Here is a 116,962-nt window from a genome sequence, read left to right as displayed (position 1 = left end):
CAAATTTGATGCAAAATTATGGAGCTTCCATTCAGAATCTTGAGGTACAAATGGGGCAAATAGTTAACACTTTGTCATATAGAGAAAGAGGTACATTGTCAAGCCAATCGGAGGTGAATCCAAAAGGGAAGGAGAAAGAGCAATGCATGGCAATCACTCTCCGGACTGGTAAGGTGGTTAAAAATGCTTCTGATCTAGATGCCGAGAAGGCGAAAATTTTGCAGGAGGAGGAGAAGTGCAGGAAAATAGGGGATAACGAAGCTGAAAAATGTCCAGAGACAATTTTCTATCGATCAGAGGGGGTTCCCGATCGATCGGGCCTCTTTGATGAAACTTCACCCGAGGCTAATTCCGATCGATCGGAGCTCCAACCGATCGATCGGCCTGTTCCAGCTCCTGTGAAAGTGAAAGATGTGCAACCATGATATCAATTGAGCCCGATTGGCCCGATAGTTCTCTCCCTGCACCTCCAGTCAAACCTTATGTGCCTCCAATTCCATTTCCTCAAAGATTGAAGAGCACTAAAAAGAATGATGATCAATTCTCTAAATTTTTAGAGGTATTCAAGAAGCTTCAAGTGAACATCCCTTTTGCCGAAGCTTTAGAGAAAATTCCTTGCTATGCCAAATTCATGAAGGGCATCTTATCCAAGAAGCGGAGATTGAAGGAGCATGAAAAAATACAATTAACCGAAGAGTGTAGTGCCATTGTGCAAAGGAAGCTCCCAATTAAACAAGAAGATTCGGGAAGTTTCACAATCCCGTGCACTATAGGTAACACCTTGATTGAGAGATCCTTGTGTGATCTTGGAGCTAGTATCAATTTGATGCCATTATCGGTTGCGAAGCAAATTGGAGTGAAAGAGATTAGTCCAACCACGGTGTCCTTGCAAATGGTGGATAGATCTATAAAGTACCCTCTTGGCATAGTGGAGGATGTGTTAGTAAAGGTGGGTGAGCTCATGTTCCCGGTTGATTTTCTTATTTTGGATATGGAGGCCAACCCTACTACTCCCATAATCTTGGGAAGGCCATTCCTGAGCACCGGGAGAACTTTGATAGATGTTGAAAAAGGGAGGCTTACTTTAAGAGGTGCGGGAGGTGATCAAATCACTTTTAAAGTATTTGGCAATAGAAGGCTAGAGGAGGTTTCTCAACAATGCCTCCAAGTGGAGCATAGTGACATGGTCATCCCCTAGACTCTTGAGAAAGAAGCTCCATATATTTCGATGGAAGTTCTTCTAGGCAAAAATTCCAAGGTTGAGCATGAAGTTCTCAAGGCAACCTCCCAAGCTGAAATTGAAGTTCAAAAGTCTCAAGTTGAAGATCCGAAGGAGAAGAAAAAGAAGAGGAAGAAAAAGAAGAAGAGGAAGGCCAAGAAAATGAAGAAAAATGCCTATCCTAAGGGAATGGTGGTGATGAAAGCTTATGCTCCTTGCATGGCACCTAAGCAATCAAATGTCAATCCTAAGAAGCCATCAAGGGGAGTCTACACCACAACCCTCAAGGATCCCGGTTGGGGAGTTGGGTTGAAGACTTTAAACCAAACGCTTTTTGGGAGGCAACCCAGGTTATATTATTCTATCCCTATCTTTTTATTTTATTTTCACCTATTCCATGCATTGAGGACATTTCATATTTTAAGTGTGGGGGTGGGAATTTAGGTTTCTAGTTTTTGTAAACAAATATGCCTTATGCCATGTCATTCTTGAGTGTATTTGGATGAATTTTGTGATCTTTGAAGCATTGATGGATCTTGCTATAGACATTCTTTCCAATTGAGTTTTTCTATCTTGAAAATTGTTTTGTCCATTGTGCTTTTGTGAATATGGAACACTTGATTGTGAGGTATGAAATATGACTTGACTTTGGCATTTATGGTTGTTTGAGATCAATTTGATTCTAAGTAGCACTACCTGAGCAATAAAAAATGAAAAAAAAAAAGAGAAAAAAAAATTGTGTTTATGAATAAATGGTTTCTTTCATAAGTTTTCTGCTGAGTAACCGAGCCTCTTGCCTAGCAAGCAATGAGTTTTGCGTAAAAAGGTAGGAAATGAATGTTAGAGTATCTTGGTGACTAGTTTAACCTCATAGCCTTTTTAACTCGGGTAATTAGATCCGTTGGGGTGTCCTAACACCTAGTGCCCTAACCCCATTGGATTGGGAGTCATTGGTCGAAAGCTCATTACAGGGGTCATTTAGAAAGCTTAAGGAGGTTGAGCATTGCACAAGTCACCTTTGAGAAGAAAAAAAGAAAGAAAAAAAATGTGAATAAGAATGATGTTTGAATAAATGCTCATTGTATTTGCTCTTTGATTCTTATTGTTCTTGGAAGACTACATGGCCATTGTTTATGTCACCTTGAAGCCAAATATCAAGTGAAATTCATTATGTGCATCAATTCTTGAATTTATAAGCAAAGTGGATGAGATAAGATTCTTGAAGGAATGCTTTTATTGTTTTGATTGCCCTAATGCTTGATTTGTTAGTGTGGATAAGGCTGCAGTTGAGAATCCATTTTATACTCTTGTTGATGGCATGAATTTTGGCATTGAAGTTCTTTAATGTTTGTGGGTATCATTCTGGTAAACCCTCAGGAGACACAACTCCTCCTACTAGGGGCACCTAGAGTTTAAAGGCTTGTGACACATGCTAAGTGTTATCGTGAGCCCTACGAAAGTGGCATAGATTGGTTTCTTATTTAGAGTTAGTCTTAGTTATTTTATTTTTCATTTGAGCTTAACGGAAAATACTCTTTCCTTCTTTTACTCATTCTCAATTTGCTCGAGGACGAACAAAGGTTAAGTGTGGGGGTGTTTGATGTGTCAAATATATACATACACTTATGCATCTTTTACACATAAGTTCATCTCATTTTGAGTTGATTAAGAGTTGATATTGCCTAAGAAAGTTATATTTGCATATTGTAGGTGTCAAGGCAAGAAAAGAAGGAAAAGAGTGTAAAATGAAGATTTTTACTCCAAAACCGATTTCCGATCGATCGGATCCATTCCCGATCGATTGGACCTGGCAAAACAGCCTTGAATTCATGGAGACAGAGGCAATTTCTGATCGATCGGACATTGTTCCTATCGATCGGAGGTACTATTCACAGCACGCGTAGTTTCACGAAAAAGTTCTGAATTCACTTGTTTTTGAGCCAAAACGAACCTAACTTGTTTTGAAAATGACATAATAGTTTGGGGAAGTATAAAAGGGCATAAAATAGGGTTTTGGGGGAGTTCTAGGAGGGGTTTTTCATTCTACCACCATCGGAGAGCTTGGAGCCAACATTGGAGCTTGGAGAAGAAGAGGGTCTACAATGGGGGTTTTCTCTCTCCTTTTCTATCCTAGTTTCTATGGTTGATTTCCTTTGTTTAATGATGTATTTTACTTCCATGAGTGGCTAGATTTCTTACTAGGGACTTAATGTAACCAAACCTTGAAGATTCAATAAACTTGGTTTCCTTATTTCTTGATTTTTCTCTCTCTCTTGATTGTCTATGGGTGTGATTAATGCTTTTGAATGTTTGGTCATCATTCAATTGATTTGTTGCCTAGATTGAGACCGGAAGGAGATATCTAGGGTTTGCCTCAAGCCATAGATGATATAAGGTGCATGAACCATAAGAATATAGGTTTGTGACTTATGAAATCGCTAAATGATTTCCATAGTTCTTAATGGATTTTTGATATATTAATCCGATTGTTAGGAATAACAGGGATTTATATTGAAAATACGTTTGATGTATCTAGGAATAGAACATTGAATAGTTTGGGAAATCGATTGTCATTATAGAGAGAGGAAACATGGATTAAGGGACCAAGGGAATTGAATTGGATAGGTGAGGTGAAGTTAAGTACCCTAGTGCTTTCCATCCTTGATTTCATACTTGTGTTTGATTTTTCTTTGTTCTTTTGCTTTAGTTTAGTTTAAAAACAAAATCAATCTCGAATCTGTTTCCCTAATTTGCATAGTTGTTACTAGTTTGACATTGATCTTGATTGCCAACACATCCCTAGTGGAAACGATAATTTACTCATCTCTTTATTACTTGTACGATTTGTGCGCTTGCAATTAAATCTATATCAATAACCCAACCCATAAATGCGGGGGAGTGTTTTCCCATATCGATAAGATGTGAGACTAATGCCTTATTTATAAGGAGGACAAGCCCACTCCCTAACCACTAACAAGGCCTTTTCCTAGGCTTGAGTGAGTTCGGCCTAACCCACTTGCTTGGGTCTAAGGAGAAACAAAGTCGTACGGGCCCGATGTATCCACGGGAATCGGACAACCCAAAGCGGATAATATTGTTGGTGTGTATGGGGGTGTGGATTTACAACAATGCTCGTTTGAATACTTAACTAATTAATTCGATGGAGCCAGAAGTCTATGCTATAGTGTCTTATTGTGACACGATGAAAGAAATCTGAGATTATTTGTCTGTTCTTTATTCTGGTTGAGATGATATGCACCGACTCTATGACGTATCACTAGCATTCTTCCGACATGACCAAAAGGATTGGACGGTGGATGTTTACTTTGCCACATTTAAGCGAGTGTATGAAGAGTGGAATATGCTCCTCTCTATTAGTTCTGAAGTGAATTAGATGCGCCTATAGCTGGAACATTTGGTTGTTCTTGCTTTTATCAGTGGTCTGCATTAGGAATTTGAGTCTGCTAGTTTTCAGATTATTGCGGGCAAAGAGTCCTCTCTTATTGAGGCCTATGCTAGAACTAATCATTCTGTTAGTCGGAGTTGTAAAACGGAATCTCCTGGGGATAGTTCTGCATTTGCAGTCCCAAGAGGTTGTGGTTATGGTGACTATGGATATGGCCATGGAGTTGGATGAGGGGGAGGCAGGGGCTGCACACTTGAAGGTCGGGTCATCTTTTTTTATTGTAATAGTGTTGGTCACACTAAGGATAGATGCTGGAAATTGCATGGAAAACCACTAGTGAGTGGGTCGACTCATATCATGACCAGTGAGGGTGCATATTCCACTATACCATCTAGCCATTATGCTAATGAAGGACGTGAAATTTCTCAGTTGAGGAGTATTCTTGTCTACTAGCTAATCAGGGGATGCCTCTCTGGACCTTCTCAACTGTGGTGTGACAATCAGTCGGCTATTCATATTGCATCGAATCCAGTGTTTTCATGAACGTACCAATCCTATCGAAGTTGACCTATCATTTTGTCAAGGAAAAAGCTCCAGTCGGGTGATATTATGTTGAAGCATGTGAAAACAAATGAACAACTTGGTGATATCTTTACCAAGCCTCTGGTTTGGAGTTGGGTTGGGTATAGTTTTAGCAAGTTGGGCATGATAAATATTTATACTCCAGTTTGAGGGGGAGTGTTAGAATATAGAGGTATTGGGTCAAGCCCACTTGTGTTAATGTGAGTCCATTAGGATTTCTTTATGATATAAATAAAGACTCTTACAATTGTGAGGGTAAGGCCTTCAATTCATTAGTCGAATAACTTTTATCCCTTAAGTCTTAGGTTCATGATAACTTATAATGGCAGCCAAGAAATGGTCATATGAGATGGATTTCAAATGAGATGCAACATGGTCCTTCACAACACAATATGAACTGTGATTAATTACATGATTGCAATCATAATCTTTACCTCTATAATCAAACTTAGAATCATGTTGCTTGATAAATATAGGATAAGCATCCAAAAACTTTGAGGTTATTCTAATTTGGTTCATGATTATTTAGGATATAATATGGACTTACTTTGTCAAGTATTTTGGAGGATAATTTGTATATTAGGTATACTATGGTGAGTACACAATGACTCTAGTATAGCTCTAGCATATTAGCTCGTAGCCTAAGTGCCTTACTAACATTGATAATGTGTTGGTATTTTCTTTCAACAATACCATTCTAATGAGGAGTATAATAAAAAGTTTTTTGATGAATTATACATTTCTTTTTGTAAAAATACAACATGTTGAATTCCATGCCATTATCAAACCTGACTATTTTAATTTTGATTGCAAAATGAGTTTTTACACGATTGTTCAAATATTCAAAGTAAGCATTCACTTCACATTTATTTTTCATAAAAAAGTCATAAATTAAAATACTTATATTCATCAATTGGACCTACACTATTTAGTCCCAATATCTCTATAAGAATATGTTCAAAAACAGCTACACTTCTAGTTTCAATAATAGAAAAGGGCTTTCTTTTCATTTTGACTAGCAAGAAATATCACACTTAATATAATTTTTGTGAGAAATATCACACTTAGTACAATTTTTGTGAAAAATATTGTAAAATGAAAATTGTTCCCATTCAAGGTCAGTGAAATCAAATTGGAGGTAAAATCAGAATGAGTGAGATATTATGGATTTCAAAAAGAATTTTGATTCATTGACTGATGGTTGAAGAATTGAAAGTTTCTCATATATCGTTGAGGAGCAGCTTGAGGATTTGAGGAAGGAGTAAAAACTTGGTTGAATTTGTGAGCCATGTAAACATGCTCCAATACCATGAAAGTACTTAAGAAAATAGAGAGTTTGAATACATAAATAATGAAGAAATCATTTGATTCAACTCCTTGATTGAAAACTTGAGTAAAGGGTAGGTCTTTTATCTGATCCCAATAAAAATAGAAAGAGAAATTGAATTGCGTGACATAATCCAAATAGTAAACTGAAACCCTCCACTTCAATTGATATTTTTTCATGAAAGGGGCAATTTCTATGGCTTATTTATCGATTCATGTTCAAAGAAACAAGATTTTTTTAGATCCCTTTTTAGATCGAAGGGATTGGTTCATTCCAAAAGGGGGCAATTATAGGTTTGGTCTGGATTAGGATTTGTGCATATATGAACATATCGATCAATAATATCTAGGGACGACAAAAATAATAGTGAAAACTTAATAGCTTTCAGATTTTTTTTGTATCTTCTGAGAAGATTGAATCCTATGATTAAGACGTTTCTTTACTACCTAATCAATGGAACATTGTTAACCGAGATAAAACGAAGTTGTGTTAGGAATCTCACATCGGTTAGATGAGGGAGTTCAATTCACTTAATAATGGGAACCCAACCTCAAAACACTTGGGCACCCTTTTAGGGACAACCCACATGGGTCTTTGGCCCAATGTGGGACAACCTTTCTTTTCTACCCATTTTTCAAATTATGACATGGTAATAGAACATTTACTCGATCCTCAGGACATCCATCCGATGATGTTTGTGTCACCTGTGGGCCTTTCGGATATGGACCACCCACAAGATAAGGGGTACCACATGATGAACCCTAACATATCTAGTCCACTTGTTGGGTCTCTATGAGTCCACAAGTGCGGGAGAGTGTTAGGAATCCCACATCAATTACATGTGGGAGTTTCATTCACTTAATAAGAGATGTCCAACCTCATAACAGTTGAGGGCCCTTTCAAAAATCTTAAGGAGAGAACTAGTGACACAAATGCCTTACTGGATAATAAGCACATAGTGGAAAGCATTGTAATATTTTTGGGTTGAGCCTTACCTTGCAAAGTATTATCATAATGTTGTTTTCCAATTGCAGTTTAATTGATCAAGGGTCTTTTTAATGATGGCCAAGTATGCTATTTCTTCAGCTCAACCTAATGTGTTGGATCCTTCTCTTTCTCTGCCAGAGATGATTTTAGCAGAGGTTTGGCAGCAACCTGATGAGGGCTTCAACAAAGTCAATTGCGATGCGGGGATTAATGAAGCAAAAAATAAGACAGGTATGGGGGTGGTTATTAGGGACTCAACTGGTGACTTGCTAGGGTCATAAGCCTTATTTAGGCCGATCGTCCTATCCCCAACTATGGTGGAGGCGAAAGCTGCTCTTTCAGCTATAGTGTTTGTCTTGATATGGGTTTTAGACACATTGTTTTGGAAGGGGACTCATAGGTAGTCATTCGAGACCTTCAAAATGAGGAGTCTCGGTTAACGGAATGGTGCTGGATGATTAAGGAGATTAAGAGGGTGTTAAAGGGATTCTTGTCCTAGCAATTCTCTCATGTGCGGCGAACGGGTAACGGGGCTACTCATTTTATGGCTAAAGAAGCTCTAAATTTGGAGGTGCTGAGAATATGGGTTGAGGAATGTCCAAATGGTTCTTTAATTTTAGTTCAGAGAGACAAGGAGGCAATGAAATCTCGCAGGTCTTGAGGCGTTCTAGATGGTTTTGTGGGTTTTTTCTTCTGGCTTCTTTTCAAGGCTTTTATTTTCCTTTTCTTTATCATGGTTAGGTCTTTTGGTATTTCATCAAAGAACTCATGTTCTTTCGTATTGTTTGGGTGGAGATGTCATCTTCCCCATGTGTAAGTTATCTCTTTTTAAAGCTTACAATTAAAGAGAAGGTTTATCTAGGGTGTTCTCCTGGTTTTCAAAAAAAAATGATGGGTTTGAGTGGGCCTAGCTCTTTGTGCAGTTGAGACATGCTGGGCCTTGTCTTCCACCATTTCTGAAGATTTGATAAATGGGTCACATACACCAGAACAATAAAAGAAAGCAAGCGACTCGAGATAATTGGGGACCAACAAACATAAAGATTAAGGAGGGAGGAAAAGAGGAATGTGTGGTAGAGTTGAGAAATTTATCTGCGTGAAATTTAACCGCATGAATTTATATGCATTATCTGTTGTGGTTTTGTTATATTTAGTATATATTAAAATTTATCTGCACTAAATTCATCTATTGTTGTGGTTTTGTTATACCTAGTATAAGAAGAAATTTATCTATAGTAAATGTATTCGCATTATTTGTTGTGATTTTTTGTTATGGCTAGTATTTATCTGCACTAAATTTATCTACATTAGTTTATTTAACTATATGTTATGATTTTATTATGATTAGTATATATTGAATTTATTTGCACTAAATTTATCAACATTAGTTTATTTAATTATTTGTTGTGGTTTTATTATTTCGATATATATTGAATATATTTGCACAAAATTTATCTGCACTAACTTTATTTGTGTTAGTTGATTTAATTATTTGTTTTGGTTTTATTATGGTTAGTATATATTGAATACCTTTGCACAAAAATTATATGCACTAACTTTATTTGTGTTAGTTTATGTGCATTATATATTGTGGTTTTGTAATGGTTAGTATATAATGATATTTCTCTGTACTAAATTTATCTGAATTAGTTTATTTGCATTATCTATTTTGGTTTTATTATGGTTAGTATATTGAATTTTTCTACACTAAATTCATCTGTGTTAAATTTATCAACAAGATTTTTCCACTCAGAATATGTAATGAGTCTTGTTTGAAAGAGTCTTACACTGATTTAGAATATATAATTTGTTTTTCAGGTCATGTATTTTGAGAGATAAATCATTTGAAGTTTTATTTAAGAAACTAAAAAAATAAAAAACATTATTTGCACCCCGTTTTTTACTAAGTACACCCCATTAACCCTTTAAAAATACACTAGAGTGTGGTGTATTTAGTAAAAAATAGGGTGTAAATAATTTTCATCAAAATAAAAGCAAAACTGATGATGTCATGAGTGACGTGATGTGAGAGAAGAAATTTAAAAAAAAAAAAAAAGGTGTTCATGCATTTGGACCCTATAATTTTGTCTTTAGTTGTAATTGACCCTAAAATACCGCGGAAGTACACATCGAATGAATTACCCATTCGAATCGCTACTCGTCCAAAGCCTTTGTTCACCCAATGTCATATCATATCATCTCAATGCCCTACTAGACTTGGATCGAATGACGAAGACAAAGGCGGCAAAATCATAAAGTAAATAAAAATAAAAAGAAGAATGGAATGAGATGTTATAAATATGAAAACTCGTTACGAATGTCTAAAAAAAGTAACAACATTTCAATCGTTTTATTCATCAAGCACAACATGATAAACACAAGCAAACAATCACACACCACACTAATCCAAAGCAATTCACACTATGTTGAAACCCAACTTATTGTCAAGTAAAACACACACAAACACACACATATATATGGACAAAAAAAAAAAAAAAACACACACACATATATAGTTTCATATATATATATATATATATATATATGAAACTATATACAAGCTTGCAAGGCTTGGAAGTCGGGTTTCAATCTTGCATATGCACGGAATTCAGGATGGCGTTCCAATTTCTCCATGTCACGATCCTCTAATATCGCCATTACTTCTATGCCATTGCCAGATTCGGTCTGAATTTGGTAAATCATGTTAATTTGCACTTCTTGAATGATCGGTGATACCGTCGCCCATAAAGGATTTCCCCATCCAAAATCTGCTTCATAGAATCCCATCTTGCTAATACTAGAAACCACATAAGTTCTTCTTGACCTAGCATAGATTTCTCTCCCTTCTTCTAGTACCTTAAACATTTTCTCCTTCCCTTCTTGGCCCTGCAACTTCGACAGATATTCGGCACTCACTTCCGCTATTGATTTTCTCAGAAGATCCACTAAGCGAGGTAGTTCTTTCTTTCTTTCCTTTCTTGGGTCATAAGTTGCAATTGCTCTCCACATAATAACCCCGACGGAATTCTCCGGTAGCGGAGGACTTAATTTTGGCCGTAAATTAATTAAGTGTACCAACGTAGTCGGTTCTGGAGAATCACTGCTTATGAGGCATTTCCATATGAGTCCAGAGATTGCTTCCGCGCGAGTTGGGTTATAAACATTTTCACTTCTAGACTTCATTTTGAGCGAAGTTATGGCAGCAGCATCAATCACAAACCATTTTGCGATCTTCTTCTGTTCCGGCCTCGGAGTGATTTCCGCGAAGAATGGCATTTGAGCTGAAAATTGTCCATGATTAGGTGGGAAAAGTGATGCTCCCACACTATGTCGACACCATTCTTGATTGAAATTTTCGCGAGTGATGGCAGCCCACCCTTTGACGAAAGCCATAAAGGTGGTACCATCTATGAACTTGTGTAAGAAAGAGATACCAATAGCAATACCACCACATGTAAAGATGTTAACCTGAATGCCAAGTTGCACCGACTTCTCCGGTGACTCTTTGCAAGTAGGGTGTAACACAATAAACTTGTTTAGTAGCTCAATGTTTAGAGGTTTAAGACAATCAATCATGGCGTAACCAACTCTGGCTACTGCAAACAAAACGCCCTCGTCGTTACAATGGATGGTGGTAGAGTCTTTGATCTTTCCGGCAAGTGGGTAAAACCGAGTTAGGGTTTTCGATAAAGACTCTTTCAATCGACCCAATTTCTCTTCAATAGAAAGATTGGGATTGGAGCGATAAAAGAACAAAAGTGGTTCATAATATACGGGGTAAAGCTGGTCGAAAATACTGATTTTGAAGTACTTAAGGTGAGGGGGTGTTGGTGAAGATGGTTTGATGATTTCTTGTGAAGTGACTTGAACTAATTCCATTTTCACACAATGGTTAAGGGAGTTGTGTTCTTTCTAGTCAAGTATGCATATAAGCATGATGCGTAGTCCTCCCTTTTATAATCTCAATCTCGAAAGGTATCTTTTACAAATATATATATTATTTTGCTCATGCAACTCGGGGAATATGTTTATTTATTTTAAAAAAATTCGGGTGCAACTTGGGACGTAGGTTTGATAAGGAAATGAGTTTCTATTAATAACTAAAATATTTATAAAAAAGTAATTTTTTTTTTCAGAACTGACTAATGCTGAGGTGCTCTTGTGCAACTTGAGGAACCAATTCCTATCTCCAATTCCAGTTCGCTCAAAGTTTTCCTCCAAAATTATGTTAAATCATTAATTAAAATGTGTGATTGAATATTTTGGTGCTTATAATGTTAGAATATAGAAGATTTTGAAAAAAAAAATCTAGATACTAAATTCTAAACCGTAAACCCTAAATCATAAACCATAAATCCTAAACACTAAAAATTAAGTCCTAGATCCTAAATCATAAACCTTAAGCTTTGAACCCCTAACTCCCAAACTCTTTTTTTTTGATAAATAAGAATTTATTAGAAAAAATAGAAATTACATAGGACATCAGCTCCTCTTACAACCACCAATAGCCTTAACAAAAAAAAAAATGCACTAGCACTGGAGAAAAGAAAGACACAACAGAAGGGAAAGATTCAAGGGCATCATAGAAGCCATGACACCATCAAATCTTGGCTATCAACCCCTTTCTTAGCTAAGAAATCTGCCACACCATTTGTCTCTCTCCAAATATGGACAAAATTCACTGCAGCAAAGACCTTAGTGAGATTAGTGATTGCATTACAATCCTTATGATTGCTAATTAATTAGATCCACATTATTGCTAATTAATTAGTGTTACTTATCTGAACTAAAAAATAGTAGTGGACCAATATAGGTTGTGCATTTTAAATACATGCGGTATAAAATAATAATGCTTCAATCCCCAAAATATGACTCTCATTTGACCCGGCCAATTAATGTGGAGTATTAGATATTACATAGATCATACATGTGTATTTATAATCAATGACTATTTACATGCCACATAGATTTAGAGGTAAAATGAGAATAATATTTTGGGCATATATAACATTACTCGGTACGAAAATAATCATCCCAACCTTATTTGATTTACCATTAAAACGTCATAACTATACTCTTTCCTTTTATATTTTTTAGATTTACTTTTAAAAGTATTATTTTTTTATTTTTTGAAATTGAGTATCTAAGTTTAAACCATAATTTTCTATTTATGTACTAGATAATTTTGTATTCATTGAGAATTAAAATTAAATAAAAGAATTTCCTTCTCCGATTAACACCATTGAAATCTAACTGTTATATTAGAGAATTTCACTATCTTTAAAAGTGAAAGTTAAAATTTCATTGTTCTAAAAATAGTGAAATTTCACTATTTTTGTTTAATTTCATTGAATATCACTGTTTTTGCATAATCCAATTGAATATCACTATTTTTTTAAAGAATTTCTCTATCAATATAAATTTACCTATTCTTGAAGAGACTATCACAGTTTTCAGCAAATGTATGTCAGGATCTTCAATTTTCGCCATAATATATCAAGGATAATGCTTGAGACCTTCAAAAAGTGACCCCCATTTAATGTGGAGTGTTGGATGTGAAGTGAACCCTACAGATGTGTTTTTAATCAATGATTGTTTTGATGCCACATAGATTTGGAAGACTTTTGGGGATTACATTTTGTGGGTCTCTAGCATGTCCACATATCAATTTTATAGAATTTTTTATTCTCTACAAAACTTTGATTTTTATGTGAGAGCCTCAAAATTTTTAACCTGAAAAATGACTTCGTCCCTTTCAAATAACACGAAAATCGTTATTTCAAATTTTTCTTTATCTTTTTTCGTCCACAATAGCTGCAACAAATTAATAACACATCCAAACTTTCTATAATATCTCCATATTTGAAAGAAAGCCGCGAAGATCAAATTGCATTAGTCGAAAAAATCAATACAGTACCACATCATGTGGTCATATTCCTTACTCAATGGGTAGACGAAATTCAACAAAACAAAACTTGACAAATTAAACCTTCCCGGTACAAATGAACACTGGAGGACAACACCTGACATTGGAAATAAAACAAAACAAACAAACATAGAGCTTTAGTCTTCACACAGAGATAAGATTGAAAAAGAAGCTCCTGCATCTTCAGATCCAGATCTATAAGATGGAGCCAAACATCCCAAATACATATGGCAATTTGAGTCAACATCGACACTGATATGGACGCAGAGGTATATATGGATGTAGATCGAAAGAACGATCTACCATCATCTTCATCATCATTAACTTTTGGTCCGATGTTGACAATTGACAAACCAATAGAAAGAACACTCATAGAACTTAATTTATTCAGCAAGCATACAAAGGTTGTCCTAAGAAAAAGGGAGAAAATAGATCGATATAGATAGGGGAGGATGAAGAAAGACGGGAGAAACTCAACATCATCCTCCTCCCCTTGAGTTAGGGATTTGGCTTAGGAAAAATTTGAGAGAACTGAGAGAGATGGAGAGACTTTTGGGGAACCACTCTTATGCAACTTAGGGATCCGCATTGTTGCTAATTATTCTTTTGAAACGGGAAAGGGAAATTTGAACCCTAGTCACCAAGGTGATACACACCATCTTTACCACTCTAACTAGTGACTCGGGTGTATTATTACTAATTAATTAGTGTTAGTTATACAAGATATAGTTATGGTTCTTTTAAAAAAAAAAGATATAGTTTTGGCGTTTCAACTTTCAAGTGATATTAAATTTTAATAATTGGGCATCCTCATGAAATTTGAGCATCTTATATTAAATATAAATAGTTATTGTAACTAATATTAAGGTGTTCCCCTCTTGTTGGTTGTGTCAACCTCAAATGTGATGTGGCCTTAACCACTGATTCATATGGTTATGGAGTGATTCTTCATGTTTTCTTTTTGTTTTCATGCTGAATGAGAAATGTTTCAGGGTTTCTTCATCACATCATGAAAGTGAAATATGAATCTTTTCATCCATTTATCGTGGATTCTTCAATACACTGGTTTTTTTTATATGTTTCAGTGACACATATATGATGCACAATGATGAGGTTCCTAGATATGGTGGAGATAAATTTTTTTGATGAAGGGGAAGTCAAGAACCTAGATTTAGTCCATGTTTGTTGTGTCTATTTTATGTTTATTATTTAGTCTATCCTAGTTCATCTCGGGACAATATTAGTCATCCTGGTGTTTTTGTTTTTGTTATTCTTGAGTCCCGATGCCTATCAAGAAATTAGAATAAGTATGAGAGCACCAATAACACCAAAAATTACAACAAAATGACATAACAGAGGCTTGCAATAGAAATATCCTAGAGACAAATTTACACCCTGCTCTCAAGATTGCTTAACAGTTTTAATGGTGATTGTCTGGTAGGATACAACATATACTTGATTAAGAGAAAACAATTTTCTCTTTCAATCCTTGTGAATCAACCTCATTTGTGTCTCTCTCCAAAATATATATCCATTCACTAAAAGTAAATGTATGCAAAACTACTTCATAAATCGATACATGCATTAATAACTGACTCAAGTTACCATTCATGACAAAATGAAAAAATGTAACAGTTAAGACTACGCACGAGTATATTAACACTACCAAGCAACCGTTCAAACATTTTAAAATGAAAAAACTACTATATGAGTGCAGTTATATAGGTTCACATATAATACATTTTACACCTTTCATTCACTAAATAATTAAATAAATTCTAACAGTGCCTACTTTCCTTATCTTCGATTTGTAATTTTTTAGGCTACTATCGCGGCGCTAATTGTAACTTTGCTATCATGGAATGATTTGTTGGTTTATTGGCTCATCCGAGAGCTGAATTTTGTTGGTTAGAAGACTACTATCTGGATAAGTTCATTGTGCTGTTGAGACAACATTTTTTTGATAGAATTCTGGACAGAAGAGCCTTTGTCCGGACAACAAACGCAAATAGGCACTTACAGGACTTATTTAAATAAAAATTTTAGGGTTATTATGAGAGGGTTGGATTAGTCACCTCCTAGAGAGAAAAACAGAGAGAGCAATTATGAAAAGGAAACAGTTGAGAGAGAGTGAAGGGATCCACGAGAGTGACTTTTGGGGTTCTGATTGCCTCGTGGGTAAGTGGGTTTCTTGTCTTTGTCGGTTTCTTTGTTTGTTTTCTTGTTGAGAGAGCTTGTAGGAACAAGACAGTATCTTGAGTGGGCTTGTGTTACTTGTATTGGGTAGTATCTCTTTGTTTGCAATCTTCTCCATATAGTGAAATTGATTCTCCGTTGCTTGGGGACGTAGGCAAGTTTTGTCAAACCTCGTATATTACTTGTCTTGTCTCTTTATTACTGTGATTTGCTTGGATATTATTTATTGGTTGATTCTATGCATACTCGAGTTGGATTAATTGGCTTAGTCAATCGATTTGGCGCTATTGATTTGTGGGTATTGATGATTTTAGCACAACAATTGGTATCGGAGCCTAGGTTTGTGATTCTTGGATTTTGGGGGTTTCCACTTGTGGTTTACCTAGTTTTTTTTGCATCTTAGGCATTTGATTCCACTTTGGGATGGACTGAATATTGTGCTATTGTTAGGTAGAAGAGGAGTAAGGAGAATCCAAAGAGTGATACACTGTAATCGTCATCTTCCACATCGAGTCCTTCTAATGGGATGGTTATTTCGACGCTAAGTTTGAAGTAGAGAAATTTGATGGTAAAGAGAATTTTGGTTTGAGGTAGTATGAGGTAATTGAATTTGGATGGTGCTTGGGAGAAGTTGAATAGGCATACTTGTTTTGGGCACACTTGTTTAGAGGTTTCACAGTGATTGGTGGAGCCATATTTGTTTATTAGTGTTGTTGTATGTAAAATTGGTTTGGTGATCATTGTGTATTAGGCGTGAAGAGTTTGGAAGCCTTCGAAGCTCTAGCTTTGGAGCACAATGATACTTGGGAACCTTTGGTGTTTCCAATTTGGGAGGTAAGTTAAATCTTAGAAGCCACTTTGTTTAACTTACCCGACCATGCTTTGTATTTAGGCTTTGTTAGTGTTGTGAACTTTGTTCGTTTAATACGTTTTTTGGTTTACTTCTGGAGGTGGAGTCAAAACTAGTTTGTTGGCCCACATGCTTCCTTTGAGTTTGACTTTGTGGTTCACAATTTTACAGTCCTTGTTGATTGGTTGGTCGGACATTTGGGCTACGTATTTGTCCACTTGGTTGCTTGGAATCAATGTTCAGTATGCTAGGAACATAATCTTCTTGTTTTTGTTTTTTGACTTGGGCATTGTGATGTCGATTAGAGGCAGCAGATTTGGTTTGGTTGGTTAGAGAAGTTTCTTTGGTTGGTGACACCGACTTTGGCTAGCTCACGTTTGGTGGAGCTTGTTTGCAGTACACGTAGGTGTTGGCTTGGTTTCTTTAACTAAGGTGGAGATTTGTGTTAGCTTAAGTTGAACATTGGTTGTTGGCGTAATGATTGCTTGGTTGTTGGTGTTTTGGATTGGTTGGTTTGTTCCATTCTCTCTTGGTGGACTTTGCTTGGAATAGGTGAAGACGTTTGTTGGCTCGGTATTCACCAAGGTGAAGATTTGTTGGTTTATTGGCTCAATCGAGAGCTACATTTTGCTGGTCAGAAGACTGTTGTCTGGACAGGTTCATTGTGTTGTCTGAACAACATTGTTTTTGGTGAAGTTATGGACAGAAGAACTGCTTTCCGGATAGTCCAATGAGTTGTCCCCTTAACCGCCTCCTAGAGAGAAAAACAAAGAGAGAGTGAAAGAGAGCACATACAAAGGGGAAACACTTGAGAGAGAGTGGAGGGATGCAAGAGAGTGTCTTTTGAGGCTCTGATTGCCTTGTGGGTAAATGGGTTTCTTGTCTTTGTTCGTTTCTTCGTTGGTTTTCTTATTGAGAGAGCTTGTAGGAACTAGATAGCATCTAGAGTGGGCTTGTTCTATTTGTATTGGATAGTCACTCTTGGTTTGTAATCTTCTCGATATAGTGAAATTGATTCTCTGCTGCCCAGGGAAGTAGGCAAGTTGTGCCGAACCTCGTATATTGGTTGTTTTGTCTCTTTATCGCTTTGATTTGCTTGAATATTATTTATTGGTTGATTCTCTGCATACCTAGGTTGGATTAATTGGTTTAGTCAATCGATTTGGTGTTATTGATTTGTGGGTATTGATGCTTTTAACACAAGACTAATGCCATTTTTCAAAAAAAATACAAGAAAGTATTACTAGACTTCTGGGTTGAGAGCCAAATCATTCCTCTTTCGATCAGATAATTACTAGAATTTTTTTTTCACTAAGCATATAACAAGACAATTTGTAGTATAATTCTAATAAAAATATACAAGTTGTGGTTGGAATAAATAAATAATATATAAGAAAGTATGATTGAAATAAATAATATAATTACATTTTACGCATTAGACTTTTAGGTTGAGTGATTCAAACATGGGAAATAATAAAAAGATCCTCTTTCATTAATAATTAAACATCGCAATACAATTTGTAGTATGATGCTAAAAAAATAGACAATTTGTGCATAAAAAAAATTCAAGTTGTGGTTGGAATAGATAAATAATATAAAAGAATATATTATTATTATTATAAATAAATAATAGAATTTCATTTTGCGCATTAGACTTTTGGGTTGATTGAAAAAAACATTTCACTTCCGATCGATTGAAATAAATAATATAATTACATTTTACGCATTAGACTTGTGGGTTGAGTGATGCCTCTTCCAGTCCAACGAACATGAGAAATAATAAAAAGATCCTCTTTCATTAATAATTAAACATCGCAATACAATTTGTAGTATGATGCTAAAAAAATAGACAATTTATGCATAAAAAAAATTCAAGTTGTGGTTAGAATAAATAAATAATAGAATTTCAATTTGCGCATTAGACTTTTGGGTTGATTGAAAAAAACATTTCACTTCCGGCCCAATCAACATGGGAGATAATTAATAGATTTTTTTTTTGCGAATGATTTAACATTGCAAGACAATTTTTAGTATGATTCTACGACGATATATATAAGTTATGCACACAAAAAAAATACAAGTTGTGGTTGAAATAAATAAATAAATAATATACAAGAAATTATTATTAAAATAAATAAATAATAGAATTGCGTTTTCCATGCAAGTTGGACTTTTGGGTTGAGTGAAAAATCATTCCACTTCCGATCCAACCAACATGGGAGATAAATCATCTCACTTCCGGTCCAACCGACATTGAAGATAATTAATAGATTTTTTCAGTAATGATTCAACATTTACAAGACAATTTGCAGTATGATTCTACAAAAAATACCACCCACCATGGGAGATAATTAATTGATTTTTTCAGTAATGATTCAACATTTTCAAGACTAATATTTTGCAGTATGATTCTAAAAAAAAAATATAAAAGTTATGCATACAAAAAATACAAGTTGGTTGGAATAAATATACAATATACAAGAAATTATTATTAAAATAAATAAATAATAAATTTGCATTTTGCGGTTTGGACTGCCTCCTGGTACAACCAGCATATCATACACCAAAAAAGAAAAACTTATTAAATGAGATAAACTATTTTTTTTTTATGAAACAGGGAATTCAAATCTTGATTATCAGGATAATACACACTATCCTTACCATTCAAATAAGTGGCTCCAGTGTAGATAAACAGATTATTGATATTTCTAGTGTCATCATACACATAATACCCCACGTCATACTATCACGTCAGACTTAGGTTGTCCATGGTCAACTCTCTGTGTTTTTATTTTTCCTTTCTAGATAAACCATGGTTTTTATTTTCTTTCTCCTGATTCAGGTATTCTTAATGCAGTATGTGACCAATAATTTAGAAATTCTCCTATGAAATCCTAAAATAAAGTCTTAAAATGAGGTCCTAATCTTTTTGATTAACTTTTGGGGTTCAAAACATTTTTAAAAAAATTTATACTTTTATCGGTCTTACTAACTCAATGATATATTTTTTATTCGAAACAAAAATAAAATGCAACCTGAAATTAATCAATTCTTTATTAGGAATGATTGAATACTGCAAGACAATTTGTATTATGATTCTAAAAAAAATACAAGTTATGCCTAAAAAAATACAAGTTGTGGTTGGAATAAATAAATAATATACAAAAAAATATAATCCAAATAAATAAATAATAGAATTGCATTTTGCGTGTTGGACTTTTGGGTTAAGTGACAAATCATTTGACTTTCGATCCAACCAACGTGGGAGAGAATTAATATATGGGTCCTGCTATATAGACCCCCTATTTTTACTATTTACACCCCTACTGATTAGACATTTTTTGGTTTTGGTGCCTTGTTGGAGGCTTGTCTCATCTATGTGTGAAGGAAGTAAAGGTGGTCAATCAAGAGACAAAGACAAAGTTAAAGAATGACAGAAAGTGATTAAGAGAGAGATCAACGGAGAGAACTCCCCATACACTCTTTGCTTTTTTTCATCCTTAATGCACGTGGCAGAGTTGTACTACTATGTTCAAGGACTTAATATACTAACTAAGAGCGGGACAGGTCATCACGAGGAAAGTAAATAAAAATATTAAATTTAATAAATGGAGTAAAAACAAACGCATAATTGGAAGCATAAAATTTAAAAAGAAGGATCTCTAACCTTTTTTCTTCTTCTTTTTTTGGGTAGTGTTTGAAGAATTTTGTTTTAGCTAGCCTAATAATACGATTTGTGAATAAATCCTAAAATAGACGGGGTTTATAGTATATTGATTGGTGTAGGTTAGGTGCACTCAAGGTTTCTTCTTGCGTTTCTATGATCTTTCGCATATTTCTTCCAAGGCCATTGTTACTGACTCACTCTCATCTGTTACAGCTAATTTGACACCAATTCTACTTTGACAGTTCTTTATAACATTTTGCACTTTACACAACCATTTAAGTTTTTCATGCATCTTATTTGATGAATTTAGTTTTTTATTCAACATAAAATACAAAATTAGATTCAAAATCATTGAAATGTATAATATTTTTGAGAATTTTTTAAAATATTGGCATAAAAGGTAAAGAAAATGAGGAGCTGCAACATTTAGCATAAGCCCAATCTGAACAAAATTTTTGTAAAAAAATCACGTTAATTGCTTTTGGATGACACATAGATAAAAACACAACAAATGATTTAGGCATGAATATAAAGCTTGTAAGTATGTAGTTGTTAAAACAAACACCAGGATTTAAAAAGGGTAATGCTATTGACACCCTCATTTTTACTATTTAAACCACTATTGAAACAAATACACTTTAAATATAAAATTAAATTTAATATTTGTAAACAATTAAAAATACGCCTTAAATATAATCTCATATGAAATAAAATGTAATGATAAAAAATTTAATATAATTTTTAAATTTGATATTATATTTATAAACCCCCTCTATTAATTTTCTAAATGTTCCTTTCAAAAGCTTATCTGTAATTGGGACAAGTTGGTCCACATTCTTTACAAGGAGGGAGTTTTATTTGAATAGGGAACTATTTTAATGTTATCTACAGTCATACATTGTGTGTGCTTATACATTGTGTGTGCTTATAAGTTATAACTACACACCAAATTGCATAGATTAGGATGAGGACGTATGTGGACTATATGTGTGTATGTATAAACTATGTATGTAGACTACATATATGTATAGGACAAACATTCATAATTGGGGGGACTCAGACAGTCAGGCCTTTTGCATTAAATGGAACAACACTTTCTCTTATGGTTTTTGGCCTTTTGGAACTTTTTGACACAAACATTTAATGATCAAAGAACAAACAATATTTTTATACTCTTTTTATCATATACGGATTCCAAATACAACCAAAGTAGAACATAAATACCGTGTGTGTACTGCATAAATAAATGCTTTTTTAAGGCTGTCATGGTGAAAGGAAAAACAGGGAAAAAAAGTTTAAAAAAAATGTTAAATGTGATATTTGCTATCTTTATCAACCAAAAGATGTTTTTATTGGGTTCTGTGCATGAATGCTTTCACAGCTGATATGAAAGTTTCTAAGTTTTTGTCAGCTTTTCTGTGACTTTTGGGCCAAATGGCCATTTCGCTGTAACCTCCTCTTTTCATATAAACGTGACAGGTGGGTTGCGATTAGACAACAATTTGACAGGGGGTGTAAGAAGCAATTTTGGGGTACAAATAGCTCCGCCGTTAATATATTCTTTTCCAGGAATGATTGAACACGACAATTTGTAGTACGATTCTAAAAAAAAAAAAAAAGAAGTTATTCACACAAAAAAAAAATACAAGTTGTGGTCTGAATAAATAAATCATAGAATTACATTTTGCTTGTTGGGAGTCTTTGGTTAAGTGAATGAGTGCAATGTCATTCCATTTTCCGATCCAATCAACAAGGGAGATGATTAATAGATTATTTTTCAGGAGCGATTCAATTTTGCAAGACAAATTGTTGTATGGTTATAAAAAGAAATACAAGTTCTTCTCACATGAGTACAAGTTGTTCATGTTCGTCGGACAATCAATCAAGTTGCGCATTCTCTAGCCCAATACGCTTTTAATGTATCAGATCTGAATGTATGGGTTGAGGAAGATCCCTTCTTCGGTTATTCAATTTGTTAATACAGATAAGTACTCTTGGGAGTTAGCTAGAGCAAGACATGCAGTAGTGAGCTTCAATTTGCATGTCTGGGCTTGTTTCGAATCATACGGAGTAGTTTTGCATAAATTTTTTAATTCCTCAAATTGTTAATCGATAATTCTACCTTTTTGATGGCCCGAGTGCCTCTTTTGGCCTCCAATTCTTTTACTCACTTTGTGATACATCATATAAGGGTCTAATATAAGTGTGTAAAATAAGGGTCTATGTTTACATTATTGATTTGAAACACATGAGACCCAAAGCAGTGGACCCCACTTGTTATCTCATTCATCCACACCATTAAAATGTAATCCTTATTTTACACCCTTACATTAGACTCTTATGTGAGAATTCATATATATATATATATATATATATATTGTGCAACAAAGGCTATAAGAGCATCCACAATGGGTTAAAAATGAAACTTGAAAAATTAATTCATGCTAGATCTTTGGAGTTTAGCTTAATTAATGGATAGTGAAGAGAGATATAATGAAAAAGTAAGAGAGATGTGATGAAAAGTAAGATAGAGGTGATGAAATTGAAGAGAGAGAAGAGTGGGACCCACTATGGGTGTATTTGGAGTGTATATATAGTTGATGAATATATAGTGCATATTGTGGTACTCACTCACTCAATTAAATTGTGCCACCCAGGAGAGAAGAGAAGAGAGATAATGGTTTTAGAGTGATAGACTACCTAAACACCAATGTGGATACTCTACTTATCCAATCTCTCATGATTTAGGAGAAAATATATTTTTCCAATAATAGCCTAGGGTTTTTTTGACCTTTATGGTGCGTTTGGTACGAGGGTAATGGGTTGTAATAGTTACAAGGGTAATTAAATTTTAAGTTTATTTGTGTTTGTTATGTCAGTATAACTTTTACTCCTGTAATAAATTTTAGTAATTGAGCTTATTTTTTACATATAAAGTTTACTAGTGGGGGACCTAGGTAATAAAAAGTAATGAGAAGTTTTACTCCAATCTATTACCCCTTTAAATAAAAAATTCTAAAAGCTCATAAGTTATATATACACATATATATTATATATTATATATATGTGTATATATATATACACACACATATATACACACACACTCACATATGCACTGTCTGTGTGTATATACACATATACACACACATGCACTGTCTGTGTATATATATACATATATATATACATATATATATACACACATATACATACACACACATATATATACATATGCACTATCTGTGTATATATATACATATATATATATATATATATATATATACACACATATACATATACACACACATATAAATATATACATATGCCCTGTCTGTGTATATATATACATACATATATATATAATACACATACATATATACATATACATAGACAATGCATGCACTGTCTGTTTATGTGTGTGTATTATATATATACATACATATTTTATATATATATATATATATAAATATAAATATATACATATTATATATATATATAAATAAATAATGTCGGGCTTGGGTCGGGCTCGGGCTGAGCCAAAATTGGCCTGAGGTGTCTGGCTTCGGGTTGGGCTGACCCAAAAAATGGAGCCCATGCCAGCCCAAGGGGTCGGGCAGGGCCGAGCTCGGACCTAGGCCCGCGGGCCAAATGATGACCCCTACTATTGTGTTACGTCTCTGTCATGGATTTGAATGTTACCAGATTATTTTGTTGAAATTGTTAACAATTGTTATTATATATAATATGTCTGGCTGTGTGTAGATATATGCATATGTATCTATATTTTTAAAATCTTGGTACATGATAGTCGTAACAATAAAAAACATAATCTCACTTTTTTCTAGTTTGGTTCATTACAATAATAACAAACAAGGGTAATGGTATTACACCAGTAATGTATAGTCGTAACAAACAAGAGTAATGAATACTTGGGTAAATTTTACCCTTCTTTACCAAACAAGGGTAACACTTATTCTCCATAATTATTATTACCCTTGTAACATTTACATGGGTAACAAATTATACTCTCAAATTCTTACCCTCTTTGCAAACGCGCCCTTAACCGCACTTCGAAATGTGTATATAGATAGTTATGCATGTGTTTTCATGTGTAGAATACGATGTAGAAACACGAAAACCAATATTATTGAAATCAATTCCAGACATATTCTTAATTTATTCAAACGCTCTGCTACAATCAAACCAACAATTAAAAAAGTAAAATGATTAAATCATTCACATTGAAACTTTTTTTTTTTTTTTTAATTTTTACTTATGCATAGCGCAAGCACAATTCTCACTTCCCACATTTGAAGCAAGACAGGGAGGTCCATCTTGATCATACCAACTTGGGCGTTTTTCAACAAACTCGTTCATAAACTCATCAAGCTTTTCAATGGTGACATGAGGCATCACCACAACATGAGCAAAGTTTTCTTGGCAAGCAAGCTGCCATTTCCGAACAAACTTCTCGTCGGCGGGACGTTCGATCACCACTGTGTTACTGAGCTCATTCAACATTGCACTGATCCCAGCATCGCGGAGACGATCCCTTAAGTATTGAGCATTTCTTAGACAATTTTGTACTTCTTCTTGAAACCCTTTGTAACCTTTCATGTTAAGGGTGTACCAAAGGAAGATGGGGGTATGGCCATTTCTGCTTCCCGTGATTGTTGCGTCCCTTGAAGCAATGTACTCAATGTTCTTTGAAAGGACATTGATGTGGTTTGTTCTTGTTATTTGAACACCACAAGGCATTGGACATCCAAGAAACTTGTGGCCTGAAACACTTACACTTCCAATTGGCTTCTTAAATGTAACTTTTGGTGCCTGTGTTTCACCAAAAATAAATAAATATATGAAGGTACAAATGGGAATTGTAAAACATGAAAAAATTCATCAAACAGAAACAATCAATGAGGTATTTATATTTCTCTATAGTTATTCTTTGGAAAATGCCTCCAAAAAGTGGGATTTTGGAGTTCCGCAATTCCCTAAAGTCTACAATTCACGTCTAATGATGGAAAAAAAAAACAGACAAGTTTTTAAAATTGAAAAATAAAAATATGGTGTAATGTGACACATCTCCCCAAACCATTGGATTCAAATTGTAGACTCTAAAACTTTGAACGAATTGGGGAGCTCCCAGATCCCAAAATATAACCCCGAAAGGACCCCCAATTGATATGAAGTGTTGGATGTTAAGTGGACCCAATATATGTGTTTACAAACAATGACTCTTTTAATACCACATAGATTTAGATTTGTGATCTTTTCGGGTCATATTTTGGGATGTAGCTAACATTGCTCTTATTCTTTTTAGGTTATTCTTGGGAGGACACTTAGCAGTAATTAATGAATAGAGGGTCAGGAAAGGTTCTAGTAAAAAATATATAAATTTCCATAAGAATCCTAAACAAATATACTTACATGTTTGATAAAAGGCATCATAAGTCCAAACAAAGCACCATCACAATGAATGTAGAACTTATCACTAGTGAATCCACACTCTTCAAGTGTTTTTATAACGAGATCAAGATCATCAACAGCTCCTTTCATTGTAGTTCCTACAAAACAAATAATTATGGCATTAATTTACAACAATTTCACTACAAATATTGATGAGAGAGACAGAGACAGAGAGAGAGAGAGACCTATATTAACATTGATGATAGCTGGTTTGTCCTTGTTAGAAAGTAATTTGGTCTTGAAATCAGAACAATCAATCTCTCCAGAGATTAGAGTGTCAACCTTCACACACTCAATTCTATACATTCTTGCTGCCTTAAAGATTGAATAGTGTGAATCTTGTGATGTGTACAAAACTCCATCAGGAAGAACTTCCCTTCCAAGTAAAATCCCATGAAGATTTCCTTCAGTACCACCATTTGTAATGTAACCCCAGTAGTCACTTCTCTCAATCTCCCATAGATTCGCAAACCAATCTAGAACTCCTACTTCAAATTGCCTTGAATGGACACCATAGTTGCTCTCAATAAATGGATCTCCAAGGTTGTTGATGGAGAAGTGTTGCAGATTTGCCAGAGCTCCATAGTCAAAGTCTAAGTTGAAACAATATCCTGCATTCATGGAACAAACATATATAAAACTAATCATTTTCAGACTCAACCAAGTTGCATCATCTTTCTTTCGTTTTACTGATATGAGATTACCAAAGGCGTCTCTGGGGTGGGGCGACATGGGATACTACCCAATATTATAGTAGCCTTAAACTCATTTAAGTAACATATGATATATGATATTTCATTTTTTTTTAAGAGAGACCATTTTTTAGAGTTCGCCATGGCCCCCAAAAACTCAGGTACGCCACTAAAGATTACACGTAAAACAATAACATTATCATGTGTAAATTATACCTATATGGTGCTTGGTTCGATCGATAAGATTCTCCCTGTACATAGCAAGGATACTATCCATGTAACACTTGTTATCTCCAGTGAATTTGTCATCGTCGGACTCCATGACCTCGAAACACCTTGTATGCACCTTCTTCTCGATCACAATCGCTCTTTCAACGCCTGCATATCCTAGCTTGCCATTCTGACCCAGCATGACTGCTCTTTTTTAACCTTCAAAAATTAACTTAAAGATTGTTGATGTTAGAACTAGCTAAGCCAATTTATGGATATTGAAACAAAAATATTAAATGAGAGAGAGAAGAGCATGGTACCTGATTTGAAGGAGAGGTATAGTGGGGTGATGCAGAGATCAGACAGTTGATATATATATATATATATATATATGTATGTATGTATGTATGTGTATATATATATATGTCTATATCAACCCATTGCTTACGTGAGCATCACAAACGTGCTGATCAGATGCTGCCTAGACATATGAATAATTAGAGTAATTGGGGGCCGCTATAGTTTTTTTACAGCAGCCCCTGCTGTAATTGCATTATAGTATCGAATAAATTTTTAAAAAATTTTAAAAAATTTATATTTATATTTTGATCATTTATACGTATCCAACGATAAATCATTTGTCCGAAATAAAAATAAAATTCAACATAAAAAAGATATAATAATTCTGAACCATTGGATATAAACTTAAAACTTTCTATGTCTTTTTCCCGATGAATTTGATTTTTGTTTCAAATAAAAAAAAATGGTTAGATTCGTTAAACAAAATACTACACAAATATATTTTTTTTTTATTTTTAAAAATATATAAATGTGTAAAATTACTACAACGGGGGCAGCTGTAATTTGATGTACAGCACCCCCAATAATTCGAATAATTAGGGGTCAACAAATTGACATCTATACATATTAGGATCCGAGGGAGATCCAGTGTTTAAAAATACTAAACTCCTCCAGTGAATACCTCCTAACTGTCAGATTAATATTAAATGAGAATAACCTAATTATTGATATTTCTAGTCGTCATCATACACAAAGTACACCATGCATGTCATAGTATCACGTCAGACCTAGGTTGTACATGCTCATAATCAACTCTCCATTCGAGTACGGTGAAATGAAATAGACACTAAATAATAGCCTTATTTAGTGTGTGGTGAGATTTTGTCAATGATTCAAGAGAATTCAACATCATCACTCGACCTCTATAGAAATATAATAATGAAATAATACCATACGACACCGATGAGTAGAATGTGGACAGTAAGAGTCTCTGTTGGGAAATAGCAAAAGACTTTCTTCTTTTTTAAAATATCGTTGAGAAATATACTTCTCATTGGAATTAAATCTTGGGCACACATATGCTTAACCCAACCGATTACTTACCAAGTCACCTCTCGTCAGTGACATAGTGCTAGAATTAGTAGAGTACCATGCAATAGTTACAAGTTTCGCCAAACATTAGTGTAATGCAGATTTGGCGGTTATAGAATATAAGGATTTTGAATTACTAGAGTACTATGCAATAGTTACAAGTTTCATTTTGGTGGGCATGAGTTTAGTGCAATTTTCGGCTTCAAATTCATTGAAATTGGATTGGACTGATTCCATTGTTGAAATTTGGAACATTCAGTGGCTTAGTTAAAAAAATTTAGTTACCAATTGCAAAGCCTCTATCTTTCAGTGACTTATTTGAACTTAATCCCTGAAAGATCGAGTATTAGATATACACGTGATGGGAGGCATTTTTACTCGCTATTTACGCAAGAAGTGATATGTATTTTTAGTAAAAACTTTACAAATGAAAGTCTCAAAATTTATGTTATGAGAACTGAAACAACCTACAAGTCGGATTGATTTAAATGTTAGTTCTTACAAAATAATATGTGAAGAGATTGTTTTTAAGAATGAATATATAACCTCCAAGTTGCTCCAATGGGACACATGTTCGTCTTTAAGTAATTAATGTTTGATGACATAAAAAATATTTTTTACCTTTTTAAATTAAAAATCGATTCAAGTGTAGTTGTTCAAAAGCTCATTGTCTCCTATCAACTTTTATTTTTATTCAAAATATAGCACAAGTGTTCCAATAATATATGCTACTCCACATTATATATTTTTAGGTCATCTTGTTAATGTTGAATATGTATATATATGAAAAATAAAACAGGAGTGGCCATTCATGAGGTATTATTTGGATTTTAAAATATCAAGTGTCTCATTCCAGGAGATTGGAACAAGCCGCATATTCCTAGTGCTCCCATATCTGTCTTGAAAGAGGGACATGACATGAGAATTTCACCATGATCACTATTACTCTAAAGATATTGCGATCATGATGAGCTTTGATCCAACAACTCAAGCAACAAAAAAGAAGATAGTTTCTCTTGATCTGTGCTACAATAAGATGTGCCAAGATCGTGTAAAAAACGAGAGGAAGATCACCACGAAGATGCCTACAAACTTTATTATCTTCTTAGCATGAAATTTCAGATGCATTCTAGTGATGTGATCTTTTTTATATCGTTAATAGAAGTTCTAATCTTTTCATTTATTTATTTATTTATTTATTTATTTATTTATTTTAACAATACTTTCTTGTATATGATTTATTTCTTTCAACTTGTATTCTTTTTTGTATATTTTTTTAAGAATCATACTGCAACTTGTCTAGTAATGTTGCTAAGAAAGAATGTATCAATTTGAAACGGAAGTGGAATGGCTTTTCACTCAACCCAAAAGTCCTAATCCTATTATTTTAGTTTTAATTTTAATTTTAACTCCCAACAAATAAAAAATCAGGTAGTACCCAAAAGGAAATATCTTCGGATATAGAAAGACTCGAATACTTGACCAATCTCAACATATATATATCAATTGATGTGATACTTAATATTGATTATAATAACTATTTATATTTAGTATTAGATGCTCAAGTTCCATGAGAACACCCAACTATTCAAATTTAATATCACATGAATGTTGAAAGCTCATCATCATTATTTTTATTTTAATTCCCGACAAATAAAAAATTAGGTAGTACCCAAAAGGAAATATCTTCGGATATAGAAAGACTCGGATACTTATCAATTTCAACAAATATCTATATAGATGTGATCCTTAATATTTATTATAATAACTATTTATATTTAATATTAGATGCTGAAGTTCCATGATGAGAACCAATAAAAAACAAGTCGTAGTTAGTTTAGTTTCTTATATTATTAGTATTTACTTCCAATTAATATTTGTTTAGTATTTATATTCTTGTTGGTATTTACTTTTAATTAGTCTAGTTTAGGTATAAAGTAGTTTTCTATATAGTTTTGGTCTTCTAGATTAAGTAGGTTTTGGGTTGTTTGCTTGGCTATATAAGCCGATAGAGTTTTACTTATTTTTATCAATCAAAGAAATTAAACAAAAATCGAGATTTGTTCTCAAAATCGAGAGATTTCTCTTAACCCAACCTTGTTCTTAATTCTGTTAAGATCAAGGTTTTCATCATTGGTGCTTTCATTGAGAGAACTCATCATGGGTTCTAACAAGAATCGTATCAAAGCCAGCCTTCAAGCGTTTCGCATGAAGATTCTACAGCAGTTTGCCCAAATCCAACAATGGCTAGATAAGATTGACGACTTACTCGCCAAGAGCAAACATGATCTAAATAAATTATCAAACGTCTATTTTCGATGAAGAAAAAGAGGAAGACTTGAACGTGAATTCTATTGATGTGGGAATAGACAAATTATCGGCCCCAATATTCGATGATTATCCGAACGAAGGAGATTTGATACTGCAAGAAGAGATCAAAGAAGAAATATTGGAGGAAAATTCAAACATTATTCAATTAGCAAATCCCGACAATATTATGATGCTTGTTGAATATGTCAATTTTGTCATTCCCAACTGATTTAGCAAGGTTAAAAATCCTTCGCTCTCGTTGATAATTGAAATTGAGGATTCAAGGAAGTATTGGTCGGAGACGTGCTTCTTCATATCAATGATGCTATTCTTGATAAGGTTTTTACTGCTACTACGACTTAAAATTCGAGGTCGAGTTTTCTCCAACAAAGGGAGACTGATGTAGTGGTTAGAAAGCTGTTCAAGATGCAATTTCATCCTTGTGGACAAGCATAGTCTTGAAGAGGGAGGGAATGATGAGAACCAATAAAAGACAAGTCGTAGTTAGTTTAGTTTCCCATATTATTAGTATTTGTTTAGTATTTATATTCTTGTTTGTATTTGCTTTTAATTAGTCTAGTTTACGTATAAAGTAGTTTTCTATATAGTTTTGGTCTTGTAGTTTGAGTAGGTTTTGGGTTGTTTGTTTGGCTATATAAGCCGATAGAGTTTTACTTATTTTTATCAATCAAAGAAATTAAACAAAAATCGAGATTTGTTCTCAAAATTGAGAGATTTCTCTCAACTCAACCTTGTTCTTAATTCTGTTAAGATCAAGGTTTTCATCATTCCATAAGAACACCCAACTATTAAAATTTAATGTCATATTAATGTTGAAAGTCCATCACTATTTTTTAGTTTACAAAACTAACACTAATGAGCAATAACGGGCAGACCTAGAAAATGAATTGTGGGGTTTGATTAGTGGTAGAGGTAGAATTTATAAGGGGGGAGTCAAAAGTTGAGTAGGGGTTCGGGGGCAATGTCTCTGAAAATTTTGTTATAGTTATTTATTGAAAAATGATCGAGAATAAGTAAATATCTATATATTTATTAAACAAATATATATATATAGTCGTTAAATTACACATCACAAATTAAAATATAAAATATTTAAGATAACAAAAAACTATCATTTGAGTTGTGCAACGATTTTTCATTGAGTAAAAATTATCTATCATTTATCATTATGTATGAGTGTGTAGCAATCAATATTTGTTCTCTTATGCATCAATGGTGCAAATATGAATGATGGACTTTGGAGATAGAGCTATGGTTTTCTTGAGATTTTTTCGAATTCTTCAATATTTTTTTTGTTAAGCTATTTTTTATTTAATTTTCATGTATACGAGATGTGATCTATCTTTTATGGTGGCACAAATGTCATCTATGGCCTTAAATTTTTCAAGCCTAAGTTTGGTGCATGAAAACATATAGGTTTTTCAAAAAAATATTTGTTTTGTTGTATGAGCTTGTATTAATCAATAATTATAATATGGAATAAAAGTACCAAGAAGCCCATATACTTTACAAAAAGGGTCGATTGAGCCCTTTTACTTTTTTTGGGTCATTCAAGCCCCTTTATTTTGAAGCCCTCTAAACATTCAGACGTTAAATTCTTCTATGTGGCAAATTTTTTAATACATATTTTTTTGGAAGAAATTAAATAATGACTTGTTAAATGACATGGCGAAGAAACATAAGTGAAAATCAAAACAATTTCCACCAAAATCGAAAGAAGAAAGAAAAACATAAATTAAAAAGTAAGAAAATCCTAAATTCTTCTCTCTCTCTCTTCACACTTCTCTCCTCCTGGATGCAAACCTTCCAGATCAATCACATGTTTTAGTCAATCGGATGGTATTTGAAAAAAAATATCAAAAGAGGAATGATTTTTCACTCAATCCAAACGTTCAACGCGCAAAATTTAATTCTATTATTTATATATTTTAAAAATGCTTTCTTGTATTTTATTTATTTATTCCAACCACAACTTGTATTTTTTTGTGTGCTGAACTTATAAATTTTCTTAGCATCATCCATTCATACTAGAACATCTCTTGCAATGTTGAATAATTACTGAAAAATAACTTTTTTAATTAGTTCCCATGTTAGTTGGACCTGAAGTGCATTGATTTTTCACTCAACCCAAGTCGAACTCACAAAATGCACTAATTCTATTATCTACTTATTTTCATAATACTTTATTGTATATCATTTATTTATTTAGGGACAAAAATCGAGATCCTTTTTGAAAATTTCAGAAAACTGTGAAAACTAAACCAACAGTGGAATTTCATTGCTCTTATAAAACAATATTACTTATTTGAGTAATCATATGTGCTCTATTTGTTATGAAATTTTATATAAACATTCTTACATGCTTAATATGATTTATCATGATTGGATCTTAAGGAAATGTCTTGTTATGATTGAAAAATCTCACTGATTTAAAGAAATTTCACTATTCTTATAAAACAGTGATATTATCTTTGTGAGTAATCATATATACTCTATTTGCTATGAAATTTCATATGAACATTCTTACATGCTTAATATGATTTATCATGAGTGAACTTTAATTTTTTAGGTATGATTTCTATATGATTAACCAATGCACAAAAGCATAAAGCCCTAATGTTTAAATCAATGCTATATTTGACCAATTTTTTCGGTTTTCAAAAGATATCGATAGTAGTTCTCATTGAAAAAAGTTTTACGAGTTGATTATGGGTATATAAATATTTTTAATCTGACGTGTATTGTGAGAGAGAAAATATTTTTCCAGTTTGCTTAAAATAAAAATAAGCTAAGATGTTAGCATACATCATAGAGTAAAACACAAAACACGACGTATAAACAGAGATAAGGGTAAAACTGTCCATTTAATTTTTATTTCATGTAAGTTTGTACTTAATGGAATTTTAATGTTTAGCTTAAGAACTTATCAGTATAATATTTCTAATGAAGTACTTATGGGTCTATAAACCTTACATGAGGGATTTATTGGCAGTTAAACCTTGTTTACTGAATCTTCTGTTTTGGTTATAGTACATAGTCAACGAAAAGCGGTTCTTTCGTGTTACTCGTCTTGAAGTTTCCTATTTCAAAGAGCAAGAGAAAAGAAATATATTATCATGTTGCCCGAGTTGCATGAGCAAAAAATATATTTGTAAAAGATATCTTTCGAGTTGAGATTATAAAAGGGAGGACTACCCATCATGCTTATATGCATACTTGTCTAGAAAGAACACAACTCCCTTAACAATTGTGCGAAGATGGAATTAGTTCAAGTCACTTCACAAGAAATCATCAAACCATCTTCACCAACACCCCCTCACCTTAAATACTTCAAAATCAGCATTTTCGATCAGCTTTTCCCCGTATTTTATCAACCATTTTTGTTCTTCTATCACTCCAATCCCAATCTTTCTATTGAAGAGAAATTAGGTCGATTCAAAGACTCGTTATCGAAAACCCTAACTCGGTTTTACCCGCTTGGCGGAAAAATCAAAGACTCTACCACCGTTGATTGTAACGACGAGGGCGTCTTGTTTGTAGTAGCCAAAGTTGGTTATGCAATGATTGATTGTCTTAAACCTCTAAACATTGAGCTACTAAACATGTTTGTTCCGTTAAGCCCTATTTACAAAGAGTCACCGGAGAAGGCGGTACAAGTAGGTATTCAAATTAATATTTTTTCATGTGGTGGTATTGCTATTGGTATCTCTTTCTTACACAAATTCATAGATGGTACCACCTTTAGTGCTTTCATCAAGGCGTGGGCTGCCATCTCTCGCGAAAATTTGTATCAAGAATTGTGTCCACATAGTGTCGCAGCATCACTTTTCCCACCTAATCATGGACAATTTTCAGCTCAAATGCCATTCTTCGCTGAAATCACGCCTAGGCCGGAACAGAAGAAGGTCGCAAAATGGTTTGTGTTTGATGATACTGCCATATCTTCACTCAAGGTGAAGGCTAGAAGTGAAAATGTTCATAACCCAACTCGAGCAGAAGCAATCTCTGGACTCATATGGAAATGCCTCATTAGTCATGATTCTCAAGAACCGACTACGTGTGTACACTTGGTTAATTTACGGCCAAGATTAAGTCCTCCGCTACCGGAGTATTCCATCGGAGATATTTTATGGAGAGCAATTGCAACTTATGACCCAAGAAATGAAAAAAACAAAGAACTATCTTGTTTAGTGGATCTTTTGAGAAAATCAATAGGGGAAGTGAATGCCGACTATTTGTCGAATATGCAAGGTGAAGAAGGGTTGGAGAAAATATGTAAGTTATTGGAAGAAGGGAGAGAGATCTTTGCTAGGTCAAGAAAAACTTATGCGGTTTCTAGTCTTAGCAAGATGGGACTCTATGAAGCAGATTTTGGATGGGGAAAGCCTTTATGGGTCACGGTAGCACCGATCGTTCAAGAAGTGCAAATTAATATGATTTACCAAATTCAGACCGAATCTGGCGATGCAATAGAAGTACTGGCGATGTTAGACGATCGTGACATGGAGAAATTGGAACACAATCCTGAATTCCTTGCATATGCTTCCTTGAATCCTGACATCCAAGCCTAGGTAGCTTGTATATATTCATGTGTTTTGCTTGTATATATTCATGTGAATTGCTTTTGATCAGTGTGGTGTGTGCATGGTTGTTTGCTTGTGTTTTATTATGCTGTGCTTGATGAATAAAAATGATTGAAATGTTATTACTTCTTCTGTCATTAGTTTGAGTTTTCATATTTGTAACATCTTATGATCAATGCGCAAAAGTATGAAACTCTCTTGTTTAATCATTTTGACCTTTTTTCAATTTAAAAAGATATCGATAATGGGTCTCATTGGAAAAAGATTTTCATGATGATTCTGGATATATAATTTTTTTAATCCAACATATATTTTGAGAGAATATTTTCAAATTTGTTTAAAAAAAACTGACATGGCCCAACAATACCGCCACATTTGAGGACTTATTAGTGCAATACTTTTAAAAATGTCTTTATTGGTCTAAAGAGGAATTTATTGGTCCCCTACCATATTTAAAAAAAGGAATTTATTAGTAATTATCTCATTATTAAATAAATGAATTGAGATTTTGTGGGTTGAGTGAAAAGTCATGGGGATGAGGGGGGCTGCAATGTAGATTGCAGCCATTGCTTGCAATCCTTTTAATCTAAACCTTCCCTTTCATCCAATGGTCTCAAATAAACAAAGACAAACACTACTAAAAAAATTCTCAGACGCTTTGGGTTCCCTCTTATCTCTACGCATTAACCCATTCCTGCTTATCTCTTCCACCATCAACAGACCCGTTCCAGTTACAATCCTAATCGAAGAAGCACAAAAAAGGCTTTATTTGTCATGCCGATGTCAGATATAGGCTAATAGGTTGGTCAAAAGGTCAAGAAAAATGATATGTTTTTTCTCCAAAATAAGCGAGTGTATATGTACACACTTTTTAGTAAAAAGAAAAAGATAAAACAATCCTAAAATAATGACAATGTTCTTGAAAATCAATCTGCATCTTCCTTGCTGGATCTTATGGAAGCAGTAATGAAGTCGAATCTAAGAGGAGGAATTTTTCAGGCAATGTTTATTCTTGTTTATTTGAGACCATTGGATGAAAGGGAAGGTTTAGATTAAAAGGATTTCAAACAATGGCTGCAATCTACATTGCAGCCCCCCTCATCCCATAGTCATTCCACTTACGATCCAATCAACACGGCCACACGGGGAGAAAAATGATATTTTTTTGGGAACGATTGAACAATGAACAACAATTGACATATACAAGTTATGCCCAAGAGAAAATCAGTTAGTGGTTGGAATAAATAAATAACATACAAGAAAGTATTATTAAAATAAATAAGTAATAGAATTATACTTTTTGCGTTGAACTTTTGGATTGAGTGAAAAATCAATGCACTTCAAGTCCAACTAACATGGGAGATAATTAATAGATTTTTTCAGTAATGATTCAACAAAAAAAATTTAATATAATTGAAAAAAAATGCCATAAGAAAATACAAGTTGTGGTTGGAATAAATATATAATATAAATAAATAAATAATAGAATTGCATTTTGCTTGTTGGACTTTTGGGTTAAGTACTTCCGATCCAACGTAGGAGAGAATTAATAGATTCTTTTTCTGGAATGATTGAAGATAAGGGGTAAAAAAAATCAGTTCTAGATCGGATAACATCATGTGTTTACAAAATATTTACACGTCCGGATTCTAATCCGGATTGAATTTTGGACATTCCTATTTGACCAAACCCATATTGGTTTAAATCCGGACGAATAAACCGAAAATAATGAATTAATCCCATCCAGACAAGTAAAAAGGTGTGTTTGGACGCGGATCAATTTTAAATCGGAGAATTTTTTTTTTGTTTGGAACAAGATTTCGGATATATAACTTATGTCCACACTTGATTTAATCCGAATTGAACAAATTTTATTATCTGGACCGAACAGAGTTTTACCACCCCTAAATTTGAAGATAACAATTTGTAGTATGATTCTAAAAATATACACAAGTTATACCTACGAAAAATACAAGTTGTGGGTTAAATAAATAAATAACATACAAGAAAGTATTCTTAAAATAAATAAATAATGGAATTGTATATTTCGCGTTGAACTTTTAGGTTGAGTGAAAAGTCACATTAAATGAGATAACCTAATTATTAATATTTCTAGTCTTCATCATACACATTATACCCATGTCGTACAAGTTGTGGTTATCCATGCTCAATTCTCTATTTTTTCCCTTCCTAGATAAATCATGGTTTTTTTTTTCTTTCTTCTGATTCATGTATTTTTTTCATGCAGTATGCAACCAATAATCCAATAGTTTGTTGTCCACTAAACTCTGTTTGTGTTGAAGGTGGCTGCTGAGAGAGTAGAATACTTTTTGATGATGTCATAAATAGGATCGGTCCTATCAGACGAATCAATTAGTCAGATCGAGCTAAAGTTGTTGATATTCTTCTTGATAATTAGTGAGTGTTTTCCTTTTTTTCTTGCACAGAAAATGAACATAAGCTACAGTAGTACCAAATTCTACTAGGGAGGATGGACTGATGCTCGGAGCTCTTCCTCTCTCAATCAGTAATTCAAAGTGTATGAGTCATAATATTTACCTGACACTTGAGGTCCCTTTTTATATGAACTAAAGTGTTCTTGTTATAGTAGGAATAATACTCTCTTTATTGGTTTTTATGGAGATTTCTTGGAGAGTAAATCCCATCCATTGTCCTCTTCAATGGAGACTCGAATATAATTTATCGAGTCAAATATATTATGGTCAATGTATCTTTATATTTATAAACCATTAACAAAATAAAATAATTAAATCATTTATTTAGAACTAATTAATGAAAAAATATTGTACATGATTACGAATATAATATATCCAGTAAATCAACATACAGATTCCTGTTTTACAAAATAAATTTCTTAATTTTTGTTATTGTACGATTATTTATACACATATGAAAACATAATGAGTAACTACTATCAAATGAATGTATTAATTAATGAATTTAATAGGGATATATTTGTTGTATAATTTCAAAGATGACATATATGTTAATTAACTTCCAATCTACATTAAAATGTGTTTAATTTATGGAGTAAAAACAAATTTTATTTTCTTTAATCATCAAATCAAACAAGCCATATGTGAGCTTCATGCATGTTGTGCAGACTGGCAACTAATTTACTTAATTACGTGATATCATTGTTCACATGTTAGGCTGAGGCCAGACCCTCCATAGAAGAAGCTAGTGCCAAAGACAAGTATACTACTAAATATTCAAATCCCCAATTAAAGCTCACTTATTTATATTTTTTGAGAGCTATATAATACGTATGGCTAATATAAAAATTATACTTATTGATTGTCATACAACACAACAAATATTTTTCGAAAAGGTCATAGACATATATGTTAGACCATGTATCAAATTTGGGATTGAAAAACTTGATGCCGTAGAAGGCATTTGTGCCACCATAAAAGATGGATCACATCTAATGGATACGAAAACTAAATAAAAAATATCGAAGAATTCGTAAAAATCTCTCGAAAGTGGGAGCTCTATCTCCAAAGTCCATTGTTTATATCTGCACCATTGATGCACAAGAAAACATATATGATGATAAATGATAAATGGTAAATAATTTTTATTCAATGAAAAATCGTCTAGCACAATCAAATGATTTTTTTTTTGTTACCTTGAATATTTTATGTTTTAATTTTTAATATCTAATTTAATGAATATATGTATTTATTTATTTTATTTAATGAGTATATAGATATTTAATATTTTCAATCACTTTTCAATAAATATCCCTAAAAAATTTAGAGGCTCTGCCTTCGAATTTACATCAACTTTTGACTCCCTTCTTATAAATTCCTACCTCTGTCACTAACCAAGCCCCCTCAATCCATTTTCTAGATCCATTCCTTATTCTAATTAGTGTTAGTTATGTAAACTAAAAAAGGGTGTGATGGACTTTCAACTTTCAAGTGATATTAAATTTGAATAGTTGGGTGTTCTCGTGGAACTTGAGCATCTAATATTAAATATAAATAGTTATTATAATCAATATTAAGTATCACATCAATTATATATATATATATATCGTTGAAATTGATAAATATCAGAATCTTTCTATGTCCGAAAATATTTCCTTTTGGGGAGAGAATTGATAGATTCGTTTTAGGAATGATTGAACATTACTAGACAAGTTGCAGTATGATATACAAGTTATGACCAAAAAAAGAATACAATGTGTGGTTGAAAACTAGAAAAAAATAAATAATATACAAGAAATCATTGTTCAAATAAATAAATAAATACTAACAAGAGGTGATTCGTTTGATAATCGAGTGGGTTAGACATATATTTGCTCAAGGTTCGATTCCAACTGCAAACATATTTTTAATTTCTCAGTGGTATTTAAAAAAATCGTATTTTGCTTGTTGGACTTTTGGGTTAAGTGAAAAATCATTATACATTGAAAAACAATTTTTCTAAAAGACCATACAAGTTTTGCCCACAACAAAAAAACGACAAGTTGTGGTTGGAATCAATGAATAATATGAATGTATTTTCTTTATTGAACTTTTGGGTTGAGTGAAAAATCATCGCACTTCAAATCCAAACAATATGGAGAAATTAATAGTTTTTTTTTTCAGAAGCAATTCAACATTGCAAGACAAGTTATAGTGTGGTTATAAAAAGAAATACAAGTTTTTCTCACAAAAAAAATACAAAATGTGGTGCAACGAAAACTGTATAGCTTATCCAATCTGCTGTGAAGTAAGAGAAAATACAAAATGTGGGTGCAAATACTGATGAGGTATTGGATGATGAAGAAGAGGATGCAAAAGAAGGTGTTCAGATTAATGATGATGAAGGTGAAGAAGTTGATGAAGTAGAGGGTGAAGATACTGATGACGATGAAGCTGAAGAATCAGAAAAGTCGAGTTTGATAAAAAGACAGATGAAACCACTGTGGAAAGAAGCAAAGATCCTAATGATAGGGAAATATAATGCATTGTTAGGCAAAGAAGATAATGTGATCGATGATTATGAAGGGTGTTGTCATGATTTGACAGATCACGAGGGGAAACACTACCCTATCATGAACAACTATCACTATCATTGGTTGTTGCAAGCACACCTAATGTCATTATCTACCCTCGACATGAGTCTACTGGTTATGATTTTGAGGAGCTTGATAGAATAGAATAAGAAAAGAACTTCAAGAAGCGTCGAACAAAATTCAAGACATTGAGACTGATCGAAATGTGGAACGGAATAAGATGACTAATAAATGTTTTATATAATTATTTGCAGGCTTGGGAAGAGAAGTGACCTTTCAGGAGGTATTAATTTTAAAATATCAAAGTATCTCATCATCAAAATTGAGGATCAAATAATTTGTGCGCAAATTGGAGTATTTTATATCTATCCAATTGGCATCTTGTGAATTGGATGATGTGATTTTTTTATTGAGAACATGTTTCACGTCTTTGTCCATCTTTTTTATTGACCAATTATTGGATGGTTGCCAAAGAATTATTGACCACGACATTTGTGTGAAGGTTATCTTGTCCAAACTCAAAGGGTGAAGTAACAACCAATAATCATTGAAATATGTTCACACACATATATAGTAATTTTCTCTTATGCGCTGTCATTTATCGAAGTAAAATACAAATTTCATTCTCAGCCATTGGATCTAACCAACGACTTATATTAAAACATGTATTTGACCCAGACATACACAAAAACAGGTCTCCACTTCTTCCTTCCTTCCTTCATCTGTCTTCCTTCTTCTGTAGAGTTTGGCACAATAGCGTTGAAGGCATGACAAGTTCTCCTTCTTATGTCTTCCTTATGCCTTCATTAATCACCCAAATCAACCTAGGGAGACGCAATTCAGCGCTTAAGAACAAGTTTCAGTGCTTTCGAAATCCAACCAGCCTAATCCTCAAATTAAATCAATTTAGGGGCTTAAATCGACCTAGTTTCACCAACACAAAACAAAGAGAGACATCTTGAAATCGGATCAGGACGCGATTTCAACACCAACAAACCATCGATGTTATATGGATTTCTGTGTCACGATTTCAACACCAATAGAGTTTTATTGACCATGAGGCTCGATAATGAAATTAGGACTCAGATTGTGTTGTCTGTCAGGGAAGAGCAAGGGTAAATTTTTCCTGGGAACTATTGTAACTCCCCGACCCGGGAGGCGCTACTGTTGGTACCATCTTATGTCATCAATCATGGTGACCATTCTATAGACAAGAATGTCTACATCGATTGTATCAAGCCAATGTATACTATGATTTAATCAATCATCAATTCATTGAAAAATCCGACAGCATCTCCCTGTATTTCGGAGAATGCCAACCTAGAGTACAAGCACAGCAATATCACAAATAAATTCTCAAACCTAGGCAGAGCCTCAGACAATCTAATAATTTATATCATCACATATCTCCACACACAATGACATTTATAGTCAAAGCAACCAATGCAAGAGGGTAACCTTGCAAGCATAATCAACATCAGGACATAAAGTCCACAAACCCGACCCGATATTCCCGATCACACGGAGCACCCTATCGATCATCCAATCATCAACTGAATAGGTGTATAAATAACAAGTCTCAACCCGAGAGCTCAAATACAAATAGTACTAATAACATAACCATAATACTCAACCATCTAGGTCCTATCTGTAACAGCCCGACCCACTAAAGCCCAATCTCCCCACCAACCACTGAACTTGGCCCATACCAAGCCCAGCCTGGCAGTTCCCAACCTCTCCTGGCCCATACCAGAAAAGATTGGACAATAGTTTAAGGTCTGCAGCGTGTTATATTCTGCACCCAAGACTCGTCCCTGGCCGATGTGGTATTTCATCCAGAATAGTAACCCCCACACCTCGCCTCATATGACGCAGAGCAGGGCATTACAGTCCACCCCCCTTAGGAGCCCACGTCCCCGTGGGTCACGCCAGACACGAGCACCGCGCCCCGGTTAGACGTGAGGGACGAAACCCACATACCCACCAGGTCGGCTCCGATACCAACTGTAACAGCCCGACCCACTAAAGCCCAATCTCCCCACCAACCACTGAAATTGGCCCATACCAAGCCCAGCCTGGCAGTTCCCAACCTCTCCTGGCCCATACCAGAAAAGATTGGACAATAGTTTAAGGTCTGCAGCGTGTTATATTCTGCACCCAAGACTCGTCCCTGGCCGATGTGGTATTTCATCCAGAATAGTAACCCCCACACCTCGCCTCATATGACGCAGAGCAGGGCATTACACTATCACTCTCCAGGGCCTATCCATGTCACGTACGCTCCTCCTGGTCAGCAACTTTGGTACTGGAACTAGACTCACCTGTGGGGGGAAAAGAAAAGGAAAAAGGGTGAACAAAAGGCCCAGTAGAAAATAATAGAGAATGAATAATCGATATTCGAGCTGAATTATCAAAGAAAGTACAAATGCAACAATATGATATCTAACATCATGTACACCAAAATACAAGTAAATAACAACACCATATGGGATCCTAACTTGGCCCATCGGAATCCCTGTACTCAATGGGACCCTGAACAGCCCAACAGCATCTCCGTATGGTGTATCAAGTACATAGGGAATCCTGACCCAGCCCATCGATATTTCCTTACTCATCGGAACCCTGAACGGCCCAACGACATTCCACATTTCTCACCAACCATACCTAGGAGATGTACGGGTCCTTACCCAACATCCACCGTGCAACTACAATGCATGTCCAACATGGTTATGCAATAATGTATACATACAATCCTACATATATATTACTACATGATCCATGTTTAAGAGTATCCCATGTTCAATAGGAGATTGAGCATGTAGGGTATGTAATATCACTCAATTCACGCAACAAAGTAATCACACAATAGAGTTGTTCTCCTTTAGGCACAATTAAGGCGAGAACGAAATAACAATGACCAATGAGGAAAATCAACGCTCTCAATAGAAAGAATATAGTCATTGGAAATAGAAAGGGTGAAATTTCCCTACATCTCCTCCTTAGCTTTTATTCAAATTTCACAAACTGTCTCACGTGTGCATCCAATGCTTTCCGAGTACTATCCATTGAGCCAATTTACCATAAACAACACAAATTGTCATTATCAATCCACAATTACTAATTTAGACTCCCAATCCCGAAATACCCATAAACCCTAAAATCCCAAATCACCCAAACACCCAAATTCACAATTTTAAGTTAAATAAACTCACCAAGGGTGTAAAAACAAGTAAAAGGAAGTGATTCAAACTTCCTTTAGGCCTCAAATGGTGTAGGAGTTCATGGATTCGAGTTTGGGTTTAAACCTTGAGGTTAGAACAAAAATGGAAGTTGAAGAACATGTAATCTCGAGAGAGAAGTCGTAATCCAACTTGAAACAACTTGAAAGAGAATAATATTACTTTGGTTGATGATCTTGGACTGATGGAAGTAAGGAAATTTGAGAGAAAATGGTGTCTAGGGTTGGTTTTCGTCGGTGGGTTTAAGAGAAATCGTGAAATGGGTATTTTAAAACCTCAATTTCACGCATGTTGGAATTGTCCGATCGATCGGAATTTGCCCCTGTCCCATTTTCTAGTGGTGGGTTCTGATCAATCGGAACCCAGTTCCGATCGATCGGAACTGGGGGTCTTCTATTCTCCCTATGACTGTTCGAACGGCTTTTTAAAAGCTGTTGGACAATTATATCTGTTATCCATAATTTCGGCTAAAAACCTTTCGTACACCCCCGACTCACTCGGTATCAATTTTTAATGATTTTTAACCTCCAATTTAACTTCAAACCTGTCTACCCAGCTCAAATGTGATGGATCGTACTTAACACAAGAGGGGGGGTGAATTGTGTCCCCAAATTCCGATAGGAATCTCTTTTTATAATTTAAAAGGAAATCAATGTCAATTAACAATTAGCACACAAATTTGAACTCTAATGATTATCCTAATCAACATTCATTTCAATGCAAGATGTGATACAATATGGTGAATGATCAATTATCAAATAATCAAGGAATTGCAAAAACAGATTTTTTCAAACAACACACTGCGCACAGATTTTACAACTCAAATTTCACCTAGCAAATCAAGTCAAAATTCAATGAAATTTGGTATGCAGTATCACAACACCCTAATGAATACTATATCAAAAATTCAGATTAAAATTCAAAGTTTAGCTATGTGAACAGTGCACGGACAGACTAGTGGTTCAGAAAATTCTGCAATCAAAACACTTAATCAATCAACAAGCAAGCAATGCAATCAAGAAAGTCCACACAGCAATTTATAGTAGTTCGGAGACTCTTCTCCTACATCTACTACCTAGGTTCACCAACCTAGGATTTTCCAACCTCCACTAAGGATGTGGTTTTCTCAAGAGCTCCACAAAACTCACAAGGGTTTTTAGGTCACCCTTAAAACTGAAGATTTCAAGACAATCTTCAAACTTTACAACCAAGGGTTTCAACCACTCCCTTAAACTCAACCTCAACAAGGTTTTTGCCCAATGAAGGGACTTTTACAAGTGTTCGGTATAAATGGTTCACTCAAGGTTTGCACTAAGCAAATAGGGTTGAGGAACACTCAAGAATCACAATATCACCTCACGGGTTGGATAGAAAATGAAGAATAATGAGGATTTTCGAATCTGAAAATAAGAAGCCAAATGAGAAGCACTCCCTCTTTGCAAAAGCAAAATAGTGAGGAAGCCTTTAGAGTGGCTTGGGTAGAAGCTTGGATTCAATGGCACAAACTAGCTTGAAAGCTTTGAGAGCAAGAATTTCTTCAATATAATTTTGGCTTCTCCAAGTTGGAATGAGGAAGAACCCCTCTTTATAATTTACCAAGCTCTTGTGATTTCCACCATTGGATCTTTTTCTATCTTCAAATCTCGACCTTCAATTACATGTGCAAATCTTGGCCATTGAATGAATAGATCATTAAATCTTGACCTTACAATATGTAGCCGTTGCACTTGCATGATTTTCTAAGTCTAGCTTTCCAAGATTTGAGTTGTCATGTGCACTTGCAGCCATCTTTGACAATTTGATCAAACTTGCACCAAATCTTGACCTTGGTATCTCCAACAATTTTGTCATCTTTGACCATTTGATCAAACTTACACCAAATCTTGGCCTTGGTATCTCCAATGATTTCCTACAAAATGTGTAGCAACTTGCAACCATCTTTGACTCCAAAAATCAAGTAAGATCTTTTTTTAAGTCAAAAATTGCAAGCAAGAATATGGTCTTATGCACAACCATTGGATTCACCTTTTAAATGGTCATCTTAACCCTTCAAGTCTTGTTGTAATCTGATCCATTCATAATTCAAAACAATTCAATCTCGGCCATAGATTAGTGTACCGTTGGAGCTTGTAGTCTTCAAGAATATCTTCATAATCTAAGTCTTGTCTAGTTGCAAAATATACTTTCTCATCCCTTACAAATTTCAACCATTGCATTTGTCCTTTAGCTTCATCAATTTTCTTCTCACAAAAATCTTATCATTGACCTCAATAATGGAAGCATGTGCAAGATCTTGTTTGATGAAGATAAGAGATCCTTCACATGACCAAACATGTCCCTCCAATCTTGACTTCAAACTCTGAATTTGGCAGCACCAATATATCCATATTATACAGCTCCAAGGCTAATTCCAAACATCAATCAAAATGCCTTAGTGGAAGGTTGATGAACATAGGTTTTTCTTGGTTTTCTAGAGATCCAAGCTCATACTTGAAAACCGGACTTCAATTCACTTGAGCAAACTGAATTCTGAGTGATATAACATCCTCATGATGATTAACCTACAAAGAAATAGGAGGTAGAACTCCCCAATTGCATGTAAGCTCAAAGAGCTTCATATAGAGCGCATAGGTTAATTACATTAGAAAAACAACCCAGAAAATTCGTATTACTGCATGATAAATCATTTTATATATATTAGAATGTCCACATAAAATTTCATAACAATCGGAAATCGTTTGGTCACTCAACCAAGCAAATAAGTCACTAATAGTGAAACCGATAAATTCTAAGTGTAAATTCAATGTTATTTTGCAAACTCAGTGTAAATGACATTTTCTCTTGAACTTTACTAAGTCAAATATGTTCATAGTGATGAAACTAAGATTCACACGAAATTTCATTTAAATCGGAGTTCATTTGGTTCACTACGTTCACAAAGAACACATATGCACAAAATTAGGTAAAACCTAGTTTTGGCGGAATTTAAGCATATGACCAAATATATATGTGATGCACTTAATTTCTCATGATTATAGTCCTAGAACATATATTAAACCTTCATGTGCATGTGGTTCAAGTTTCAAGTAATTTGGACCTAAGTAAGATAAATTATGATCATTAGAATATTAATACCCTAACTTAGTCCATGTATATTTATTTTCAAAACTTAATTTCCAGCACTATCTCAAAAATATATAGATACCAAATTCACATAGAGATATGCATAAGCCTTCATTTGTATATGCACAATTAAGATATTAAACAATTAACCAAATAACCATTTAAGCATGTTTTCTAGCATTTTAGGATATGTTCAAGTCAAGCATGTTCACACACATTTTAGTATACAATCATACACAATCATCAAAAACACAATGTTGACTAGACACTAAGTCTTGGTCCAACAATCTCTTCATATTCCATTCGTATAAATATTCAAAAGTAAGAATCATCATAAACCAATATCTTTCTCAAGAAATCTTCAAGGATGGATACTCCTAACTCTCCACCTGTAAAAAGGTCTAGAACTGATGAAGGTTCTACTTCTAAAGAAGAAGAAGGTGGAGGTGATCCCAGATTCAACCTCTCCCCTATAAGGGAAGACGTATACGAGGACGATCCTCAGAAAACCATCGAATCTCTACAAGAAGCTTTGATGGAAACCAAAAGGAGACTTAAAAAAGCAACTGACAAAGTTCAAGACTACAAAAGACAACTTATGGTTTCAAGGTATGCCATACAAGGTGTTCGATATATGTCATGGGGCAGACAAGCAAGTACTCATGACCCAGATAAATTGCACGAAGCAATCACTGAGATCACAGTACAACTTGGATCTGTTGCAGATGGAATAGACAGTGTTCTTTATACCCTAGAATAAAATCTTTGTCCAACAAAATGGATATATACTCGACACGTGTCATTCGTACAAGGACTCTAAAGGTACAGGGCGTTACAACTACAAAATATGATAAACAAAAGGTTCAAGGTTTGGGAGAGATGATTTTTTTCTCATATATTTCAAGAAGTACAATTGGGTATGTATATATACAGATGTATGTTCCTAACTATAAACAATCATATACTCTTATCTTAGGCTAGCTAGTGTTACGGCAATCCCATGATACAAGGGATATATCACTATAGGTAACAAATTCTAATCCCTACAATTACTCTATCAGATCATTACAATATCTTTTTGGTTTATTCTACATATCTGTACAGCTCATACCAACAAAATACCTATCTCAAACTCATTACTCAAATCATCTTGATGGGCTTTCATTCTAATAACATTATGTATCACACAACAAGCAATAACAAAGTACTTTTGTTCTTTCATATCATAACTAGGCATCTGTCTAAGTATGGGAAATCTAGCCTCTAAAACTCCAAAACATTGTTCTGTGACATTTCGTAGAGAAGAATAGCTATAGTTGAATAACTCTTATGAACCAATTGGTCTTCGCCTTCTCCTATAATCTCTTAAATGATATCTCTCCCCTCGATATGGTGAAGAAAATCCTGGCATATATTGATTTCTGCTGAAACGAAAGTGGGAAGACATCCTCATGTATATTTTATTTTCTTTTTTTCTTGATTATATTATATCTCTCGGTCATGTATATTTATTTTTCTTTAACTGTGATAAGATAATATATTTATTATCATTATCATGGATTTTTATCAAACTTTGTTAGATGTATTTGGAGTCGATTATGGGCTATTTTCTCATTCTATTTGAGATTTATTCATGCTTCTTCCATTTCTTCAAAAATCGAAAATTGATCCGAAAAATCGACCAATTCCGTACCATGTAATAATTTGAAATATTGTGAAAATGGAATTGTGGAAGAAAAGGAAGTAGTTGAGAGCCGAGGGAGTGAAAAAAAGAAAGAAAGAGAAAGTATATATTATCTCATTAATTTTCAGTGACATACAATGACCATTGTACAGTATTTATAGAGTTGAATATCCAACGGCTATCATAGTGGGATATGTGTCCAACGGGTATGTTTTGGGTTAATTCACCCGTTTTGGTGCGCCATTTTGGTGGACATTGTAGTACCCGGTTTTCGTCCGGCCAAAAAAAATACAAAATACAAAAATAATAATAATAAAAACAAATATATTAAAAATATATATATATCATATAAAAAATATAAAAAAAATATATAAAAAAATATAAAAAAGAAGGAAAAGATAAAGTGGCCGAAAGTAGGGTAAAAAAAAAGGAAGTGAAAAAAGAAGGAAAAGATAAAGTGGCCGAAAGTAGGGTAAAAAAAAAGGAAGTGAAAAAAAGAAGGAAAAGATAAAGTGGCCGAAAGTAGGGTAAAACAAAAGGGAAGTGAAAAGGGGAAGGAAAAGAGAAAGAAAAAGAATAAGAAGAGGGGAGAAGAGACTTTGGTTTGGGGGGAGAGAGAGGAAACAAAACAAAAAAAAAAGAGGAAGAGAGGAGGCGTGAGAGAGAGGAAGAAAAAAAGGAGAGGCTTTGGCTTTTGGTGAAGAAAAACAAAAAAAGAAGAGAGGAAGAGAGGGGAGAGGAAGAAGAGAAGAAGAGAAGGAGAGAAGGAGAGAGGGGAAAACCGATTCTTTGGATTTTTTGGTAGAAGCTTCATACCCCTCATATCTTTCACTCAAGTATTGCTCTATTTACACTTGATTTCAATGTTTGATTCATTTTTAGCATCCTCGGATGTTGACTAAGAATAGACATGGTGTTTCTTGCATTCACCTTGGACATATGTGATGCTTGGGAGTGTTTTCGATACTAATATGTTGAGCCCTTTCTCTTTGCATTTTTTTTCTTCTATTTCTTGTTGGAAAAAGCGGGAGAGACCATATTTGGATTTGATTTTCTTGGTTTGGATACGTGTGAATCTCATAATGTGGTCTTGATTCGATTTAAATCTTGATTTACATTTGAGTATTCTATTTTTCCCTCTCTTTATGTTTGTTTTGTTGGACGAGGCTCGGGCTTGGATATTATTTGGACGAGTTGATGGAGGCTTGAGCAATTTCAAGATTTTGTTTGGTTTATTACAATTTGTGTATATTTGGCCCCCCATATTGTGTAATTTATCTTATTCATGTCGATTTGTATAATTTCGACATTTATTATTTGGATTATTTGTACAAGTGTGGATTATGAATATATAGGCTTAAAATTGAATATAGGTCATTTCAATTAAAGAAATCATAAGTTGATTTCCTTTATTTGAATTATGAACCTTATTTGATTTCATTTATGAATTTGCCATAAGTTGGCAATAATAGGTTAAATTGATAGATGACACTTTTCCAAATAATCATTTATACCATAAGTTGGTATTTAAAATTAAACCTACCAAAAGTTGGTATGTCATTTTATCATTTATGCCATAAGTTGGTATTTAAAATTAAACCTACCAAAAGTTGGTAGGTCATTTTATCATTTATGCCATAAGTTGGTATTTAAAATTAAACCTACTAAAAGTTGGTAGGGCATTTTATTAAATAAACCATAAGTTGGTATCTAAAATTAAACCTACCAAAAGTTGGTAGGACATTTTATCATTAACACCATAAGTTGGTGTTCAAAATTAAATCTACCAAAAGTTGGTAGTACATTTTATCATTAACACCATAAGTTGGTGTTCAAAATTAAACCTACCAAAAGTTGGTAGGACATTTTATCGTTAACACCATAAGTTGGTGTTTTAAAATTAAATCTATCAAAAGTTGGTAGTGTGTCTCCAAATAAAAAAACGATCATAAGTTGATAGTAATATTACAATTTTTTTTAATGCTATCATAAGTGGATAGTGTTATTACAAATCTTTTCCCAAAACTATCATAAGTGGATAGTGTTATTTTAAACCTATTTTCAAATAAAAACTATCATAAATTGATAGTAATATTCCAAGCTTTCTTTTTCAAACACTATCATAAGTTGATAAGTGTGTTGAAAGTAATAATTCAAACTTTAACAATTACACCTTGCAAAGAGCAAGTTTTCATAAGATAGCCATTAGATTAATCCGGGTAACCGTTTTCAAACGGGAGTTGTGGGGTGCCTAACACCTTCCCCACACTCAATCGATCCCCGTACCCTTTTCTCTGGTTCGCAGGTCTTTTCGGTGTCCAATTGCACCTTAAATCAATTGGTGGCGACTCTAAACATTTTTCATCCTCCCACGCCGGTCCGCGTCGTGACCCCGGTTGCGACAACTGGCGACTCTGCTGGGGACACCAGGTTTTTTAAACCTAAGAGGGTCAAGCCCATATGATTAAATTGATTGGCTACGGTTACTTCTTCTTGTATGATTAATTGTTTGTTTCCTTTATATGTCAGAGATGTTGATTTATTTTGTTGTGGTAAAGTATTTGTCATCTCATACATTTACACTCACTGTAGCCTACCAGCTGGGCTCTACCTTTAGTATTAGAGAGGGTTGACCACTATTCTCGTGAGATTCCGTCTCCGCATGGGTAGTGGAAGATATCCTCACCGGATCGACTTCTCTTAAAAGTTAAGGGAGGAGCTTTTGTCCCAATAGTTGGGATTTTAAAAGCAACATGATCTGGGACCTCGCAGAATAGTTAGATAAACTTACCCAAGCACTTTATAAAGCCCTAGAACCATGCCCAAAACCTCCAGAAATTTAGGTTACCCAGTGTAATGGCATATTCTATTTTTGTGTGATTTACTCATTTGTCGTCGATGTTTTGTCTTACACATTTTTAATTGTAATTTCCATTATTGGTTTCTTCTCTCATGCATTCACGTAGGCACAGTCATTGCATTTTGTCAAACTAAATGAGTTCATAGTCATGCATGAAAAAAAAAAAAACAAAAAAAAAACACCAATTCACTCATGTCTTTGCCATCCTTATAGTATAAGATTACAGTTGTGAATTGCTAAAACAATGAAAATGAACAACAAAAAAAATATAATGGGGCAGTTTGTGAGGAAATTGACTCTTAATTTTCTTGTTGATCAAGTGGGAATGGATCATTTTATGTCTGATTCTGAGGAGGTTTACGTTTTGGCTGTCGATGACAACCTTGTTAATAGACCAGTCATTGAAAGGTTGCTCAAGATTACTTCCTGTAAAGTAACTGCAGTGGACAGTGGAATAAGAATACTTCAGTTTCTGGGGTTAGACGAGGAGAATAATTGTCCTGTTGGGTTTGATAGTTTGAAAGTGGATCTAATTATCACCAATTATTGTATGCCTGGAATGACAGGAGATGAGTTGCTAAAGAAAATCAAGGAATCGTCTGCCTTGAGAGAGATTCTGGTGGAAATCAGGTCATCTGAGAACGTAGTGACTCGAATCGACAGATGCTTGGAAGAAGGAGTAGAGGATTTATTGTAAAGTCAGTGAAGTTGTTCGATGTGAAGCGCTTGAAAGGTTACATGACCAGAGACGGAAACCAAGAGAGATGCATCAACAACAAGAGAAAGCTTCCGAAGACTTGTGATCTATGTTTATTACCACCATCACCATCAGAGCCATGTTCTCCACCACCGTTGGAATCTCTTATCAGACAGCTTAAAAGGTCCTGCTTGGATTAAATCCTGATCGTCTGTTATGCACCCTGCCTCACTGTGCAAATATTCGTAATTTCTCGGGGAGTGTGAAAGTTTTTTTTTATTATTATTCTATTTTATTTTTATCTAGTTGAAAAAAAAAGGAAAAAAAAAGAGAAAAGAGTCGTCCTCAAGCGGGGAAATGAACAGTTGAGTGTGACAGTTTTGTTTTTTATTATTATCTGGTTGAAAAGAGAAGCAGGAAGAAAAAAATTCGTCCTCAAGCGGGAAAATAACAGTGGAAGGTGACAGTAAAGTAAATACTGATGTGACAGGCACTGCGAATGTCTTCGCATATGCAGAGCCATCTTCGTCTTCATCTCCATCTCAATCATTTCTGGCAAAAGCGTGTTTTCTCTCTGAGCCATCTTCATCTCCGTCTCCATCTTCACAATCATACACAATCATCAAAAACACAATGTTGACCTAGACGCTAAGTCTTGGTCCAACACTTTGTTCATCTTCCTCAAGAAATCTTCAAGGATGGATACTCCTAACTCTCCACTTGCAAAAAGGTCTAGAACTGATGAAGGTTCTACTTCTAAAGAAGAGGAAGGTGAAAATGATCCCAGATTCAACCTCTCCCCTATAAGGGAAGACGTATACGAGGACAATCCCCAGAAAACCATCGAATCTCTACAAGAAGCTTTGAGGGAAACCAAAATGAGACTTAAAAAAGCAACCGACAAAGTTCAAGACTACAAAAGGCAACTTATGGTTTCAAAGCATGCCATACAAGGTGTTCGATATATGTCATGGGGCAGACAAGCAAGTACTCATGACCCAGATAAATTGCACGAAGCAATCACTGAGATCACAGTACAACTTGGATCTGTTGCAGATGGAATAGACAATGTTCTTTATACCCTAGAATAAAATTCCTGTCCAACAGTATGATTATTACTATGTATAAAGGGCAGTGGTTTGATATTGGGAAGATCTATCTGGCCACGATCTTCAAAGCCAAGGATTTTGTCGAGAAGAAGCCAACAAAGGCGGGGAAGTTATTTTTCCCACGGCTTATCACAAGGTTGCTTTTGTTCAAAAGCATTCGACCTCCTCGGCCTCAAGCATCTTTGGGATATCAGGTCACCATGATGGAAAGAAGGACATGGCGTCAGAGCATCAGTCATTTGAAAACAACTTCTGCTGGAAAGAAGCAGACCTAAGAAGGTCACTCAGCATCACCACCTGGTGATTCCTCATCAGCAATTGCAGCATCTCCACAATCAGATCGCATGCATGCAGCGATAGCCCGACTAGAGATGGGGCTACAAACTTTAGAAGAGGGACAGCAAAGGCTGGAGCACATGTTGGCCGCAGTCATGGATATGGTACGGAAGTCCAAACACTAGAAATTTTGGGGAGTTATGTTTTAAACTCAGTAACTGGACCAATTTGGAATTGCCAGATTCTGTCAGCAGCCTTCAAGAGTAAAATCCATCTGCACTACCATCTGTGGTCCGGTTCACGGCCATTGATTGGGTTTTAATAATGAGCATGTCTTTACTTTACTTTGATAAATTTCTCTAGTACAGCTTTTGCATGTTCAATGCTTCCAGTTCTCATGTTTTCGATGCTCTGTTACACTCATCATTCCCACATTTATTTGCCCAATTCCCGTGTTTTTGATGCCTTTGTTACATTCATCATCCCACATTTATTTGCCTTTATTTGTCCATCACTTGCAAATTCCAAATCTTGCAAATTCCATTTTGACAGGATTGAAATTGATGATAATGGAAAGATGAACCGAATGAACCAGATTTTGGGGCACCCATTAACAATTTCGAGTTTGACTTGAACATTGAGGATGAATCTGAGATATAGTCAGAAATGTTGAAACAAGTTTAATCAAAAAGAAAAGATAATTTAAATGGATGAGGTTGTTAATTTGGGGTTGGAAATTTGAATTGGTGCAAACTTGGAAGATTAGAGATGAAATAAAGAAGCAATTTGATGTCGGATGTCTTGCTGTAGTAAAATACCCCGAATGATATAGAAATATTGCACCGGTACTGAAAAAGGATGATTGTAATCAGATCACGATGGCTCTAGAAGATAAAGAGGAAATTACTGTCATTACTTTATGTGGTACCTTTTGCTATGAAGTCATGCCATTTGGTCTAAAAATGCGGGAGATACTTATCAGCAAACCAAGGTCATTCTGTTTCATGATATGATGCATAAAGAGATTGAAGTGCATGGGGATAACATAATTGCCAAGCCAAGTGAGGATGAAGATCACATGATTAACTTGGAAAAGTTTGTTCAAAAGGTTGAGAAGACACTAGTTGAAGTTGAACCCCTCAAAAGGCACATTCGGGACAATTTCAAGGAAGTTGTTAAGTTTTATTGGTAGGAAGGAAAAAAAAAACCCGTTAGAGTGAAAACCCGCAAGGGCGCTCTAGGCAAAAATAGGGGCAAAAAAAAAATCTGCTAAAGTGAAAAAAACCTCACAGGCGTTTCAATTTGGGCTGCAAGTTCAAATTTCAGATTGTTTGAAGAAGGATGGTTGGATTACGAGTTTGTTGAATTGATGAGTGGTGCCTGAGTTGGCTGTTAACTTGTCTCACATTGACATAGGTGGGAGTGCAAAATTAATTTCGTAATTGAAGGGTTGGAGATCAGTTAATTGGATATGTACCCAAAACTGGGGCAGATTTTGGGGTGCTTTTGATACCATCAGATATTTTACCTTGCTAAGGTGTTAGTCTGTTACATAGAAGAAGAAGTTTGTTGGCAGAAATGGAAGGTTCAGAGATAGCCTTATACAAGCAGATTTGATTATTGTTAATTGGGTGCACACCAAAATTGGGGCAATTTTGGTACAATCTTTGAATTATCACATATTTCATCTTGAAGAAGCTCGGTTTGTCCTTTCTGCCTTTGATTTCTCTACTTTCTTGTACATATTTCATTCTAAAATATTTTATTACCACCCATCCTTTTCAATAAAAATTGTGAGGAAATTCATTTCTTCAATTTTGTTGCTTGTAGTCTCCTTTTACATATCCCAATTCAAATCTCATTTGATACTCCAAAAATCAAATTGTGAGGAAATTCATTTCTTCAATTTTGTTGCTTGTTGTCTCCTTTCCCACATCCCAATTCAATTCTCATTTCATACTCCAAAAAAAAATTATTATCATTTGCTTTCAATAATTGACAAGCATGGCTGTACTTTTGAATTTATCACTGACAAAGTTTTGACAGGAAATATAATGAGTGCATCAGGACAATACTTTTGATAGGAAGTTGATGGATTTTGGCATCCTAAGCTGGAAAGGATCTGAGTGAAAAGCCTGAAGCTGAAGCAGGTGTTAGCAGGAAAGAGAAGCTCACATTCCTAAGCCGTGCAAAAAAAAAAAAAAAAAAGATTTGAATAAGGAAATTCAGATAAATGGGTAGCTTTGAATTCAGATGCGTACGAACATGCAAATTTCAGTGAAAATGAATTGATTATGGGAATGCACATTGGAAAAGGAAAAGAGATAACTCAAGAGCTGGGGTCCAGAACGGAAAAAGGCCTTCACTAATCAGATTAGAGAAGATACATTGAAAGCTCAGTGAGTCAGAAAGTCAACCCTGACAGAGAAACAAATTTGGTTTAGCAATTCGTAATTGTGCGCTTGTTGGAGGATGGCAAAACCATGAGAAAACATGCATCCATTCATTCATGAGACATTCATAATTGAGCAAAATAGGTCAGTGCATGCATCATCACTGCATAAATAAAAAATTTTCAGCCAAGCCGGGAATGGCTACAATGATCCCGAGCACCTTTTTCACAATAATAAAAAAAAATCAAAAATTAAAAATTTTCAGCCAAGCCGGGAATGGCTACAGTGATCCGGAGCACCTTTTCACCAAAAAAAAATAAAAAAATCAAAGATTAAAAAAAAACATTTGGCCAAGCCGGGAATGGCTGTAGTGATCTCATGCACTTTCTTTTTGTTGGCCAAGCTGGGAATGGCCATAGTGATCCCATGCACTTCATTTATTGTTGGCCAAGCCGGGAATGGCCATGTGATCCCGTGCCCTTTATTTTCTTGCACAAACAGTTGGCCAAGCCGGGAATGGCCTTGTGATCCCGTGCCCCTTTATTTTCTTGCACAAACAGTTGGCCAAGCCGGGAATGGCCATGTGATCCCGTGCCCTTTATTTTCTTGCACAAACAGTTGGCCAAGCCGGGAATGGCCTTGTGATCCCGTGCCCCTTTATTTTCTTGCACAAACAGTTGGCCAAGCCGGGAATGGCCTTGTGATCCCGTGCCCTTTATTTTCTTGCACAAACAGTTGGCCAAGCCGGGAATGGCCTTGTGATCCCGTGCCCCTTTATTTTCTTGCACAAACAGTTGGCCAAGCCGGGAATGGCCTTGTGATCCCGTGCCCCTTTATTTTCTTGCACAAACAGTTGGCCAAGCCGGGAATGGCCTTGTGATCCCGTGCCCCTTTATTTTTCTGCACAAACAGTTGGCCAAGCCGGGAATGGCCTTGTGATCCCGTGCCCTTTATTTTCTTGCACAAACAGTTGGCCAAGCCGGGAATGGCCTTGTGATCCCGTGCCCCTTTATTTTCTTGCACAAACAGTTGGCCAAGCCGGGAATGGCCTTGTGATCCCGTGCCCCTTTATTTTCTTGCACAAACAGTTGGCCAAGCCGGGAATGGCCTTGTGATCCCGTGCCCCTTTATTTTTCTGCACAAACAGTTGGCCAAGCCGGGAATGGCCTTGTGATCCCGTGCCCTTTATTTTCTTGCACGAACATTGGCCAAGCCGGGAATGACCACAGTGATCCCGTGCCCCTTTATTTTCTTGCACCAACATTGGCCAAGCCGGGAATGGCCTTGTGATCCCGTGCCCCTTATTTTCTTGCACCAACATTGGCCAAGCCGGGAATGGCCTTGTGATCCCGTGCCCCTTTATTTTCTTGCACAAACTTTTTGGCCAAGCCGGGAATGGCCACAATGATCCCGTGCCCCTTTATTTTCTTGCACAAACTTTTTGGCCAAGCCGGGAATGGCCACAATGATCCCGCGCATTTCAGGCCCGTACGAAACGCGGTTGACTACGCCTTTGTTTGCCTTTTATTTCATAAAAGACATACAAAGGGGGGCAGCTGTAGTACCCGGTTTTCGTCCGGCCAAAAAAAATACAAAATACAAAAATAATAATAATAAAAACAAATATATTAAAAATATATATATATCATATAAAAAATATAAAAAAAATATATAAAAAAATATAAAAAAGAAGGAAAAGATAAAGTGGCCGAAAGTAGGGTAAAAAAAAAGGAAGTGAAAAAAGAAGGAAAAGATAAAGTGGCCGAAAGTAGGGTAAAAAAAAAGGAAGTGAAAAAAAGAAGGAAAAGATAAAGTGGCCGAAAGTAGGGTAAAACAAAAGGGAAGTGAAAAGGGGAAGGAAAAGAGAAAGAAAAAGAATAAGAAGAGGGGAGAAGAGACTTTGGTTTGGGGGGAGAGAGAGGAAACAAAACAAAAAAAAAAGAGGAAGAGAGGAGGCGTGAGAGAGAGGAAGAAAAAAAGGAGAGGCTTTGGCTTTTGGTGAAGAAAAACAAAAAAAGAAGAGAGGAAGAGAGGGGAGAGGAAGAAGAGAAGAAGAGAAGGAGAGAAGGAGAGAAGGGGAAAACCGATTCTTTGGATTTTTTGGTAGAAGCTTCATACCCCTCATATCTTTCACTCAAGTATTGCTCTATTTACACTTGATTTCAATGTTTGATTCATTTTTAGCATCCTCGGATGTTGACTAAGAATAGACATGGTGTTTCTTGCATTCACCTTGGACATATGTGATGCTTGGGAGTGTTTTCGATACTAATATGTTGAGCCCTTTCTCTTTGCATTTTTTTTCTTCTATTTCTTGTTGGAAAAAGCGGGAGAGACCATATTTGGATTTGATTTTCTTGGTTTGGATACGTGTGAATCTCATAATGTGGTCTTGATTCGATTTAAATCTTGATTTACATTTGAGTATTCTATTTTTCCCTCTCTTTATGTTTGTTTTGTTGGACGAGGCTCGGGCTTGGATATTATTTGGACGAGTTGATGGAGGCTTGAGCAATTTCAAGATTTTGTTTGGTTTATTACAATTTGTGTATATTTGGCCCCCCATATTGTGTAATTTATCTTATTCATGTCGATTTGTATAATTTCGACATTTATTATTTGGATTATTTGTACAAGTGTGGATTATGAATATATAGGCTTAAAATTGAATATAGGTCATTTCAATTAAAGAAATCATAAGTTGATTTCCTTTATTTGAATTATGAACCTTATTTGATTTCATTTATGAATTTGCCATAAGTTGGCAATAATAGGTTAAATTGATAGATGACACTTTTCCAAATAATCATTTATACCATAAGTTGGTATTTAAAATTAAACCTACCAAAAGTTGGTATGTCATTTTATCATTTATGCCATAAGTTGGTATTTAAAATTAAACCTACCAAAAGTTGGTAGGTCATTTTATCATTTATGCCATAAGTTGGTATTTAAAATTAAACCTACTAAAAGTTGGTAGGGCATTTTATTAAATAAACCATAAGTTGGTATCTAAAATTAAACCTACCAAAAGTTGGTAGGACATTTTATCATTAACACCATAAGTTGGTGTTCAAAATTAAATCTACCAAAAGTTGGTAGTACATTTTATCATTAACACCATAAGTTGGTGTTCAAAATTAAACCTACCAAAAGTTGGTAGGACATTTTATCGTTAACACCATAAGTTGGTGTTTTAAAATTAAATCTATCAAAAGTTGGTAGTGTGTCTCCAAATAAAAAAACGATCATAAGTTGATAGTAATATTACAATTTTTTTTAATGCTATCATAAGTGGATAGTGTTATTACAAATCTTTTCCCAAAACTATCATAAGTGGATAGTGTTATTTTAAACCTATTTTCAAATAAAAACTATCATAAATTGATAGTAATATTCCAAGCTTTCTTTTTCAAACACTATCATAAGTTGATAAGTGTGTTGAAAGTAATAATTCAAACTTTAACAATTACACCTTGCAAAGAGCAAGTTTTCATAAGATAGCCATTAGATTAATCCGGGTAACCGTTTTCAAACGGGAGTTGTGGGGTGCCTAACACCTTCCCCACACTCAATCGATCCCCGTACCCTTTTCTCTGGTTCGCAGGTCTTTTCGGTGTCCAATTGCACCTTAAATCAATTGGTGGCGACTCTAAACATTTTTCATCCTCCCACGCCGGTCCGCGTCGTGACCCCGGTTGCGACAGACATATATTGTAGTGGTGCACCAAACAACATTTTAAGGCCCGTATCCCAATACATTTTGAAACAATTTTATTACACTTTTCAAATGGTTGCCAATTGAAGAATTCTCGGACAATTTTGGAGATTATATCTTTTTTAACCCTCACTTTACATTAGAGTGACTATAATATCCTCATTCTCTCTCCACCATTTTAACCTCAGCTCACACACTCGAGCATTATTCTTTGTATAAAAATTATTTAATTATTTAGTTTAGATTAGCTAATAATTTAATAATTATTCTTTGAATAAAAATTATTCAAAATTATTTGAACCCCACTTTAATTATGCTGATAGTATATTGATTTTAATTTTTTATTGTTATTATAAATTGTTTTCTATTTATTTTATTATTTATTTAAATTTGTTACCACTTAATGCATAATACCCCTGCATGTAATTAACCACAACAATTTTAATACCATATATGCTACCAGCAAAAGTTGAATCAAACACTACCAACATTTCAGACATCGTATCTGCTATCTTTTTTACAAGCATATTTGTCTACAATATATGATACTGTCAAAATTGTCTATGAAACGAACCCAATATAATAATAGGGTGTTGGGTTTTGGTGGGGTGTGCGTGCACATATTCTAACAGAGTTCTTTGCATATATATGCTTATGTCCTTGATAAAAGTTGTATTGCGAAAACAAGAAAAATTAAGATGGCTAATGTGTAGAACGATTTTTTAGAGTAAATTTCATTAGACAATTAAGTTTCTAGTAGTCAAGGATTGTCTTCACTTCAAAGAATGAGAGACATCATGTAACTGATGGTGATATTACGAAGAGGGTTGGTTAATCTTTCCTTTTCTATTTTTATGGGAAAAGGTGAAGGCGTAGGTGCTATTTACAGTCTTGTAGCAAACAATCTGCATAATATTTTTGAATTTTGTGAAGCCATTGATTGAAGTTTGCATTGTAAGGTTCAAGGCAGCTGTAGATGTTCTATGGCGCAAGGTTATTTTTCAAGAAAAAGATACAAAATGAACTATGATAACAAGTCGTAGGCTACTCGTTGTTCTTGTGAAGTAAAATTGGAGGAATAACCTACCTATAAAATTCGGGGACGAGTTTTATCATTTATGGAACCAAGGAGGAATTTATGCAGTAGGAATAAGGGGAGTTTCAATTCTTGTTCCAATTTTTTGCGCAAATTCTCTATCAAAATCATGAATTAAAATGTGTAATTGAGTATTTTGATGTTCATAATGTTATAATATAATAAATTTTGAAAAAAAAATTATGAATACCAAATTCTAAACTATAAACCCTAAATCCTAAACTATAAACCCAGCATCCTAAACTATAAACCCCAAAAATTAAAAATTAAGTCCTAAACCCTAAATCCTAAACCCTACATCCTAAACTATAAACCCCAAAAATTAAAAATTAAGCCCTAAACCCTAAATTCTAAACCATAAACCCGAAAAACTAATTCATAACTCCTAAACTCTAATATGTCATTTTAAAAAAAAAATCATGATTTAACATAAGTTTTAAAAGGGAATTGGAGTCCCTCCCATTCCTACGTGGATGTAGTAACTTTTATAATAATGAGTTTTTGCTTATTTGTAAGTTTTAAAAATTAGCAATCATTCTTGGCATCTTACTTGCTCCTGAAAATTGTCTAATATTTATTATTAGTTTAACCACCTTTAGGACTCCTAATACTATCTATAAATGTATGCTTCCATGTCAGTGAACGAAGACTATCAAACAAGGTATGTTTTATGAATGAAATTCTGAACATCAGTTGCATAATAAACATGAACGTATTTCACATATGGGATCTGCCAATCAATTCGACACAACCCTTTTCTTTCCCTTCAATCTTTATTATGCCGAAACCCAAGTAGGACCAAGAAAGCTACAATAATACACATCATCAAATGGTGTTGCACAGTCCACAAGTAAACTCGAGGGGCCGGGGGAACAGCTCACATGCAAGGTGGCATATTTTCAAACTCCGGAAGCTTGTATTTTCCTGCTTAAACAAGATCTGCTTTTCGACAAATGATTTACTCCTCTCCAAAACTTCAACAGGATCACAATAAATATGGTTGACAACCATTCAGACTATACTAGGGGGATCCCCCATCCAGTTGCAGATGGCGCGCGGCCAGCGTGTTCTAACGCAGTCCACTAAAGGTGCATGCTGAGAAGGCTCGGGTTTAGATACTTCAGTGTCTTTATCTGTTGATTCGTCCGCAAGAGGACCAGCGGGCACAGTTGCCAAGTACTCCTCAGGACTCCACCTTGGGGGAACGGAAACCCTCAATTTTGTAAGCCTAGGTCTTTGTACAGGGGTCTCTCCCCCTGATGTTGCCTGGCCACCATTCAAATCTGACTTTGCAATTCCATTAAAATGGTAAAGGTCAAAAACCTTCCTGCCCATCGAACCACTTGAATCCTTTAAGCCTCCCAGGGATTTGTCCAAATCCAAGATAAATTGCCAAAATTCACTCCAGACAATAAAGCCTGTACTGCAAAGCTGCTCAACTTTCTCAGGAGGAAGTCCAATCCTTGCATCTCTGAGAACCAGATGGAAACCTTCAACACTAATAAAACCGCCACCTCCACTCTGATCTTGGGCATCAAAAGCTTTCCGAATCTGTGATTCCCTTTCTTCCAGTTCATTCTCCTCTTGAACACTAGTATCAAGAGCAAACAACACTGTATAATGGGATTCACTCCCAACAACCCATATCGGCCATTTCGGGCATTTCAAATGCTGGCCCACCTTACAAAAATTGAGGGATTCTAGCAGAGTGAGAAATCCTACTTCCACGTTTGTTGATATGCCTTTCAAAAACATACCACCGCCTAGATCCATCCTCCCGTCAAATACATTTGGCACTGCCTGTCCGCAGAGCAGTAGATTTACAATTTCCTGTTTTGCATCATTTAACACTGATTATATAACATCGATATAAAACTACTAGAGCCACCAATAAGTATCACCAATCATTGGAGCACAGCAAGAAGGAAAGAAAAGGTAATAGAAGGAAAAGAAAAAGAAAGTAGTTTGTTAATCTGTATGTTTATATACCTGTGAGGCATGGCCAAATGGTGCAGTAACTAGAGGCAGGCTGGGATCATCCCTGTCAGCTTGAACGGAGTCCTATATGAAAGGAGAAACAATATGCACAATTAAAACAATTGTTCCAAAGAGGAGAATAAAATGAGTAGCTAATGCTCAAACTCAAAATCTAGCAGACTTATAATTGCAATGGAAAGATAGAAGGGAATGAATGACAAGCATACTGGCTGAAAAATATTCAACCGCCATCAATGAAATGCTGAAAATATGATCGACAGTACATAAGGACAGAAGGCAAAATGCAAACTGTGAATTATAAAAAGATAGTGGCTAAGCACTCCTTCCCCTTCCTTCCCAGATACAAGTTAGCTCTGTCCATGTGTGCATTAGAACTAAAAAGAGCATCATCCAGTTTTCATCTTCCAAAATAAAGGTTACCAGCCATTTGCTGTTTGTGTTGACATAGGATCTTCCTAAGACTAGACTCCTTCATTTTCAACCTCCATCTTTTCATCTGCATGCCACTTTGGGCTTTATTTATAAAACCTAAAACCAGTTTATCATCCCGTAAATTAAGTTTCCAAATTGCTGACTGTTGGGTTTTAGGATTTTAGCTCAGTTAGATGATACCTATCACATAATGTCTCCCTCTGGCAATGTATCTAACATTAAAGGCATTTATTAGACGAACTCATCTCTCGTCTAATTCCCATCCCTTCCAGTGATTGGCAGTGTTTATATTAAAATGTGATAAAATATTATACTAAGTCATTCCTTCAAGGACCATCAATGGAGGGAATGCAAAATAAGATTCAAACTTAACCTGTAGCCAGGTTAAAGGGAACAGCCCAAGGCACAAACTTCTGACTACCTAAAGATTGCCTGAGGCATTATGTAACAAAATAGGAACTCATTAATTTCAAAATTAACAGATAAATTGAATAGACTATTTGCCCTCTCTTCAGCTGCACCTTCTTGGTGCTTCCATAAAATACTCATTCAAAAAAATCTCCTATTTGATGCTTCAGTCTCACGTTAAACAGGGAGAAAAAACCTCCACTGCATCCCAAATACAAATATAACCAATCAACTTACACCCAGAATTCAGTAACACATCACTAGTAGATACAAATTAATGATGTTATTTAAATGGTGTCGAGTTACAAAAAAAAGCAAATAAAAGAAATGCCCATCAAGGTCAGCTCCATTAGAATTACAGAATATGAGTTCAGATTGAACTCAAGAGAAGCTTCAAAATTCGAGCCATCAAGCTGAGTTATTTTCAAGTGTGTCTATTTCAAAAGGATTATCCAAAGGTAATGAGGGTATATGTAAAAAAAAAATATTATCAGTTTGTTCCAGAGCGTTTTCTATACAATTAGCCCATTCAAATATTTTAAATACTTTCCTCACAGGGCGAGCGCAAAAGCCCAATGCAGTTTGTGCTCAGGTTCTATAGTGAAAGATCCAGTATCAGTGCTCAAGTTTTACTCATTAGCTAATCAAGTATGCCACATGAAACCCAGAATGCTCATAACAGGTTTGCATATTTTGAGCTCACTACACCATACACTCATTAGATATTTAGACGAGGATGCTGCACACACAAAAAGGAAATGATTAAAAAAACACAATTAAAGAGAGAACTTTCAAGAAAACAAGCATACCAGTCCTCGGGAAAGTAATGCAGAAATAAGAAATAACATTGCCCCCATACGGCTTTCGAAAACAGGAATCATCACTTCAAGCCTCTGAAATGCACTTGCTTGTGAAGCATATTCATCAACCCTCAAGAACTTCTGTAAATCAGAAGCTGATTCAATTGTAAGACCTTGAAGCTCTTTTGCAATTATCTGAAAAATGCAAAATGTTACTTATCAGTAAATGAAATTGCACACAACTGAGTTCATACAACGGCAGTATGCATGAACACAACATGCCCAATTCACGACTTTCAACTAAATGTTGCAGAGGCACATTAACATCAGTGTTGAATTCAACTTACCTCATCTTTTGAAATGTCTTCTTGGTCGAAAGAACTGAGTTTTGCAATCACCGCTCTTTTGTAACCGCCACAGAGGAATAATATCTCACCCATACTTCTAACTAAAGCTCTGTGAACAAAAAAAATGAGAAGGCTTCAGCAACCACGACCTTTTGACACAGAAAGTAAACCATCACTATGTTGCAAAGAAAATGATAAAATTCCAAGAAAAACAAATGTTATATCTTTCTTCTTTTCTTTTTTTTTTTGAATGCGAAAAAAAAGTTTTATTCAAGCACAAAGGGGGAAAACAAATGTTATATCCCAACTTACTTTAAATTAAAATTTAAAAACATATAGACACTGTAGCAGATATTGCTGCAATTATGTGTTATTGAATTGAATCAAGATGCAGAAACATTCCGAACAACTACTTTTAGGAAAATGTTTTTTAGCCATGATACTTAATCCATACACGAAAGCCCTTAAAGCTAGGAGAAACCGTAAAGTACAACTTTTTGTACTTTAAAAAACAAAAGATTTGTAAAAAGTCTCATGTTAGATTGAGCAACATAAAAGAAAAGGGACACCCATCCACGGTCAGTGTTGAGATGACGAGTTCATCATGACTACAGCATGATCACAGAATAACCTAGATATGATCCAAAAAGTTAACAATCACGCGAGCTAGAAAAATTAAGCTTCGTCGCTTGGACTAACTTCACATTTATGCAGAACAAGGAACAAACAATATGCAACAAAAAATGAGTCACACTGAAGATACTATTAGTTTCAAGCATTCCACCCCCCGCCCACCCTCTCTTTTTTTTCCCCTTGGTCAGACCTTCTACTTTTTCGCAGTGGCAAATCTCCAGAAGATTTCATCTCTCTTTAGCTATATAAATCTACATCTATCTATCAGTAAATACATTACTAGAAAGCCCAAAAAAACGAGGGGGTTTTAATCAATTTAGACATAACAAAGCAACGCTAAAATATGGTAAATTGGTAATACATCTAGGAACCGAACGAAGAATATGAAACATGCATTACTCATTTCTTATGAAATTGCAAAACTTCGATTAGTACATATTAGTAACTTTGCCCAACTCAGGACACGACATAAAATCCGCTGTGCAGAAATTCATCACCTTGCTTTTGCATCTTCAGTAAGAGAAGCAAAATTAGTTGATGCAACACACCGACCTTTAGACAAGCTCCTCGCACCGAAATTTTGTGCTGTGTTGAATGCAACATTACCTAAGTCATCTGGAGAGAAAAGTATGTATTTGAAAACAAATGCCTGCACAACCAGACAGAAAATCTTGTAAGAACATGATTATGGAGGCTAGCATAGATCTACAAGTAAATATGCATCCGGCCCAATGAAATTAAATCCAAAAAAACTCAATTAAGACATAAATAATTTAAACTAAACACAAAGAACCATCCTTCAAAGTGATATCCTTCAAATATACAGCATACGAATGACTGCACCATACTCTGACTTCTCTGTGTAACAACTTTTTAGAGCCTCTAGATTAGCCTCCTCGTAATTTATCTGCCCCTTCTTGGTGCATTAAAAAAAATCAATAATGACGTCATACAATGTCAACTACCACCTAGCAATCTAAGATCTCCCATGCACATCACATAAACTAAAAGAAGCATAAGCACAAAAAGTTGCATCACTATGAACCACTGTCATTGACTTCGTAATTAAAGTGTAACTGATGCAGGGTTAGGAATCCTTATTAGAGTAGAATTTCCTTTAAATTGCAGTATTCCTTTAAATTACAGGTCAAGTCCTTATTAGAGTAAAATTTCCTTTAAATTGCACTATTTCCTTTAAATTAAATAAGGAGGCATAGTTGCTTCTAGGTTTTCTAATACTACTAGGATTTCATTGTAACATCTATTTAAAGGCTTGTTGCCCCAGTAATAAGCAGTCCGAAATTTTACAGCAATATTTGCAATAGGTGAGATTCCTTTACAAGCTCGGTGAGAGGCTGAGAGGGGAAGGTGAGACTATCCAACCCTACCTGAGAGATTCTGGGCAAACTGGTCTAAAATTTAGTGTCTAGGTTGCTCAATCCTAAACACAAATCTACATCACTAGTTTCAAACTACATTAGTAACATTTCGAAAAGTAACCATAAATAAGGAAATAAAAACCTCAAAATTTCAGAAGAACATCTTCAAAGAAGACTAAAAAACTAAAACTAAACACCCCTCCCAAGATTTGACTGTTGAGCATGTCAAAGGATAAGGGAAGGATTTGGACTTGTTGCCAAAAAATGCCAACATGAAGAGTTATCAAGCCATTAAACTTTTAACATATCAGAAACAACCACAGAAATGTTGTAAAAGAAGATATAACTATATCTATTTGTCATTTATTCTCAACAACATTTGTTGATGGACATGGCTACAGTCCATCGCTATCGTCCTCTTACGGTGCCCTTTTACTTAATTTCTAGACATCGTTACTGAAATTTTAGTGACAAGCAAATGATTTTGTGAATGATTAAATGTTCGACTTACCAATTTCATATACAAGCTTAATGGGGAATATAATTTATTCACCAAAATTGTTATCAACGGGACCAATCCAGTTTGACCACAATGGCACTAAAGTGAATCTCTTCGTAGATACAACAGTGGACAAAAATCCACAAAATCATATTATCTCAAAGAAGAGGACAATCTGGCACTTAAAGACTTTAATCCCAGGACATCCAGATACAGAATAATAAACATAAACATAACGAAAATAACAAGATACACCATAATGCAAACCCTGGTCCATTCACCAACATTTCCACACTCCAAAGCCAACACAATGACAGATGTTGCACCCAATACAAGCCCTAACATTAGTTGATATATGTAGAACAAAACCTACAAATGCCTCCCTCAATTTATTTAAACCATATCATGTTCAAAACAAAACAAATTAACAAATCAATTGAGTCCATGTGTCAACTGTATATTAAAACTTTGACAGAGACCTCTGAACACCCAAGTCCATTCAAGCATTCTCTCCCTAGCATCAGATGGTTTTTGCTATTCATATTTTCAACCAAGTCTAAGAACACAATGTTATTCAGTGCTTGCCATTTCAAGTGGAGTTCAGTTCAACGAGGCAGGTGCTGCAGCAGCAGTTCAGATGTTAACGCTTCAAAGTTGAAAGGGAGGACAGCAATTTAGTGGATAACTAATTCTTATAACTATAAAGTTTTGGATCTTCTACATGTGAATGCACAAGTTTGGCTGCAACTAATGGAAATATTAGAAGCAATTGCTGACCAAGTAGCTGTGGGGTTATAACATGCAGCAGTTCTTGAATCCCCACAGTGAAGTCATAATGAAAATTAGAATATAATCTCCAAAAACCAGATGGAGTTGGGATTTTGAAGTATTGGAGGTAGAGGTATGACGCGGAAGAAATTACACAGTATATGACATGAAACAGGAGAATTTAGTTAAAGCATTAAGCTCAGCTAAAATAATTAGCTAAAGCTTTGGCATAAAACAAAAACTCAAATATAATGCTTTACAATAAAAAAAAGAAATTACTTGGATGGTCGCCAAGACGCCACAGGGGCCACCTTCGTGCTGCACCAGGCCCATTGATGTCTCTGGATCAGGGCTAAACCTAAAGGAATGTCCGACGATATTAGCAAGCAAGTAGGTAAAAAAAAATGAAAATATAATAATGCCGTCTAATTTTCTAAGAAAATATGAATTTTGGGAATACATACGAAGTTACAAACGAAATCTCAAATTTGAAAGGGACAAAAGACAAAGTCAACAAATTAAACAAAGAAAAGCAAGTCTAGTAAAGTGCTTCCTAACAGGAAACTTTTGTCCAAAGTTTCAAAAGCATAAAAAAAGCAGCATTCCTTTGTAAACTTACATAGCATATTTAACAAAATGATGATAAGAGAAGAGCCAATTGTAGGAAACAAAATAGCTACAATATGTTCAAAATTTCAGTCCATGAAGCAATCCTCAACCAGCATATAATAATGGAAAAGATTAGGAGTGCAGACAAAAGCTATAAATAACAAACAGAATTATTCAGAGAATTAGGATAGCATAATTCGCTGAAAGCAAAAGGAGTTAAGCGGAAACTAAAATATCAAAGCAAAAAAGGTAGAAGACATTTAGCAAGCATGAAAACCAAAATATCCTAGTAACATGAGAACAAATATTGTCTCTATGAATTGTTTTTAGGTCTTCTTTTTAACTAACAGAACTTACGTCTTTTCTTAAATCTTATTCTGAACTATCTTCTGCAACAAAACCACTTAAAAGGATTTCCAAATTACTTTCACCCACATATAAAAGATGGTACATTTTCCTTTAGACCCAACAAATCACTCTAATATTGCTCTTTACATTGCTGAAACCATTCCTTGTTACCTAAAACTGATGAAAATAAGGGGAAAATAAGTTTCAAGCTTTGTTGCAGCGAAGAGAAACCCAAGATTATTATGGCAAGAAAGAATAAAGAAGGATCTTGGAGAGTAGAATGGACTAGAAAAGGAAATAGACGAGAAAAAAGAATAATCTTAAGCACATACACTCTATGATAAACAAAGTAATTAACATGCTATTATCAAAAGGTTACAAAAGAAAAGAAATTTAAAAAAGAAAAAAAAACCATTAGAATGTTCCAAATATTAAGGAAAGAAAATAACAAGGATTGTCTCTAATTTTTTTGCACAAGGTGTAGGTCTGCAGAGTTCAAGTCCCTCCTTTGGCGTCTTTAATAAAATTAATACTCTTTTATAAAATTAAAAAAATGATGAAGGAAATACTATTAAGTAAAGATTCTGTGAAGGTTTCACTGGTTCACAAAAGAGAACATGATAATAACATCAAAAACATGCTATCATTTAGAAAAGTTTACCCTGATATACCAGAGAGCGAGAGAGAGACCCACTAAAGTAACATCTTAGGAAAATCCTCTTTACAATCTTTCAACGAGCCTTCAAGAATGCCATTACAATTTACAAATTCATCAAACAAAAGATTTTAGACCAGTCGAATTCCCTTGAATTTCTTCTTCCTAGAAAGGTCTCCAACCCGTAATGAGAACCATCAACTAAAGGTGTCAAAGCTCAAGATCACTAAACGAACTTTATAGAGGCAGCAACTTTGATCCCTTTGCATAAACTCATGTAGCTTACCCCAAACTTTTGGGATAAAGGTTTGGCTGATCACTGATGATGATGATGCGAAACTACTCTCTTCCGAGAGCCTACAATTAATTTCAATCTTCTTCATGTGATTAACCCTGAATGATCAGTTGTCTTTGGATTAACCTGGATGATCAGTCGTCTTTGAAAAATCATTTATTTTAACTCAGCTGTGTTTCTTGCAGTTACCTTCTTTTTTCTTGCAATTACATTCTTTACTTCTAAAAAAGGTAAATAACTTCTATGCAGAAGGCTCCCGCTGTGGGTAGCCTGGTAGGGTCAAGGACATGTAGGATTTACGCAAACTTTATCCCCACATAATATGTGGATAGACTATTTCAAGGAATTAAACTTGTAACCTCTAGTTTGCACTCCTGCAAGGCTGCAACTCTACTACCGGGTCACATGTTTGCATGTACATTCTTTCTTTCTCAATTTATGAATTATAACCTTGAATACACATACAGTTACACCAGATATGACTTATGAGTAAAGAAACTAATACTTGATTATACGAACAACTTGCAGAAGAAAATGCAGATTCCGAATAACTTCACAGTGTTAATCATTTCATGGAGAAAAGTTTGAAGCCATCTATAGCTTCTAATCAATGTTTATGCAGCATCATTAATTGCAAAACCAATTAAGGAATATACAAATTATGATGAATTGACACAACCAGACTTCTTTGGAAGTCCTATGCTGCAAAAGCTTGGCACATAATAGAGTGCCAAATAAGTGCCGCTCCAAAGAAAAAACCTTGATATTATACCTCCAAGCAATAATCAAAAGTAGAGCATAAATTTGAGTTACATAACCATTTTAAAATCACATAACAAAATCTGATACAGCATTGCCAAACAATAAGACTTCAAATCATATCAATTCAACGTCAGCATACCTTATTCCTTGATTACTCCACTGAGCTAGAATATCCTTCGACACTCCAGCACCAAAAACCATCGAAAACAACTGGTTTGCTTCTTCAGGCGATAATTCCTTCCCTGAGGTGGCACCTTTCTTGACCAAATCCTTCTCACCCTTCGCAGAGTGCGCAGTTTTATCCGAGCTGGCTTTTGAAGGCGAGGTAATACGCGCGGCCATCATCCTCTTCTCCGCAGCAGCCGCCATGAGCTCCCTCTGTACCCTCCGATTTTCGGCCTCCGGTGATTCTTCCGGCGAATCCTCCGGAGTTCCGGTAACGGTGTCCCTGGGCTTGCTCCGCTTTGGCTCTGGTGACTCTTGCTGCATGCTCATTCGTAACGCCATTCTCAAATCATCCTCCTCTCGATCCGCCATCGGAAACCCACGGATCGCGAAAGCAGCGCAATTTGGCTAATTTAGGGTTTTATTCAATTGCACAATCTCCTTGGCTGCATACGAACAATGATTTAATTCAAGGATAAACACTGAACAGAATTGGATTCAGATATTGAATTCCCAAATTATGAGTCGATACGCTAGAAATCGAACACATACAGAAGAAATTATTTCGAATTGAAGAACAAAATAAGATTGGGATTTATTTTATAATTAAAAACCGAAAGAGGGAGGCTTTTAAACTTTAAAAAGAGAGAATTTCAGGTAGGTTTCCCGTTTGCCGGCTTTAAAACGGCGTCGCTTCAGTAGTGTGGGAAGATACGCTAGTCGTGAATTTATCATTTTGTTCCTGGTCTTCCGCCAAAGATATGCAATTAAAAGCGTGGATTTGAAGGGAATACGAGGATGTTTTGGGGATCATAAGTTTTGCTGAACCATCTGGTAACGGAAGATGCTTTCCTTTTACGAAGAGTCGAGTGTTTTCTTTTTTACAGTCTAAGTTGGTGGTGGTATTGGAAAGAAAGTCGTGTTTGCAGGGTCACAATTCCAATCCAAATTCCAATCCGTTGTATATCTATTTTTTGATAGTGTACACATACATAAAGTATGTATCCGTAACCTTCCATAATGACATGGCGTGTGGAAGGTTACGATACATACTGCCATGTCATCAATTGATTGAAAACTTTGAAAATTGAAAATTAAATCCCTAAAAACAAGCGCAATAACCCAAAATTTGGAATAGTAATCCTAACCTCTCTCCCATTTTTCTCTCAAAAAAATCGAAGAAAGCTCCAAACGCTTAACAATGACGGAGATCCTACTCCGACGATATTTCTTAGCGACGAAAGGCGGTGACTTACAGTGTATTTATTTAATAGCGTTGGAAACCATCATCGCCAGTTCTTGTGGACATTCCATTTGGTTTGAGTTGAGAAATTCATCAAAGAGACAGCGAAAGACAAACGATCAAGGCAAATACATGATTAAAATCGCCATTTTCAAGGTTTAATTCATGAGTTTGAACCCATTTTATAATTTATCAAAGATTGGGTTTGGATTTAGTAATGTTTGCAATGTAATTAGGTTTTTGACGGATATTGATTTCGATACATGGTCATTCTGCTTTACAATGTAAGAAGTTCTTTAAAGCAAAATTGTACCAATTTGTTCTAGTTTGGAGGTGTTGGTTCATGTCATGTGTATTTCAATTGGTAAATACATTATGAGTTTGATCCAAAATATAAACGGTTGTTTGGCTTTATATAGTGTACTAATTTCTGCAAGGCAAAATCCTTTGAAGGTATTGGTTATATAGAACGAGTTGGTTCAAATTATGTGGAATGACGGAGTTAAATACACTGTCATTTGCATAATGTAATTGGCTATTGTACCTTTTTTTTCTATAACACAAACGTAAATACCCTAGTTCTTTGCAGGGTTAAGTAAACTTTTGGCCACCGAAAAATACTCAAAGTTTCATTTTGGTCACCCAAAGATCAAGCGTTCCAAGTTGGTCACCCAAAGATTTTTTTTGATATAATTTGGTCACTCAGACAGATTTTGAAAATTTAGGGCAGTCAACTTGCTGAGTCGCAAGTTGACGAGACGGAAATTGCATACATGGCATGACGATGTTGGTGAGTAAACGGCCGACACTGACATGGCATCAATCATTTTTTAATAATAATATTGATGCCATTTTTGATAATAATTTTTTTACTATACTAGTGCCATGTGTAAAAAAATAAAAAAAAATACTTATAAAAAATATTGGCCTCTGAACCCTAGAAACTAGCCGCCCATAATCTTACATAATCAAAAACCCTACAAATCATCAATCTCCTTTATCTCTTTTCGGATGAAACATGTTCACAATCCTAGATTTACTTCATCAAAACCTCTTGATAAGAAGTCATTTTCTATGGTTTGCAAGTCATTTGACAATAGAGAATCCAAACATCGAAGGACCCTCAAGCCGCCGTATCAAGAACACCTCCGTCGGATCTGACATTCTTTTCGGGTGGTGGGTTGTTAAATTTGTTGAGAATTGCAAGAATCTTTAGAAGCTATGGTTGTGGAGATGAGCCCCGATCTTCAGATATCGAAAAGGTCAACGCCTTCTTGAACCTTCTTTTAGACGTGATCGATATCTCCTTTAACTTGCAACTCGCTTCGATTGTTGAATGGAATAACTGCCAAGCGAGTCGAGTAGGAGGAGAATAGCTCGACACCGGATCTCAATTTTGTCGTAATGGGAGTAAAAAAAATTGTGAAGGAGAGGTCGATCTGAAGAGGGTTTTGGGTGGAGAAAAAATTGGGGACTTTGGAAAGAGATTGGGGATGGAGAAAGGAGCAAGAGGAGAATTGATGTAAATTCAACCTTCAATCCTGTTGATTCCCCTGAATACCCAAGATTGTGAAAGGCGGCAGAGAGAACACTCTCAATGATATTTCTTCTTCAACTACTTCTTACAACAACAAAGTTTACACATAACCCTAACAACCATGGGCCAATACACAAAAATGGGCTTAAAGGACAAAAGAACAAGAAAATACAACTCACACAAACGGCCCAAGCCCAACAAATCAAAACAACACAGAAGCATAATCAATTACAGGTTCTGGTATTCATAATGCTCCATATAACATAGAGCTGCCTATTCTGCATCATCCTCACCAGGTGAGAGAAATTTCGACCCCGAAATAGAACCCTCTTCATCCGACGAATCACCCACATAAGGAATAAGATGGCGAACATTAAACACATCACCGGTGCGAATATGACTAGGAAGTTTCAAGCGATAAGCATTAGCATTGATCTTTGGAATAACCTCCAACGGACCAATCTTCCATGAAGATGGCTTGTTATAATCACCCGGTGAAAAAGTTCTTTAGTTAGGATTGCCCAAACGAAGTCACCTATCTCAAACTCAAGGTGTCGAAGCTTCTTATCCGCGGACTGTTTATACTTGGCAGTGGAGTTCAGAAGCCGCTGTTGTGTAGTGTGGTGAATTTGTTGGAGTTGGGTAACAAAGTCCTCAGCTTTACAATGTACACCAGTCAACTCAGGGAGAGGAATCAAGTCCAAAGGAGTACGGGGCAAGTACCCATACACAATATAAAAATGACTGAATTTGGTACTTCTATTAACAAAAGAGTTGAGGGCAAACTCAGCTTGGCACAGTCGCTGATCCCAGCACTTTAAATTATCTCCCACCAAGCTCCGTAAAAGATTTCCTAGAGACCGATTGATCACCTCAGTTTGACCATCAGTCTGAGGATGATATGCACTGCTGAACCATAACTCAGTATGAGTGAGTCGCCACAAACTACGCCAAAAATGTGACAAGAAATGTGTGTCCCGATCTGAGAAAATAGTAATAGGAAGACCATGAAGGCGATAAACCTCGCGAAAATACAATTCAGCCACACAGCTCGCATCCGTGGTTTTGCTACAAGGTATGAAATGGGCCATTTTTGAAAAACGATCTACCACCACATAAATGGCATCGTTCCCACGTTGTGTGCGAGGAAGACCCAATACAAAGTCCATACTAACATCAGTCCAAGGACGGGGAAGGAATAGGAAGAGGCATATACAACCTGGCATTAGTGGCTGTTCCCTTGGACATTTGGCAAGTACGGCAGCTGTCAACAAAATAATGGATTTCTCTTCTCATTGTGGGCCAAAAATATGAAGCGGCCACAGCAGCAAAAGTCTTATTCTGACCCATATGTCCACTATTGTGAGCTTCACGGATGATCTGCAACCGTAAGCTAGAATCAGGAATACAAAGTTGATTCCCACGGAAAATAAATCCGTCTTAAAGATGGAATTCTGATGGTTCCTGCGCTGAAATTTTATCCATTACCGAGATGAAATAAGCATCAATAGAATATAGCTCTCGGATAGTGTCAAAACCCACAACTTGAGTTTGCAAAACAGCAAGGAAAGAAGCTCGACGGCTGAGTGCATCTGCCACTCGGTTGAGAGTTCCAGTGGTGTGTCGAACTGTGAAGGTGAACTGTTGTAGAAAATTAACCCAAGTCGCGTGGTGAGAAGAAAGCTTGCTTTGGCTATTAATATGCTTCAGAGCTTCATGATCGGAATATAAAATAAAAGCTGCATGAATAAGATAGCAATACCAATGCCTCAAAGCTCGGACAATGGCATAGAACTCCAAATCATAGGCACTATAAGACCTCACGAAGATGTTGAATGTGCAACTCAGGTCCAACACTGTATATAAGGATGTCATCGAAATAAACGACAACAAACTTGCCAATGAAAGGCCGAAGAACTTGATTCATGAAGCTCATGAAGGTGCTTGGGGCATTAGATGACCTGAATGGCATCACAAGCCATTCATAGAGCCCCTCCCGCATTTTGAAAACGGTTTTCCATTTGTCCCCAGGATGGATTTGGATTTTATGGTATCCGCTTTTCAAATCTAATTTACTAAAGATAGTTGCTTCCGTGAGTTGATCCAATAAGTCATCAAGTCTTGGAATGGGAAAGCGATATCTTGTAGTAATTTAATTGATGGCCCGGCTGTCAATACATATGCGCCAAGACCCATCTTTCTTCGCTGTTAACAAATCTGGGACTGCACAAGGGCTTAGACTCTCACACACATATCCTTTTTCTACTAACTCTTCCACCTGCCTTCTACGTTCTTCGTGTTCTCTAGGACTCATTCGATAATGTGGAAGATTAGGGAGCACACTCCCAGGAACCAAGTCGATATGATGTTGAATACTTCTCAAAGGAGGGAGTCCCGCAGGTAAATGTTCTGGAAAAACATCATTAAATTCATCCAACAAAATATGTACTGCAGCTGGAACATTGGTACCCCTAGTAACTTCCTTGGCCACCAACAAATAAACCACATCTGTATCTTCCAATTCCCTCTCAAAACAACTCAAGGACAACAAATTAGGATGCTCTATTGATTCTACCACCTCCGTAGATCCCCCTTCTCGACTTGGCAAAAGAACAATCTTGTTTGAGGAAAATATAAAACTATACGTATTTCGTCGACTATCGTGAATAACATGCCGATCAAACTGCCATGGTCTACCAAGCAATAGATGATAAGCATCTATATTAACCACATCGCACCACACTTGGTCTCTATATTTCAATCCCACCGAGAAATACACCAAACACCTCTTTGACACCCCAAGCTCAACCCTTTTTTGCAGCCATGCTAACTTGTAGGGACGTGGATGATCTTCCGTTTTCAATTTCAATTTTCTAATAACCTCCTCAGCCACGACATTTTCACAGCTATTGGAATCAATAATGAATCGAGAAACTTTGCCACCAATAGTACACGTAGATTGAAAAACAGCCCCAAGCAACCAATCCTCCCCATCAATCACACGAGGAGAATAGCATAATCTTCGAACCACCAGGGATGTACCCTGATCCCCTGAAACAAATTCTTCCTTCGGTTTAGTCTCACCCCCCAAATCAAGCTCACCACTCTCCTCAAGTTCAGCCTGATCATCTTTCTCAATATCGACTAAGAGGGTCTTACCCCCACCGTCACCCTTGCGGCATTCAAAAGCACGGTGCCCTGGCTCTCCACACTTGAAGCATTTGACACTAGCATTTGGTACACGATTCGCTGGAGAAGAAGTTGACTTCACTGTACCACTTGGTTCAAGTCTATTTCCATAACTAGCTCCAAAATTGCAACTAGTAGTACTACCACTCCACAAGGCATCACCACCCTTCCTACTCAGTCGAATCTCCAATTGTTTAGCCCGTTGATATGCCTTCGCAACGGTAAACAAATCAAACATATTCAGAATATCCTGAAATTGAACACGCATGCCCCCAATATAACGAGAGACCAGCTGCTCCTCTGTCTCTAACAAATCATTCCGAGCGAATAGGTGATAGAATTCCGCTGTATAATCATCCACCCCTCGCATTCCCATACGTAAATTCTGCAATTGCTGATACAGAGTGCGAATATAGTTATGGGGTAAAAATGTAGAGCGCATAAGTTTCTTCATCTTTTCCCATGTTTCAATTTTTCGTTTACCCTGTCTCGCATGGATCACCTTGCAGTGTTGCCACCAAACTGCTGCTCTGCATCGTAGCCGAGTGGCAACTAATGAAACTCGCTTGTGAACCGGTACTTTCTTCAAGTCCAGCACTTCTTCCACAACAAAAACCCAGTCTATAAACTCTTATGGCAACAACCCCCCGTGAACTCAGGAATATCCACTCGAATTCTTGCTTCCCAACGATTATTAGTGACCCCTTGTTGATTACTTCTGGCTTGTCTCTCTGGTCTAGCTGTCGTAAAAGGATTAGCAATATCTTCCTCAGATTCATCAGAATAAGCCTCTTCAAAATATGTTGGTTGATTGTCGACCCGTAATTCTTGTAAAGCAACAGTTACTCCTAGCATTTGTTGAGAGAGCGCAGCTACTTGATCTGATAAGCGAGCCTCGTTACCACAGTCACTATCCTCGCCACCCCCGATGTCCTTAACATTGCGTCATCTTGGTGGCATCTCGAACCGGAAGCTCCGATACCAACCGATGTAAATTCAACCTTCAATCTTGTTGATTCCCCTGAATACCCAAGATTGTGAAAGGCGGCAGAGAGAGCACTCTCAATGATATTTCTTCTTCAACTACTTCTTACAACAACAAAGTTTACACATAACCCTAACAACCATGGGCCAATACAAAAAAATGGGCTTAAAGGACAAAAGAACAAGAAAATACAACTCACACAAACGGCCCAAGCCCAACAAACCAAAACAACACAGAAGCATAATCGATTACAGGTTCTGGTATTCATATTGCTCCATATAAAATAGAGCTACCTGTTCTGTATCAAGAATGGACAAAAGAATGTATGTGCGATCTGATAAACTCTGATTGCAGAGGTGGTGGCTGTAGAGGAAGGTGGTGGGTGATGTTGTGAATTTAGGGGTTCTTTAGACGAAGGAGAAGATGAGGTGGACTTTGTAATTATTTATTAAATTTAATTTTTCTTAAAGATTACACATAATCACATTTTTTATAAGAAATTAATTGGTTGAATTTTAGATACCACCTGGCTCTTTGACTGCCCGAAAATGGTTAAAACCTACTCGAGTGTTCAAATTGTATAAAAAAAATCTTTGAATAACCAACTTGGAACGTTTGATCTTTGGATGACCAAAGTGAAACTTTGAGTATCTTTCAGTGGCCAAAAGTTGACTTAACCTGTTGTTTGCACAATATAATTGGTTTGTTTGTAGGTCTTCCAATATTGTATAATATAATTGCACAATTGAAACTTTACACAATGTAGAAATTAGATACACTATTAGTTACATAATGTAATTAGGTTTTGTTTCAATTTTTGTTGACCCATATGTAAAGTTCATTGGATTTTTAGACAATGTAATAGGGTATTTTAAAGGCATATTGATATTTTATTTTTCAGCATTGGCAAAACTAAAGTCGCAACGAAGAAGCCTTTCCCATTTCAATACCGGTCTAATTTGCAAGGGATAACGTCGTTAGTAAAAAGCGTACCTTGAAGAAGAAGCACACAAAAAGTTTGTAAAAGACACCTTTTTGAAATTTGTTTCAAGTGTTTATGCATAAAAACCAAATGGATCTAAAAATCAAGAAGTAAGATAAGATAGTACGAGACATTATGAAGATGCTTTTGTTGATGTGTAGAATGTTGATTTTGATGGAATTATAACAGTGTTTAACTTAGTCAACTATATTTCTTATGAGATTACACAATGTAATTAGCCACTGCATGATTAAACTATCAAAATATAAAACATATAAAAATGAACAACAATATATTCTATCAACTTCCTAAACCTTCATTTGTTCTCGATGCTCCAGAGCCCTGTTGTTGCCTCCAATTGAATTCCTCTTGAAAATCTTCTTCTTCATCACAGACAGTGAGTGTCATTTTCTTCTTTTAACTATTGGATCATTCTATAATTAAAGTGTATTTAACAACTGTTACTACACATGGTTATATAGTAAAAATTAACTAGTAACTATAGAACTTGTAGAAGGCTTTCATTATGAACAAAAAGTCTAAAAAAAGATGGATTTAGTATATCTCATAAATCAGTCAATAACCATCCAACAAAACAAATAAATGACGCAACAACAGTAAAACATCTGACAGTCATAATCCAGCATCTGTGGTCCGCCAACGCAACTAAAACAACAAGATCTTGAGTTAAATAGTTTTTGATCGATGGACTTGAGCCGATGTGCTACCTGGTTTAGAGATTCACACATATCGATCGAGCTAGAGATATACCAGTGCTTTGATTCTATGATGAGAGAGAAGGTAACTGAATAAAATTAGGTTTTGTACAACCTAAAAGCTATAAGCGGGAAACCAAAGAGAGAGGCAGGAAAAAGTCTTGACTTCTAGGATTTTGTAAGACTAAGTCTATGTGGATTGTTTAATGTAATTTACTGATTTCTTCATACACTTGGTGCTCAATAATTTATTGATTTTTTAATAACTAAAGCTTTTTGATACTATCAAAAACTAATAAATTCAAAATTAACCCCAAATTGAAATTCCTAAAAATATTTTTGATTCAGAATAATTACCTTAAGATATTGGGATGCTTCAATGATTGATAGTACACGACTTCCCTTTGCATATGCTCATCTGCAAAAGATAAACCTAAAAATAAATTGTAATTTAATTTGTTTTGTCCACAAAAATCAAACCAAAAAGAAAGAGAAGATGGATGGGCAAAATAATAAATAAATATACCTTTTGGTCTCCACAGTGAATAGCTCTCTGGTCCATTTATCTCTTACAAGCTTCGTCACTCTAAAATTCTCAGCCCAAATCTGATATGCCCACATCTTTAGGAGAAATCCATATCATCTCTATTCATATACAGCTATGATAGAATCTCATCTCGGGGAAGTTATCAGAAATCCTATAGAAATTGCATACACCATCTAGATAATGAATATCCACAAAAGAGAGGCGTAATATTTTGCGTATACACTTACCCCTTTAAGAGAAGCAATGCGATAGATGAACTATGCAGGAACAATTTCGTGCTATAATCAATCAAAACACAAAGCCTGAAGTACTACTATAATTCATTAGATACATAAGAATTCATGCACCCAATTTCAATAGGAAGCGTCGTTTGCAATTTCAAAGAAAAAGAACAAACTCTTAAAGAATAAAAATTGGCAAAGAAAGCATTGTTTGCAAATGCAAAGACCTTATAATGGGGAATTCTTAATGGTAACGGAAGCATTGTTTGTAATATTAATTGATTTAATTTATATAATAATATTATTATCCAGGTGTCCTAATATAATGGAGTTTGAATGGTGATGTGGCACCATGAGGTTGTTTCTAACCTCCTTTGAGGTTTAGTTTTATAGTAGATAGATTTCGATAATTTTCATTATTTGGAATTGGTTCACTTTTCCACACCTTTATAAATATATGTTTGTAGAAGTATAAAGTGGGTCGGTCCAACATGACCCCCAAACAACTTGACGCTTTCGTGGGCCAAGCTGGCCCATCCGTCTTTGTTCGCAGGCCAATCCACAAACCTCAAATCTTCTAGCCCAATATGCTTACAACCTGACCTTTTTTTAATAAAATTTACATGGGGATAGTATTGTTGCAAGTTATGAACCTAGGACCTCTAACGGATAAAACCCCAATGAGATAACAACTACAACACTAATGACATAAAAAAATTTAAATTCTTTTAGGGTAGGGCCAGGCCAAGCGTGTTAGCTCGAACTGACTAGCTCCCAGGTGACAGTTGTATCTGTCTCCCTTTATTATATTTCAAGTTACATAATTAGGGGTCCATTTGGTTTGTTTGTTTTCAATGTTTCCCGTGCTTTCTATTGTTCCATAAATTTTTTTATGGTTTTTTATTGTTCAGTGAGATTTTATATGCTTAGTCAAAGTGTTGTTTGAGAATTAGCACGACTCTTCCCACTATACCCACCCCTGAAACTAATATATCTTCCCTTCTCGGTACTTTTATCTTTTATGTGCGTGTAGCACTTTTCATCTTTAATGATATTCTATGTTTTTTACAAATCAATAACTTGGTTCATTGACTCAACAACATTGATTATGGTTAGATATGTAAATTTGTTCTTTTTCAACTTTGTAGTGATCTTTACTTGTTGAAGTATCTCTCTTATGAATTTCAGTTGCCCAACTCAATGCCCAAAAAATTGAAAAGAACGAAAACCAATTGGTGTTTTTACTACTACCCAAAAAATCAACCGCTAACATCCCGACTCAATCTCTTATTTCGGTGCACCAAAAATTTCATAACAATTTTTAAAAATATTTCGGATAAGGAAGATTTAAGATTTTAAAGAAAATGATATATTTTGTTTCTTAAAAAACAATCAATCTCGTAAAAAAATCCCCTACTCAATCTCCTATTTTGGTGCATTAAAAATTTCATAACAATTTTCAAAAATATTTGAGATAAGTAGGATTTAAGATTTTAAATAAAATGATATATTTGTTTCTAAAAAAACAATCAATCTCATGAAAAAACTATTGACGGTAAATATAATTTATTGTGGATAATTTAGTAGACTCATTGACACACACTTACTTAATACATCCAAAAATATTTTTTGTGCGGACACTCAACTTTCCAAATTACCTTTCATCAATGATCTTGTTCTTCTTGTCATGAACAATTTGAAAATTATGCTTTCTGATGCGAGTTTTTTTTTGTTTTGACACCCGAAAAATTTTTAATTTGGCTTATAACGCTCAGTTCAAATTAATTAGCTTTTTAGCACCTTATCGCTGTTCTCAACAGTGACACTGCTTTGTCTTTAGCGATGTCGTTGTTGAGAACAGCGACTCTGGTTCACAGTACTAACAATAGCCGTTGTTGGCAACAACGGCTTCCTTTGTTTTTAATAAAACCGTTGTTGATACCAGCGGCATCGCATGGGTGATTCAATACCACTATTACCAACAGCGGCATCAAAACAATCATTCTCTGTAGCAAGTCAACATCCCGGTCCAACAAACCATGTCCTATTTAGCAATCCCATTAAAAACCTCTCTAGCACTCCGTACGTACCAACGCATAGAATATGCATCAATAAAAGCAGTCCTAACGAAGGTATTAGAGTCATGACCAAGCTTACAAATGTAACAAAATTGTAGAGTCCAACACAACTCCGCCCATTTCATACCCACAGGCAAATCCAGCATGGTAGTAAAAACAAAACGGTTCATCTTATGCCCTTCTCTATGTAAGTGGTGGAACAACTCTTTACCCTCCAACTATCTAAACGAAAGTTTCTGCCTTTGGATCAAAATAACAATACAATGCACAACTTTCCCTCTAACTGGGTCATCATCTTGGATACAATCTTTGAACACTGCAATATAGACACGAGAGTCGAGCTTCAGAGAAGTGGCGCATTGTACTTGTTCGCTTTGCTTTTGCTCTTATTCTTCTTGTCTTTGTAGGCTCAGCGCAGCTTGCGCTATAAAACGATGTCAAGGGAAGCATTTTCAAGTGTTAATTGTAAAATGTGTCACAAAGTTAAGACATGAAAATGCTTTACAATAGTAAAACTTGTCATTGCAAATTGTTGAGTTGTTGCCACTCTTTTTCAACAAAACTCATACACGTCTCATAGCCAAGCCATTAGCCATATCATTACATGCAACCCTTGCATGAGATCAACAAGTGGCACAAGTTTTTACTATAATTTTTTTTTGTCATTGGGTTTAGGCGTTGCATCATTGTATTTACAATAATTTTAAACTACTCTGTTATAGGTTCACATTTGGTCTTTGTTCCAGTTCATAGAGAATTTTACTATTTGTGTTTCTATTCACCCCCAACTAGTTTATCATGTCCCTGTTGCAGCTACTTGCAGGTCTAAACAAGCCAACATCAAGTTCAATTTATTTTCAGAAGTACGGCGATAATGATGACCCGAAACAATGTCCTGAACCATTATTCCCCAAAAGAGTTGATATTGTCTTCCAATTTCCTAAAAGGTTTCATGTGGTAATCAGGCTTGATATTCTGATATCAAAGCAAATATACCTCTAGTACTCTTGTCAATTATTTGCATAACTTATTTATTCTTTTTGTGGTTGAAGAGTCAAACTCTTGCTTATTCTTTCGTCTCATTGTTTCGTTGCCCATGGACGTTTGGGATTAGTGGAAAGTTATTCTTTTAGCTCATTGTTTCCTGCCCATGCCGCTGTTATCAACAGCGGTTTTACTAAAAATAAAGGAAGCCGTTGTTGACAATAGCGACTACTGTTACTCTAAACCAGAGCCGTTGTTTTCAACAGCGGCACTGCTAAAGACAAAGCAGTGCCGCTGTTGGGAATAGTGGCAAGGTGTTAAAAAGCTAATTAATTTGAACTGGGCGTTATATGCCCAATTAAATATTTTACAGGTGCCAAACCAAAAAAAAACTCTTCTAACACCAAGTAATATAAAAAATTGAATAAAATCTTTATGCCTTCAAGTTTCAAAGGGCGAAATTGAACTAGTACCTTCTATGCCATTAACCAATTGATTTGACACATCATTAATCTTAACCTATCAATTATCAGGCATTGGAGGCACAAAAATTGTGTAAAATCATTTACTCATTTATAATCAACAGACAAAACCTAAGCAGAATACTTGATCCTCCAAATTAGGGCTAGGATTGGGTGGATCAGTTGATTATTGGTCAATAATGCAATCGAGTTGACCAATCGATTTTGACAAAATGTGATAACCATTATTGGTCCTACTTTTATGGATCGGATGTTGGTTGACAACCAACATTTTCGGATCGATTGATGGTTGATTATCGACAGAACGGTAATGGGTTAGTTGGCCGATAACAATAACAAAACTAACAATTTTATTTCAATAATAATAATAATTATCGGCCAACCGATGATACGATATTTTAAAAACCATCAACCAACCCATCTATACATGGGTCGGGTGATATTATCGGCCTAACTATGTGGGTTGATTGATGGTTGATTATCGATATGTCGGTAATGGGTTGGTTGGCCAATAATGGCCGATAAAACTGACCCAGTCTCAACCCTACTCCATATAATCGAAAGAAATAAATACAATCAAACATATGCAATAACAATAATAAATAAGTGCATCATTGTAAGCGAACTATGAAATGTTAGGTTGCATGTATTCAATTTAATGTGAGAGAGGGAAAGGTTTTGGTATCACGAATAAGCAATGAAGAACGATAGAGAAATCTCCAAAAAAATATTTCGACTTTTTTCAGTAAGGGTTTGTTTGGGAAAAAGATTTCTTATTTACAAAAATGACACCTAATGGTTCATTTTATTTACTAGTTTGTCACTGGTCGTCCATTTTGAAAAATCTCCAAAACAGATGAAAGATGTTTTGAGTGTGTTTGGGAATAGTTTCTTTTTTTAGTTTCCAAAAAGCATTTTGAAATAACTCTTGAAAACCAATTTTGGTTTCAATTTTTGGCTCAATTTGTTGTGACCAAGGCCCGTTATTGTTACCAATGCCCGTTCTAAAAAAGGCACATTCTTGTTGAAACCACAAGATTCAAATACAGAAATATAAAATCATTTTGGCCCGGTTCCAGTCAATGTCGGATCTCCGGCCTCTGGTGGCCAGAGAGAGGGGAGAGATGATGAAGATGATTTTATTTATAACAAAATTTTACAAAACTTGATTTAGTTGTTTTAGCTTTTTACTTTTTGAAAACTAAAAGTAGTTTTCAATTTTTTGAAAATAATATGGTAAAATCATGTGCCAAACAAATTTTCATGCACATTTTTAGTTTTGAAAACAAAAAACTGTTTTCAAAATTACAATCAAAATGTGTTTGATTGCAGTTTTCAAAACTGTTTTTTGTTTTTGAAAATATATTTGGTTGTTTGTTTTTAGAAATTGTTTTTGGATTTCAAAAACCAAAAACTTTGTGTATAGCGGCTCCCCTTGGAAAAAAATACGGATTTGAAAATGGACCCTCTTTGTTTGAAAATTCGGCGAAGTAAATAAAATTCCAACCAAGAGAACCAGTCTTTATCGCCACGTGTCTTCTGTCAACTACGCTCATACCATCTTTAGTGTCTGAATGAAAACATGCTAGTCGTGATCCTCTTCCGCCCGCACTCTCTGCAAGACTGCAACAGATCAATAACACACGAACAAACCCCACAACCATTAACTAAACAAGCATAATTTTCCAGATCTAACTAATTAAGCGATCACACCTCAAAGCCCAACGCATCCCCGCCAAAGCTCCTAATTCACGAAAATGTCAACTGATAGCGACGATTTAGAAGAGGATGAGCTCCTCCAGATGGCCCTGAAGGAGCAGTCGCAGCGCGATCTCAGCTACCAGAGGCCGCCACCGCCTTCATCCTCTGGGGATCCCCGTAAAGTGGTTAATTTCGTGCAGCCTCCGCAGCAGAAGGCAAGGCCACCCCCGCAGAAGAGAGCGGGGAGCGGAGCGATGCAGCAACAGCAGAAACAAAAGAACCGGAGGCCGGTGGAGGAGGATGAGGATTCAGAGGTTGAAATGCTGAGCATTTCCAGTGGGGACGAGGACGATGGCAAGGATCGAGGTGCTGCTGCGGCAGCTAAGGGCAGAGGAGGAAGCAAGGGAGCGAGGGAGGAAGATAGAGGGTGGGATGGGGAGGAGCCTGATTGCTGGAAGAGAGTAGATGAGGCTGAGGTATGTGAGAGTTCTGCAATTGATTGTTTCATATAAGATATATAAATAGGTGTACAAGTGACCATTTCCATCTCTTCGTGTTGTTCTTGTGCAATTAATTGAGCTGATTACTTGCATTCGTCTGAGGAAATAGACTTCGATAATTCATTTGATTGGCATAAGTCATCAAGTCCTTAACTGGATTGTTAGTGGATGCATACATTATAAGTTAGTTGTATTGAACTGCAGGATGATTGATTGGATCCCAGAAAAAATTTGGAACTTAGCCTTCTGATTTTTAACAACTTTAGACATTTGCTCGAAGTGACTCCATTTGATAGCCACAATATATATCTACTGATTGTTGTGTCCAGATTCCATGTACAAAAGCTGGTTTTGTTTATTTTCTTTGTGTGAGGGTTTTTTTTTTTCTTCCCTCATAAATCTCAAATATTTCGTATAAGAAAATAGTGAATTTTTGCCTCTCTCCCCACCTCAGTCTCTTTTTTCTTTTCTTATTTTTTTGGTGTGGGGGAGGTGGGTTTGCTTGGATCATTGGCTAATTATATGTAATTTGAATTCCTCTGACAGCTTGCTCGTAGGGTTCGGGGAATGCGAGAGACGAGAACTGCACCTGTGGCTCAAAAGTTTGAGAAAAAGCCATCGGTAGTGGTTAGAAAGGGACTTAACAATCTTCAATCTTTACCTCGTGGCATGGAATGCATTGATCCTCTAGGATTAGGGTAAAGTTTTCCACTTTCATACTTGTTCCAGGCTTATGAGCTTGTAGTGTCTCTAGTCTCTTGCTCATTAAATGTTTGTGTCTCTATATATGTACTCCACTGGTTGATGATTCTAAGTGATTTGAAATGCATTGATGTTCACTTTGTCAATTCCTGCCAATTCAAACTTTAAGGCTCCGCATCCTAGTTTTTATATGCTGTCAAGAAGTTCAATTTCATTCTACTGTTGTTGCTGGGATATATTTTTTTTCCCTTACCACCGATTGAACTGTATGGTAACGTTTTTGTTAACATGAGCTTATTTTATCAACAGGATAATAGATAACAGATCATTAAGGTTGATAACTGAGTCATCAGAAAGTTCCCCATTAAAATCTGATAAAGATTATTTGGATGATGATCTTCGAGGTATTTTTTTTCCTCAATTCTCTTGAAATGTTTTCTGCTTATTATGGAACTTTATATTGTTTTGGAAATTTAAATGTTAATCACTTTTTCTAATAGTTTTGATTTTTTTTGTAACTTGATCATTGCTTGGATTTAATCACTGCAATCCCATGATGTGAATTTTTTAATTAGTGAATCTTTTTAATATATTTGAAAAATTCTTGTCTATTAGTTTACATTTTTGTCATGATGTTAAATGCTTAGCTGATGGTATGGTTTTTCTCTCTGTGTTTAATCTTGTGTGTGTAAAAGGTGATAGCTTGTTTAAGTTTTGGTGTTGCTACCTCTAAGAAATGTAAATATTGAGAGATATTGATATGGCTTTGGAATAGTAACTTCAGAAAGTTACAGGATACACTCATGCAATTTTTTCATGTAAAGCTGAATTATTTCATTGAAACTTTAACAACAAGTGATGACAAGTTTGCTTATTTCACCATATGTACAAATATTGCCTTAAAAGACGTCACATAGACAAGGAAGTGTTTGCAACCAAATTGATGTTAGGCCGACAAAAGTGATGCCTGGAGCATGTCATCGCTTACAAAAATCTGGTAAGTCTTACCCCGTTAATTGGAGTAATTTAAGTAAATTCATCAAATACTAGCTTCGTATCCACCTACTCCAATAGTGAATATCGTGTTTAGATTCTAGTGGTTAAGTGAGGTAAGGCACAAGAAGTGACAATATAGTCTACTTTCCCCTATGTTGAAGTTCTAATGCATGATAATTACTTTTCTAGGATTCATTTATATACATTTTAGCAAATTACTGTTATCACTGTTGTTGTAACTAATGTTGTGATTGTTACTTTTTTGTTTGGTATGGACTATGGAGGTATGGATTGGTGTTTTCATACTGAAAACTCAGAAGTTTCTGATATTGAGAACTTTAGATTGTAGACTTGATCAGTTTATGCTATTTTATTATACAGTTGATTTACAATTCTTTCTAGTAGGAAATTTTAAAAATGTATTTCCTTTCTTTACTTCTCACGGGTTTCAGTTACGATTTTGATCGCACAGAAACTTTGTTTCCTTTAAATGACTAATGGAATTTTTTGAGCAAAAAAGTGTGTTTATCAAACATTCTGGTTGAATATTAACAAAAAAGTAGATATAGAACTAGATATGCGTGAAGTTTTGACCTTTCCTTAACTTAAAAGGATAAGGTAAAAAACATCCGTGTGCAAGGCTCCCGCAGTGAGCGGGGTTAGCGACATGCAATATGTATGCAGACCTTACCCCTAATATGTGGAGAGACTATTTCCATGAATAGAACCTATGACCTCTTGGTTGCACTCCAGCAACATGTTCACCTGTGATCTTGCCTTACTGTAAGATAAAATTAGATTTTGAGAGGGTAAAGATTCATATTTGCAAATCCATTGTCATCCATAGTCTTCATGCATCTTTCATTTCTCCTATTGGTTTATAGATGCAGAAACTATTTGCAGCTGTCTTTCATTTTTTGGATGATATGCAGACCGTACCCCTAATATGTGAAGAGACGATTTCCATGAATTGAACCTATGACCTCTTGGTTGCACCCCTGCAACATGTTCGCCTGTGACCTTGCCTTACTGTAAGATGAAATTAGATTTTGAGAGGGTAAAGATTCATATTTGCAAATCCATTGTCATCCATAGTCTTCATGCATCTTTCATCTCTCCTATAGGTTTATAGATGCAGAAACTATTTGCAGTTGTCTTTCCTTTCCTGGATGATGATATCATTCATCGAGATTCGAATTTTTTTACTTGGGGTGGCGATAGCTGTTCTCTGGATGCTATGTGTTATGCAGATATCATTATGCTGACATCGTTTTTTTATGCTAACTTTTGCAGTGAAGTTGATGTATTTCTCTGAAAAGTTTGATGCAAAACTTTTTTTGTCCCGGATACACCAAGATACAAGTGCAGCAGATTTGGAAGGTGGTGCTCTTGCTTTGAAAACTGATCTCAAAGGACGAACTCAACAGAGGAAACAATTGGTTAAAGACAATTTTGACTGCTTTGTCTCTTGCAAAACTACAATTGATGGTATGCAATAATATATTATTACATGCATTTCTTGCTTTAGATATAACTATATAAGTTTTACGAATGGGATGACAATTTCTAGTCAATGCAGCTTCTTATCCTCAAAAGTTTTTGGTTGCACAAAATTCTAATTGGCAATAAGTGGGTGCCTATAAAATTGATTCTTGTGCAGATATCGAGTCAAAATTAAAACGTATTGAAGAAGACCCCGAGGGTTCGGGGACTTCCCACTTGTTTAATTTAATGCAAGGAGTAAGTTCACTGGCTAATCGTGCTTTTGAGCCTCTCTTTGAGAGACAGGTTGGTGGTAATGTTTAAAGTATGGACTACTTGCAAGTTCAAACCTTTTGATGAAACATTAGTCTCATAGATTGATCCATTTCTTGAATGATTTGTTTTAGGCACAAGCTGAGAAGATTAGGTCCGTTCAAGGAATGCTTCAGCGGTTCAGAACACTCTTTAACTTGCCTAGTACAATTCGTGGGAGTATCAGTAAAGGTGAATATGACTTGGCAGTTAGAGAATACAAGAAGGCGAAGTCAATTGCTCTGCCCTCTCATGTATGCCAGTCAATTCTATCTCATATTTTGCTTGATGCAGAAAACTTGCAGTCCAATCTTGGAGCACGTTTTGGCTATCCTTTTTTATTCACATCTGCAGAACATTTATCTTATAATTTTTCCTGACATCTGTGGATTGGAAAGTGTCTCACTGAAATTTTAGTGGAATATTTGTAGATATTCCATATACTGGCATCCTGAATAGTTTGTTATTATAGTTGTGTAACTTGTGTTTTATCAACAAAAAAAATGTGATTTTTGTATTATATATTAGAGCTTCTGGATTAGGTTTTTGCTTTAAATTTGTATGTGGTTCTATGTTCGAGACTTTTACCCTCAATTTATGCTGGCTTATCTCATTTTTCATCTGTGCATAATACATTTTCTCATGATTGACTGTGACTTCCATCACTATATGCATTGGTATTTTCTAATGATTCTCCTATCATGTACCTTTTTGCATCTCTGCCGACTGCATTCCATAACCTCTCTCAGGCCCTGCCTGCTATAGATTACTATATTTGCCTCTTCTGGTCTTCCCACGCTTTCTCAAGTTTACTTCCGCAATCAGACTCAAGAGAGCACATATATTGTTGGCTCAGGTCATTTTCTAGTTATGAAAATATTTATATCTTCACAGGGTAGAATTTGATATTTTATGTTGTAGGTAGGGTACTGCAGATAATGTTGAGAATAATGAGTGTTTTTTTGGGCAAGCAACTCCGTAGGTTTTGGTAGTAAGAAATAGCCATTGGAGAGGTCAAGTATGAGGTGGAGAGGGATGGTTACTGCTTTTTTGTTGTTAGAATGCCTCATAGATATGGATGCATGGAAAGTTACTCCGACGGGATGGGATTTGTTTGTAAAAATGCTAGCTTCATTGTTTATGGTGGTTGATGTAATGGCTTGAAGTAGTAGTTCAAGGCTGGGATTGGTAGTAGTTTACATATTTCTATCTGGTTTCCTTCAGTTAAATTGGGAGCCTGCTGATGGTCAACTGTTTTGGGGCCTTAAGTGGGAAAATATTTGATGTGAAAAGGTTTTTTAAGGTGTTGCGTGAGCCTGAAGGCTCCTCTTCCCTGCAATCTATTTGGTACCTCCTGGGATATTTTATTTGGACTTCCTTCGTTTTCTTTAATTCTGAAGTGAATTAGGGAAGGCCTTCATGGTTTCATCTGTAGTTGAATTGCTTGTTTTCTGTAATTGTTATGTTGGAATACTTGAGATATGTGAAATGGAATGGTTTGCCTGTTAGCTCCTTTTTTCAGAGCATCTGGTTTCGGGGAAATAGCTGAATTTTTGGAACTGGAAGTGTCTTGTTTGATTTATTGTCTCACAGTTTTTGTTATTGTACTTGTAGCTGAATAGAATGCCCTTTTTCTTTCTTGGTTTTCCTTCGATTAGTATTTTGTCTTGCAAGTTGAGGCTTTTCTTGTATACAGCCCTTGTGTTTGATGTGCCCCTTGGGCTCATTTTTCTTTGTGTGCACAAACTCATAATACACTCCTGCACTTACACACTTCTTTTACACGGCCCTTTTGTGTGATGGGCTCATTTTTCACTTGCTCATCATGCACTAATATACATATTAAAAAATCTTACGTCAAGCTTTTTAACAGGTAGCTAGTATTGTTTTAGTATCTGCTCTTAACAGGATGGCACCTGAAGAACATCAACGTTTGACTAATCCATTGCTTCATTTGTCTGAATCACTTTCGCATTCAAATAACTACTTATAATTTTCACTTGCAGGTGAATATACTTAAACGAGTCCTTGAGGAGGTCGAAAAGGTGATGCATGAGTTCAAGGGCACACTTTACAAGTCTATGGAAGATCCCCAAATAGACCTGACGACTGTAAGATTTTTCATAACATGATTATTTATTTTGTCATGCAAATTATTTGCTCAACAATGCATAGAAGATTTTGTGCTTGTTTCCTTATTTCGCCATGGTTAGATAAATCTTATACTATGAAAAGGAGTATTCAAAATGTTGATAGATTGGAAGTAGCTAGACAGACTTTTACTGGAAAATGGGATAAAATATAGACATAGAACAAGCTGCTTATTGATAAAAAACCTAGGTGGGATTAAAACTGGATGGATTACAAGGAGGAGTGCATAAATATCAAGAAACAATAGAGCAATAGAAATGGAGAATAACAACACAAGAATTTACATGGCGAAATCCAGAGATCGGGTAAAAACCACGGTCAAAGACAAGCATGGGAAATTCTCTAGGTGGAAAATTGTTACAACTTACAACCACACTTTCCATAATTTTTTCCCTCACCCAAAAAAACCCCAATTATACCCAAGAGATTTTTTCCCATAGAATTTTCTGGGGATACCAAAATAATGTTTGGCTTGCTCGATTTATAGAAAATGGAGGAGCCGTCAAAGGAATAGTGCAAGTCGGAATGGGAATAGTGTAGCAGCCAAAGGAATAGTGTAGCACTGTAGCCATGTTTTACATACTCAAGCCACCATTCTCAAAGCCAAATTGGATTTGAGTACTCCATATTTCTAGCCATCCATTTTTTACAATAGCTAGTCAACCTTTCTTGACAATCTCCCGCTTGAAGACTGATTTCAATCATGTTCTGACACTTGATCAATGCAGCAACTCTTTTTTGATCAACAATCTCCACCTTGATTAAAAAAAAGGTCCATAGCTTTCACTATCAACACTGTCTTCCCCAACAGTTAATTCATACTCCACCATAAAGAGTACACACACTTAGAATTGACCATTCTAAGAATTTCACTTTCGGCTCATATTGGAAAACTTGCTGAAAAGTTATGGTACAACTCCCACTTTTGGTTTTTTCAAGAGTTCATCAGTCATCAACATACAACTCCACCGTACACCTTGCATCAATGCCAAACCAATGCCCGTTTGCAAACTTGTGGACTTGCTAGCAATAATACATCATCTTTCATGGTAACTTCGGAGACTAGTGGCATGCCATGGGAATGTACATGCCTTTCAAAGAGCACCACCATAGTCTCCCAAAAGAGACATTGATAGCATCACCATCGGTTTTGACTTGGAGCTACTTGCTGAACCAGCTTCACCTTTCGGACACTTTATTTTAAGGTGCTCAGATTGTCCACACTAGCACACTCTTTTTCTTCACGGAATTCTTCTTCTTCCAGCTTTCTGCAACCAATGCTAAGTTCTCATGCAAAACATTATTTCTACCACTCAACCTTTTTCCTTCAAGAAAAAACTTGTCGATAACTTTTGAAAAAACTATTTCTCCTTCCCATGAATCAAAATAGGTTTCATGTGCTCATAAGAAGATGGAGGAGACCAGATAAGCCTTAATGTTATATCTTCATCATCTATCTTGATTCCAATATCCTCTAGTTTTGAATCGATCCCATTGGGAACACTCAAATGATCTGTGATTGTAGTACCGTCACTCATGTGCAATGTATGAAATTGCTCCTTCAGGTACATGCGACTTGAGATGCCTTTTTACTAATACAATTCTTCGAGTTACTCCTAGAGTTCCTTGGGCATAGATAGTCCATGCATATTTGCAAGAATATTTTTGGCCACACATAGCCAAATTATACTTGTTGCTCTCATATCAGGATCTTCTCAATCTTCATCGCTCAATGACGCTTGTGCAGGATTTACCATAAATAGTACTAGAAATTGGACTGGTTTCCCCTTCAACACCTTGTGTAATCGGAACTGAATTAACACATCTTTGACTTGTACTTTCCACAAGCCAAAATTGATTCTCTCGTCAAATTTCTCGAACTCGATTTTAACTTCGGACATTTCTGCTTCAAGGAACCTTGCTTTGATACTTGTTGAGAAAATCTAGAACTTCAAAGTAATATTCCAAATTCTCCTTCCTAAGATCCTCATTTGCAGAAATATCAAAGAACAATAGAGAAATATAAATGGACAATCACCACACAAGAATTTACGTGGAAAACTCCATAGACTGGAGAAAACCCACGGTTGTTGTCAAAGACAACATAAGAAAATTCACTATATGGAAAATTGTTACAACCACACTCTCAATAATTTTCTCACCCAAAAATTCCCAATTATACCTAAGAGAATTTTTCCCACAAAATTCTCTCTCTATTACACAAGCTTATCTTTCAAGCTTTTCTTGGGATACCAAAATGATGTTTGGCTTGCTCTATTTATAGAAAATGGAGGAGCCATCAAAGGAATAGTGCTAGTCGTCATAGGAATTGTGTAGCCACCAAAAGAATAGTGTAGCTATGTTTTACATACTCAAGCCACCATTCTCCCGGATTGGATTTGGGTACTCCATGTTTCTAGCCAACCATTTTTGACAATGGCTAGCCAACCTTTCTTGACACCCTTGAGGTTAAAGGGAAAAAAAAAAACTTTTATGACGCTTTACATCTTGCAATGATTCACGATGCTGAATTTGAGGCTATTATGAGACTACAACCTCCACATATTATGCGGGGGAAGATTGCATACATCTTGCCTGTCCCCGACCCCGCCCACTGTGAGAGCCTTGTGTACGAGAGGTTATGTACCTTATGAGACTACATGCCCAAAGAATAGGGTGTAATAGAAATGAGAATGTTGTATTGAATGTATGACAACACAAAGAAGGATAAAATATGAAACGAGACAATTGGATCTAGAGTAGGGGTAGCAAAAACCGAAGGTAAAGACGAGAAGAAACTGTTGAACATGGTTTGGGCATATACCACGTAGTTTTCAGTATCATACAACACATGATACCTTTTGTACGATATTCATCGGGTATTTGATACTTTGTGTACCGTTCATGTGTATCAGGAGGGAGATAAAAATTGGTGATACAATGTTTGTATCATCCGTGCATACGTATCATATGTAATCTTGAAAGACACTTCTTTTTTTCATGTCTGAGTTGAAGATAAATATATGCGGCAAATGACCCAACATTGAGAAGGATGATGACATTCTAATCCCAAACCCTTGAAAATTTTTGGAAAACTCAATGAAAAACCTTTGATCATGAGTCATGACAAATCTGTAACTATGCTTTGAAATTTTCTTGATGTTGAGAGTGGAGAATGAGGAGAGAGGGCATTGATAGTCATCATGAGAACATGATCCTTGATGTGATATTTACAGCCTATATGTGCTTTATGTTCCGGAGGTCATCTTCTTTTGTAGATCAAGATTCTAGAAACCTTTGACTGACATTGACCATTCCTTATCTTGGATTATATATTTTGTTTGCCTGTGTGCGTTGCAAGAAAAAGAGCGATGTGACTTTTATTTTTCTATTACAAGTTTACAACACCTGGTTAAGGTAGCAGTTGGCTGAAATGGGTATTGAAGTTATAGATCGTTTTTGTGGAAATAGGGGAATTATGTTGGTACTTATTTTGAATAATCTCTTGGAAGAATAGCAGCACTACCTCAATCATTGACCGTAATTTCAGGATCAAGAGTAGCATTACCATCAAAATCAACAATATACAATTGGCATAAAATTTTCTCAAGTGGATAAATTATGCATGGTATATGACAGTTGTTGTCTTGTTGCGACATGATTTATTGTATTGTAGCTTGGCTATGAATGGGGCTGTAATGTAGCTTCAAGATGCAAGTGTGTCAGCATAATGAACCTTAGCAATTAACTACTGGGAGTCATTTTCTTATTATTTGTATTCCTTGTCTTACAATGTGCAGATGAAAACAGGTTCTAATTAACCGCTTTTTTTATTATTTATTTTTGTGAAGAAAAGGTCTGTTGCCAAGGCTGCCTTGTTGTAGGAAGTCATTAGTGTGAAGGAGATATGTCAAGAGCCACACCCAATGTTAACTTATAACTTGTTTGATGGAAGTACTTTTGATGGCAATATCTGTAATCTTGCTACGGATTTGGTTAAGCATTCTTGAATGAAAATATTATAATTCTATCATTTTGCTGCATTGCTCTTTCCACTTGCTGCGTGCTGGCATCACTCACATAGGTCCTTGTGGCTGTCTGATAGATGAAATGGCCACTTAAGCTGGTAGAAAATCAATAAAAGTAAGAAATAGTAACTTAACATTTACAATGGTGCTATTTAGCTGCTTCATTCTTGTATCACCTTTACATTACACTACTTTGTTATTTCTCTATCTTCTTGGCTACTAACACACATTTTTGTGCCTCACCTAGCTTGAAAACACTGTAAGGCTGTTTTTGGAGCTGGAACCGGAGTCCGATCCTGTATGGCATTATTTAAATGTTCAGGTTGGGAAATAATGATTGACTTTGTATTTTGAATTATTCTGCTAGCTCATCCATATATTTTCTGTTTATGATTTTTATTATTAGTTTGTTTCTGTTGAGATAAAAGATAACCCATGGCTACACTTGGCGAAGTTTTGTACTGTCACTGCCTCATAGTTTCTTCCTCATTTAGAACGTCATCCTTGTTTTCCAACTCCACTAACCATTACTGTGCACTGGCTTAACAATAGCAAATATAAGCATTAAAAATTTCGTTTCTTCCTATCAATTAATAGATTAGTTTGCTGAATCTCACTCTCAAGGTTTCTCTTTGACAGAATCAAAGAATTCGAGGATTGCTCGAGAAGTGCACATTAGACCATGAAGCAAAGATGGAAACTCTACATAATGAGATGCGTGAAAGAGCCATCTCTGATGCCAGGTGGAGGCAAATGCTGAAAAATTTAAATCAATCTGTAAGTGCAATTAAAAGTTGTAACCTTATTTTGTATATCTGTTATCTAACCCATGGGTTGCAGTTTGACAATATTATTGATTAGCTAACCTTTTTCTTCTTCTTTGTTACTGTCAGTCGGATATCAACTACTCACTTTCTCTAAGGAATGTAAATTTGCAAGTAGATGCAGAGCAAGTAGACTTGACTGGTGAAGAGGTTGATGTTCTTAGAGGAAAGTATATCCATAGGTTAACTGCTGTACTCATTCATCACATTCCAGCCTTCTGGAAAGTGACTCTCTCTGTTTTCAGTGGGAAATTTGCAAAGGTATTGATACGGCCTTTCTGCTAAAAGAGTAGTTTATTGGTGGGATTGAATATATTGTACCTGTTGTGCTATCCTGTTGAAACAGCTGAATGTATTCCTTGCTATCTTATTCATTTTTTTAAAAAATTTAATATGTATGAGCACACCTTTGACATATGAATTGTGGTTTCACCAGCATTATGATGAGATCAGGTTATTAGCTGATATCAGAAGCATATTTAAGTTTTTAATTGTGAAAATATATGAGGGCATTAGAACACACAAAATGCCAATGAGGACGATGAAGGAAAATATACAAATGAGTAGCAGTTTCTATCTTAGGATACTTTTTGGCTACTACAGGTGGTCTCTTGGTGTATTCAAGTGCTGGAACTGTAAATGTGGTCTGCATTTAGGATTCTAACTGTGTGAAGCTCTGGTTTTGATAACTGAAACTTGTAGCAGAACTATTAAAAAAATTTCATTTGCCTCTTTTTTTCAAATGGGTTAGCATTGTGGGATAATTAATTTAAGCCAACTGACATCTAGGACCAACCTCAACTGGAAGTTGGGAATGACTTCAATCTTCATTCAGTCTGATGGCCTGCAGCTATCGACTCCACTTGGTTAATTTTAGGAGTTTTGGTGGCTTGTGGGGAAGCACTAAAAGTAGAATGACAACGGGCAAGCTCCGGGTAGGCCTGCAGGCTGCAGCTATCGACTCCACTTGGTTAATTTTAGGAGTTTTGGTGGCATGTGGGTAAGCACTAAAAGTAGAATCGGAAACTCTGGTTGGATGTAGTAATAGAAGCAGGTAAAATAACTTAATGATTTGTCCAAAGATCATCTTGGATTTAAAATGATACTAATGGTTTGGTGGGCGCTCCTAGTACCTCAGGTTTACTCTATAGTGTTGGCTCCAATGTGGTGCAACCTTGGAGAGGTTCTAGGTTCTAAAAAATGAAATATCCACTGAGGATCAGAAACCTTTCAATTCAGTGTTCATTGGAAGCCTCAGTGAAGGACATCAATTATTCATTGTGGGTTTCTTCTATATGTTTCCTGATAGGTAGTGTTTCTTGTGCTGAAAGTTAAAAAATAAATTAGGAGATGCTAAAATTAGGACCCTTGAAATATCATGGATGGAAGTCATAAAAAAGGGCGGGGAGCCAGGGGTACTATGGGGTTAGGGGAGAGACCATCATGAAATTGGAATGCATGATGAAGGAAAAATCATGCAGCATATTCCAACTGGTTTTTCTTAGGAATTTTTTCAACCGTCCTGAAATTTTAGGGAACAAGGAATTGATGATGACAAGCGTTACTTGTTGCTATTCATCCTCAGGAAACTCATCTTCTATTATTGCGGTATTTACTTACATCTGTAAGGTCATAATTACACTTTGAATGGTTGTTTTCTTGAGCTGTTTCATTTTATTTATCCTACTAGTGGTTTACACAAGCTTCTTGAAAATATAAAAGTGTGCATTTCCAAATTATGGCCTCCTTTGGCTAGTGATTATTTTACTACTTGTAATCTTTTGTAGATTGCCACAATAGTCCATTATGCTGTTTGGTAAATAACTACCATTTTGTCATGCCATTATTACCAGTGTTAAGATTATTAAGAGGGGTAAAAATGAAATTAGTTGGAAGAATTCTAGGCTATACAAACAGTTCTACTAACAAAAATTGAGTGAATAAACTTTTTTTTAATAATCAGCTCAAAGAAACAGAACCAATCTAGGACATGGCAGGTGGACAAATTTGCAGCTTTGATCCGTACAGCAGAGGACTTCTTACTAGGCTGCGAAGGAGAAACATTTTCCGTCTTTCCTGTTCATTTAAATCGCACCTCCTTTTTAATGTCTTTCAGGGAAAATAATTTATTTATAGGACATCTCAGCTTTGATATCTGTTCTTTCAGTCTTCTCAAGTCTCCGCTGACTCTAGTGTTGCCACTTCTAATGAAAGCAGGAAAAAGTTGGCGATGCAAAGTACTCAAGTCATTCTCTTGATGAAGTTGCTGGAATGATACGGACTACTATTTCTGCATATGAAGTCAAGGTGAATATGCACTCACAAAGTTTATTTCTTTATTAGAAGAACCATAATATATGTCTGAACCTTTTTTTTAAATTCGATTTCCATTTCATTAGAAATTCATGGATATTTTTCATTCATTTTTTAATACATTGTTGCTATTGGTTCATGAATGAATTTACTAAATTTACCATATAGATGTTTCAGCAAATTTTGTCCCTCTATATGGAGTTATGGACTGATTGTATGATGATGATATTATACTCGGAAACTACTATTCCAAATCCTGTAGGACTGATCGAACAATGTGCCTAGAGAAGGCCCTAAAATACCCGTAGAGGAAATGTCATTAGATTTGCTAAAATATATATAAAAGGTGTGAAATGCCTCAAACCAACAAGTTAACTTATTGGGTAGAATGGTAAAGTAATAAATATTAACAAGATGTAGGACCGAGAGGTCTTTGGTTCAAACCTTGGCTTCTGCAATTTAAACTCCTATTTATTATTGCCCCAAGTGTGGGCCTTTGTGTGTGTTGTTGCTCTAGTGTTGGGTCTCGTTTGTTGCGCACGTGTTTGGCCGTCAGGGTTGTCAAGTCCACATGTGAGGGGGAGTGTTTGAAGTGTATCTGTGGTGGACGCCTGGATGGTACTTTTCCATTTGCTGTTCACCCTACCAATTTGCTCAGAGGAGTTCATGCTGGTGCAGGTTCAAAACACATTTCGTGATCTTGACGAATCAAATATTCTCCAATCATACATGAGTGATGCCATAAAGGAAATATCTAGAGCATGTGAAGCTTTTGAAGTGAAAGAATCAGCTCCACCCACTGCTGGTATATAATCTCTTTCTGGAAGTGTCATCTTTGTTGGCTTCTCTACTCTCTCTTTTTTTGCCGAGTGTCTCATCACTTTGTCTGTCAGTCATGGCACTCAGAGCACTTAATGCAGAAATTACAAAGATTTACATCCTAAGGCTTTGCTCTTGGATGCGGGGATCAACTGAAGAGATTTCAAAAGCTGAGACTTGGGTTCAAGTTTCAATTCTTGAAAGGAATAAGTCTCCATACACTATCTCTTACTTGCCTCTAGCATTCCGATCAATTATGGCCTCAGCTATGGATCAGATCAATTTGTAAGTAAGCTGTACCTTGAACGTCAATTCAAAGCATCATCATTCTACTTGATATCGAGACATGCTCAAGCATGGAGCTTTCTTATGATCTGTTATTTTTATGACTTCTTACATGATTGCAGTGCTAGGTTGAGATTTCAGCCATTTTTTGTTACAGTAGTTAAGATAGTGTCTGTATTTTGTTAATAGCAACATAGAGCCATGTGGAGGTTAATTTCTTATGAAAAATGTTCATAAGTAGATAAAAGCAAGGTGTAGATGCAAGTTATTGCCCACATTTTGGTGAGGTACCTCATACCTGTCACTCAGGTGCTGCTCGTGCAATAATGAGCCCCTATCAGATAGCATTAGGATGGCAAGTTATTCATGACAAGTTATACCATAACATCTCCAAGAACAGTACCACCAAAGTTAGAAAGACATTGTAATATGCCATAATTATACAGAAGCAAAAGATTATCTAAAAGCTGGCTGCACAACCATGGTAATTCAAATTTTAATGCATTTCAAATTATATTACTTTTTAACCTGAGAACCTGTTCATTTAAATTTTTCATTATGGCTCTTGACAAACTAATCTAATTGATGGGGGGAGAAAAGTAGGAAAATGAAGGGAAAAAATTGCAAATGAAGGAGTTCTTAAGAAATATGGTCACATTGTTATTCTTGTTGACATTTTTTCTTTATTAATTTTTTCATATTATGTTCCTTCCAGGATGATTCAGTCCTTAAGGGGAGAGGTTACAAAGTCCGAGGATATGTTTGCTCAACTTCAAGAAATTCAGGAATCCATTAGGCTTGCGTTTTTGAATTGTCTCTTAGATTTTGCAGGTATGAAAAACAGGTCATTTAGTCATGGGTAAATGTAACTTCAAACATGTTAAGTTGATGTATCATGTATTCATTGTCTGACATAAATCAGGTCATTTGGAGCATATTGGAGGCGAGCTTGCGCAGCACAAATCAAGCAAAGACATTTCACATGTACAAAATGGATATTCTCATGAAACAGAAGACAAATTTTCGTTGGATCTCCCCGGAAGTATTGTTGATTCACATCAGCAGTTACTCATTGTCTTAAGTAACATTGGTTATTGCAAAGAAGAACTTTCTTATGAGTTGTACAACAAGTACAAAAACATCTGGCTGCAGTCTAGGTGCGTATTTAGTTTATTGCTATATATATTCAGCGGACCAGATTATTGGTGTCCCCGTGGAAGGATTTTCAGTGTAATTGTTTTATTATTTCTTGTGGCACTTTGCTATTTCAGATATGTAAACCTCATGCAATATGTGGCCCCATTAAACAACAGACCCAACTGGGCCACAATCAGTTGGGCCTACTTAGTCTGACCCAAATAGAAGTTTCATCATATAGTTTTCAATTTTGGGTTTGTTGGGAATTTGGACCGGGGTGATTCCACATTACATGGGCCTAACACATGGGTTTACTTGGTAATGGAGGAAAGCCCATCTTACTCAAAAGCTTAAGCCATTGAGTTGTACCTCCCCATGCCTTGTAAACCACACTTCATCTTTCTATGTTTTCAATGTGGGACTTGTGTTGGGCTCCAACAGGTTATGCAATACACAACTGAGGGTATGATGTGCCAGCCAAACTTGTGTTCTTTCTTTTCGTGCTTGAAAAGTGTGATTGTATTTATATTCTCATTGCTGATTCCTATTCTGAACTTGCTCTCTCATCTTTAATATTTTAGGGAAAAGGATGATGAAGATAGTGATATGCAAGATTTAGTTCTGTCTTTCTCTGGGCTTGAAGAGAAGGTCCTTGCACAATACACATTTGCAAAGGTAAGCAATCATGCTTCATTTAAAATTACCAGAGTGGTCATCAGTGATTTGTAACTGTGATAGTCTGAGAGGTTGTATTTTGATCAGGTATGCAATCCATGGTCCATTTTGCTGATCACTGTGACTATAAATTATTTTTAACGGTCAAGAAAACCAGTGTTTGTAAGGAAGTTTCCCACATTTAACTGTAGCTTACACTGATTTAAAAAAAAAACAAAAACTGTAGCTTATAGGAGATTCAGTGTTTAGATCCAGTTTGTTTGCCTTAAAGTTCTTAACACCGACATAGGAAGCTGCATTTATATTTTCTGATTAAACAGTTCGTCAACATATTAAAAGAAGCTTAGTTTTTGTAATGCGTAACAAGAATTTTATTATTTAATATTTATTACTTGGCTTGGTGTGGAGAGTGTGGAGACTCTTAAGACAGGATTTAGACTGTATAGGGTTAGTATAGGCTGTGGCTTTAAGTAGGAACAAATGGCTTATGCGGATTTTGACTAATTTATAGATTCATGTAGCCAATCCCAATTGTTTGGGAGGCTTTGATGATGATTCTTTGGGGGTTATGCTATCATAGCATCATACCATTTGGTCATTCACGTTATGATACCATACTCGGTCATTTTTAATTAACTTTGAACTTGCTGGTAAACTTGTCAAGTACCTTTGGACATTTTAACAGTTATTTAAGAATCACTAGGATCTGGGAATTGCTTAGTAATCACGCTAAACAAACTTAAATGACCCTAGAAAAACTAAGCATGCACATTCATTACCATACCCTTATGGTATCTTAGAATTTCCCACTTGGGTTAATCTTCTTTAGAAAAAAAAGGAAAAGCTTTGTATTGTCACTCTGCTCATTCTTTTTCTTTTGTTCGACTACTATATAAGATAATGCTTGTGGCTTCAGGCAAATTTAATCAGAACAGCTGCCATGAACTATTTGTTCGATTCGGGTGTTCAATGGGGAGCAGCACCTACAGTCAAAGTAAGCAATTGCTAATTCATAGTTGTGTATTTACTCTGTCTTCTTTTTGGGCTTTTCTGGCAGCTGACATTTTAATAAACTGCAATATGGAATACAAATGTATTGTAGGGTGTTCGAGATGCAGCTGTGGAGTTATTGCACACTTTAGTTGCTGTGCATGCAGAGGTATCTCGTGGTGATATTATATAGATTTTTGTCTTTTCTCAATACATACATACTTACATAAGTACATTCTTATATGTATACAAATAGATTTATTGTAATTTCACTTGCCAAGTTAGATTTGAAATGTGTTCTGATGCTGGTGCTTTATTGTGGCTAAAAGTGATTTGATAGAAGCAATTAGTCACTTGCAAAGGGACTCTTTTGTTGGTCTTATTTTTTTTTAATCTTGACATTCGTAACATATATTGTTTTTGTTAAATTAGGTCATTTCCTCATTGCAGGTTTTTGCTGGAGCTAAGCCTCTCTTGGACAAAACGCTTAGCATTCTTGTAGAAGGTCTCATTGATACTTTTCTCAGCCTTTTTCATGAATACAAAACTAAGGATCTTAGATTACTTGACGCAAATGGCTTCTGTCAACTCATGCTTGAGGTAAATTATAATATATTAATTTAATCAGTGAAATTTTTGTTAGTCTCTTAGCTGATGTCTAAGTAATGTCAACTATTATGTAGACCTTGATAGTCAGTGGACTCTTCACAATTGACATTCTTAGGTTGCTAATTTCTCATTGAGTTTTATCAGTAACAAGAATTATAAAAGATGAGCTCCATTCTTGATTGAGATTATATGGTACCCTCAACGACATTATGGATCAGATTGTTGATTTATTTAGCATTTTCTTTTGTAGCTTGAATATTTTGAGACCATATTGAATCCATATTTTACCGATGATGCACGGGAGTCTCTGAAGTCTCTACAAGGGCTACTGTTAGAAAAAGCCACTGAGAGTGTTGCTGAAGCTGTTGAGAATCTAGGTCACCACCGTCGACCAACTCGTGGCAGTGAAGATGCACTTGCAGATGAAAGACAGCAAGGGATGACTGTGTCTCCTGATGACCTTATTGTAAGATCATTTTCTGGATGTTATATATATTTGTATATGTGGTATTTTAATAAATTCACGTTATTCTTTTTTTTTTTTTGTGACAATTTTTGTTGTCAGTGTGTAGCATAGTTTAGGTGTTGATATTCAGTAACCAAGAACAAAGCTTATGCGAGTATGATATAGACTTAATGGAGTTTTTGATGGTCTAATTGGGTAAATATCAGACGTATATAGAGGGTCAGAAATGGTGGTAGTAAATTTCTTCAAGGATAAAGTTTTGACTGCCCAATTTATTATCTCCAATTTAGGTTAGAGCATTAGTGCCACTGGCTTCTTCATCAACTTTTTTGGTATGTTTTCAGTGTTTCGTTCTTATGCTGCTTTGAATTTCTGTGGTGTGTTTCAGGCTCTTGCACAGCAGTATAGCTCTGAGTTGCTTGAAGCGGAGCTTGAGAGGACTCGTATCAATACAGCATGCTTTGAGGAATCGATGCCATTAGACTCTGTACCAGAATCAGCTAAAGTTGCTTATGCTTCTTTCAGAGGGTCAGTGGATTCTCCTAGCAGAAATTACAGAGGCACTCAAGCTGTTGGATCCCCAAGTTTTTCGCGGCATAGGCGTAGATAAGATTGGTTAGTTCTAGTGAATTGTGAGTTTTGGTTATTTAACTTTCTGCATGTATTCAGTTGTATTATAGTTGTAACTTGTAAGAGCAGTCAAGTTAAAGGAAAGCCATATTTCTATCCGTCCGAGCCTTCTTTTTCACGAGCCTGTCATTTTTATTCGTGGGTGTAAAGTATGTTGTATTTAACACGTTTCTGACATATTACAAGATCATGTTAATAGAAGTTCCCTCAATTTTTGATCTGAGGTGTCCTATTGCTTTTGTGGGCATTTGATGCCTATACTTAAAACCAAATAAGGCAAAGATCTGAGGTATGAATTCTCTTTGGTTTCTTGAGTTGGGAGATCTGAGGTACAAATTCTCTTTGGTTTCTTGAGTTGGGAGTGTGACTCTTGTCAAAGTGCAGGCACACTTGTTTGCTCTGTGAAATTCATGGTAACAGGCTTGTCATTTTTGCTTATGGCAAAGGCATTTGTTACTGTCTTGAGCAGTTTCTACTGGACACCTTCATCCAGTCGCTTGATGGCCTTGAAGGAGCAGGCAGTTTCTGGGCACATCCTCTGGAGACTCTTCCAGTGGTATTTTTGAAGAGGGATGCAATCATATTGTTTTGCATTTAGGAACACGTTAGTGTCGTACAGAAATGGCCCCAGGCACAATCATGAAACATGTCTTTCGGATCAATCATTTTGGAATGGCCTAAATCCAGTCATACTCAACCATGACCATTGAATTTGCGCGGCTGATTTACCGAGCTTATGAAGTATCCTAAACTCTAAATTGGATGTTTCCACATGATATTAGATGAGGCAAATGGAACCCGATGCACAAGAATAAAAATTAATGGAATACAACACTACATTCTGTTTGCCATGCCGCAATACAAAGACTCGGCAATCCAAAAGCCTAATAGGAGAAATGTATTTAACCTTTAAATGTCATGTTTTTGATAAGCATATTTACATCTTTCGTAAACCGCTAATCACGCGCGCGGCCTTCATTTTTGGTGAGGAAACATTGCATTTCCAGACCTGTCAACAAATTATGATCCCTGTACCATCTAAATGGACAGCATCCTTTAGGCTATAGGTCCATTCGGGCCAAAGAAAACAATCTCAATTGCATGTATATAGTACTTGGACATCCATTGCTTGATTCTCCTCTGCTTACTTGCCTCCAATAACTATGCCCCTGTTCGGTCAGCATTTGAAGAGCTTATAAAGCCCAAAAAACACACCAATAACCCTACAGAAGCAGTCAGTCGGCCTCAAATCATTTTACCCAAAATGATAGCAGATATACTGGTGCAAGACTTACAAGAGCCTAATAAATCATAACTCATAAATGCAGACAATTGAAGATCAAAAAATAATCTTCATCAAGTTCCAGATGCCAGTCGTCTCCACATCATTAAACTAACAATGCGGCAGTGCAAAAAACTAAAAAAGAGTAAACTCAATGCATTAAGCTTCATCAAGTGCATTAGGTTTTATGTCCACAATTGCTAAAAAAGAGTAGACACAACTGTTAAGCTGTCCTCAAGGGGGGAGAAACCAATATAACTCCATCTCCTCTGACAAAGAGAAATGGAACTGTTCGCTTTGTTGTCTGAAATGAAGGGAAAATAAAAAGTAATCAAGCAGGAGATCACAAATATTTTTCACCAGCAGAAAATTCAATAGTTCCTGCAGGAAAGAAGTTTGCAGCTATAAAATAAACAATACAGCCCAGTTATTTTGTGAAAGAGCAGTCCAGTGACAATTCCAAAGAGGAGCTAGGACGTCACATTACCTATAAATTGACTTCCGATATAGCCTATTCATTTGGTAAATTCTAGAAGTTCTTGATTCAGAAAATAATTCAGGTTTTATAAGTCATCCAAAGCATAATGCATAATGCAATAATTAAAGAAAACAAAGCAACATGAAACTGAAACATACCCGGACAATCTCTTCATAAGTTTCATCGTCGATTTCAACTGTAGTGACAATTTCTTCAACATCCCCAAGAATCATATTTAAATGCTGATCATAAGCCTAAAAAACCAGTGCCAACAAAATTATGAGATACTAAAACAAAGAAATACAGAAGGTTACTGGCACTGTAAATAAGCTCACATGTTAAACTGAGAAGATACTAGTTGTTGGCTAAATTTTTTCATCCAAACGTTTCTCAACATCTCAATCCACCACATGATTGCTGTGTAGCCACACTACATATACCGACTATGAAAAATGAACATCAACCACATCACTCTAAGACAGGTCTAAAAGAACAAAACCATGTTATACACAAGAGGACACCTTAAATGCAGAATGAAGATGAGGCTCCAGCGTCCAGACTGTGGTGGAGACTCAAAAAAAGTCAGAGAAATTTTAAAACCTTCAGAACGAAGGACATACATTCTGCATAAAAGGCTATGCACTGCAAGAGCATGCCTTGATAATCATAAACTTCTTCTTGTTCTTGTTCTTTTCTTTTTTTATGGGGATGATGTGAGTACAGCACATAGCCTTGATAATCATAAACTTGTTCGTTTTCTTTTCCTTTCATTTTCTATGGGGATGATGTGATCTGAAGACTGAACCTCTGCCGGCACGGCAGTACAGGGAAATCCAAACTAGAAGATGTTTATACAAACTGTAGCCCTCAAAGTACATTCCCAACAAGTGAGTGCAAACCAGTCACTATGGAAGCATCCAATGGAGAAGTGATTACAAGAGATGTCCGTTGCTTCAGTATAAAAGTATTCACAAGAATGCTAGAAAGATAAATTACAGAAACTGCGGGAAATCCACAAATTTTAACTTGCAAATCACAGTATAAAATTTTTAAAATAAAAAACAAAGAAAGAAGAGTCTGATTTTGAGAGCCCTCTCAAGCTTCTCTCCTGTATCAATATTCACCAACCACCATGATGCAACATGCGCATTAATGCAAGAAACTAATAAGACTAAAAACCATCTTGCCAGAGAATTTTAAGCCCAAATTACTCTCACTTGGCTGACAGAAATAAGGAAGAAAACTAAGAACGCACTTTTAGCTATAGAATGAAGTAACTATAGAGTATAGCCTCCACTCCCTCTCTCTCTCTCTCTCTCTCTCTCTTCTTTTCTTTTTTTCTTTTTGCTGGAAAGACAAAAGATTTTATAAGGGGAACAACGATTGTACCAACAAAAAAAGAGTACAAAGAAAATAAAGTACAGAAAAGAGGTCAAGCAACAAAGACTTAGGCAACATGGTTTAAGTTACATCAGGAGTTCAGGAATAAAGATTTCAAAAAAAAAAAATTACATCATCTCCAAAGTAGAAACTTCGAAGTAGAAAGCCAATGTCTATTAGCTAGCTTTACTCAATCTCTTTCACATCGAAGCATCTGTTATTTCTTTCCATCCAAATTCACCAGCAGGCGATACCAGGTCGGACTGTTTCATAAACCCTAACTTTATTTACACTTAACTATGCGAGTTTCCCCAAAACTGGAACACCCAAACTAGAAAGACATAGAATCCTAGAAGAAAATCCCAAAATCTACATCACACGAAGCAGCAGCACATATAGCAGAGTAGACCACACGGATTTAAAATTAAAGCTAAAAGGCAGAGATGTACATGGAGTTTCCCACGAAGCTCACGGTCGGAGCGTAGCTTGACGTAAATGCGTTCGTCGAGACTCAGTCTTATCAGATCCAACGGCTCCTTCACAGCACTCTCTTCTTCGCTCGCCATTCCCTCCTCTTCTTCTCCTTCTCTCTAGCAGTTGGTGCTCCCTCTCGCTCTTCATGTAGAATTATAAATGTATTTTTTTGGTTAAATGTCATAGAGACCCATGTACTTGAGATGATTTCTACCTGCATCCGTTCATTTTGAATTTGTAAGAATTAGATCCTAGTGTTTTGATTTTGTATTATCACAAGTCCTTCCATCTTTTGGCCATCATTGATTGACAGGAAAAGATTAAAACAACATTTTTTAACCTAATAAAATTATTAAACAACCCCAAATAAAATAGGAAAAATTAAGGATAAGTCCCTCATTAAAAAGTTTTGTTCAAACAATGATACTCTTAAAAGTTTTATTTCATAAAGTCTATTTAGTTTGAATTAATATTCCAAGAAATACAAAAAGTCAAAATATACGGTTTTATTGTCTAAAATACTCTTATTTTCATCCTCAAATATGGCACATGTCTCCTGCACATGATTCATCTTGGACCTCCACCGAAAGCTTTGTTTTCGCTGTCGGAAGCTTCGTCTCCGCCCCTTGTGGCTTATTTGAGAGTTCTATGACACTTTTTAGTGATTTTTCATCCGGATTTTTGTTGTGTTCGAACTAGATCTACTCATACTCATCAGGAGACTTGTAGATCTTGTTGTTTTCCTTCTATATGTCATCACATCATTATTTTCTACAGTTACTGTGGTGATTTTCGTGGTTTTTTGGTTCTGATGTAAGATTTACAGACTGCAGGTGATATGTTATCTGTTTCGATTAATTTGATATCTGTCATAATGTTATCTATCTTGCTAAATGTTATCTGTTTTGTTAAAATGTTATTTGTCCTTAATGAAATGTTATCTGTTTGAATTTCCAAAATGACCAAAATCGATAACATATCAAAATAGATATAACACCTGCAGACTCAGATTCGATTTCAGAATAATATTGACAGATACAAAACATATATAATATTAACATATACAAAACAGATATAATATCTTATACGAAACAGATATAATATCTGCAGATTCATATCCGATTTCAAATGGAAAAAAAAGTTCGAAAAAACAATAAAACCTCAAAGGTGATGCGCCTTGGTCTGTGGAGTTGATTGGAGGTATTGATGGTCGTCGACGTTGACCGTATTGGTCGGATCTAACTCTTTTTCAAACGGTGGTCGTGATTTCAAGAAGCTTTTTTGGCAACTCAAGTGATTTTCTACAGTTGGTGATGACTGGGCTTTGATCGGGCTTACCTAGAGCTTCATTTTGGTAGTTTGTTCCTCAAAAATGATTGTCGGGCGGTCAACTTCCGATATGGTGGCGCAAGGAAGAAAAGGAGGAAAAAGAAGAAGAAGAAGAAAGGAGGAGGAAGGAGGAGGGAGGGTATTTCAATAAGTTGATAGGTTTTGTCTTTTTTTCTTAAAGTTTTTTTAAGATTGTCCTTGTTGGAATACAACTTTTAAGTTTTGTTCTTAAGGACAAAAACCCCAATAAAATATCATATTCTTAAAAGCATCAAACACTCATATCTTCTATTAATGTCGAATCCACAAACAAGATCTGCCGCTCCTCCTCCTAGACTAGATGGAGGCACAACCATGCTAACTCCGTAGCAATCGTCTTGATCTCTCTGCCACCAATGTCGGTGCTACATCCTCTTTTAACGACCCTTCCACTGCCACCATTGACTCTGAACCCGTTGAACAATCGGACAAACTCTGTTGTTCCCGCACTTTATAGTTCCGTGAGGAGAGATTCTTTGCTGCCAAGATTGAGTGAAAGTGTTGGACGTCGAAGAGGGACTGGATGGAGGAATTGGTGGTTGTGTTTGGGGACATGTAACCACAAGTGCTTGACATGTGGCGGCCGCAGTGCCCTTGAAATTCTGAGCATTTATTTTTCCAGTGGTGTGTGTCAAAATACAGAAGAACGTTACAAGCATGGAACCAAAACCCATGTCTTTGGGGATTTTTATTTTTTCAATTGTACTGTCTTTAGGGGTTTTGGTGTTGTCTGAAAATTAAATTAAAAAGGATAGGATTTCCAAATGGCAAATGTTACTCAGGTCTTTCACTTTGTAACCACCCAAATTGGGGGGTTTAGAGCTAAGAGAAAAGTTTATTTAATATTTCCAAAATCATTCATAAATGTCTTTCACTCATTTCAATTTTAATAAAGATATTTTTATAACTTACATTTATTAACTCTCTTTATCTCTATCTACCTCATATCCAAGTAAGGGCGAGTCAAGCTAATCCCCTCCCATGACTCCCTTTACTTGACTCTCCCTACATTAATTCTACTATACACTTTATTTTTCAGTCCAAACAAAGGCCTTAGGAATAAGTTCAAAATAATCCCTCTACTTTGCAAAATAGGTCTTCTACTCTCTTTTTTTGTCGCTTGTACTTTTAACAATGAGCTAAAACTTAAAAGAGGAAGTTAGCCGTTAAAAAGTTAAATTTTCTGCTAATGTTTTGTTTGCTGACTAGCTGAACACATGTCTTTAATAAAAAAATGGAGGCACATGTCCTCTCTCTCCATTACACATCCAAGCAGCCATGGAAGAAACGACCCAAACTCCTGGCCATAGGATCAGCTTCACTCTCCCTCATACGCTTTAACATCTTCATTTCTTCCCTAGCATTGACAACATCTGATCTCCTCCTAATCAAATCAGGTAATCCATTGATCCTTACCTTAAAACTCATCGCATTCCCTCTTAATTCTTCTCCGATTCTTGACAAAACGAGGTATGTTGTTGTTATTTGTTGGGTGAATTTTAAGGGGAAGTAAGAATCAAACTTCCTTGGCTCAATATCATGTTTTCGACAAAATGAAACCCACAAATCAACAATATTATGGGTCGGTTATCAAAATCCGCATGACTGTGGGTATATGGTCCGGTAGGTTCCGGTCATCGGAGAGGGCTTATTCCGGCTCCAATTTTGGTCTTATGCCTCGATCTCTAAATGAATTGAATAGTAGCTGGGGTATATCTGGAAAATTTTGCCATTTTGGTAGGCCTTATCTAGTGGAAAATTTTGCGGCATCCAATTAGATGCCTTATTGGTAACCGTTTGACTCTGGAGGATTGGTGGAGGTTGAAAAGAAGAACAAAAGGAAAACTAACGGAGGTTAAGAAGAAGAGCAAGACTAAAGGTTTTTTTTTTTCTTATTTTGATTTTAATGAAATTTGAATATTTGTTGGGCCATGTCATATTTAATAACTCATTCTTTGTCTTCTTCAAAGTGCCACATATGAAAAAGTATTGCCACATCATATGTTTTAATGTCTAAATGATTGGAAGTGAACGGAGCCCATTGTTCAAACTTCAATGTATAGGGACTCAAACGGTCGGAAAAAAAAAATAATGGTTCAATCGCCATGTTTTGTAAAGTACATGGACTATTGTGGAACTTATCACTTTCTTATAAAAGAATTCTAAATCGCTTACCGTGAGTCTATAGACTAAAGAGAATACTACATGCTTAAGCAAGTGGATAACCGGGGGTTGGGTTACAATTCTTCCCCAAAATCATGTAAAATCACGATTTAATATGTTATTAAATATTTTGGTTAGATTTTGAAGAAGAAAAGCGTATGCTATACAACTAAACTTTTTGGTAACCCTCTAATATGAGATTTGTTTCATTTAACATAATTTTAAGAGAGAATTGTAGCAAATTCTAGCTTAAAAATTTGTACCCCTCCCAACTCTATTAATCAGTGTACCAAATAATTTTTTTTACAAATTTATGGGTAGTATACATATATCATGTTAAATTCAAGATGAGCATTATATACACCCAGGGACGGAGCCAGGAATTGATGTTAGGGGGACTATCAAAAGTTGACGAAGGTTCAAGGGCAATGCCCACGAAATTTTTTATGGCTATTTACAATATTACACCTATTTAATTGACAGTGCAAGTTATTGAGAGTAATTGATTAGGCATTTAGGCTTACTGAGAGTTGAGAGTCTTTAGACGAACTTATAGGGCAACATGGACACGATTACACACTTGCATAGTTGCACCAGCAAATGAGAGTAGGAGACGAAGCGGTTCGTCAATAAAGCAGGTATAGGTTGCGCTCACATAAGAAGACAATGAAGACTTGGACGACGATTTAGCCGGTTAAGGCCTTAGGCTTAGGCAGTACTGTTAGTTCTTAGCCGCTTAGGGCCTTAGATATTTGGGTATGGGCCTGTATATAAATAGTGTTTTTTATTTATTTAAGTGGCTAAGTGTATATTTAGATATGAGCATGTATGTAACTGTATATAAGTGTATTATTTATTTAATTGTGTATAACTATATAAATGTGTATTTTTTACAAAAATTTGGGGGACTACAACCTGGTGTAGTCTCCCCTGTATCGGCCCCTATACACCCCGTATTTTACTAAGTACACCCTAAACTTCCAGTTAAAAACATAATATTATGAAGTGCATCCCTTTTCTGTTTCCGAGATAGAGGCTATATTGTGATTGCGTGAAGCTCCACCAACATCAAAATCACCATGGATGGGCTATAGAGATTTTTTCATTGAAGATGCTTTTGCGAGTCTCCCTCGAAGCTGTTAGAGGTCACTATCGAAAGTAAGTGAATATGGAGTTAGGGCTGAGAATTGGTTGGGTCAATGGGGAGTTCAAAGATTGTGTTTTTTTGGGTGTAAATGAGGTATTCTTAGGAAAGTGTGGAGTGTATATAATGCTCATCTAAATGCAATGATGTAATTTGTTTCTTCAAAAATATGTAATTATTAAAGAAAATGGTAACAAATATGAGTTGTAATATGTGACTTAGTTAACAAATCTTTTTATTTTTATAAGATATAAAGATAAATTTAGATGAATCTTATTTACACCTTATATTTTGCTAACTACACCCCAAAATCAACAAAAAACCCTAAGCTATACACACCCCCTCTGACCTACCATTTCTCTGTACTTCTTTCTTTCTCCTTCATTTCCCTCCTCTCTCTCATTTGCACAGCTTCTCTCTCCTTCGCAATCTTAGCCCACACGCTCTTCGCCCACCCACTTTTAGCTTAACTCGATAAGTCTGACTCGGATCCCGACGTGACTAGGACTCCGCATCCATAGACCCTGCTTTGGGACGATGGTAATTCATGGTGGAGACAAATATGGGGTTTTTGCAAGGATTGTGGTTGGTGGGTTTTTGGTAGGGTGGTTGGTGATTGTCAATCTAGTGGGACTGTTGGTGTAAAGTGTGTTTTACTATGTTTGCAAGAGCTACCACCATCAAGGGATTGATGAAGTGCTTTACATGATCATCTTGGTGGCTATCTAGGAGAGTATGTATCTTTAAATAGCAGCATTCAAATGGAGAACCTGGATGCTTGAAAAGAGATTGACATTGCTTTATGTAAGTTTTCTTCTATGTAATTCCTAACAGTGGTGTTATGCTTAATTTTCCACTTGTGTATTTGTTCTTTCTAAAATAAAAATTGGAAGCATCCCTCCTTGCTTGGGTTTTTTGTAACTTGTGATGATTGTTCTAAATGGTAGAAAGTCATTACTTCTTTGATTCGATGTTGTTCTCTAGGTGTAATACATGGGATGATATGCTCTGTTTTTTTTTCTTCCCTTTTTCTGTTGTACATGGGTTTCAGGTGATAAAATTTTAAAAAATAAGAACATGGGGTGAACTCATAATTGTTTTAATTTTAATTGGGGTTTATTTAGACTGAGTGTACTCAACAAAAAATGGGGTGCAACTAAGGTTCATCTAAATTTAAGATCTAACGGTTAAAGTTATTTATATTTTGAATGTATTAAATTTTTGTAATTTTTTTTTAAGTGCACCGATATGCAACGGATGTACCTTCGATAAGATAATATAGGCGTTTAGTCCATGTAAATATTTCAAGTCTCATTGTTTACATCCTTGGGAATAAGCCTTGGGTCCCAAGGATGTAAACAATAGTCCATGACAGTAAAACTGGTTATATATATTTTGTCATACATATATGTTGTAGAGCGTGGTTAAATAAATGGGAGATTCACAAAAATGATAACAATTTCTAATAGTTTCAATCCACCAAGAATTGAATAAAATAGATCAAACAGACAACTCTTTGATTTTTATTATATTATTAAAACTATTAAGCAAAAAGTCTTAACATGCTATTTATAGTTTTTTTAGCGCACATGGATAAAAGATCCTTGTCAATCCCAATCCAAATAAAGCTCATCATCGCGCGCCTCTGTCTCATGACCCTGCATCAATAATACATCCATAGAGGTAAATAACTCATAGTTCTATCTCATCCAAATACTACCCTAAAGATAACTAACAATTCTACTATATTTAGTCGATGAGGGACTCTCTGAATTGTCACGAAGGGGAAGAAGGCTAGAACGGAAAGAAACAAAGCAAGAGTGTGGACTCTGGAATGATTTTGGGAAGCAACCAATTTATTTAGCACAATCGACCTAGTGTGAGTCATAATTATTAATGATTAAAAGTTCATATTTTTTTAAGCCAAAATGTGCTTACCTCATTGTGTTATGGGCTGAAACCTCATCGTGATACAATGCTACCCCAAGGCAGTGCATGTCAAAATAGGTTTGACCATTCTCTGTTTCTTTATGGTCAATTTGCTTTTATTTCTCTGCTCCACGAATTTATCTACTCTCTCATCTCTAGTGATTTCACTTTCTTTTTCTTTGACTTCGTGACCTACTTTCTCTCTCACACAATCTGCTCTCTCTCTCTCCCTTTCGATCTGCTATCTATTGATCTCACTCTCCTTCTTCTATCTCATTATCCCTCTTCTTGACATTTTCTTTGAATAGGGATATGAGGCATATCTCACTCTGTCTCTCCTCTTTCGGTCTCACTTTCACTCTCGATCTCTATTTATCTCTTTGCTCTCAATCTCTTACTGTATGACGATTTTCTCACTCAATTAAGTCAAAGACTTCACAAACAAATCGTCATTACTCAAAAAGTACATCATTTGTAATATGAACTCTAAAAGATAATTTAGCCACTGGCTTTTAGGGCATACTACTAACATTGACAATACCATAAATGAAGAAAATGTGGAGTCCTAGCAAAATCGGGCAAAAGCAATGATTTTCCTTCGCCACCATATTCATGAGGGTCTAAAATCTAAAGACCTCATAATAAAATATCCTTTACAATTATGGAACAACTTAAAGGAGAGGTTTGAACACTATAAGAATGTAATCTTTCCAAAAGCTCATTATGATTGGATGCACTTGAGGCTGCAGGATTATAAATTTGTTAGTGAGTATAATTTGATATCATATAAGATTATCTGACAACTCGAATTATGTGGAGAAACTGTTACTGAGATGGATAAATTGGAAAAGACATTTTTCATGTTCAATGGCTCAAATGTACTTCTGTAAGAGCAATATCGAGATCGTATTATTTCCAATTGATATCATGCTTACTTGTAGCTAAGTAAACTAATGAGCTACTCTGAAAAATCACCAGTCTCGTCTTATTGGCACTACACTATTCCTTGAAGTGAATGCAATTATTTTTAATAATCATGGACTTAGACGTGGTAGAAGAAGAGGATGAAGCCGTGGCTATGGCTGTCAGAATCATGGAGATAATTTTCATAATTGTTTCAACTCATACCACCATAATAGGCATGATGCTAATTCCTAAAAAGGTAGTGAAGATACTTGCTTCAGGTGTGTTGCTCAAAGACATTGGTTATGTACCTGTCGTACCCTTATGCATCTGATTGATTTATTCCAAGCCTCCATAAAAAAGAACGCACTCTGATTTATATATATACAAATTAGTAGTTCTTTCTTTAATACCTCCATTATTCCATATCCTTCAAACATGTACATGATGTGCTGGTTTTTTGGGAGTTGGAGATGATTTGATTTTGATTTTTAAACTCGTCATAGATCCATCAAACTCGAAAACCGATCTTATAGGTTTGGAAATTATTTTGATTTTGATTTTCAAGCCCGTCACAATTTCGGGTCGGTTGTAGTTTTTGATCCCGGTTTAAGATACACGAACCATTTAACAAATAAAAGTAGTTACACCAGTAGTAAAATATATCGTACTAATGTATCATAAAAGAAGTTAATTATAGTAATAACATTCTAAAGGTACACTACTATAATTGTAAATTATAACATGAAAAATCATGGAGTATTAAAGCAAACAACATAATAGAATGATAGATCTTGCTATAATAATATGATAAATCAAACAATATTAAAAAAAAGTGAATTGAGTTATACAATTTTGTTTGTAATAAATCATATTTTTTTTGTTGGTGATTGTAATTTAGATGTTGTTGACTAGTTGTAGTTTTTTTTTTGATATTTTTGATTATGTTATTTTGTTTTATTTTTAATACAAGATTCGAATTTCGGGTTCAGGGTTGTGGCAGTTAGGGTTCGAATTTGCATATTTGGAAATGGTTATCCGATTATTAATGAAAAATTAAAATATTAAAAGTTAAATGATAAATGAGTACCCAATGGTAAATAGTTCTGGAATGGTTCCGATTTTGAAAACTTACATGCGTTTTTAAACGATTTTGGAATGGTTTTGGTATACGGCACCTTAAATGAAAATAATTTTGGTTTTCCCTAATTGGAAGCATACCCAACCCATTGTGTCATCCCTACTCCAATTAGTTATTATTAAAAGTTGATGGATTCAGAAGTTATTAAAATTGTGTGCGCAATTTAAATAAAAATTTTGAAAAACAATATTTTTAAATATAAATTGATGATATGAAAAATTAATAATAATCATAACATAATACTTATAAGTGGCGGATTCTTACTACAACTCAATCATAAATTAGTTAATAGTTATAATATAAAAATATTTTTTAGAAATTAATTAAAGAATAATAAAAAGGAAAATTAATAGTAATTTTATAATGATTATATATTCTATATATAGTTATATTTGAATTAGTTGGTGGATTAGTTTCGTCTCATTTATAAACAATATACTTTTTAAGTGTATTTTTTTTATTTGATAATGTGTGCCCTTAAGTACTAGGTAAGAATAAAAAAGTACATTGGAATCTGAAAAAAAAAATACATTTTAAGTTAAAAAAAATAAGTGAGAGAGTATTCATCACACATGTCATATTGTGATATGTTGTAATGAATTATTAAGAAATGTCCTTAGAATCGACGAACGTTATTAATACCCAATTTAATTTTTTATACATGTATATCCATAAATATTACTATTGAGTATACATTTAATAGATTCAAATGTCTGCCTAATAATCATCAAATCATACATGTCGAAAGCATATAAAAGTAAAATAATGCTTGAGACCCATAATTAATGTAGGATGTTAAATGGGTCCTATATATATGTTTATAATCATGGTTATTTGCATGTCGATAGATTTGAGATAAAATGGGGGTCACATTTTGGGGTATGTAACATTAATCATTCCGTGTATAGGATTAGGTAAGAATCGGACCCCCAACCTATACGTTTACTGATTTAATTATAT

General features: G+C 35.5%; 6 protein-coding genes across 8 annotated transcripts; 2 read left to right on the top strand and 4 right to left on the bottom strand.

Annotated features, from left to right (window-relative positions):
• Positions 1-10,071: 10,071 nt before the first annotated feature.
• Positions 10,072-11,400, bottom strand: LOC119979804 (stemmadenine O-acetyltransferase-like). Its single transcript, XM_038822435.1, has one exon. It carries the CDS (start codon positions 11,398-11,400, stop codon positions 10,072-10,074), a length of 1,329 nt encoding a protein of 442 aa, XP_038678363.1.
• A 12,895-nt stretch (positions 11,401-24,295) lies between these two features.
• On the bottom strand, positions 24,296-26,730 carry LOC119979803 (serine decarboxylase-like). The gene is made up of 4 exons (XM_038822434.1): positions 26,535-26,730; positions 25,812-26,237; positions 25,588-25,724; positions 24,296-24,987 (listed from the first exon to the last, which is right to left on the bottom strand). The coding sequence occupies exons 1-4, from the start codon at positions 26,728-26,730 to the stop codon at positions 24,427-24,429; spliced, it is 1,320 nt and encodes a 439-aa protein (XP_038678362.1). The 3' UTR covers positions 24,296-24,426.
• Positions 26,731-33,508: 6,778 nt separating this feature from the next.
• Positions 33,509-34,822, top strand: LOC119979802 (salutaridinol 7-O-acetyltransferase-like). The gene has a single exon (XM_038822433.1). It carries the CDS (start codon positions 33,509-33,511, stop codon positions 34,820-34,822), a length of 1,314 nt encoding a protein of 437 aa, XP_038678361.1.
• Positions 34,823-60,704: 25,882 nt separating this feature from the next.
• Positions 60,705-70,528, bottom strand: LOC120016854 (ubiquitin carboxyl-terminal hydrolase MINDY-3-like). The gene is made up of 7 exons (XM_038869798.1): positions 70,131-70,528; positions 67,602-67,680; positions 65,174-65,325; positions 64,044-64,152; positions 63,706-63,891; positions 62,048-62,119; positions 60,705-61,888 (listed from the first exon to the last, which is right to left on the bottom strand). The coding sequence occupies exons 1-7, from the start codon at positions 70,526-70,528 to the stop codon at positions 61,070-61,072; spliced, it is 1,815 nt and encodes a 604-aa protein (XP_038725726.1). The 3' UTR covers positions 60,705-61,069.
• A 14,197-nt stretch (positions 70,529-84,725) lies between these two features.
• LOC120016523 (exocyst complex component SEC5A-like) lies at positions 84,726-103,960 on the top strand. Of its 2 annotated transcripts, none has more exons than XM_038869338.1 (21): positions 84,726-85,297; positions 85,868-86,019; positions 86,333-86,427; positions 88,313-88,507; positions 88,680-88,807; positions 88,909-89,067; positions 90,820-90,924; positions 95,240-95,314; positions 95,632-95,769; positions 95,886-96,077; positions 98,034-98,123; positions 98,808-98,934; positions 99,023-99,233; positions 99,949-100,064; positions 100,156-100,390; positions 100,952-101,045; positions 101,962-102,039; positions 102,148-102,204; positions 102,486-102,635; positions 102,895-103,110; positions 103,499-103,960. In XM_038869338.1, exons 1-21 carry the CDS (start codon positions 84,878-84,880, stop codon positions 103,718-103,720), a joined length of 3,255 nt encoding a protein of 1,084 aa, XP_038725266.1. In that variant the 5' UTR covers positions 84,726-84,877; the 3' UTR covers positions 103,721-103,960. The 2 variants fall into 2 exon arrangements, with proteins under 2 accessions (XP_038725266.1, XP_038725264.1); XM_038869336.1 differs by having other exon boundaries at positions 98,031-98,123.
• Positions 103,961-104,532: 572 nt separating this feature from the next.
• Positions 104,533-107,508, bottom strand: LOC120016281 (sm-like protein LSM3B). Of its 2 annotated transcripts, none has more exons than XM_038868971.1 (3): positions 107,330-107,508; positions 105,659-105,754; positions 104,533-104,909 (listed from the first exon to the last, which is right to left on the bottom strand). In XM_038868971.1, the coding sequence occupies exons 1-3, from the start codon at positions 107,444-107,446 to the stop codon at positions 104,802-104,804; spliced, it is 321 nt and encodes a 106-aa protein (XP_038724899.1). In that variant the 5' UTR covers positions 107,447-107,508; the 3' UTR covers positions 104,533-104,801. The 2 variants fall into 2 exon arrangements, with proteins under 2 accessions (XP_038724899.1, XP_038724900.1); XM_038868972.1 differs by having other exon boundaries at positions 104,533-105,326; positions 107,330-107,505.
• Between the last annotated feature and the right edge of the window lie 9,454 nt (positions 107,509-116,962).

This window comes from Tripterygium wilfordii, chromosome 15, assembly GCF_013401445.1.
Source record: "Tripterygium wilfordii isolate XIE 37 chromosome 15, ASM1340144v1, whole genome shotgun sequence".
NCBI classification, from domain to species: domain Eukaryota; kingdom Viridiplantae; phylum Streptophyta; class Magnoliopsida; order Celastrales; family Celastraceae; genus Tripterygium; species Tripterygium wilfordii.
This window is presented reverse-complemented; position numbering and strand designations above follow the sequence as displayed.

What these genes read in the sequence shown, in the direction of transcription:
- LOC120016523 (XM_038869336.1), top strand. Translation starts at nt 84,878, where the DNA reads ATGTCAACTGATAGCGACGATTTAGAAGAGGATGAGCTCCTCCAGATG. An exon ending in AGAGAGTAGATGAGGCTGAG is followed by an intron (nt 85,298 to 85,867) that starts GTATGTGAGAGT and finishes TTCCTCTGACAG; the next exon opens with CTTGCTCGTAGGGTTCGGGG. An exon ending in CCCAAATAGACCTGACGACT is followed by an intron (nt 90,925 to 95,239) that starts GTAAGATTTTTC and finishes TGCCTCACCTAG; the next exon opens with CTTGAAAACACTGTAAGGCT.
- LOC120016281 (XM_038868971.1), bottom strand. Translation starts at nt 107,446, where the DNA reads ATGGCGAGCGAAGAAGAGAGTGCTGTGAAGGAGCCGTTGGATCTGATA. An exon ending in AGCTTCGTGGGAAACTCCAT is followed by an intron (nt 105,755 to 107,329) that starts GTACATCTCTGC and finishes CTGGTTTTTTAG; the next exon opens with GCTTATGATCAGCATTTAAA. An exon ending in CTTATGAAGAGATTGTCCGG is followed by an intron (nt 104,910 to 105,658) that starts GTATGTTTCAGT and finishes CTGACCGAACAG; the next exon opens with GGGCATAGTTATTGGAGGCA.
- LOC119979803 (XM_038822434.1), bottom strand. Translation starts at nt 26,730, where the DNA reads ATGCTGGGTCAGAATGGCAAGCTAGGATATGCAGGCGTTGAAAGAGCG. An exon ending in TCGAACCAAGCACCATATAG is followed by an intron (nt 26,238 to 26,534) that starts GTATAATTTACA and finishes CCATGAATGCAG; the next exon opens with GATATTGTTTCAACTTAGAC. An exon ending in TGATGCCTTTTATCAAACAT is followed by an intron (nt 24,988 to 25,587) that starts GTAAGTATATTT and finishes GGTGAAACACAG; the next exon opens with GCACCAAAAGTTACATTTAA.
- LOC120016854 (XM_038869798.1), bottom strand. Translation starts at nt 70,528, where the DNA reads ATGGCGGATCGAGAGGAGGATGATTTGAGAATGGCGTTACGAATGAGC. An exon ending in ACTGAAGATGCAAAAGCAAG is followed by an intron (nt 64,153 to 65,173) that starts GTGATGAATTTC and finishes TTTTGTTCACAG; the next exon opens with AGCTTTAGTTAGAAGTATGG. An exon ending in CATTACTTTCCCGAGGACTG is followed by an intron (nt 62,120 to 63,705) that starts GTATGCTTGTTT and finishes CCTTTCATATAG; the next exon opens with GACTCCGTTCAAGCTGACAG.
- LOC119979804 (XM_038822435.1), bottom strand. Translation starts at nt 11,400, where the DNA reads ATGGAATTAGTTCAAGTCACTTCACAAGAAATCATCAAACCATCTTCA.
- LOC119979802 (XM_038822433.1), top strand. Translation starts at nt 33,509, where the DNA reads ATGGAATTAGTTCAAGTCACTTCACAAGAAATCATCAAACCATCTTCA.